Raw genomic sequence first — 143,711 nt, forward strand, 5'->3', positions numbered from 1 at the left:
TAGGCCAGAGGTGCGAGAGGGTGAGAGGATTCACCAGAGACAGAGTGGGGAGCAGAACAGGCAGATTGACCTACGTACACTGCTGAGTGGCACAATGGGCGAGTCAGGAGAGGTCTGCTGCACCATGTGGGTAACTCCCTGATCAAACTCATGATGCAGTGGCTGTGTACAGCTTCATAGGTTGTGTCTTAACCCCTTGCGCCACCAGGGAAGCCCAGCTTATTCTTTTTTTAAATAAAAATAATCCCAAGCATTTATTGTCATCTGGTAATAACATAAGGGTAACCCAAACAATATCAACAAATGTGTTAGAACCACACTCCCAGCACAGGACACTCACAAAATAGACTGCTGCCTTCTCAGCAGTTTCTTGCTGAGTTGGAAACACTTTGGAGCATGCCTATAGTTGTTTCCTTGACTTGGCTTTACGTTCACTGTCTCATCAAAACCAATGACCCCGGGGCTTCCCCGGGGGGACTAGGGGTTAAGTCTCAGGCTGTCACTGCTATGGCCTGCATTCTATCCTGTCCAGGGAGCTGACCTAAATGGCGCAGCAGGCCTCTCTTTTCTTGCCAACTGCTCCCCTCAGCAGTGGATTTCAGTGGACCTGCCTGTTCTGCTCCTCACTCTGTCTCTGGTGGATCCTCTCACCCCCCGCACCTCTGGCTCACACCCCAGTTCTTCTACACATAAGCAAATCTTTAAAAAAAAACAAAAAAAACACCAAAACTAATGATCCTGCCCTCTCTGCATATTCTCTTGCTCATAAAGCCACGCCTGAGCCCTGAGATGGATCTTGCCGGTCTCTGAAGGTGAGGTTGATGAGCTTTACCATCACCTGCTGCTCCTTCTGGCCCTAGCTGTGGTCCACCTGGCATGTTCACCACACTCTCAGAGCCAGAATTTCACATGGCAGCCAAAGGACTAGGACTAGAACTGAAATGGTGACGCTCTGTCCCAGCTCAGCTTAGCACCTCTACTTGTTTCCTATTGGCCTCAGAATAAAATCTCAAGTTTCTTACTAGAGCCTGAAATGCTCTAAGTGATCTGGCCCCTGACTTTCCTCTCTAACTCCATTTCATATCCCCCTGCTGGCAGCTCCAGCCCACAGGTTCTTGTCTCTCCCCTCTCATTTACAGCATTGCAAGACTCTTTCCTCTTTGAGATCCTTTGAACTTTTTCTTCCTGAAATATTCTGACTCAAATATTTATGAAGTTTGTTTATTTAGGGGAGGAGGCATTGAGAAAGAGAATGAAGGATTTTTTTTTAGGCATTTGGTTGGATTAACTGGAGGATGGCCCTCGTCGTCCCATGTACTGAGCCCTGAGCACTGGGGAAGGAGACAGGGAATCTAAGATGTCCTATGAGCTCACACATATTCATGGTGCTTGAGTATTGTATTAGTTGTTAACACCCTCTCTACACTCCTCACAACAACTGAAACACAGTTTGGGAGGCAGGCCTATGGCCATGGTCAGCTAGGCCCTTCAGCCCTGGACTCTACAAGGCCATGGGGAGCCTTCCCCAGCTTACCCTTTGGTTGCTGGCAAAATCCATTTATTGCTCTGGGCCTTAATCTTCACTCTTGGCTGGAGGCCTCCCTCCCTTCTTTGCCCCATGGGCTCATCATAGAGCAGGTCAGATCTGGGAGCTGAGTTCCTCAGAGAACATGCTGGTAGGGAGAGTGTACTGGCAGAGCAGCCAGCCTATTGTGACCTAATCACAGAATAATTGTCCATTGTGTTTGTTTCCATTTTTTTAAAGATTTATTTATTTATGCATGGAAGAACTGGGGTGTAGGCAAGAGGTGCAGGGATGAGAGGATTCCCCAGAGACAGAGTAGGGCGCAGAACAGGTGGATCTACTGAAATCCACTGCTAAGGGGAGCAGCAGGCAAGACAGGAGAGGTCTGTTGTGCCACGTCGGTCAGCTCCGTAGCTGGGGATCAAACTCAGGCCAGAGTGGTGATAATGCTGAGATTTAAACCATAGGCCACCAGGGAGGCCCCCGTGTTTGTTTCTAGATGCAGGGTCAGCAGGTCGTGCCCACATGGCAGGGGTGGACTGTCACAAACTTAAACAAGGGGTAAAGATCTTGGGGTCTGCCTGCCACAGACCACGGGGCATCCTTACCACTATGCACACCCTAATTTACGCAGTCCTTATCTTGCCTGCACACATCTTGGACAGTGCAATGGACCCACACATGCGTTCATTGTCTCCATTTCACAGGTGTCAAGAAATAGTTTCTTGAGGTCACATGACTATAGTCAGTGGGGTGTGGAGATCTGTCTGCCTCTAACTCCTATTTCCTTACCTGTTTTTTTTTTTTTTTTAATTTTCTAGAGGCATGTCTTATTTATTTATTTATTTGTTTGTTTGTTTATACAAGCACTGGGTACAGTCAGAAGCGCGGGAGGGTGAGAGAATTCACCAGAGCCAGAGCGGGGAGCAGAGCAGGCAGAAGGACCGAAGTACACTGCTGAGGGGAGCAGCGGGCGGCAGGAGAGGTCTGCACGCCATGTGGGATCCTCCTCCGGTGGCCGGGGAGCAGCCGGGGATCGAACCAGCGCTGCAGAGGCTGCGGGCAGCTTCGCAACCCAGCGCTCAACTGCTGCGCCACCGGGGAGGCCCTCCTTACCTGTTGAATCTATAGATATTCAGCTTCTATATTTGTATCTGGCTAGTGGCATTCGGAAGTAGGGGGTCAGGTGAAAGCTGGAATTGATTTCTTGGAGGACTGGAATGGCAGGAGAGATTTGGAAGATGGACTAATCCGAGGATAAGGATTACAGCTGGCTCCAGGTTTGTTTCTCTCTAGCATCCAGTATCCTGCAGGGGCAAGGACATAAGAGAAAGTAGATTTAAAGCTTTTCTGCTAATAGTCATTTCTTCTTTTCACAAACACCAACTGCCAGCTGTGTGCTAGGGAAGGCACTAGATCCTGGGCAATATAGCTTTTGTTCTGTGGAATAAAAGATGTATCACTTTGAGAAGCTTTTTGAACAATTTATTATCTCCCTTGAAGTCAGTTATTTAACAGTCCTCTATTTCCGTTTCGACTGCCTTCCTATTACATCAACCACTATTAAGTACTGTGATGGTACTAGAAATTAAGCAATTTGTAGGGCATTTGAACCAATTCTCACCCGGCTGACTACTTTGACTTTCTCTATTATCTACTTAGCAATCAAAGCAACTTCTTAATTTAACATGATGTTGAAAATAATTTTACAATATTTCCAATTAAGTTCACTTTTTCATTGCCTTTGTGTTCTCTGTCATCGCGTGCAGAATGATCAGTTTCTGTTTTGCATATTATTCATGGCTATGGGGTGTGTTTTTCCATTTGGGTCATTAATGGCTTGCTATTATCTAATTTCAGAAATGAGTTCAGAACTTAATCTGCAAATTATACAATAACCAACTGAACCACAATTCAGAGTTAAGCTCAGCTGCCACTTTCTCTCCATTTGGGCCATTGCGTTACAAGCCAAGGCATGATGGTCTACTTGAGCTACATAGGTTGCAGAGAATACAGAAGTTCATTAGCAAGAAGTTTGACCTAGGACTAAGGTGATTATAGAAATGAAGAAAAGGTGAAATGATACTTTAGAATCAAGTCATCCAATCTCCAATTTATGGTTCCAGATCACTGCAGTGGCAACAGGCATAAAAACAATGAGAACAATAGTTGCCCGCCTTTCAACTGCTGCTGATTATTTAGATTATTATTTTTGAAAAATATTTATTTTTTATTTATTTATGCATACAAGAACTGGGGTATAGTCCAGAGGTGTGAGGGGTGAGAGGATTCACTAGAGACAGAGTGGAGAGCAGAACTGGAGGATCTACTGCTGAGGGGAGCAGTGGGCAAGCCAGGAGAGGTCTGCGGAGCCATGCGGGCAAATCCCCTGGCCAGAGATCAAACCTGTGCCACAGTGGCTGGCAATAGCTTGATACACAGAGATTTTAACCCCTGTGCCACCAGAGAGGCCCTGAATGTTTAGGTTATTAACAAGAAAAAACAGTTTTTAAAAACCAGCCTTAGGAATTCTTTCCTGAGAAAGAAAGTGCTGCCTGGGTAAATGTACTGGACTTTGATTTGCTTCTAAGCTACAAATTGAGTTATACTGCTAGGATTTTCTGCTACCAGAACACTAAGGGATAAACTGGACAGAATCTCACTATAACTTCATTTGGGCATTAAAAAAAATGTTGTCATGTGGTAGCCATGAAGATATTCTGATGACTTACATGGTTGGGCCAGAACTATTTTATTTTTAAGATTCAATTTTATTTATTTAAGCATATAAGAACTGGGGTGCAGGTCAGAGGTATGGGAGTGTATGTGAGAGGATTCACCAGAGACAGGCCGCAGTGGCTGTGGACAGCTTGATAGCGCTGAGACTTAACCCCTGCGTCACCAGGGAAACCCAGATTTTTTTTGTCTATTAAAATTGTGAGAACTTTATGTGGCTGAAAGGCCAAAGCAGATATTCTCCAAAGAATAGCATCATCATATTAAAAAAAAAATTAGCAGCTGAAAGGGTTGGCACTTAGTTGCTGAAAGTGCCTTCTGTGTCTAGATCAGTCCACCAGTCAACTTTGTGGACACTGACTCGGCTTGGAGTAGCTTCTGGGTCCTGTGTGCTAGAACCCCACAGCTTCGAACATCTAGGAGCCAAGGGATGGCTCTCAAATAAACGGGTCTCTGTGCCCCCTTCATGAGATTCTATCTGATGGGTTCTGGCAGGAGGCTTTCGGGAATCAGGTCCTACTTTATTTATTTATTTATTTGTTTATTTATTTATTTATTTATTTATACAAGCACTGGGTACAGTCAGAAGCGCGGGAGGGTGAGAGAATTCACCAGAGCCAGAGCGGGAACAGAAAAGGCAGACCGAGGAAATACACTGCCGAGAGGAGCAGCAGACGTGGCAGGAGAGGTCTGTCACTCCATGTAAGACCCTCGACGGCGGCCGGGGATCTGGTGCTGCAGAGGCTGTGGGCAGCTTCGCAGCCCAGTGCTCAACCACTGGGTCACCAGGGGAGGCCCTCTTTTGTTTTTTTTTTTTAAACTTTTTTTTTAAACCTCCTGGTGATTCCCATGCTGAGTCAGGACTGGGAAGCAGTCCTACAGGGGGCATGAAAGTCTGGTCTGTGGGTTAACCTTCGATGGGGTGGGAACTTGTTAGAATTCCCATTATCAGGCCCCACCCAGACCCAGGGACTCACAGACTAGCGATAACTGTGTTTGGATGCGAAAGCTGAGACTTGTGCCCTTTTTCTCCAGACTGCAGCGGACGCCCCAGTTCGCTCTTTGCTGCAGAGCTGAGGACTGACTTCCTGGGTGTGTATGTAAGTACCACTGTATGCCTCTCTTGCCCTGGCATACCCCCAAGGGCTGTGCAGTTGAAAGTGAAATAGGTTTCCTTCATTTTCCAAGGATTCCTTACTTGGGAAGATCACATAGATAGAGAAGCCCTTTTGTTTCCAAGAGAAACAGGACTGGATGGCAAATAGCCACCCGCAGAGGAGGGGGCACAGGTTCTGGGATTTAAAAAAGCCTTTTCATTGAGTCTCCTATTCCCTCTTCTTTTCTGAACAGAAGCTTACACCCTTCACCATTTTTCTCACTCTTCCTTTAGCAAAGCCTTATGACTTCCCAGCAACTCAAGGCCAAAAATAAAATAAAGCTGAGTCTCTTTCAACATGAAAATTTTCTTTTCACTTTTTAAAAAAATATTTATTTATTTATACATACAAGAGCTGGGGAACAGGCCAGAGATGCGGGGAGTGAGAGGATTCACCAGAGACAGAGCAGGGAACAGAACAGGCAGACTGACTGAAATACACTGCTGAGGGGAGCAGCGGGCGAGACAGGAGAGGTCTGCCGTGCCATGTAGGTTTCTCCCTGGCTGGCCAGGATTGAACTCGTGCTGCAGAGGCTGTGAATTTCTTCATAGTACGGTGCTTAACCCCTTGCGCCACCAGGGAGGCCCACTTTTCACTTTTTTAAAAAAGATTTATTTATTTATGTATACAAGAACTGGGGTACAGGCCAGAGGTGCGGGGGTGAGTGAGAGGATTCACCAGAGACAGAGTGGGGAGCAGAACAGGCGGATTGACTGAAATACCTGCTGAGGGGAGCAGCGGGTTAGACAGGAGAGGTCTGCTGCACAATGTGGGTAGCTCCCTGGCTGGCCGGGGATCGAACCTGTGCTGCAGAGGCTGCAGATAGCTTCACATTGCTGTGCTTAATCCCTTGTGTCACTAGCGAGGCCTGATTTTTCTACTTTTAACTTGTTCATAGGAAAAGTGAAAAGAAAATTAATATCATGAAAATCCACCTCCCAAAGTTTAAATTTGTATTAATGAAAAGATGCTCACCATATTTTAAGTGAATACAATAGAATTACCAAATATGTTTAATAATTGCTATGTTTGTAAAAAATTGTATAGTTATTTGCTTGGAAATAAGTCTGGATATGTACGCAAAAGGTTAAAAGTGGTTATCTTGGAGAAAGTAATTGTCATATTTGGGAAAAATTTTTTGTCTTATTTGATATTTACAGTAAACATGGTATAAAAATAGAGAGGAAAATATGTTTATTCTTTTCTATGCATTTTTAAAATTAAACTTTTTTTAAAATCACAGTTGTACTAAATAATGTTTTACAGTTTTATCCTGTTCTTTTTTCTTGCTCTTTTTTCTTGTTCTTGTTTTTTCTTGTAATAACATATCATTGAATAGTGTTTAAAAAGATTATTTGTGCTTCCTGAATTATAACCCATGGGTTAGAGTTATGTTATTTAGCTGTTTTTCTATTACTGAATATCTAAGTTGTTTTTTTTTTAAAAGATTTATTTATTTATTTATATAAGAACTGGAGACAGAGACAGAGCGGGGAGCAGAACAAGCAGACGGATGGAAAAACACTGCTGAGGGGAGCAGTGGGTGAGACAGGAGAGGTCTCCCGCGCCATGTGTGTATCTCTCTGGCCGGCCGGGGATCGAACCGCTCTGCAGAGGCTGCGGACAGCTTCACAGGGCTGCGCTCAACCCCTTGTGCCACCAGGGAGGCCCTAAGTTGTTTACAATTTTCCATTATTAGCATTTTTATAAGTAAATTATTGACTGCATGAAATAAAAGAAAATCAAATTTCCATAGGAAAGATTCCTAAATAAGGACTATTGGATCAAAAGGTATGAAAATTTAAAAATGCCTTATTGAATGAATTCCTTTGAAGCTATAGTAACCCTCAGGTGCTTATTCTTTTTGGATATGGTTCTGCCAGTCTAACCAAGTGCCTATTTCTGCACTTCATTATTTTCCATGAAGCAGTAAGGGAAGGGCTGAAGCAGCTTGGATGCATAGTGGGCAGGACACCTTACTAGGTTCTTCAGCACCTCAAAAAACTCCCTAATGTCCAGTAGCTTTATTTACTTTATCTTTAAGATAAGGGGGTAGGGGAACTCACAATCCTGCAATTCTCTGCTTCTCTGCAGGCTCCAGGAGAAATGCTGGGCTCTCTTATGTGATAAAGAGGCCAAGGAAGATACCAGTTTTCCAGAGAATTGCATATTTAAAATAATACAATTGACCAAACCACTATTGTGATTTCCTTCATGCATTTTCATAAGTGAAAGTTCATATTTACAATAGCTAAGCTTTGGAAACAGCCCAGATGCCCAAAAATAGATGACTGGATCAAGAAGATGTGGTACATATATACCATGGAATATTACTCAGCATTTAAAAAAGATAAACACATGCAATTTGCAGCAACATGGATGGCGCTGGAAGGGATCATGCTCAGCAAAATAGCCAGAAAGAAAAAGAAAAATACCGGATGGTCTCACCATAGCAGGAATCTAGAAAACTTAAATAAGGGACCAGGAAAATGAATAACTGTAAGAAAGTGAAAATCAAAATCAACAAAAAACTATGAACCAGAGACACTTTTTGGGGGGTGGGGGGCAGGAGGGGAGGGATTGGGGTCAGAATGGGGGGGTTGAAATTGTATGGGGAATATAAAAATAAAATTTATTATTAATTAAAAAAAATAAAAAAATAAAACTAAAAAAAAAAAAAAAAAACAAAGTTCATTGACGACATTCTCTGGGAAGCAGGTATTATTTCTGTCTTAGAGCTGAAGGAACAGCCCAGACTGGGTAACTTGCCCAAGGTCACTCAACTAGGAGTGGAAGGGAGACTCAAATCAAGTATATGCCTCCACAGCTGACACTTTGCAACATTTCAAAGTGCAACACACACATTCACAGGTTTCACAGTGATTACTTCTCTCCTAAGAAGATTTATTTCAAGGGGACTTAAAGGTGAAGCAGTATTGGGGCCTTTCTGGTGGTGCAAGGAATTAAGCATCAGCACTGTGAAGCCGTCTGCCTCTACTGCAGCACGAGTTTGATCCCAGGCTAGGAAGGTGACCCACTTGGCCTAGCATATCTCTCCTGTCTTGCCCGCTGCTGCCCTCAGCAGTGTGTTTCAGTCAATTCGCCTGTTCTGCTCCCCACTCTGTCTCTGGTGAATCCTCTCAGCCCCTGCATCTCTGGCCTGCACCCCAGCTCTTGTATGCATAAATAAATCAATCTTTAAAAAAAGGTGAAGCAGTATTAATGTGTTTACTCCAATACCAGAAAAACAGTATGAACAAAACCACTAGGAATGAGACACTCTGAACTTCATAAAAAAGAGAGAGAGAGAAAAGCACACAAATAATCAATCTTAGTAATTAAAGGAATTCTTTCAGAAATGCCTTGAACCATGATGGCAACTTTTTTTCTGCCTGAAGTCTTTTGATTAGTCTTTTGCTTTAAGGAGTTTCTCTCTTTACATATATGAAGCCATACCTATGATTCTGAAAGTATGTAAAAGTATAATATTTTTTAAGCAAATTTATTACATTGATTATTCCCTGGGAGACTCTCAACCTCCTTGTTATTTTTCTTTTTTCTTTTATTTTGTGGCAAAGTCCCTGAGAAGCAGGTATCTATCACTCACAACAAAACATCTAAGATAATTTCTTCTATCTCCATTCATACGCCTTAAGCTTCAACATTCTTTGTGAATTAATCTTCCAGTTTGAACATGAAGCTGCATCAGTTTTAAGTGACTACAGTGTAATTTTCCCTACAGGAAATACACATTTATCAGACAATGCATTTTAAATCTTCATATTTCCAGGGGATATCAAGTTGGACTGTTTTCATAAGATCAAATCATCCTTTTAAGGCTATAGCATTCTTGTTTTTCTATCTTCTTAAGTTGGTAGTTTTTGCTAATCATTCCTACAGCTTTTATGGAATTCCGATTCAGCTTCATGAAGGAAGGGGCCTTATGGTTATATCCTTAACATCCAACACAAGGCAGGTACTCAAGGAGCATTTGTCCCATTCCAGCTTTATTAAACTATAATTGACATATAATAATAAATACTTGAATGAATGTATTCTTTTTTTTAAAGAGGCATGTATTTTTATTTATTTATGATTTATTTATTTGTTTTTTGTTTATACAAGCACTGGGTACAGTCAGAAGCGCGGGAGGGGGAGAGAATTCACCAGAGCCAGAGCAGGGAGCAGAGCGGGGAGCAGAGCTGGCAGAAGGACGGAAGTACACTGTTGAGGGGAGCAGCGGGCGGCAGGAGAGGTCTGCGCGCCATGTGGGACCCTCCTCCAGTGGCCGGGGAGCAGCCGGGGATCGAACCGGCGCCACAGAGGTCGCAGGCAGCTTCGCAACCCAGCGCTCAACCGCTGCGCCACCGGGGAGGCCCTTGAATGAATGTTTTCTTCCCCCCCATTCATTTGGAGCACTTTTTATTATTTTACTTTTTTTTTAAGATTTATTTATTTATGCATACAAGAGCTGGGGTACAGGCCGCAGATGGGGGGTGGGGAGAGGTGAGAGGATTCATCAGAGACAGAGTGGGGAACAGAACAGGCAGACTGACTTAAATACACTGCTGAGGGGAGCAGCAGAGAAGTCAGGAGAGGTCTGCTGTGCCATGTGGGTTGCTCCCTGGCCGGCTGGGATCAACTCGCCCTGCAGAGGCTGTGGATTGCTTCATAGGGCTGTGCCCAACCCCATGCGCCACAAGGGAGGCCCACTTTTTATCATTTTAAATATAGTAATTTCTTGCTGAGTTTGGCGGTGTCTTTCCACAAATATTGCCTCACATTTGGCAATGCAAGACAAATCAAAATGTTACAGGAAATAGGGGGTGAGGGAGGGGAAAGTAAACCAAACACTTGACAAAAATAAATAAATAACTAAGTTGTTGCAGTACATGCTTTCAAAATAAAGCCTGATTAAGTGGGTTTGAGGATGTTCACTACCAGAAAAGCTTTTTCTGAATCGCCTATTTATTTTCTTCAGAAGACATTATCTGAGGTACCCTCCCCTACAAAATGTGCACCCTGCACCTTACGGGGACTTGAACTGGCTTTCCGTTCTCTCTTGACTCACTTTCTCAACCTATGCTGGCAAAGAAATCCTGACAGAGTTATTCATTCCATTCAGTGGAATACTGAGGATCTGCAATCAGATCCATAGGATCCGAGGGGTAGTTTTTCTTGGTCAACTGGAAGGCAAGCATTTCCCCATGAATAAGACGGCAGTGACCATTCTTGGACTCATTTTCGCTCAGCTCCCGACCTGTGGGATCCCTTTGTGCCTGACTCATTGACCCAAACGTGTGTCCTTCACATTGTTTTCACTATGTCCACAGTTTTTTTTCCTCGAGGGTGAAAGCACAGCCTTCCTCCCCTCCGGCCCAGCAGCTTCTGTGCTTTCTCTGTCTCCCCCTCAAGGCCACACGTGGGCTCCGGGGCGCCCAGGGCTGGCGCGACGTCAAGGGCCGTCAGCGGGCACAGAAAGCGCCCCGATAACAGGCCGCCGCGGGCCCAAGAAACGGGAGCGCTCAAGCTTCGCGTGGGAAACTGCTGAAACGGCGCCTTTGTTTCCTTCCTTGGCTCCGCTTTTCCCTTTCTTTCCCCGCTAATCTCAGCGCTTTTTTTATCAGCGCCTGGGGCGGGACCCGAAGCCGCGCTCCTCCAGGCAACAGGCGGACACTCCGTCCCTTTCTTCAGAAACACGTGTCTGTGGAGCGGCGACGGCGGCGCGCGGCGCCTCCCGCCGGGACCGCAGAGGCTCCCGCGGCAGGTCGCTCCCGCCTCACACCCGCCGCCCCAGCGCGTTCTGACCAGCGGCTTCCCGCCAGGGCGCGCCCCTGAGAGCGCGCCTCTCACGACGCCCCCTAGGGCAGAGCGGCGGCGGGCGCCCAGCGTCGGGAGGAGGCGGGGCAGGGCGCCTGCTTGTACGCTGCGAGCCGGGCGACCGGGCGTGAGGCCAGCCCGTAGAAGCCGCGCGGGTGCGGGGCAGGCGGGCCGAGCCTATAGAAGCCGCATGCGGAGGCGGGGCTCGAGACCAGCCAATAGAAGCGGCGCGCGGGGGTAGGCGAGCTTCAAGACCAGCCTATAGAAGTGGCGCGCGGAGGGGGGCGGGCCTAGAGACTAGCCTATCGAAGCCTCGTGCTTAAGGGCGGGGCGCGAGGCCGCGCGCTGAGTAGGCGGGACGATCCCTTATAAGCGCGCGCCTCTGAGGGCGCGTCTGGACCGCAGCGGCGGGGTCGGCGGACGTGGGGATTTAGCGCGCCGCCAGCGAGGACGCTGAGGGACGCGGGAGAACTCGGGGGGAGGAGACGCGGGTGCGAGGCGGCGCGTCTCCCCGCCGCAGCTCCTCGGGCTCTCGCAGGCGGGCGCGGGCTGAGGCGGCCCGCGGAGGTGAAGCTGGGCGGCGCCGTTCGGGGGGCGGTGTCGGGCGGGGGACGGCGCGGCGGGGCCGGGGCGCGTGCGGGCCTCGTGGCCCCCGCGCCGCCTGTGGGGCTGAGGTGTCCTTGCTCCGGGAGGCGCCCGCCAGGGACGTGTGCGTGGGGCGGGCTCGTTCCTCGCAGCCGCAGCGAAGACCCTCGGACCTTCGGGCCCGCGCGGCCGGGGCGCCGCGGGGTTCCCGGGTCCGGTGCTGACGGCGCACCTGCTGGCCCGGAGCAGTCAGCGAGCCGCGAACTGTGGCGTTTGGGTTTCTTTCCAGTGTCGCGGTCGGTGACGAGCTGCGGCGGGTGGTGAGGGGCGGTGTGAGGGGGTGCGGCTGGCGGCCCTCGCTCCTCAGTGTCCTCGCTTTACCGTGTGGAGAGCGGCCCCTCGTCTTGGCTGGGTGGAAACTGAGTTCTGGAAACGTCCCCCGTGTGGTAGCTTTGCTTCAGCGAGGCGCTGGTGCTGGGCACTCGGGGCCTGAGAGGTAGCGAGCGGGAAGCCCCGCGCTAAAGCGCCTCAGGGTCTGGAGCTCACTTCTCTGAGGGAAAATTTTGAGGCCGCTCTTTAGACCTTCCAGGGAAGTTAAAGCCTGGACGTCACCTTCTGCGTCTGAATTAATTTTATACTTGTTTCCCCTTCTTCCTGCAGCAGCATCTGTTTCAATGGTGCGACTTTCTTCATCTCCTTTTGGTTACCAGTCAGCCTCAGGCGCTTCGGAGGAGGGAAGTGCGGGGGACATGAAGTCAGCCAAGCCCCCGGGGAATCACAGTGAGGAGAACCGACCCCTCAGCCCCCTGCCATCCTCCGCCTCTCCTGCCCAGGCATATGAGACATACATTGATAATGGACTCATATGCCTTAAACACAAAATTAGAAACATCGAGAAAAAAAAGGTATGGCCCCCTACCCCCGGGCCTCCATCTGCACCATCTTAATAAGGGTTAAAGAACTGGTGTTTTTTCTTTCTTCCGGGGGTCGTAAGTATTCCTCACTGAAGTTGAACTAACTTTGGAATTTGACTATCTAAAAACATACAAGTAGGCCAATATTGGGTATATTAAAGGTTGTCAGTGTGAAGCTGAATGAAAATATTCTTTATACTATGAATTTATTCATGCTACGCTTGAAATGCTTGAAGAGCTAGCTGCTTTAGAGCATCAGGTTAATTCCTTGAATGTCATATTTGTTTCTTTTCATGATGAAAATAGCCTCAGTTTTTCACCTTATTTCCTTTTGGCTCTGCAGTGGTTGGTATCACGCATTAGCTGCTGCAGTCATTGGAAGCTCTGCTCATAGTAGAGCCAGAAAATGCTTCAGCACTCACTTTTGTGTTGCGAGGTGATTGTTTACTATGGTAGCTGAAAACATGGAGAGAGTCTTGTAAAGAAACTCGGGGGTTACAGTCACCCTATGGCTACAGTAAATGCCAATATCAAGATGGAAATCATTCCTCATTTCCTGAGTCATGGAGCCTGTGATGTTGCTTTGTGTCCTGATTCTCTTTTGTTTATCACAGTAAAGTGAGAAATAAGCTGTCTGTATCTGTGGACACTTAAAATATTTTTAATGCCAAGACCAATTCACACCTTAGAGAAGTGAGTGGAAGTGAATGGAGAGATCCTGAAGAGGCTGGTTGACTATTTCTGTTTTTCTTTTTTTTAATGTGCTTGGAAGACAGTGAAGGTGGTGAAGAAGGACTCAAAGATTTCTAGTAGCTTCTCTGTGGCCCTAGGTCACATCACTTGTCTTTTGAAGGCGTGCAGTTAGTCACTGTGGGAAAGTAGTCAAAGCAGGATCTGTTGGTGGAGACTCAGTCCCCCCTCAGGTGGCAGAACCAAGTGTGTATGTGTATTGAGGCTCCAGATAATTGGAGCTCTTAGTTCATCTTGAATACTGACTGATAGTATCAGTGCTCTGTTTCAAGCTTCTGGGGGAGCTTTCTTTCTTTTTTTTTTTTTTTTAAGGATTTATTTATTTATACAAGCACTGGGTACAGTCAGAAGCGTGGGAGGGTGAGAGAATTCACCAGAGCCAGAGCCGGGAACAGAACAGGCAGACTGACGAAATATACTGCTGAGGGGAGCAGTGGGTGGCAGGAGAGGTCTGCGTGCCATGTGGGACCCTCACCCGGGGTCGGGGATCAAACCAGCGCTGCAGAGGCTGCGGGCAGCTTCACAACCCAGCGCTCAACTGCTGCGCCACTGGGGAGGCCCTCTGGGAAAGCTTTTTAAAGCTATAAAGCTAACATGGGAGGAGCCTAAACATCACTTTCAGAACACTATAGTGGATCATGTCATCATTATGGGTACGGTAGATGCAATTTATCTGTCATGTGTTTACTTAAATATTAATTTTTACATGAAAAGTAGCTGTAGGTTGAAGCTGCTTAAATGCTAGAAAGGAAATTATTTACCATCAGTGAGTCTCCTATCAGGCAAGGCTGACCTAATTCAATAGATAAGCCTGTGGTCAGAGCAGATTTCTCAGCCTTAACACTGTTGAGTTTCTGTACTGAATAATTTTTTGGTTGTGGGTATTGTACCATCCATAGTAGAAGGTTTTGCAGCACTCTGGCCTCTACTCCCAGATTCTAGTAACACCTCCACCTCCATCTAGCCTCCCAAGTTGTGATAACCAGATATCTTGCCAGACATCCTTGGAGGACAGAATCGCCCCCATTTGAGCATCATCACTGGTTAGGGGCACGTGATAGACCAGTTAAGGCCCTGTATGTTAATTATAGAGTTCCTTAAGAGAAAAAGGTATTACTGCTGCTTAACTTTTCTAATTCCAGACTAGTGTTGGTTGTGCGTGGCTTTTTTCCCTGACTGGAACCCTGTCACAAATGCTGCCTGCTTGTAGTAGTAATATAGTTTTCTTAGAGATTGATAGCTTACTTCAAGGATTTTGTTTTCCTAAGAAACAGTCAGCTATTTAATTTAGTTGCTTCAGGATTTTATGTCATAATAGATACAAGTTTCTCTTTTGTAGCTCAAACTGGAAGATTATAAGGATCGCCTGAAAAATGGAGAGCAACTTAATCCAGACCAGTTGGTAAGTGGTTTATAATCCTTTAGTCTAGCTTCCTTTTTTTTTTTTTTTAAGATTTAATTATTTATACAAGCACTGGGTACAGTCAGAAGCGCAGGAGGGCGAGAGAATTCACCAGAGCCAGAGCGGGGAACAGAACAGGCAGATTGATGAAATACACTGCTGAGGAGAGCAGTGGGTGCGGCAGGAGAGGTCTGCGCACCATGTGGGACCATTGCCAGTGGCCGGGCAATGAACTGGCGCTGCAGAGGCTGCGGGCAGCTTCGCAGCCCAGCGCTCAACCGCTGCGCCACTAGGGGAGGCCCCCTCTTTTTTATTTTTTAAGATTTATTTATGCATACAAGAACTGGGGTACAGGCCAGAGGTGTGGGGGGTGAGAGGATTCATCAGAGACAGAGTGGGGAACAGAACAGGCAGATTGACTGAAATACACTGCTGAGGGGAGCAGCGAGCGAGTCAGGAGAGGTCTGCTGCACCGTGTGGGTTAGCTCCCTAGCTGGGGATCGAGTTGTGCTGCAGCGGTTACGAACAGCTTCATAGGTTGTATCTTAACCCTTTGAGCCCCAGGGAGATCCCTAGCTGCTGCTGCTTAATAAAACAGGCTAGGGGGATTCATTGTACCAAAAAAAATTTTTTTGGTACACTTATAATGGGTAAATTATCTCAAAAAAGCTGTTTATTGAAAGTAAAAATTTAAGAACTCAAAATACCTAGTCATGATTAGATACTAGTTAAGATAGACTAACTGCTGTAACAAATCATGTCTAAATATTCTAACCCCAGTAAGAGTTTACTTCTCATTCATATCATAGTCTAATCAGATGTTCTTGGTTGTTATATGCCTTCCACATGGAGACCAGAGAATTGATAGGCCTAAAATAAGAGCAACACTATTGGATTTTTCAAAGAGCTTTGTCTTCAAAAAGCTTTGTCTATTAAATCTCATAGTTTGACTATCTTCTTGGGCACTAGTGGGTGGAGTGGATGGGAATGTGTGTTGTTCAGTAAGAGTAAAAATGCAGATAATCGCTAAAAGTTAACAGGGATTTAAATTTACTTGTACAGTAGGGTGGGCTGAAAGAAGAGTAGAATAGTACTCTGGCTTCCTGCTGTTCACTGGAAAATCCTAAACCACATCTCTTCCTACTCTAAAATGGAAAACATTTAGTGTAGCTTGCTTTGATTTTCTCCCTTTTCTTTCCTTTAATTCCTTTTATGATTTAACCCTGTGTTTCTCTCCTGGATTGCCATACCCCTTTAAGAGGAGGTTTGTTTGCTAGAGAGCTGTCCCTTTTTTTGTTGTTTGTTTTTTGTTTTGTTTAAACCTTGCTATAACAGTTATAGACTACTTACAGTTTTTCTTAACGTTGTTTAACTTGTCCATGGTATACCTGGTAATTGCCACTCTGCAATGTGAAAGAAAAAAAATGCTTCATGGACCTTTGCTATTTTAATCTGTTTACATCTCATGGCTAAAAAGGGACAAAATTAATTAAACATTACTTGATCCAGCCTGTAGATCTGATTTATCTTTTTCAACTTAAGGTTTTTTGTTGTATATCATAGGCGCTGGCATTCAAGGACTTTCTCCCTTGCCATGTAGATGCTTCTTCACTAATCTAGAATTTTTGTGATACAGTAAATAATAATTTTGCTGAGGTACAGATGTGAGTTCTGGGAATGCTGTGTTTACTCACCTGGCGGCAGACTTAACTATGACACCCTGCATTTCAGGTTGGTTTTTTTTCCCCCCAAGCAGTAGTGGTGTGTTTAATAACTTCTAAAGTGATAAAATGCCTCTTCGTAATAGGTGCTAGGAATTTTACGGGGACTATAATCAAGATGAAAATGCATACATTGTACAAAAATGAAAAATGATGTAAAAATATATAAAATAATTAAAAATAAATAAATTGAAAATAAAAAAATCCCTGAAGTAACTATAGAAAAAAAAAAATCCTTTCAGGAAATGTTCCGTTATAGCAGTGTTGTAGATTGGAGAATCTGCTGGGAGTGGAGGTGAGGGTTAGTGGTTCTCATGGTAGCTCTCTCAGAAATGCACGGACATGCTGTATTTCAGAACCCTGGCCAGACAAACATTTCATTGCATTGTGTTATACTGTCTTTACCCCATGTTGGTTCTTTATTGTGAACTTTTCTCCAGTAACAATCAGACAGTTGCCCATATATTGCCAGCAGATCAGTCCTCGGAGTTCTAGATTACTGTGTCCATTTACCTCTTTGACATCTCCTAGTGTCAGCATCTCTCCACCTCTCCACGCTCAAAGCTGTTGCTCCTTTAATCTTAACAGTGTCCATTAATGGCTTGATGAACTAGAAGATGGACTTGCTGGTGGAAAATTTCTCTTTGTATAGCACATAATAGACCTATAAAATATTTATTACTAAATTACTAAAGATATTAGGGTTTTATGTGTGATTAAGCAGGGAGTTTGTGGTGCTTTTGAGAAATAACATGTAATACAACCAATATATGTTTAAGTTAGAGACATGGAAAGTGTAATGTCAGAACAAAAAAATCTTGTAATCTGACCGCTCAGACTGAAATTAGTAGTATGGTATTTAGTTAAAAATTTTAGTTTTTAAAATCCTGTAGTTCAGAAATTAGAAAATATTTAAAAAGGTGGAGTTGTTTCTTTCACTTTCTTTTGTTCAGTTTTAATTCTAAATATGATTAGTAGATTCTTATCTGTTCAGAGTTTATTTAAGCCTATGAAAACAAATATTTTTCTTTCTGCTGCCTCTTTCCCTTTTCTATACAACTTATTTTGTGTTTTTTTAATATATATATGTATGTATATACACACATATTTTGGAACATTTATTTTTGCCCCTTTAAAAAAAAATAGATGTTTTTTGAGCAGTTACAGGTTCACAACGAAGTTGAGCAGAAAGTATAGAGTCTCCATATACTTTTTATTTTTTAGATATTTATTTATGCATACAAGAATTGGGGTACAGGCTAGAGGTGTGGGGGGTGAGAGGATTCACTAGAGACAAAGTGGGGAACAAAATAGGCAGATTGACTGAAGTACACTGCTAAGGGGAGCAGCAGGCGAGTCAGGAGAGGTCTGCTGCACTATGTGGGTTAGCTCCTTGGCCGGGGATCGAACTTGTGCTGCAGTGGCTGTGTAAATAGCTTTATAGGTTGCGTCATAACCCCTTGCGCCACCATGGAGGCTCTCCATATACTTTTTTTTTTTTTTTTTTTAAGAGACAGGCTGATTTTTTTTTTTAAATATTTATTCATTTATTTATACAAGCACTGGGTACAGTCAGAAGCGTGGGAGAGCGAGAGAATTCACCAGAGCCAGAGGGGGAGCAGAGCAGGCAGAAGGACCGAAGTACACTGCTGAGGGGAGCAGAGGGCGGCAGGAGAGGTCTGCGCGCCATGTGGGACCCTCCTCCGGTGGCCGGGGAGCAGCCGGCAATCGAACCAGCACCGCAGAGGCTGAGGGCAGCTTCGCAACCCAGCGCTCAACCACTGCGCCACCGGGGAGGCCCTCTCCATATACTTTTGAAAGTATTCTTTTTTTTTTTTTAAAGATTTATTTATGCATACAAGAACTGGGATATAGGCCCAGAGGTGTGGGAGGGGTGAGAAGATTCGCCAGAGACAGAGTGGAAAACAGAACAGGCAGATCAACTGAAATACACTGCTGAGGGGAGCAGCGGGCAAGTCAGGAGAGGTCTGTGCTGTCATGTGGATAGCTCCCTGGCCGGGGATCAAACTTGTGCTGCAGTGGCTGCGGATAGCTTCTTGGGTTGCGTCTTAACCCCTTGCACCACCAGGGAGGCCCTGAACGTATTCTTTATATTTAGAAATTGATCTAATTCTGTTTTCATTTTTTGGGGGGGGACAAATTTTCAAAACTCTACCTTATTTCATGCAGTTTAAAAATTTTATTTGTACAGATTGAATGAAGCAAAGAACTTTTGTTCTATTTTCTCAGTTTATTCTTTTTTTTAATGTTTGCTTTGAAGAATTGGGGTGTAGGCTGGAGGTGTGGGGGAGGAAGGGATAAGAGAATTTACCAGAGACAGAATGTGGAGCAGAACAGGTAGATTGAAATACACTGCTAAGGGGAGCAGTGGGTAAGACAGGAGAGGTGTGCTGTGCCCTATGTGGGTCAGCTACCTGGCTGGGATGGAACTCAGGCAGTAGTGGTGATGCCACTGAGGCTTAACCCCTAGGTTAAAGGAGGCCCCCTCAGTTTATTCTTAATTAGATAGTTTTTTTCCTTTATTTTTTTTTTAAAGATTTATGCATACAAGAGCTGGGGTGCAGGCCAGAGATATGGGGGGGTAAGAGGATTCACCAGAGACAGAGCGGGGAACAGAACAGGCAGACTGACTGAAACACACTGCTGAGGGGAGCAGCGGGTGAGACAGGAGAGGTCTGCCTCGCCATGTGGGTAGCTCGCTGGCTGGCTGGGGATTGAACTCGTGCTGCAGAGGCTGTGGATTGTTTCATAGTGTGGTGCTTAACCCCTTGCGCCACCAGGGAGGTCCGCTATTTTCCTTCAATAAGCTACTTTTGGATTTATTTTTTTCTCTTCCGTTATTATCTTCCTGCTTTTCTTTGGTTTATTTGCTCCTTTTTCTAACTTTTGAGTTGAGTGCCTAATTCATTTGCTCTTTCTCCCTACGGATGTATTTAAGGCTATGAATTTTCCTTCCAAGGACTGCTTTTAACTGTGTGATATGGGTTTGATGCTGTGTTTTCAATATTGTTGGCTGGGAAGTTTTGTAAATACAGCTTATATTTCTTCTTTAACCCAACAGATACTTGTAATATTGTAAATGAAGATTTGTTTGGTCTGTATAGCTATTGTGGTCTTTATTAGAATCAGCTCTTAAATAATCTGTGGAGGCTACACTATACACCTCTAAGATTTCACTGAAACTGCCACCATAAACATAGATTTGAAGTGGAGAACAGAGATTCAAGGGAGTGCCAAGCAAAAGGTCAGGGGCAAGTGATGCTTTTGACTCCACTGGAGTTTCTCTTATTAAAAGACTAGGATTTGCTACCAACCTCTTGTTGTCAAACTCTGAACCTGTGTTCTATTTGATGCACCTACACTAAATTCTTTATAGGGAACCTTTTCTCCTATGTAGTCCCACTGCTGTTGGCACAATCAGGGCCAGCATAAAGGTTATGAGAGTCACCTAATTAAGGTTATGCGTTATGAGAGTGATGAGAGTCACCTTGCCTTGAGACCCTGAGACCATTTCCAATTCTCCAGGCCTGCTCCTGCTAATGTTCTTTTCTTTTAGCAGAAATTTTAGTATATGACTATATTACAAAATTTTCAGTTCTGTTCATAATCCTTAGCATATTTTAGATTCTTGTAGATTATATTCTGAGCTACCTTTTATTTGTTCAACAAAAGTATGTTAAGTGCCTGTTCTGGAGTGCCTGTACTATGCTATGCATAGTACTAGGGTTATAATACCTGAAGAGCAAAAGTGATCCTTATCCTCATGGATATAATAATGTGGGAAAGAGAGGCAGGGAATAAGCAAATACAAATTGATGGATGTTAAAACAGTGAAGTCCAGGGGCCTCCCCGGTGGTGCAAGGGGTTAAGCACCGCACTATGAAGTGATCCACAGCCTCTGCAGCACGAGTTCGATCCCCGGCTGGCCAGGGAGCAGCCCACATGGCGCAGCAGACCTCTCCTGACTCGCCCACTGCTCCCATCAGCAGTGTATCTCAGTCAGTCTGCCTGTTCTGTTCCCTACTCTGTCACTGGTGAATTCTCTCACCCCCGCATCTCTGACCTGTACCCCAGCTCTTGTATGCATAAATACATCTTTAAAAAAAAAAACAAAAAAAACAGTGAAGTCCAGAATGATAATGGGTTATAGTGATGTGGGCTCTAACCAAGTCTGGAGAGTTGAGGACTGCTTCCTTGAGAAGAAGTGAATAGAACTTAGCCAGTTAAAGAGGGGGAGGAGGGAAAAGAACAGGCCTGGCAAGTGCTAGCATGTGTAAAGGCCCTGAGATGGAAAAAAATGTTTTTTATCAAGAACCTTTCTAAGAAACTGGGAAGGTGGCCAGTATGAATAGAGTGATAAAGCTGGAGGGGCCAGTTGTGTCATGTAGCTCTTGTTTCATTTTAAGACTACTTTTCCCTAAGGGCATCAGAAATGGTAGAGGGCTGCTTTAAGCAGGATATCTATAGATCTGTAGTTAAAAATAACACCTTGCAGTGTGAAGGATGCTTTGACCTGGTGAGTGTGGGTAGTAGGAGACTGAAGGCTCAGCTGTCCTCTAGGTCAGTGATGAGGGCAGCTGGTACTGAGGCACTGGTGGGGATTGAAGGCCAGTCTCTGGATTGGAGAGAGGTGAATGGGAATATCACCATCACTTGGCCACTGGATTTAGGTGTGCAGGGAGGAGCCAGGATTGCTTCCTAGGTTTCCAGCTTCAACGTTTGGATTGAACCATTGGCAGAACTGGTTACTGGGTTTGGAAGCCTGGAGGGAAGGTTTTAGGAGGATAGGTAAATGACTCAATTCTGGATCAGTGACTTTAATGTGTGTGAGAAGCCTTAGAGGGCTGATATCTGGTAGATATTAAGATACATGTATGGAGCATGGAAGTTTATTTCTCAGATACATCACCTGTATGGCAAAGCCCAGGGAAAGAGGAGATGATCTTGGGTGAGACCACAGAAAGCAGCAAAACCTAGGGCAGAGTGCTAAGGAGATTGCCATTTAAAGTTTGGATCATTATGGTAAAAAATATTTATAATGAACTTAATTTAGGGTTAGGTATTCTGTGTGATTTATAAATGTGGACTCATTTAAATTTCATAACATCTCTATGAGATAGGTCCTGTTATCTTGATTTTAAAATTGCTGAAAACTGGGGCCTTCGTGGTGGCCTAGGGCTTAAGTCTCAGTGCTATCACTGCTGTGGCCTGAGTTCGATTCCCGGCCACAGAGCTGACCCACATAGGGTGCAACAGACAGCAGACCCTCTCCCCTACACCTCTGGCTGACACCCCAGCTCTTCTACACAAAAATAAAAATCTTTGAAAAAAAAGTAAAGTGCGGATTTGATTAAAAAAAAAAAAAAAGTGCTGGGGGCCTCCCTGGTGGTACAAGGGATTAAGACACAACCTATGAAGCTATCTGCAGCCATTCCAGCGCTAGTTTGATCCCCGGCCAGGGAGCTGACCCACCTGGCGCAGCAGACCTCTCCTGACTCACCCGTTGCTCCCCTCAGCAGTGTATTTCAGTCATTCCACCTGTTCTGTTACTCAGTCTGTCTCTGGTGAATCCTCTTACCCCCTATGTACCCCAGTTCTTGTATGCATAATAAAATAAATCTTTTTAAAAAAAGTGCTGAAAACTGAGTGAAGGGAAGTTAATGGAAAAGTTATTGGTAAAACAAGCAGCTGTAGAAACAAGGAAAATGGAAACTTAGTGTTATTAAAATGAGATTGTTGTTGCCTGGTGAAGTCTTCTAAAAGTTGACCAAAGTGAGAGCTATGCAAGGTCCAGGGTTGAGAGGATAGGACTAATGTTGCTACTTTGGCTTGAACAGTTCTGGGGGATGGTGGAAAGGAACCCAGGCTAGGAGGAGAAGAGGAGGACATGGAAACTGTAGACACTTTTGAAATTTGTCTAAGATTGGAAGGGGGTGGTTGCTAGATAGAAACTTTAAATTGTTCTTATTCAGGTTGGGGGAGACTTGAACTTTCAAATGAAGGTTTAAGCATCAAGAGAGGGAGAAGCTCAGGCTGTTAAGGAAGGAATCAGAGTGAGATTTCCTGTGAAGGCAGAATTCAGTAAGACTCAGGTCATGGTGTTCCTCCCTTATCTAAAGAAGGAAGGAAGGAAGGCGAAATGGATCCTCATTTGATAATGGAATGTTGAGCCAGTTCCTGTTTGATGCTGCTTCTCTTGAGTTGAAGAGAATACCTTTCGGGAGTAGATTTGGGAGGGAGGGCATTTTTTCCAGTTTCACGTCCCTTTGAGGAGTCTGTATTCTGCTGTGTCTTATTAGAGTATTTATAGTAAATGAGTGCTTCATAAAGTTTGGGATTCTCCTGTGCTGTTTTTAATAACAGCACTTATTTTGAAGTTCACAGAAATTATGTTTTCCTATCCTATTTGGTAGGAAGCAGTAGAGAAATATGAAGAAGTGCTTCATAACTTGGAATTTGCCAAGGAGCTTCAGAAAACCTTTTCTGGACTGAGCCAAGATGTGAGTATGTTTTCTTTTCCTTAAACCATTTTAACCACTGACCCTGAAGAAAATGTCCATATGTAATGTGATATTTGGTTCCCATCCACCTAATTTCTGCTGATGTTTTATTGGGGGGGTTATGTATAACTGTTAAAGAACTCTTACTTTCAGATTTCTGGAGTCTCAAAAGAACCCAAATAGTATCTGAATATAATCATTGTGAATAAGGTGTTAACTAATGTCATTTCACTGTGGAAAATAGGCACAATTGCAAAGGGCAGTGAAAACTTTCACAGATATATTTTTACAGCTGTTTTAGAAAACAGGCTTGTAGGGCCTCCCCTGGTGGCGCAGCGGTTGAGCTTTGGGCTGCGAGGCTGCCTGCAGCCTCTGAAGCGCCAGTTCATTCCCTGGCCACCGGTGAGGGTCCCACAAAAAATAAATAAATAAATAAATGAAATTTAAAAAGAAAGAAAGAAAGAAAACAGGCTTGTAAATGTAACATTTTTTGACATACTAGGAAACAGAATTGATAGACTCTTCTTGAGAGCCTGATAGTTTTTAGGAAAATTATGATTCGTGTTAGACTTAAGTTCGGTCTTACTGCTTGCTAGGTTTTCTGTGTGGTGACTCAAAACTTTTATCTCTGACAGATTTAATCATTAGTATGAAGTTTCAAGCATTCATTAGTGAAATATATTTCATAGTTTCAGGGTCTTAGCCTTAGAGGCCTTTTAAGCATCATATTCTAACATTTGAGGGCATTTTTTGTAGATCAGTTTCTGGGGTAGGGAGCATACCTGGTAAGAGTGCCTGCTACTTTTTGGATATTCTTGTGTGGTGAACTAAAATTCTCTTTTCTGTTCCTCTGGTGTCAAAAACAAAAAAATGAAATAAAAAACAAACCCCACAACCTTGAACATTATGTCTTGGCTGAAGACATTCTTCCCCTTAAGCCCAAGCTGCCCTCCTGGGGGTGTCTGACTTCAAAAACTATAGGAAGGCAGCGTGTACATCTCAAATAGCCCAGGATACAGCCACCATCAGCTATTTTCTGGATACTTCTGCTAAGTATTTGCTAAGACTAAGGTACTAGTTCTTTTAAAGTTGTGTTAAAAAACATATTTTAATTCATGTTCACTCATGAATTTTAGTACGTTCTGTTAATTCCAGGTTAAATATTTCTAGACTTTTTTAGATACAATGCTTTTAAATTTTTTTTTAAAGATTTATTTATTTATGCATACAAGAGCCAGGGTACAGACCAGAGATACGGGGGATGAAAGGATTCACCAAAGACAGAGTGGGGAACAGAACAGGCAGACTGACTGAAAAACACTACTGAGGGGAGCAATAGGCAAGACAGGAGAGGTCTGCTGTGCCATGTGGATTGCTCCCTGGCCGTCCGGAGATCGAAATCGTGCTGCAGAGGCTGCGAATTGCTTCATGGTGTGGTGCTTAACCCCTTGTGCTACCAGGGAGGCCCTAGATACAATACTTGTAATTCAGGTATTTTCTTATACTTGATCCTCGTTCCCCATATGTTAAGTTGGTGTAGTTTTTTCATTGTATGATGAAAAGATCTTCGTATCTTTTCTGTGGGTTGGTTGATTGCTAATATACCTCTATTATGCTAAAATTTCCTATGACCTCTTTCTGCTCAAAGTTATCCTATCAAGCCTTAATTTTCCATTCAAGTATTTACTTTTTCAATATATGGTGTTCTTTTCTTTTTTGGCTTAATCTTTTTAAAGACACCTTTCATGTGCTAGGCACCTGTGCAAGTCCACTAGATTTTTATAGCAGTCTAAGGAGTAGATATCAATGGCCCCATTTACAGTGAAGGACACTGAGGCTCAGAACAGTAAGAGTCCTTCAAAGCCATGCTGCCACAGTAGTAATTTAGATATGGCCCTAACTGCGGCAGGTCCTTGAATGAGGTAATTGAATAATTAGTTGACTGACATTGAATACAATGATGTTTTCTGGGAACCTGGTTTCATGCTTCACTTTGCTTGAAGTTGAAGTTTCCAGGCAACTATAGAGGACATTAAGTGAGGGCTTTCTATACTTTTCACCCCTAAAAACTGTTTTTTGCACCATGGCTATGGCATCTGTCTGTCTTTATGTGAATCTGTCTTCCTCTGCTTTACTCTAGAGGTAGCTCACGCCCTCCAAGTTTTGTTGACATGTGTGAGATTATTTTGCTTATTTGTACTGTAGCTTTATCTTTACTTCAGAAAGTACTTAGGAAGTGACCCTTAATGAATCACAACCCCAGTGTGCTTGTCAGTACCATCCAACTTGGTAATGCTGGGCTCTTCTGTTACTAGTCTTTCTTCTGTCAGACCTCTGCTCTGATAACCAGTTTTGAAGTTTGTTCCTTTCAAACAGTAATTGGAAGCTTTTCTGTCCAGCCTAGCAGCATCTCTGTCATCTTGTGATATTAGCTCAGTTCATGGGTGGGGACTTAACATTCTGTGTCATGGTTCAGAAACTGATTGTGTTGCCTGATATTGTTGGTGGATATTGCTTTGCTTCAAGTAATATTCTCTATCTTGCTAAAACCAGTCCTCAGCTGGGAGAAGAAAAGGTAGCCTGATCTTGTCTTCCATTCCAACAAAGAGAAATAGACTGTTGTCAGTCAGTTTTCAAGATAGCGGGTGATGATCTAGAAGATAACATGCTTTCTTACTTGATGACTCAACAACCATATGATGTCCTACCATGTCAGGGTCTATAATAGGCCCTAGGATACACTGAGCAACAAAGGCAGCCTCTGCCATCGTGGAGTTAAAATTAAGGGGCGCGGAGTGCAGATAAATGAAAACATAACCGTTTAATGTAACAAGGTACTGTGATAGGGGGAGTTCAGACTGGCATGAGTGCATAAGAACATCTAATCTGGCCCTCCTTGGGGGCCTAGAGATTAAGTCTCAGTGTGATCTCCACTGTGGCCTGAGTTCCATCCCTGGTCAGGAGCTGACCCACATGGCGCAGTAGACCTCTCTGGTCTTTCTCGCTGCTCCCCTTTGCAGTGTATTTCAGTGGATCTCCCTGTTCTGCTCCCCACTCTGTCTCTGGTGAATCCTCTCACTCCCTGCACCTCTGGCCTACACCCCAGTTCTTCTGCTCAAGAGAAAAAAAAAAACATCTAATCCAACCTTTGGAGGTAGCTGAGGAGACATCTGGGGTCACTGTGATAGAGTCCTGAAGATTCCTTCCCCACACCATCCTGAAACTGCCCAGGAGAACTCCACTATGTGGGAGAGCTAGAGCTGCCACTTCTGTCTTCTTTTCTCCTTTTAGCAGGAGTAGAATCCTTTTGTTTGGTTAAGTGGTTATTGGTACAAGTCCACAATGAAGTCTGGATAAAAGCTTTTCTGCATGTTGCTGTCCTGAAGAAAATATCCTTTCCATACAACCCTTGCTGGGATTATTTCTCATTCTCTAAATATTATCTTCCTTCATATTGTCTCTTGTGCCTGGTAGTAGCACAAGTCAGATTTTTTAAGTTGCTTTAATACCCTTTAGAAAGGAATTAATACCAGAATGATCTTTTTTTTCCTGAGTTCCCCACACCCTCAGTCTTAATATATTAGGAATTATGAGCATCTATATTAGAGTTTTAAATATTGATATTGTATATCAATAATCCTTGTACAGGAAAATCTTTTAGATTTTTTTTTTACCTTAATCTTCATACCTTGGAAAATATCCAATATGATGGAAACATTACAACCAGAAAAACAACTATGGAGAGAAAAGACCTTTTAGGTTTTTCAGTGCAAGTAAATGGTACTTTTAGTATTGGTATTTTATTAATGGGAAGGCACTTCTGTGGCCAGACTTAAAGGTATTATCAGTCTGATTTTTGGTTTTTTTTTAAACTATTTTTCTTTAAAGATTATTTATGAATATAAGAACTGGGGCGTAGGCCAGAAGTGTGGGAGTGGTGAGAGGATTCACCTGAGACAGAATGGGGAGAGAACAGGCGAATCTACTGAAATCCACTGCTGAGGGGAGCAGTGGGTGAGACAGGAGAGGTCTGCTGCTCCATGTGGGTCAGCTCCCTGGCTGGGGATTGAACTCATGCTGCAGCGGCTGGCGTCGCAGGTGATAGCTTGATAGCACTGAGACTTTAACTCCTGCACCACCAGGAAGGTCCCAGTCTGAGTTTTGAGTGGACTCATTCATGGTTGTTTAAATTTACACACACATTTATTGCAGGGGAAACATGGTTCCACTAATTTTCTGCATGTATTTTGTCAACCAGGTGCTGGAAGATGCAGCTCTATCCAGACTGACAAACTATTAGGAAAACATTTATTTAAAAATGTTTGCTGTATCTGTCTGTTTTTTTTGCATTATATTTTTATTTATATATATTTTACGTCATTGTTCATTTTTCATCTTTTTTTTTCAGTGTTTGCTATCTTTTCTCAGGTGTAGTCCCCATGAAATTTCCATCACCAATTCACCCATGTGCTGTCACCATAGTCCCTTGTGCACCTTATTTATTTTTTTTTTAAGATTTATTTTTGTGGGGCCTCCCTGGTGACGCAAGGGTTAAGACATAACCTATGCAGCTTTTGCCACTGCAGCACGATGGCCGGGAGCTACCCACATGGCACAGCAGACCCTCTCCTGTCTTGCCTGCTGCTCCCCTCAGCAGTGTATTTCATTTTTTTTTTAAGATTTATTTATTTATTTATACAAGCACTGGGTACAGTCAGAAGTGTGGGAGGGTGAGAGAATTCACCAGAGCCAGAGCGGGGAACAGAATAGGTAGACTGACGAAATATTATGCTGAGGGGACCAGTGGGCGAGATAGGAGAGGTCTGCCGTGCCATGTGGGACCCTCACCAGTGGCCGGGGATCGAACCGGTGCTGCAGAGGCTGCGGGCAGCTTTGCAGTCCAGCGTTCAACTGCTGTGCCACCAGGGGAGGCCTCTCAGCAGTGTGTTTCAGCCAGTCTGCCTGTTCTGTTCTGTTCCCTACTCTGTCTCTGGTGAGTCCTCTCACCCCCCACACCTCTGGCCTGTACCCCAGTTCTTGTATGCATAAATAAATTTAAAAAATCTTTAAAAAAATTTATTTTTGTGTAGAGGAGCTGGGGTACAGGCCAGAGGTGAGGAGACCTGCGGACTCACCAGAGACAGGGTTGGGAGCAGAACATGCAGATTTACAGAAATAAACTGCTGAGGGGAGCAGCGGGTGAGACAGGAGAGGTCTGCTGCTCCCTGTATGGGTCAGCTCCCTGGCCAGGGATCAAACTTAGACCTTAGTGGTGGGCTGTTGCGGTGATAGTGCAAAGACTTAACCCCTAGGCCACCAGGGAAGCCCTCCGGCATTACATTTCTTTCTTTTGTTTTTAGAGATTTATTTATCTATGCATATAAGAGCTGGGGTACAGGCCAGAGGTACAGGGGTGGGGGTGAGAAGATTCACCAGATACAGAGTGGGGAACAGGCAGATTGGCCAAAGTACACTGCTGAGGGGAGCAATGGGCAAGTCAGGAGAGGTCTGCTTCGCCATGTGGGTTGCTCCCTGGCAGGGGATTGAATTTGTGCTGCAGAGGTTGCAGACAGCTTCATAGGTTACGTCTTAACCCCTTGCGCCACCAGGGAGGCCCCCTGGCATTACGTTTCTAAGACATGTGTTTGGTTTTCAGTTCCTTGTGCTTTAGCCAGTCTTTGGTCGAAAACTAACCATTTCAGTTTAAATACTCTTCCCCTGGGACATGAGATTTTAAAAGGTCCACCAAAACTAAACTGATACTTTTTCTTAAATGTTTGACCTAAAATGGTTTGATACACACGAATAGGGAAAACGACAACCATGGGGTCAGTTGCATCAGTGATAGATACTTTGCTTATCTTATGGTGATACTGGAAGTACTAGATACATTAGGAACTGGGCACTCAGACCCATCAGCTTCTAGTTCCCTGATTCTCAGGGACTTCTGCAAGAACTTGTGGGGGTTGGGTGAAGTCAGTTTCACTCAATACTACAAGAGAGATTTGTCGCCTAACTTCAGCTCATTGGAGTTGACTTTGTGGAGTATGAGTTAACTTGGACTGGTAAAGTTTGATTGCATCTGTTCATCAGTATTTGTTTTAACAGCTACTTAAAGCGCAGAAGAAGGCCCAGAGAAGGGAGCACATACTGAAGCTTGAGGCCGAGAAGAAAAACCTCCGCACAATACTGCAAGTTCAGTATGTGTTACAGAACCTGGCACGCGAACATGTACAGAGAGACTTCCAAGGGGGCTTGAATGGTGCCATGTACCTGCCTTTAAGAGAACTTGACTACCTCATTCAGTTTTCAAAACTGACCTGCCCTGAGAGAAATGAAAATTTGAGGTAAGGAAATGAAAATGTTCTCCTGAACTAGAGCACATAACTCTTCAATCTCACATCTGTGAGTGTACATGTGCATGTTTGTGTGTGTTTAGTAACTCATTAAGAAAATATTAATATCATTCAACTTGGAAAGTAGCCAGCCCAGACTGACAGAGTTGATCAGCTATCTAGAAGGAAAGTGAATTTCAGTGACCTCATTAACCTGCTGCTAAATTATAATTTTAAGAATAACGTTTGATCAAGTTTTAGCCCTATACAAATATTAACCACAACACGAATGGTGTATACTCTTACTTTTTTTGTAATTATTTCAGACTGTTGTATTACACAAGAGTCATTAATTTCTTGGTATCATCATTATCTGATGCTCTTTTTATGCTGTAAATGATACTGAGAAGTAAATCTGGTAATATAAATTGCATAACCAGATGGGGACTGACCAGTATTTTAAACTGCACTCATCCATTCGCTGTTTTTACTTTGATAGAGTAAATCAGCTAATGAGCAGATCACTGTTTTTGCTTTGTTTGGAAGAGGTTGTTCCAATTTCATGTCTGTTAGCCATGCTAACGTAGTCAAATGTCAGTTGTACCTAGAAATCAGCCCTCTGGACATTTGGTGTGGGTGTGGTGAGAACATGTAATCTTGGAACCTCTTTCAGTTCCATGTTACCTCATTAAAAACAAAACAAAACAGGGGCCTCCCTGGTGGCTTAAGGGGTTAAGCACTGCACTATGAAGCAATCTGCAGCCTCTGCAGCACCAGTTCAATCCCCGGCCAGCCAGGGAGAAACTCACCTGGCGAGGCAGACCTCTCCTGTCTCACCTGCTGTTCCCCTCAGCAGTGTATTTCAGTCAGTCTGCCTGTTCTATTCCCTGCTCTGTCTCTGGCGAATCCTCTTACCACCACCCCCCACCCCTGCATTTCTGGCCTGTACCCCAGCTCTTGCATACATAAATAAATCTTTAAAAAACAAAACAAAACAAAAATCCCTGTATTAAGAAGAGACCTAATAAAGCTATTACCAAGATATAGCCATCTCTGTGTGTGTGTGTCTGTATGTGTTTTTAATTCCCATTCTGAAAATCTACTCCACTATCATTGCCTGTTTGGCTTCCTTCTCCTTCACTTTAGTGGGTGCAGGGAATGTAGTTTACTTTAATATGTGAAATTTTAGTGAAACAACTTGAAAAATCAGTTTCTCTCTTTAAAGTCAAATGCATCTCTTTAATATTTCCATTCTGCTGTATTTTCATCTAGGACATATACTTGATAATGAAGGATAGTGCATTTGTAACTTTAAACTCTTTGGTGTATGCTTTATATATTTATATTTATTTATTTATTTTTTTGTGGGACCCTCGCCGGCGGCTGGAGAACAAACCGGCGCTGCAGAGGCTGCGGGCAGCCTCGCAGCCCAGTGCTCAACTGCTGCGCCACTAGGGGAGGCCCTTTGGTGTATGCTTTAATGACTGATCTGGTAAACTTTTAGTTCTAAGGAATAATACTTACCTTTTAAATCCGTAAATGGACTTTTTTTTCATCTTTTATGAATTTTCAGTTTTTAAGTTCCAAAGAGTGCAAAGGCAAACAGTGAGTGTTTTGACTGGTAACGGGTTCTGTTGTGTATGTTGTGCTGCTCCATATGTATGTTCTTCTAAAGCTGCTGCTTTTCCTTTTCAGTGTTGAAGACCAGATGGAACAGTCATCCCTTTACTTTTGGGACCTTTTGGAAGGTAGTGAGAAAGCAGTGGTAGGAACAACATGTGAGTCTTCTTTACTTTGGGCTTAAACAGCAAATACTAAACTGTATAGCTAGAAGTTTAATATGAGGATGAGAGCCGAAACTAGGTCAGTCCATATGAACTTACACATCTGACATTATCAAGAGGATGATCTCTTTGTTTAGTTCTGCCAAAAGCTGTGCTTGTGTAATAGTTCTCACTAAAATGCAACTTAGGAGAGAATTGACAAGCTACTGTGATTTGGGAATAAGAGTGAATGGCTAGAGCTGACTTCAACACTAACTTGGCTACATGGGGATTCTGTTCTCCCTTCCACATAATAGTGCCTTTCTAATAAAGGATCCTAAAATCAGGTGTGGTTAATATTAAGGCTTACCTACTAGACCTGCCTAAGAAAATACGAATAGTTTTGACTACATGGTGTATTGAAGCCTCATTGTCTCTCGATCTGGAAATGATCTAGAGAGAGTCTCTTTGGCTTCCTAAGTAGACTTTGGCTAAACGATGAAGTACAGCAAAATGAAGTACAGCAAATGCCTGGACAGGAAGTCCAAATGCCTGAACAAGCTTAGAGGAAAGATAGTGCACTAGAACCTGGAAGACATTTTTGTTACTAGTGATTGCTTCCTTTAAAAAAAAAAATCTGTCTAGCTATTTCAAAATTTCTAAGTGCTCTCAAGTTTAAATTATAGAAATTTATTTCTTGGCTAGTTGCAAAATGATAGAAATACTTGGAATGTAGTTTAACAATTTCTTATAAAATTAAGTATATACTTACTATACAACAAAGCAGTCACACTTGTAGTACCCAAGACCATTGAAAGCATATGTTCATGTAAGTCCCTGTATATGAGTGTTCGTGGCAGGTTTATTTACAGAGCCCAGGAATACATCAGCCTGTAATTGGCAACCCACATGTAGCATAGCCATAGAATGTAATCTGCTCAGCGGTAAAAAAAATGAACTATGGATATATGCAAAAACATGGATGAATCACAAACTAATTATACTAAGTTAAACATACCAGGCATAAATTGAGTGCGTATATGATTCCATATTCATGAAATTCCAGAGAAGATACGGTTTCCAGGGAGGCGGGGGAATGACATTACAAAAGGGGATGGTAGAACTTGGTGGGCTGATGCACATATTTATATCGTGGTTCTAGTGGAGGTAATCAGACTAAACCTCTGTTAAAACTGTACACATAAAAATGGGTGAATTTCTTAAATTATTCCTCAAAATTGATTTAAAAAAGAATGTCATAGTACACCTATAAAAGGAATGCAATCTAAATCAAATATAGAAACTGCTTAAATTTGGGAATTATGGTTTTAGTGGCTATTAAAAATGAAATAGGCTTCAGTGATGTGCTAGGAGTGATGTACAACATAACTCAGGAGTAATATCTTGATCTTGGAATCTTATAGTTTAATAATCCTTTTGAGATTGTCTAAGATTGGGTTTTTCCAGTGGTTATGCTTGTGGAACTTTTAGTTTTCTAAAACCTTGGGGAAGGAGGAGGGAGTAATTACTAGTTGTTCTGTCTGGGTGGGCAGATAGAAGAAATGACTTTTCTGCTAACTCAGGGAAAAGATAGATTATTTTGTTAATATATTAGAGGCTTTGCTTAGAATCTTTGGTTTTCAGCCAGTTTTTATTGAAGGCCCAGAAAAACTTAACTTGCTGATATTTGGGATTCTGATCCTCCAAATTTTTATTGATTTAGCATGACCTAACTGTGGACCATCTTTACTTTTCATGTTACTAGCCAATACCTTGTAAGATAAGTTCTAGTAGTACAGAATGTTGTGATGACGAAGGATGAGTAGGATAAAATGATGTTAGGATTTTTGTTCAAATTTTTTTGTGTACTTTGGGTTATGTGATAACTGAGTCTTGATCGCTCTTTCTTAGACAAACACATGAAAGATCTGCTGTCTAAATTGCTGAACTCAGGCTATTTTGAAAGCATTCCAGTTCCAAAATATGGTAAGGAAAAAGAAATACCATTGGAGGAAGAAATGCTAATAAAATCAGACAAGAAAAACCAATTATTGAAGACTGAGTCTGTGACGGATTCAGGTTGGTAGTGTTCCCTATAGTTCTTTGTTGTGGTTGCATTTTTAACACTTAACGAGTCAAGTCATGGTGGAATGATCACCTTATTTTATTTCGTTAGGTTGCACGTGCATGGCAGTTTTCACTTGCTGCAAGCTGAGACCAGGTTTAGGAAACATTTCTAAGCTTTGTTACTGGGATTGGACCTTACAAGAAACACTCGGTTATGCTGTTACAAGGGAGTACACTGGTTAAAATGAAGCATTTGTGGAATTTGAAAGAATGTTCTTATTAAACTTTTGGTAGCATGATTCCTTTGATAAACTTCTGGTTAAAATTATTGGTAGGATAACTACATATAAAATGCTGTTTAAAATGTAAGTAGAATCCAAAACTGTGGTATAACAGGAGTGCAGATAACTAAGGTTCACGTAATTATTCAGAAAAAAAATTTCCAAGATCAGTGAAGGAATAACACTTTTCAAAACTCCACTTTTTTGGGAGGAAGAAATCCTTAGAGGAAGTAGCACTTTTGCATTTGTTCATTGAGGCCGCATTTAAGAAATATCGCTTCTGTGAAGGTAGTTGGGCAGGGTGCTGGTGGCCACTGACAAATTCAAGTCATTGCTTATATTTACTCCTTTGAGTTCTTGGTACTGAGCCCAGTGCTTCAGTGTCTTGAGCAGCCCCTCCTCTGCTTTCATCTTCAGCTGGCCAGAGTGAAGCTGAATTTCAGGGTGAGATCACTAATTTTTACATGGGACTGCAGCTGCAGTTCCCACTAGAAACTGGAGAAGAGATACTCATATTCTTAATCAAAAATCAGTTTTCAACTGTAACTTGTCTTTAAAAATGAACTTAGTGTCAGCTTCACCTAGCCTCAGACCTTGTGCTTTTGACCAATAAGTAATTATTCCTGCCATGGATACACTTAGTTTATAGTCCTTTTGCTGTTTCTCTTTTGTGATAGGCTGTCAAAATAGATCACAGTTATAAGCAGTTTGAAACCTCTCACTTATCAATATTTAATACTCCTTGTATTTTCCCAGAATCTCTTATGGAACATGCACAGCCAGAGATACAATCACAAGAGGTAAGGTCCTGAGCACAGTTTGCTCACTGTGGTTTGTGAGACTTGTATAGTGTGTTGTGTTAAGAGCCAATGCTCTGCCACTCTGCCTATACTTGAACCCTGACTTTGCAGTCCCCCACTTAAGGACTTTGGGTAGGATATACAGCACAGCTGTGTCTGTTATCTGCATACTTAAAACAGGACTATCAGTGCCTACTGCATGGGGATGAAAGGAGCTAACTTAAATTCTGAATTACTTAGGACTTGTCCTGCTGCACACTTAAGTGTTGGAGGTTATCATTGTTGTTTTTGGCCTTTGTGCTAGAATTCAGTAAGATTTCACTCTCTCCATGATTCACTCATGTTGGTAATAGGAAGAGGGTATTTATCATCTTTGTTAAGTGACGTGGAAACTGGAAAGAAGTGGAAGAGGCAAAAAGCATGGTGTATTTGCTACTGTAATGAAAAGAAAGAAAAGGCTGACAGTTCAGGAACCATAAGGTTTAAAGTTATTTGAGGCAACTTGAGCAGCAGTGGAATCGCGCTTCCCTCAGCCTTATTGCCAGGGAGTTGGGTGCCTGTATATTTCTGGGCTGGCAGAGGCGGTATAATCTTGGTGGAAGAGCCTGAGCCAGGCAGATCAGCCCCTTGATGTCAGTCTTCTGAGGTGAGTTAGGTTCAGGCTGCTCCTTTTCAGTTATCAAGGTTGTGTCTGTATTAATGGAAGGAAAGGAAAGGGAAGGAGATCAGGGCAGTCTTTTCGAGTAGATGAAGCTGAAGTTTCATGCTAGCACTCAGACCCGGGGAGGCAGGTCAGTGTTGCCCTCAGGGTCTTGGACACATTTTGTGATTCAAGCACCTTTTTTTTTCTGGTCTAGTTTCTTAACAGACGCTACATGACAGAAGTAGATTATTCAGGCAAACAAGATGAGCAATCCTGGGATGCAGATTATGTTAGAAAACCAAACCTCCCCAAATGCTGGGATGTGCTGACCCAACCAGATTGTCCCGAGAAGAAACAGGAATCCTTCCAGTCATGGGAATCTTCCCCTGAGCCCCAGGAGATACTGAAGCCTGCAGTTGCCTTAAAACAGAGGAAACAAGAGATTCCAAAACTCTCGTCCACTCTGCAGGAACTGGAGAAAACTGAGGATGTCTCCAAACCCACATCTGGCCAGTGGGAGCCAGGGACCCCAGGACCTGAGGAACAGGTTCAGGAGGAACAGAAGCAGGAGCCAGGGAAGAGTTGGCCGGTGCAGCTGCAGAAAGAACTGGACCCACAGAAGCAAACCACAAAGCTTTGGACCCCTGTGCGGGGTGAGCAGGAAGCGGCCACATCCTGGACCCCACCCCTGTGTGAACATCGGGATTCCAGAAAGCCAGAGAGCCTGGCACCCTGGGAAAGCAGGGTGGAGAGTCAGCAATACGCTTTAACACCGTCGCGGATTTCGCCAAAGTCCTGGGGGGTGGCTTCCGCAAGCCTCCTCCCCTGTGACCAGCTCCTGCCCAGGAAATTGAGTGCAGATCCCAAAGATGTGAGTTGCTCTGTGTCAGTCTGCTTCTGTCATAGGTATTGATAACTTTTTAGTGCTCTTTAAAAATTAGCAAACTCATGTTAAGTATAAGTGTTTGACTTAACTCTTTGATGCAAAGATTTGTTATCTTTTCTAGAAAATTGGGAAATTAGAAGAACCTGAATTAGTCTATTTTTGAACCAACCTGAGGTGAAATTTCTACACTGAGAAAATACTGTTTCAATACAAAATTTTAATGACGTAAGACTTCAGCGTTGTGGCTAGTTCAGACAAGACCATAATATGAACAGTTGGGAAACGTGGCTAGTGTGGGGGGACATGGTAGATTTCATTTGTCAGCTTCCATTTGGCACACAGGCTGCTTTTCCTGGCTGACTTCTGTTTTTCCATTTCCTGTTTCTCTCACTTCTTTGTAGTCACTCAGATTTACTGTCTTCTCTGGAGAAGGAATATGGTGTTGGCGCATATTCTAGTAGTTGGGGTAGGATCTGAATTAGTTTTTCTTTTTTTTTTTTTTTTAAAGATTTATTTATTTATGCATACAAGAACAGTGGTGCAGGCCAGAGGTGCGGAGGGTGAGAGGATTTCCCAGAGACAAAGTGGGGAACAGAATAGGCAGACTGACTGAAATAACATTGCTGAGGGGAACAGTGGGCGAGTCAGGAGAGGTCTGCTGCGACATGTGGGTAGCTTCTTGACGAGCTGGGGATTGAATTGATGCTGCAGGGGCTTCGGATAGCTTCATAGTACCGTGCTTAACCCCTTGTGCCACCAGGGAGGTCTGGAATTAGTTTTCTTTTTCCCTTGTAAAATAAGGTTTTTTGGAAATGGGCTTTATGTATTTTGTAATTAGGTTTTAAGGTATGAGACTAGTCCAAATAGAAAGCCTGTTAACGATAAAAAACTTATTTCAGGAAGATAAGAGTTATAATGAATGATTCTTGAATACAATGCTAGTTAATGGATCCTTTATTAAACTTTATTAAATTCAAGTTACTTGCCTTTATTTGTTTTTAAAAAAGGTTTATTTATCTATGCATACAAGAACTTGGGTGTAGGCCAGAGGTATGGGACAGTGGGGCAGTGAGAGGATTCACCAGAGACAGAGTTGGGAGCAGAACAGGCGGATCTACTGAAATCCGCCTGTGCCATGTGGGTTAGCTCTCTGGACAGGGATTGAACTCATGCTGCAGTGGCTGGCGATAGTGTCATAGTGCTGAGACTTAACCCGTTGTGCCACCTGGGAGGCCCTACTTGCCTTTATTTATTTATTTAAGATTTATTTATTTATGCATACAAAAACTGGTGTACAGGCCAGAGGCGTGGAGGGTGAGAGGATTCACTAAGGACAGAGTGGGGAATAGAACAGGCAGATTGACTGAAATAAACTGCTGAGGGGAGCAGTGGGGTGAGCCAGGAGAGGTCTGCTGCTCCATGTGGGTAGCTCCCTGGTGGGGGATCAAACTCATGCTGCAGTGGCTACTTCATAGGTTGCGTCTTAACCCCTTGTGCCACCAGGGAGGCCCTGCTGTTATTTAAATGCATACTTAATGCTGTGTTTACTTGAAGCTGTGATCCCCTGTCCTACCCTGCTCCCGGGGCTCCCGTCACTGGAGCCAAAGGCTTTTTGGCAACAGTGTGAAAATATTTTTACTAGGGGAAATCAGTACAACATCTTCATTCACCTCAGTTCTGCTGCACGGGGAGAGAATTTCAGTGATTTGTTGCTTTTGTACTCCTTTCTTCCTTTTTTCTTGCAATGCTAATACTAGTTTTACTTTTTTAGACCTGGCAGAAGATGGGGCAGCCTTATTTCATTAGCTGCGTGGCACACCATGGTCATTGTGAAGGTGACAACTATATTGGGAGACTTGTATTTAGAAACTCAGTTTAATGCTTTGGGAAAGCTGCGTTGGCAAGTCCACCAGCTGCAGCAGGGACACCCCACGGTGGTGTGCTCACAGGAGGGCTGTCGCTCAGGAAGGCGGAGGCTTGATTACTGGACTTCTGTGGCAGACAGTTTCTCATGGTTGCAGGGTCTCCATGACTGAGAGGATGCTCATACACACATTGGTGTCTGTCTGTTCTCTTGCAACCTCAGCTGTCTGGAACATGACTACGTACAGTCAAGGGCAAAGTAGAGTTCAAAGCCACAAGATTAGATACCAGGAAGTTAATCACTAAAACTTAAGACTTTTCTCCTAAAAGAGCTTTTCAAATACGCATTTAGGAACTGTTATCTGTTTACGTGGTACCTCCTCCCACTTACCCTGTGCCCTTTGGTGAATTAGAAGGTGAGGAGAGTGGTGATGAGGCCAACCTGCTGATGGCTGTGAGGGAGGGTCTGCAACCCAGAGGTCTCACTTGGGGGTGCAGCAATCCTCAGCAACTAGCATGACGACAGACAGCTTAGAAACATCTATAGCCCCCAAAGAATATTTACTTTATAGCAAAATACAGTGTTTCCTCATTTCCAGTATGTATATATGAATGTTTTCACATGTTAATGTTTTTGAAATCTTAAGAACTGGGATGTCTGTTTCAAATGTTAGTCATAATTTTTACTGTGGGGGGATTGTCATTGGTGCATCCTATTGTCAGTGGCCTCTTGTTGCAAAGAGCATGTGGTAGCTAATGTCTCTAGTGAAACACATCTTCCTTTTTAAAAAGCGTGTTTTTGAAAGATTTCCATTAAATTGTACTGAAGGAGGAAAACTGTCTAAAGTTTGTTTAAATGATTTGGAAAACGCATTTATGTGGAAATTCTTTGCCCTTGATGAGTCTGATGTGTGAGCATTGCTATTTCTTTGATGTTGTTAAAATGTGATAAGCTGGGGCCTCCCTGGTGGTGCAAGGGATTAAGTCTCAGCTCTATGAAGCTATCCACAGCCACTACAGCATGAGTTCGATCCCTAGCCAGATGTGCTAACCCACATGGCACATCAGACCTCTCCTGTCTTGCCCACTGCTCAACAATGGATTTCAGTCAGTCTGCCTGTCCTGCTCCCTACTCTGTCTCTGAATCCTCTCACACCCCCAACCCCCGTGCCTCTGGCCTGTACCCCAGCTCTTGTATGCATAAATAAATCTTAAAAAATAAAATAAAAAATATGTGATAAGCTGAGTTTCCTCATTAGGCTGCTGAACTTGAATTGTGCTCTTAGATGTCATTGGTTTCTCTTGTAGGTGCCTATGCCCATGCCTCAGCCTGTAGGTTCTTCTGCCCTTGCGAAGGATCCAGTATCCAGAAAAGAAAAATTGCAGGATCTGATGACCCAGATTCAAGGGACTTGTAACTTTATGCAAGTATGAGTCATTCTGAGATGAACCTTAAATGATACTCACTGGGCTGAAGCTTCTGCATGAGCACTAGAGTAAAGATGTAGTGTAATCCAGAGCCTGGATTCTGATGTCCAGAGAGGGCAGGTCCTGGCTCTGCTCTAAGCGTTGAGGCACGTGCCTTAATTCTGTGCCCCCTTTTCTTGTTTTGAAAACCGATGATGGTATTTTCTGTTCCTAAATTTTTGAGTAATAAAATGAATTAAACACATAAAAAGCTCTCAGTGTGCCAATATTCCTGCAGATACAGATCACCCACTCAGACTGAGAGAACCCACTCTGCTTGGCATTCTGTTCACTGCCATTGTGTAGAGAAAGCATTGCCCGCACGGAGTTTATAGTTTGTAAAAAGCCTAAAAACTTGTTCTGAATCTGTAATCAAATGCAGTTTCGCAGAATTTCAGGATAGTGTGTTAGAGGGATGAAGTAGGCAAGTAAGATTTTTGAACTTTGGAATTAGACCTGTGTTTAAATCCTGCTGCTTTTATTCACCAGCTACATAATTTGTTGCAGATTTCTCACTCTCTACTTTGTTGCAAAGTGAGGGAATTTCTTAGCTTCAGATTATCTGAGGATAAATAAAAACTAGAATAACAGGTCCTAGTATGTAGCTTAAGTATTCAAAATGTTGGGAACCTATCTGGAGAACCAAAATAGGCAGCTGTGAGAAGAGAATGATTTCTCATGATGACAATATTTACCAGCATGAACTCCTTCAGTGGTTGAGCTAAGACCCTTAGTCCTTCCCACTCATGGGTCAGCTACAATAGAAATGAACTTCCAGGCTAGACGAGGGTTAATGCTTGTATTTCAGGCTTTAAGTCAGGCGTTTTCTCCTCCAAGTAAGAATGGAGATTTGTTTTAGCACTGACAAAAATATAAGTTTTGATAGTTACTTTATATTTTATTTTTAACTTATTTTCTTCAATAAGGACTAAATTATTAACATCTTGAGGTAGCTCCATCCTGTAGTTATTAGTTATGGGAAACATAATGAGGGATTTAATTATAATATCTCTTAGATGAATAATCTTTACTTCTACTCATGTAAAATGTTGTATTTAGGAATCTGTCCTGGATTTTGAGAAACCTTCAAGTGCAATTCCATTGTCACAGCCGCCTTCAGCTACTCCGGGGAGCCAAGTAGGTAAGTAAATCAATCTTAAGATCTGGAGCCAACAGCTCTGTCCTAACACCTGTTTCTTGTATAGATGGTTTTTCTCTAGATGCTGTAAGGATGAAACTTAGGGTGCTGATTTCTTTTAAATGTGCATCTCTTTTTTTTGTTTTTTTAAGAGGCATGCTTTATTTATTTATTTATTTGTTTGTTTGTTTGTTTTTGTTTATTCATGCACTGGGTACAGTCAGAAGCGCGGGAGGGTAAGAGAATTCACCAGAGCCAGAGCGGGGAGCAGAGCAGGCAGAAGGACCGAAGTACACTGCTGAGGGGAGCAGCGGGCGGCAGGAGAGGTCTGCACGCCATGTGGGACCCTCCTCCGGTGGCTGGGGAGCAGCCGGGGATCGAACCGGCGCTGCAGAGGCCGCGGGCAGCTTCGCAACCCAGCGCTCAACCGCTGCGCCACCGGGGAGGCCCTAAATGTGCATCTCTTACCAGAGTTGGATGTGGATAAACACCACCAGGCTATCAATGTGTTCGACTCACCTGGTAACATTTTGGAGAAACTCTCCAAATGGGTGACTACTAATGCCCAATAGCTTTTTTCCCCTCACAATTCTGTATAAGTGAATTGTGACTGACTGGAACTTGTTGACTTCTTTCAACTCTGTAAATCTGGTGTGGAGGTGCTTGGGTCCTGAATGTACTAAAATCGCCTCGGTGATCCTGGGGCCAGCGGTCAGCGGTAACTCCTTCTGGAGTCTAGTTCTGACTCTGGTCTGACACGTCAAACTGGAGGCTTTTCAACACTTGCGTTTACCTTGGCAAGGAGTGGCCTCCGAAAAGCCGTGGGCCATGCTTGAGCAGTGTAGGCCTGCAAGGACTGGGGCGCAGCCACCCTCCAGTGAAGTCAGGAGAACAAATAGAGGAATGAATAGCAGTGATGGACACTAATAAGAAGAAACCAAACTGACACATGTGATTGGGAAACATTAATAAATGTAATCAAAGAGAAAAAGATCCTAAGGAGATGACTCAGCTGAGAGTCTCTTTGAAACTTGTGAAACTTAAGTGTATCAGTTAATTAACTGCTCATAATAGCTCAGATTTTATCTTGCAGATTACTATTATTAGTTATTTTTAAGTCTTAGTTCTTTTTAACAATTTTTAGATTGTTTTATTTATTGTTTACTTTCTTTTATTCTTTCAGAAACCTTAAAATGCCATTTCTACCATTCAATGGAAAAATCTTTCTGTGTCCCAAGTGGAACTAGTGTCTCCTCCTCTATAATCCTCTGAGTCTTTAAAGTACTCAGAGAAGGCTCATGATGGACTTGAGACCTTTACTCTCCAACTGCTTCTTTTATTGTCAAGTACACACCTTAGCTTCCATCCAGTTACATGCATAAGCTTTTCACCCCCTCAAAGGTTCACTGTTTGTTTTTTTTCACTCTGCAGCATCTACAGAACAAAATCTATCCAGTCAAAGTGATTTTCTTCAAGAGCCATTACAGGTAACATCTCCAGATTAATCTTATATTTACACTTCTTTGCTTTGACAAGAATAATCAGAGTAACTGGTTCTAATATACCTAACTACATTACTGAAAATGTTCTAAGGATGTTCTTCAATTAAGTACAGTTGATCCTAAAAAGAGTCCCATCTGTTACCACAGAGGGTTGCTGACTTCAGTGTGGAAAGAGCAAGCGGAGGAATTCAGAGGTGCCTGGTCTGTGAGTCTTTGCTATTGAGCTACCCAAGTCACTTAGTGTATCAGCACAGTAAAGGCTCTATAGGAGGACATGATTGTGTTTAAGCTGGTCTTCCTCCCTCAGATACACATGTGTGCACATACCCACACCTACACACTGACATTCTGAGGTGCTGGTTCTCCTAGGCACTTAGGGACCAGCCTTAAGATCAGTGAAGTCTGTGTCATATTCCCATCAACAGTAAGTTCAAGGTTCACTCTTTTTCCGGTCATTACCTTTGAAAAAAATTTCTCCGGCTCTCTCTGAAGACCTTGGGATGACTTTCTCCACAGTGCCTGCTTTCACAGGCAGTTCACTGTTCTGACCAGGTGGTTCAGCTCCTGTAATCTTCCAGAAATGTCTCAGTGAAGGCCATTTGTTTGCAGCTCAGTTTTCAGATTGTATTTGTGGAGCAGGTTCCTCATCCTACCCTGGCTTTCACAAAGCCTTTACCTGGGCTAGGAGGTTCTACGTGAGGCTCCCATTAACAAGTTGGACTACCTTGGAAGTCCAGACCTAGGTCTGGCTTTCAAGGGCAGTCCTGTGGGATGGCTGCATCAGGCCACCTGGTGGCTTTAATACATCTGTATATACCTAGATGTCACCTTAGACCTGTTGGGTTGGAATTTCCTGGTGTGTTATCTAGGGATCTGTATGTTTAAGAAGCTCCTTGGGTGATCTGCAGGCCTATTGTTGGGTTTACTGGTCTCCAGCACCATGTTGATTTGCTGTTACGTAAATCCATCCGCAGCTGCTCTGCTCCCCATGCTATGATTTGGAAGCAGAAACTGCCAAAAACTTCTAAACTAATCCTAATGTAAAGATTGTGTCTTTCACTTTTTTGATGTCAAGTGAACCTTTTTACTAAAACTCGGTTATCTTTTAAAGCCTAACTGCTGAAGGGCTGGGTACACTGACTCAGGCTTTGTGAGCCAGCCTTGGGTGCTAGAGTTGTATGGTCTCCACAGCCTGGATTATTTACTGCCTTTGGGCAATCATCTCATTGTCTAAGTGCGAGAGCCAGAAAGAAGGCCTACTCTTAGAAATATTCGTCTCATAATAGTTCTAATATTTGGGTCAGATGTAAATTGTACCTGTTTTTGTAGGTATGGGAAGTATTGGAAAGGATTTCAGAAATTCTTTTCCATAAATTTGTTTTTAAAAACTGGGCTGCCTTCTTTTTCACTGATGTTCTGTTACCATTAATGAGTTTACATTTCACCCATTTCATTGCTTGGGCTCTGGAAATCACATCGAAGCCTTTAGATCAGAGGAGTAGATTTGCTGACACTTCAGACCTTGCAGTTGGAGATTCGTATGTGAGACTGGTCTATCCAGTTGTGCTGTAGGATTCCTTCTGAGCCACTCTGTGTCTGTCGGTTATTGTGGTAGTCAGTTCCCACCATGTTTTCTCCCCAGCTTTTATATATTTATCAGCTTTGCTCATTACTGGAATGTTGGGGCCATTGTGATATATGTAGAGTTCATTCTTTTATTTATGCTTCTGCCTACTTCTGCAAGACTTAGGGTGCCAGCGTAGTCCTTATAGCCCCTGGCAGAGCTCGGCCTCCAGAGCTACATATGCCCTGAGTTCATCATCGCAGCAGACCACTGTTGAGTCGAGATAGCAGTGCGGCCCCAGGTATCTGGGCCAGGGACTTGCTAAGTGAGGTCAGGCCTTGATGGTGGCTTTGGTGATGAGCTCTGAAAAGGTGGTGACGCTGACTGCTTGGACTTGAATCTTAGCTCTGCCACTTAGTTTTGGTGTGATCTTGGGCTCATCACTTTATCTCTGTCTTTGAGTGTCAGCAAATTGGGACATTTATCTTCCCCTTCAGGGTCCTACTAGGTGAAATGTATGAGACTCTGAGGTGACAAGCCTGGTGCTATCACTCATGAGCGCTCACATTCCCTCAGGAAGCCCAGGGCCCAGGAGCCTCCAGCAATCAGAATGTGCCTTTGACAAGCCTTTGTGTCTCCCCATGTCTAGGCTACTGCTCCTCCAGTTACTGGTAACTCACATGCTTTCTTGGTCACCACCCATCAGGCTTCTTCAGGATCTGAAACAGTGTTTCCGACCACAGATGCTCCTGAGGTAATCAGAGACCAGGCGTCTCCATTTCTCTTGTGTATTAACAGCAGAGCAGCTTCCTGATGAGTGACTGGCAGGAGAAGTGAGTGATGCATGGAGTCCTTAACTGATGCATGGCATCCTTAACTGTTATGATCCTGGAAACCTGTACACTAGCTTTATTGGGACTTTGCTATCTAAGTAGACTTAAGAAAGTATTGCTGTGTCAGATACAATCAGTATATCCCAGCTGCTAATGTCAAGAGAGATGAAGTGCTCTAGGCAGGATTACATCAAGTTTCTCACTGGGTAGGTACTGAGGGAATCCACAGGAGAAAATTCCATATAACTGGAGACTTGGTAACCTTAATGTGTTAATAGCCACACTGTCTCAGTTGGAGTGTTACAGTCCCTTTTGACTAAACTCTTAAAAGCATTTGACAGTATTATGTCTGTCCTTTCAATTCTAAGAGAGTTTCTGCCAAATTTGCTAAGTTTCCTTGAGGTAGAAATTGATAGAATGATTAATTTAGTAACATTTAGGTTTTTTTATTTTTAACTTTTTGGTCACTGCTGTACAGAATATATATTCATTATAGAATATAAGAAAATATAGATTATGGATTAGTTTTTATGGTGCTGACTTGTTCTAAATTGAGATTCCTCATTTTAAGAAAAGGAAACATTTGTTAGCAAGCAAGTCACATAACCTGATTCAACTGCATAATCTCACTGGGACTGATATTAGGTATCTTTTCAAGTCTTTGCATTTAGAATCTTTTATATCAAGAACCTTGCTGCTTCCTGTAGGTAAGAATTACTTAAATTAGATCAGGTTTGGTTTGAACAGACTTAGAAATTCACTAGTAAGACTTTAGAGAAAAATTGACATTGACTAAGCAACTAACCCATGGGTTTTCTTAAGCCTGATTCTGCTGTATAATTTAAAATAATACAGGCTCTTAACTGGAAAATTCTTTGCAGGATTTGAAAAGGACTGGGTTCTCCAAAATTCAGCCCCTCATCTGCTGGCCCTGGCCTGATGATGTAAGACTCACTCAGCAAGCTGTGCAGAGCAGGGACTGGGGCACCCTCCCAGCTGAGATCTGAAACTAAGCAGAAGTGATTCTTCTGCATCCCTGTGTCCAGATGTCGCCCTGGACAACTTGCTGACTCTGCCGGTTGGGTCAGTGTGTGTTGACTGCTGGTTACGGGGCAGCTGATGGGCTGATGCTGCCTCTCTCCTCCCCAGGCAGCAGTCCCCTCCAGCACTCAGCCGTCTCCACTGGCTTCCCTAAACCCTCCTGTGACAGAGGGCTGTGAACGGGACTTCCAGTCACCTGCAGCAAGTGGTAGTTCAGTGGCCACTGACACAGTGCCCTTCCAAGCCATGCAGACAGTAAGTATGAGATGGGGGTGGTGACAAGTCTCGTTCTGGTAAAGAACTCTCCTTGTGTTCACATCTGTGCCTGGGCACTGTGAAAGTCTCGACCTTTTGTCATGTTTTTTTTTTGCACTGGTTAATTTTATACTTGTCTAATGGAAATAGTGTTGATAGTGGAAAAGTGTTAAATCCACAGCCTTGAGATTTTGGTGGGTGTTTTATCAGCATATTCCCCTGTCTGAAAATTAGTAGCAGGCAAAACTGAGGGCCACTGTAAGCACATGAGAAATATGTGGGTGAGAAACAGTTTTCTGGTAACAACTTAATAACACTAATCAACACTTAAACCACACTAGTGATTTCCTTAGCACTAGTGACCTGAAATCCAGACATATCCTTTGGGTGTTCTGTCATTGCTCAAATTCACATTTGATTTCCATGATCTTTGCCTATTTTCAGAGAATTGTTCAGATTTGTGTGGTTATTTTGAATTACATATCCTTTTATGACTTGACAACTAGGATTGTATGTATATTGTCTAAGCACAGACTCCTATGAAGCAGTTACTTAGGGAAAAAAACCCAAAAATCCTTAGCCCATAGGCCCTTACAGGATGGTATGTAATGCTCCGTTGCTTTGGCGTGGAGGTGGTGGTGGTGGTTGTAGTGTTCATAGCAACCCCGATATAAAATGGGTTGCCTAACTGTGGGTCCTCACCTGCGCGCTTAAAGGGGACTTATTAATGCTAAACTGCAGACACACACAAAAGGTTGCTAAAAGGTTTATTTACAAGGGAAGGGGAAATGGGAAATGAATTACTCAGGGAGAAAAAGAGGGAGATAAGTTTGTAAATGTGTCCTACTTGTTCTGCTGACCTGGAATCCCAGTGACCCTCCGAGCTGGTAAAAAACCGAGCATGCCGCGTGGCCAAGAGAGTGACCCCTGTCCACATGGCCGGTTAAATACTCAAACAGAAAACATAGTTGCTTAATGCCACCCTCAGGTCCTCGCAACCTTCCCTTTGGTAATCATGAGATTTGTAGTTCTCAGTGTGTTGATGGAGTGGGGGTGGCATCTACAAAGCCTGTATGGAGTTTGCTCAGGACATCCTTTCCCCCAACAGTGGTGGTGGTAGAGGTGGTAGAGGTAGTGGCAGTGGCGGCAGAAGAGTGCAGCCTGACAGGGCAGCCTGGAAAATGGGCTGTGAACTCAAGACACTGGATTCACCAATGTTATATCACTCCTGCTTGGCCACTTAGAACACTTAATTTTTTGGCTTTTTCTCTTCCTGTCTGTGCGTCCATCCTACATAGTTATTTTCACATCATGTACTAACTTTTTTTAATACTAGTTAAAAGCAAGCATTGATTGCTTATGGAATGAATTTGAGAGTCCCTTGCCTGACACACAATGTGACGTATGAAGTCAGGTGTGATCTGCTAGCTCTGCCTGTGCTTGCCTGCCATTCTTGTCCCCATACCTCTTCTGCTGTTGGCAGTCTGTCTTTTCTACCTTTCTAGTTGAAATTGGATCTTATGTGTTCATTCATTTAGTCATTCAACAGGCAGGTAGTTAGGAATTAGCCACTGGGGTTTAGTCACTGGGGTTGTCCTGGGGAAGAAAAGACAAGTCTGAGTGCTCAGAAGCTGACATTTCTATCTTGGCAGTGGCCCGACTAGAGAGAAAGGTCCTCGTGTGTTGTGTCAGGTCCTCTGTGATGTAGGAACAGTGGGCAGGCTCGGGGGTCTAGAGAGCAGGGAGTGCTGTTTATACACTCTGGCCAGGCCGCAGGTCAGTGTCTCCATGAGGTAGAGATTCTGCAAGCCAGCAGACTCTTCATTTGTCTTTTGTTTTTGAAAAGAATCCTCTTCCCTGACACAGATACCATCTTCATAAGCATCATTTTGATACACAATAGCAGGAAGATTAATTTTCTGCAATTTTATTGAATATGTTTTATTGTTATGGTAAAATATGCACAACATAAAATTTACTGTTTCAACCCTTTTTAAGTGTATAATGATTGGCATTGAGTACATCTACAATATTATACTCTACTACCACTCTTTCCAAAACTTTTTCATCATCATAAACAGAAACTCTACCGTTAACTCCTTATTCCTCCCTCTCCCCGGCCCCTGGTAAACTTCTGTTCTACTTTCTGTCTCTTATGAATTTACTGAGTCTAGGCCCTTTATTCAAGTGGAATCACAACATTTGTCCTTTTGTATCTGGCTCATTCATTTAGCCTAATGTTTTCAAGTTTCAGCTCTATTGTAGCTGGACCAGAATTTTATCCTTCTTAATGAATCAGTAGTACTCCATTGTATGCAATTGCCACATTTTCTTTATCCTTTCACATGTTGATGTTTACTTGGGTTGTAAGTACCACAGCCTTTACTATTGGCTGTTATGAGTATCCAGCTATGAACAGTAGTGTACAAATAACTATCCGAGTCTGCTTTCAGCTCTTTGGGGTATATACTGGAAGTGGGATTGGTAGATCCTGTGGTAATGGTATGTTTACTTTTTTGAGAAACCCACAATACTATTCCCACAGGGGCTGTACAATTTTACATTTCCACCAGCAGCGCATGAGGGCTTCTAGTTTTCTCCATCCTCACCAACACTTAAATTCTTTTTTTAAGTAATAGTCATCATAGTGGATGTGAAGTGGTATCTCATTGTGGTTTTGACTTACACTTCCTCATTGACTAGTTATGTTGAGCATCTCTTATGTGCTTAGTGGCCATTTGTCTTCATAGGAGAAATGTCTATTGAGGTCCTCTACCCATCAAATAGTTTTTGAGTGTTGGCGTTTTGCTGGATGTCACCCTTCGTCATTTTCTATGAAACTTCATAAACAGTTTAGTATACTCTTGTCTTCTCAGGTATTTAATGTTAATGCACCTCTGCCGCCTTTACGAAAAGAACAGGAGATGAAAGCATCCCCATATCCTGCGGACTGCAGTCAGAGTTATACCACAGCGAGTACACAGACGCTACCCCAGGGCCAGCTGCCGGCCATGCACCTGGAGCCGCCTGCCCTTCCTCAGGAGCCAGGTGAGACCTGTGCCCCGCACACGCTGCCAACATGGGTGTGGCTGAATGGGAAGCGAAGTCTTTCCTGACTAATGAGCACTACCCCTCACATGCTCAAGTACTGAGGAACACTCAATATCTTTCCTCTATTTTCTTACATTTATCAGTTAATTTTAACTTTTGCAAGGTAGAACTGAGACAGTTGTATGAACCTTGAATTAAGCCCATAGCTTCAAATCTGATTGCTCTGTTGACCATACACAGTGAGAGGCAGACTGGGCCCTGGCTTGCTGCCTTAGGATGGTGTTGGAGCCATTCTGTGACTCTCACTGTGGACAGGGGGATGTCTTCTCTCTCTCTTCCTTACCGTGAAACATTAAAGTAAAGGTTTAGGGGCCTCCCCGGTGGCACAGTGGGTTGAGCACAGCACTGTGAAGCTGTCCGCATCAGCCTCTCTAGAGCTGGTTCGATTCCTGGCTGGCCAGGGAGATTCCCACATGGCACCACAGACCTCTCCTGTCTAGCCCGCTGCTCCCTTCAGCAGTGTATTTCGGTCCTTCTGCTTGTTCTGCTCCCTGCTCTATCTGGGGTGAATTCTCGCACCCTCCCGCGGCTCTGTCTTGTACCCCAGTGCTTGTATGAATAAATAAATCTTTTTTAAAAAATGAAGGTTTAATTTAGGGACAGGAGTCTATTATGAAAGCAGAGGCATTTTGTGTTCTAAATCGCAAGCCTGAGCAAATGAACTGAGCATTCTGAGCTCTTGGGTGACCAAAGGATGAAAAGATGTAGCTCCCTGGACCTAGTCAGCACTGACCTTGGCCTGTCTTAGCTGTGCTGTGCCAGTACAGGGCAGGTTATTGACATAAAAGCATATTTTTGCCACATGCTTTCCCCTCTGGAATATTAATTAAAATGCATTTTCTTTTACTCCTTGATTGGGAATGTTTAGTCTTTTTTTCTTTAATTGTAGTAAAATATACATAATAAGATTGAGCATTGTCGATATGTGGTTTTGTGGATTAAGTACATGCCTATCTTGTGTGGCCAGCACTGCTGTCATTTCTAGGACTTCATCTTCCCCATCGGGGACTCTGTCTCTGTTTGGCACTGACCCCCTCAGCCCCCATCATTCTATTCTCTGTGAATCTGACAGCTGCACACTTAGTGCACATGAGTAGGACTGCACAGTGTCTGCCTCCTATGACTACCTGTGTCAGTGCACATGACCTGCAGTAGGTGTCTGAGTGGTAACATGGAAGGCTGAGTGATCTCTTACAATGTTATGCAGAGAGAGCCTACATATACATTCATATATGTGTATATACACATACATATATAGGTCCTATATATACATTCATACACACATATTTTCATAATATACATATATAAATACACACACATACACACGGCCCTGGTATTTTATTTTTTTTTTTATTAAAGGTTTTTTTAAAGGTTTTTTTAAAGGTTTTAAAGGCTTTTTATTAAAGGTTTTTTTTATTAAAGGTTTTTTTTATTAAAGGTTTTGATACAGTGACTTATAAGAATAAAGACATTGAAATCTTTATGACTACTTGACTCTTGGACTCAAATTGTTTCCCTAAGCAGCAGGTTACCCTGAAGGAGCTGTTCAAGTAAGTGGTGGCCTCGCCTTCTACCCCACACAGCAGACTGTGTTTCCCAGGCCCTCGCAGCCATTTGTCAGCAGCCGGGGGTCTGCTAGAGGTTGTCCTCGTGGAGGCCGGCTGCTGTTAACCAACTCCTACCGGTCCCCTGGCGGTTATAAAGGTAGGCTCTGAGTACAGTTTAACTGCACTGAATTACTTGTTCTCTATATTTACTTGACTCAAACTTTGTTTTTATCTTATTCTTTTTTTTGTGGGTTCCAATTATAACACAGTAGAGAATTCCCTATTTCTGTAAAATACAGCATTTTTCACATACTTATTCTCCATAACAGTGAACTTTTTGTATGAAAAGCAGATGACCCTATGACTTACTGAAGTAGAATGGTTGAAAATTTTGTTTTTCTAGGGATGAGTTTTGGTTTTCATATTTGAATAATTTCTCTCATTGACTTCTCAAAATATGTCACAGTAGTGCCCCATTTCCAGTTATTTGCCTATCAGAGTGTCTTCCACAGATAAAAACATAAACTTTGATGTGATGTTATCTTAAGTCTTCGATGTGGTTTCTGGTATTCCAGTTGCTGCTTGTTACTGGCAAGTACTCTCTTGACAGAGGCCTAATTGCCCTTGCGCCTGCATTCCAACAGTGGAGCATTTCTGCGCTTTGCTGACTTAAAGCTAGCAACATTTTATGAATGTGTGTTTTACTGTGGAAGCAATATTAGTAGCACTCACTTAAAGAAGCATAAATCAAATGATGGCATCATAGGATCTGTGTAACTTTTGATGTGGCATAGACCTAGACCAGACATTTGCTATAATTTTGCCTGTAATTTCATGTGAGTTGTTTATTTGTTAGGTTTCGATACTTACCGAGGACCTCCTTCAGTTTCCAATGGAAATTACAGCCAGCTACAGTCCCAAGCTAGAGAGTACCCTGGAACTCCTTACTCCCAAAGGGTAAGAAGAGCTGTGTAGTCAAGCGGTCATGCAGTAGCTGATGTTAAGCTTGTGACTGAATTGCACTAGTCCTGGTTTATCTTGTAGAAGGCACTCTTCCTTTTAGAACTGCTTGTAAGTGCTATGGAGAGTTGAGGTGGGAGGATGTACACTAACCCTAGATGACAGTCATCTATTACCCAGAACTCAGCGGGCCTGAAGGACTTGCAGCCAGCTGTTTGCATGAGCTCACTTAACTTTTGCAAGAGAAACCAGGGCTAAGGAGCAAGTTAAATCACTGGTCATAGGTTCATCTACAAGGAAATGGTCGAGCAAAGGCCAGAGGTAGTTCTTAACCTCCAGGGTCTGCTGGTCTTCATTCCGCCATATGGCATTCACTTGACTTTCCTAGGCACAAGTATAGTAGATACCTTTTTTTTAATAGTGTCATTTTTTGTTCTGGTTTGAAGAGCTCTGTAGATTGTGGGTTTTTTTTGCTATATATAATAAGCGGCTGATAGGATGTAAGATGTTCCATTTGACTAAACCTCGGCACTCCTGTCAGAGACCATGTGTGACTCTGCACTGACCTTGCCAGCACCTTCAGCGTGGAAGGCTGGTGGGCCTGTGCATGCATGTAGGCCTGTGTGCACATGTGTGTGGGAATGTGTGTGGCATCATGGTGAACTGTGCTGTGCTATAGGAAGTACCTGCACTTGAGAACTTACAGGTCTGGGAGGTGACACATGTCTGTAGAGGTGTTGCTGGAAAGGGGTAAAGAATAGATCCCTTGTCTAAGTGACATGGCTTCATCCCTGATTTCACCCTTCTCATTGTATGACCTTGGGCATGTCACTTAGAATTGTGAGCTCCATCCAGCTCCTCATGTGAGAGAGGAGGACTCATTTGTTAGTCACTTGTCCTACTCTGAGGTCTTGTGAGGATGCCCGAGATACTCTGAAGATCAAATGAGACACACACAGGTGCTCATCCCCGCAGTAGCAGTACATATCAAGTACGCAAACATTGGCTGTTACCACGCAATCCTCAGCTTCAGAGTACTCACACAGACGTCAGTGATGGAAGAATCTGTCACAGCAGTCTTGTAGTGTTCTTCTTTGCCTCTTTAAAGTTTTCCCAAGGAGACATAAGGCAGTATTAGTGGCTGATGTCTGGAAGGGGGCGAGGGGCTGGCGTGGAGATTTAACTATTGTTCTTGTCGTGTACTTTCTTGTCCTGTTTAAATTTCCTAATACACTTTTGTCTTTTACCGTTAGTTCTTCTTGTCATGGGCACAGTGCAGGCTGACTTTTACCATACTTGGGAATCAGCTTGAAATGTTGCCTTCTAAACACTTTTTCTTAAAGAAATGGATTACATTTCAGGCAGTATTGCATTGATGTGGTATAATTCTTACCAATTCCCCTGTCAAAGCATAAAAAAACTGTAAAATGTTTTCTAATCATTTTTACAATTTGGCTTATAAATAGAGCAAGACTGAAATAATCTGTTTCCTTGCTTGACTCTTGAGAGCTTAGTGAGATGAGGAGCAGAGGACCATGCCTGTGTTTCTGATTTTCTTCATTACTTAGCCTGGTATCTTGTACACAACATGCTCTGAACACGGTATTGTTTTTGCAAGTATTTACAATTGGTCATTATAAATCATTGCTCTTGCTTCTCTGCTTTTTCTTGGTATTTGGAAACTTTTGATACTTTGGGCACTAGAGAAGACCAGATACCAAGTGAAGAGGACTCAGTCTCACAATTTTATCAGCTAGCAATCCTGAGTAATAAATAATTACCATCTTATATTTTTGGTGCCATGGTAAATATTGTGTGTCCATTTTAGGATCATTTCCAGCAGTGCTACAAGCGAGGAGGAACATCTGGTGGTCCTCGGGCGAATTCAAGAGGTAAGGACAGTTATCTGAGTAGTTCACCCAGAACATCCGTCTAGATACTGCGCATCCTGTCATGCCCAGAGCACATTGTTTTCCCATTTACCTGGGTGAGGCTTTTAGTCTGCAGTGCTGAAGGACAGAGGGACATGGTCGACCACCAGGAGGTGGGGATGTCTGATGTTGATGTAATTGAAAGTGTGTGTGTGTGTGTGTGTGTGTGTGTGTGTGTGAGAGAGAGAGAGAGAGAGAGAGCATGTGTGCATGTGAGCCTGCTTGCCAGCAGAGTGTGATGAGACCATAGATCATACTCACTGCTGATTTCAGGGAGTTTGATGTGCTGTGTCAGGATGACGGTTCGGTGATGATGGGACACACTAGTTCAATGCATTGCTAAATAGGAATAAGCAGTAATTAAGACAAGTGGAAACAAAAGCAGGAAGCTTACAGTACTTGTTAAAATGTAAAGGACTATTAACGGATTTAGTGTAACTGAGAAAACCAAGCTTTCTGGGGACTAACTTGGTCACAGGAAAACAGGGTCCTTTCCTGGTGTGAACATGGCTACTGTGGCGGTGCCTTTGCCTCATGTGCATGAGTTTCTGTGGGGTTTCATGCTCCCCGTTAACATGGAGATAAAGAACAAGCCTTCACTGAGGATCTTGGGACCCAGTAGAACCCCCTGAGCGGCTGGTGGCTAGCAGCTCAAAAAGTTGGTTCTTTCGTGTGATCTGTTTCCTTCAGTACTTCCATGCTCATTACTCTATTCACATGAGTGAGGGAAATGGATGAAAGATTAAGAGGTAAAAATCGCTCAAACCTGGATTGGTGCTTTGCTGCTTAGTATTTAGTTATCCAACCCTCTAAAAAAAAAAAGTGAGGCTGCCAGGCAAGATCATTGAGGTCCTTCCAGCTTTAGCCTGAGGGTATTAAAGCATGTTGCCAGAAAACTCTAGAAATTTATACTTAGCACTATTTAACCCTGCTTGTTTTGAAATTTACTATAAAATGTGTGTTTCTCTGTGTTTTAGTAGCCGACTAACATTAAGTGTTGTGTTCAAAGCTAACTGCTTCATTATGCAAAATTCACTGTTGCTAATAAAACAGCAGGGTGGAGTGACTCTTCCCAGATGAGCAGCCCTGAACGAGACACCGAAACCTTTAACAGTGGTGACTCTGGACACGGAGACTCCCGCAGCATGACTCCCGTGGATGTGCCGACAACAGGCCCTGCAGCAGTCCTGCCCGTGCATGTGTACCCCCTGCCACAGCAGATGCGTGTGGCCTTCTCTGCAGCCAGGACCTCTAACCTGGCCCCGGGAACACTGGACCAGCCCATCGTGTTTGACCTGCTCCTGAACAACTTGGGAGAGACCTTTGACCTGCAGCTTGGCAGGTTTCATTGCCCAGTGAACGGCACATATGTTTTCATTTTTCACATGCTGAAGCTGGCCGTGAACGTGCCACTATACGTCAACCTCATGAAGAACGAAGAGGTCCTGGTGTCTGCCTATGCCAATGACGGTGCCCCGGACCACGAGACAGCCAGCAACCACGCAGTCCTTCAGCTCTTCCAGGGAGACCAGATTTGGCTGCGCCTACACAGGGGGGCAATCTATGGAAGTAGCTGGAAGTATTCCACCTTTTCAGGCTACCTCCTTTATCAAGATTGAGAGCCAGAACAGTGTCGACAGTAAAGGGGCGGTGTTCTCGTTAGTGGGATTAAAGGAAATGTAGGCTTTACCCTAGGCTGGTCGGTTGAAGAAAATGTTTTCATTTGTAGAGGAATGAGGAGGTCCTTATTTTTTTTTTTTTTTTTTTTGTTGCCTCTCCAAGGTGAAAAATTGCAGGTTGAATGAAAATGAGCACTAATCTGGCACTTTATTAATTGTGACGTAGCCTCGCTAGTCAAGTTGTGAATGTACCTTGTTTGCACTTAGCCCTTAACTGTATCAGCTTACTAAACTGACTGCCTCAAGTTCAGGCGAGTTACCACGCCTTGTTGTGCCTCAATAAAAAGTTTCGTGCAACTCCAGTGTTCTTACTGATTAACCACTTAGTTGGAGGGAAAATACCTAAGTTTTACCCTTCCCCACTGATAACTTTCCAGTGGGAGTGTGTGTGTGGATCCGTGTTATCTAAAATAGGAAGCCTCTTACATGTAAAACTTCCTTTTAGCATCACTTCTCTCTGATGTCCATGTCATCAAACACAAGACCTTACCTGTTTTGTGTTGGCTGATAAAGCCTTGTGAAGCGATTATGTAGCAGAGCGTGTGGGTCTCAGGGCCCACGTGCGGGACCACAGAGGACACAGAAGCGGTGACACTGCAGTGCTACTGCTCCACCACTGAGCCCTACACACGCTCCTGGAGTTTCAACATGATAAGGCAGAATTCAGTCATCAGCAAGTACAGGTCTGCTCAGCCAGGGCTGTGTTCCCAAGTCCTGCTTCTGCAGCTCAGTGAGTGATTCTGAGTGTTACTTTACCACTAAGATCTCTTTTTTCAAAGACCAGTTCCCGAGATACAAAATGGTGATGGTGATTGTCAGCTGGGAAGCTCAACTGAGAATACACCTTGGTTGTGCTGAGCTCCCAGCACATTGTTGTGTGTTAACTGTCTGGGCTGCTTGTCTTTTCCTCCCCCTGAAGCCTCAGGGCTCCACGTATGTCTGTACCAGTGGATTCAGGCTCCCAGGGACTGTCAGGGGTTAATGTTAACTCTAGGCCTGTCATCTCCTTCCCTCACACAGTTGGAGCCTCATTAACCAAGAACTTAATACTCTATTTCTTAATTGCTTTAAAAAATACTTTTTAAAGGAAGCAGTTTGATGGCAGTATTCTGGAATATTTCAAGGGCTGGAGAAGGGCCTCATTGCCCAGCCATTGGGACAAGTCGCTGGCAGAGGCAGATACTTCTTGTTCTGACCCATCTTCCACTCAAGGTACTAAGTAATCTGAGGAAGGTTGTATAAGGCATTAAGCCATTGTTACTGTTACTTTTTTTTTTTAAAGATTTATTTATGCATGCAAGAATTGGGGTACAGGCCAGAGGTGCAGCGGTGGGGGTGGGGGAGATAATTCACCAGAGACAGAGTGGGGAACAGAACAGGCAGATTGACTGAAATACACTGCTGAGGGGAGCAACGGGTGAGTCAGGAGAGGTCTGCTGCACCATGTAGGCAGCTCCCTGGCTGGGGAATGAACTCATGCTGCAGTGGCTGTGGATAGCTTCATAGGTTGAGTCTTAACCCCTTGTGCCACCAGGGAGGCCCTGTTACTATTTTTGAGCTGGGTATGGGTTCAGCAATGAAACCCCAAAACTGAATGAACGAACTCTCTGGTGGTAACTCTTCATGTTGTCAAGAACGTGGGTGCAGTGTGATGGGCTATTTAACATAACACAGCTTTCCAACTTAATGGTAGGTGCTTTGTGGGTTAGGTAAATTAATGTTTCAGTTAAATTAGTTCTTTACTAAGTTCTTGACAAGAAGCATGCAGAAATACGGTTAAATCTTGAAGGGAAAGTTTGCTGTTGTTGACCAAGTTTCATGAGGCCTTTTTCAGCCTGTTGTAGCCATTAGGTTTTCTGCTGTATTACCCTCTTTAGCTTAGTCTCTTCTGCACACAATGTTTACTTAAAATATTGTGACTTTGTTTTGTAGGGTAGCTGTCCAACAAGAAATTCATTACCTAGGGCGCCTCCTGATAATAGTCATGTTTTTGGAGAGTATTTTGAATGAAACACTATTTTCCCAAGTGTGAAGACGGTGAACTAGAAACGAACTATTCTTAACTTAGGGGGATGAGTGCACAAGAGCTTTCATTCTGAAACTATAGCATTTAGAAGACAACAGTTCTTCTTGAAGCTTTTAGTAAAAGTCCAGATATCTGCAGATTTTAGGTTTGCGAGCTATGAGCGGAGATGCATATGAAGACCATTTATGGACCTCCTATAAGGAGCTTATTTTCTACCGGGGAGGCCTTGTAGCTCTGCCTGAAGTAGAAGGACATTCCATATAATGACATGCAGTCTCTGGACACAAATGTATGCCGTGTCTTATGGGAGTGGAGTTGGAGTAGGTAGAGTAAGTTTCCTGTTTCCTGAAGTCTTTGAGTTTCCCCTTCACCTTAAGGGATTTCTCCCCCATGAATTGTGAACCACAGACTCTTACTTCCCCTGAGATGATTTAGCAGAAGGCTGTATCCCTTGCCTCCTGCATCAGCTGTCGGCCATGCCATTTTTTGGTTTGACCTTTCAACTCATCAGCTGTACTTTTACGGTGCTTTAACATCACATACTGTGTTGTCATATTTTAAGCTTTCCTGTGTGCAAAGTTGAACTCATTAGTTTTAATCACTGATGTTCCTCCATAGTAATTATGATAGTTTATGTATTTACAAGGCGAAATAATTGTTGGCATTTAGACATGAGAGTTTTTCCCATATGAGCACCACTCTGCTCACCTGATTAGATTGCCAGTGGCTGGCTGTTGACTGCTGACAGGTTCAGCTCGCGTGTTATCGGTGCATGGTGCTCGATGTCAGGTTACAGAATATTGTTCCCCTTTATCAATGACAAGTGGCCTTAGACTCACTAATTCTGCTTCTCAAACATCATCCTTTTATTTCTAGAACCTTGTTGTACTTGGGGTAAGTTAGATGGTTAATGTAGCATTTGGAGTGCATAGGTTCTGTTATGTGCCCTGTGGGGCTCTGGTGCCCCAGGTGAGGTGGGTTTGGGGATGTCAGCTTCACCCACTGCTCAGTGCAGAGCCAGTCTTGAGTACGTCTTTGATTTCTGTCTCACTGATTTCTGTTCTGTGCTTGGAGTTGTATCAGAAGTCAGACCTTTGGGGAGCAGATTAATTTTCTACTCTTATCTTCAAGTATCATTTTCTGGGAGATGGCCTTGATTTTGTCTTCCTACATTTCTGCAGAATTTAAAATTAAAATTGGCTAGGTTTCAAGTTTTTTTTTTTAAAGATTTATTTATATATGCATACAAGAACTGAGGTATAGGCTAGAGGTGTGGGGAGTGAGAGAATTCACCAGAGACAGAGTGGGGAACCGAACAGGCAGACTGACTGAAATACACTGCTGAGGGGAGCAGTGGGCTAGACAGGAGAGGTCTGCTGCACCATGTGGGTAGTGGGTAGCTCCCTGGCCAGCAGGGGATCAAACTCATGTGCAGAGGTTGCGGATAGCTTCATAGTGCTGTGCTTAACCCCTTGTGCCACCAGGGAGGCCCTTGGTTTCAAGTTTGTAAGGACACTTGTGTCCCTGATCACAGTCTTATGACTCCATCATCATCTTCCCTCTGTAGCCTGTTTCTGACACTGTCCTGGGCTCTTATCTGTATTGTTATATTGGCTCAGACCTTGTGATAATTGGCAGACTGTTCATAAGAATGGGGGAAAGCAGTGGGAGGCTCTGAATGTGAAGGTGACTGGCTGGCTTTGGGCTGGAGGTGGCGTGATTTTGGAAGAACATTCTGAGGGGGACATAGCCCAGAAGCCAGAAGGGATGGCTAAGTTAGAAACATGGGATTCCCCCCTGAAATGAGGGGAGAGACCTGTGTCCAAACATGGACCCATCTGCCATGGGAGGAAATGAGTAAGAAAGGCCAAGACGAGGTAACCTGTTCAGACACTAAAACCCGTCATCACTGGGCAGATATGGAGATTTCAGTACGTGTTTTTTGGCTACAAGCTTGTGGAGGAAGTAGATGTTCTTACTGTGGATGGGAATAAAATTGGTATATTTGGGGGTGGCAAGTTGGTATAACAATTAAGATAAAATGTACATGCTTTCCCACCCCCTTTTTTAAGAACTCCTTGATGATTGCAAGTATTATTTTTTGATGTTCTTTATCTCCCAAACAGAAACTTGTAATCATCCTTCTCTAACAGGAGGGAATCTGTCCTGCAGACCCAGGAAACTAAGCAATGTGTACCCCAATATTTGCTGCTGCTTTTGCTTTTTTAAAAAGATTTATTTATGCATACAAGAACCGGGGTACAGACAGGCCAGAGGTGTGGTGGCGGGGGTGAGAGGATTCACCAGAGACAGAATGGGGAGCAGAACAGGCAGAACAGACTGAAATACACTGCTGAGGGGAGCAGCAGGCGAGGCAGGAGAGGCGCCATGTGGGTAGCTCCCTGGCTGGTCAGGAATTGAACTCATGCTGCAGTCTGCGGATAGCTTCACAGTGCTGTGCTTAACCACTTGCGCCACCAGGGAGGCCCCATTCTTTTGCTTTTTTAAATTAAGATATAATGGGCATATAACATTTTGTTGGTTTCAGGTGTAAAACATAAAAGTACATGCTTTTTGACCCAAAATTCCATGGCTAAAAATTTACCCTGCAAATATTTTTGGAATTATTCTAAATTAGATGCACATAGATATTTTGTGTCTCATTAATTATGATAGTAAAAACTGGAGAAACAACCTTGGTGCCAATCAATAGAAAATTGTTAAGTAAGTAAAAAAGCAAAGTTCAGAGCAAAAAGTAAAAATCATTGGTGTGATAGGTTTTGTAAGTATGAAGGTCTCCCTTGCGATCTGAAAGTAGAATACTTATGTTTGGTCTGATTTGGTAGGTTAGCTTTAGGGTTTGGAAAATTAATTTTTGTGGAAAACTTTTGAGCATTCCTAGACCCCCACCAACTCAGACCAAATAAGAATGATTTACTTTTGGATGGTTGTGGAAGCCTGTATGTGATTATGTCACTCATAGAAAAGGAATTTGATAGTGTTGTTTAAGGAAAGTTTATGGGGGCGCAGCAGAGACATACTTTTCATTCTTAACCTTACTACTGAATTTGAAATGCATGTCACATTTTAAAGATTTTTTTTAAAGAAAAGATAAAATGTTAGATGGCTAGTGTACTTATGGCCTTGCCTTTCCTTGGGTAGAACTTGAAGATTCATTATGATTAAGCCTGGGTTCACACTGGGAAGAGCTTTCACATAGTGACCTACAGACCTGCTACCTCTCATGGGCACTTGCGTTTCACCTCACAGTTTACAGAGTTATCTCAGCTCTGTGATCCTCTGTGGTCCTCACAGTGGCCTCAGTGAGGCCAGGCCTCTCTCAGGGACTAAGGAAAAAGGAGACTGGGAGGTGGATGGTGCGGTACTAGTCGCCAAGCTGGGACCCGATATGGCTCTCCCAGGCCCAAACAACTCGCAGTTGCCAGTGGGGCTGCCTCCACCCAGGTTCCCACTAGGTGCGCAGGCAGGGGTGTTGGGAGCATTAGGCAGCCCGGACCCTCAGACCAGACACACTGAACCACTCAGAGGTAGCCAGTGAGGCTAGTTTCCCACAGAGCTTCAAGCTGAGGCAGGGCAACTGTGTTCCCAGAGCAGGAAGCCGAGGAAAGGAAGACGCAGGATGTTGTAAGGGAAACAACTAGTTCAAAGTTCACACTGCCTTAGTCCCAGCTTATATCACTACCTGCAGCTTCCTCCCCACCCCTCCCTAATTTAACTCTTGGAGAAGGATTTCTGGCTTCTTGATTCCCTATTCAACTGATACATCATTACTTTGGTTTTGAACGTTAACCAAAAGGTCTGTCATACTCTTTTGGAACAGTCTCTGGGGGCTCTTGGTTATATGTTTCAGAGGAGATTAGCACGACTCTAGTAAGGAGGGAACCAAGGTTCTCACAGCACCCTGCCAGCGTGTCCTCCAGGGGCTGTGAATTGCAGCTCTGCTACCGAGACACTGAGACCCTGGGGCTGAGCTTTGCTGGGTGCATATATAGATTATCATGATTTTTTTTTTAAGATTGATTTATTTATTTATACAAGCACTGGGTACAGTCAGAAGCACGGGAGGGGGAGAGAACTCACCAGAGCCAGAGCAGGGAGCAGAGCAGGCAGAAGAACTGAAGTACACTGTTGAGGGGAGCAGCGGATGGCAGGAGAGGTCTGCGCGCCATGTGGGACCCTCCTCCGGTGGCCGGGGAGCAGCTGGGGATCAAACCGGTGCCGCGGAGGCTTTGGGCAGCTTCACAACCCAGCGCTCAACTGGTGCGCCACCGGGGAGGCCCAGATTATCATGATTTAAAGGAGGTTCACGAAACTTAAAGAGAGGGGCTCTGGCCACTGGGTTTTAACTTTTGTTTTCTCCATGTGATGGAGCTAAGTTCAAGGCCCATCACATGCGAGTGGACGATCAGCAGCACCAAGATGGGCAGCACAGCTGTGTGAAACTCCATTTAGATGTGGAAAATGATACATCACAAAAAAGGCACAGGGCTTGGAGTAAAAATTGCTCTCTGTGATTTGAGCTGTAGTCATGCTAGTTATTGTCTGGTATATTTTTGGGGTAATGTCACCCATATCTATGATGTCAGGTAACCTATATACTCTGATGAGTCACACTAACTCCATCTCCTTTGTTCCTCCCTCTTTCCCTAGTCATAGCTTCCTGCCTTCTCACCCAACACAGTTTTTGCAAGTGCTAGATGTGGTTTTCTGTTTGTCAGTGGAAATCTCTAGCTGTAGAACTTATTCATAAGCAAATCTAGTTCCACTGTCCAAAGGTAAACTCAACTTACCTCCCAAATCAGAATCATTCTTGACTTTCCTTTGTATTATAAAATACAAAGGAAAATGTAAAAATGACTTTGTATTTCTCATCTGTTGCACATTCTGTATTCAACATGTGACGTGAGTCCTGTTTTACCATCTTTATTCCTGCTGCTGTGGGGGACCCATTTTAGCCCCCTTACCTCACATTCATTCATTTATTCATTCAACCAACACTTAACAGCTTGACACATGCCACACAGTGTAAGACTTGCTGGGGCCTGCACTGTGGCTGATAGGCTTATGTTCCTTAGTCTTCCTGGCAGCCCTTGGCAGCCTGATACAACCATATAACTGGCTCAAATTCTGCCTTAAGCAAAGTTAGGGTATCCATAGATTCAGACATCCTCTCATATTATGCTAAGTAATAGAAAAATGAAAAGATGTAAATTAATTAGAAGGTACAGATAAGGGTAAGAGATTTGAAAACACTTGCAAAGAAATCTGAGGGCATGTCATAATGCCTCTGGGTTTTTCCTGTTGTCTCAGTGACCACTGATTTGACAGCATTGTTGCTTTAGGAACTACTCTTTACTGAGTCCAAAGCACGCCAAGTTTTCTTGGGGCCTCTTTTTTTTTTTAGATTTGTTTTTTATTTTTTTTAAAGATTTATCTTTATTTATTTATTTTATTTATTTATACAAGCACTGGGTACAGTCAGAAGCGCGGGAGGGCGAGAGAATTCACCAGAGCCAGAGCGGGGAGCAGAGCAGGCAGAAGGACCGAAGTACACTGCTGAGGGGAGCAGCGGGCGGCAGGAGAGGTCTGCGCGCCATGCAGGACCCTCCTCCAGTGGCCGGGAAGCAGCCGGGTATTGAACCGGCGCTGCAGAGGCTGCAGGCAGCTTCGCAACCCAGCACTCAACCGCTGCGCCACCGGGGAGGCCCTAGATTTGTTTTTTTAATGCATACAAGAACCTGGGTATAGGCCAGAGATGTGGGGTGGTGGTGAGAGGATTCCCCAGAGACAGAGTGGGGAGCAGGACAGGTAGAGCTACTGAAATCCACTGCTGAGGGGAGCAATGGGCAAGACAGGAGAGGTCTGCTGCGCCATGTGGGTCAGCTCCCTGGCTGGGGGTTGAACTCAGGCCGCAGTGGCTGGCAATATCTTGATAGTGCTGAGACAAAATCCCTGCGCCACAAGGGAGGCCTCTTGGGACCTCTTTTTAAGTATTATTTTGTTCATTAAGTTCTCTGAGATAATTGTAGATTCTCATGTGGTTATAATACATAACACAGATGGATTTTGTGTACCATTTGTGCAGTTTCCTTCAGTGGTAACTGTCCAGCGGTTGTGCAGTGTCATGCTTGGGATGCTGAGATTGATACAGAACATTCCCCTCTCACAAGATTGTGTTGCTAATGGAGGTCAGTGTAACAGTGCAGACAGGAAAGACACTTTACAAGAGGTGGAGTGCTCAGTTGTATCTTGCAGCTGATGGGAAATCATCAAGGAAGGGCATGATAGTATTAGTCACAGTGTGGAGAATACATTAAAGGAGCAAAACTGGAAGGGATCAGAGACATACTGTGGCCACTTCTGCACCCAACTGAAGGTCCCCCCGCCCACCACCTCAGGTCCTGGAGATGAGCGCAAAGCCATCTGCACAGAACCAGCTCATCCCTGTCCTGTGAAGCAGCTCTGCGGAAACCTACTGTCTGCAGCTAAACCAGCCCTTCACCCCACTCTGGGCTAAGGAGCCAGATAAGTGTTTAAACCATGGGCACCCAGCCTTTGTGTCTCTACAGTGCATTCTTTAGAAATCAGAAAAGTGATTAAAACCCACCACTTTCCCTCCTCTGCTTTCACAGCACCAACATTTCTTCAGGTCAAGAGAACAGGGACTCAAAAGACTTTAGGTTGTGAATGAAAACCAGAAGCACCCTGCCAAGAAGAATCACCTTTTGACATTAGTGACCACTTCCACTGAATGCAAACCTGTGTGGTTGGAACAGCTCTCGGCGTAAGATCTGCCCTACTGATTCCCAGGCACCAATCCTCACTTCAGCTATCTAACAATAAACTCTGTCGTGGAGACTTTTATTTCAGGTGACAGGGGCCTTGTCTTACACTGGTTCATTTATTTGGGGGGCATTGTCATAATTCTGCAGCCTGGGAGCTGCAGGCAGCCACATTCTCTGCCACCCCTTTTCCACTCTTGACTGAACCCAGTTATTGAACTGGTCAATCCTGATTATCTAATCCTAGAAAGATCACAGACTCAGATGTATTTTGTCTTTAGTCAGTTAACCTCAGATGTATTTTGTCTTTAGTCAGTTAACATTATTATTATTAATAATAATAATATTATTATCCTTAGTATTTTCATACCATTGAATTTGGGAGGGCAGATATGGTCATAGAAGGTACAAATGATATTACTCTTCTCCTTGCCTTTCACTACTTTTCTGAGACGCTTCAGAAATTTTTCAGTGACTCAGGTATAAGCCTGTCTGATCTCTGTATCCCACAGTTAAGCTGTGATTTATTTCATGTTTACATTGGATTCTTCTAGCAGATTATAAATTCCTTCCTAGTAACTTCCCTCGAATTCATCTTGTTATAATAGGAAGAGGGGAATAGCTCAGTACTCTGGCTTAAAAAAATATATGTATTTTTAAGTGGATGAGTGAGTGAGTGAGTGAATGAGGACTCCCAGATCCAGGGAACGCTATTTTCCTGTGGTCTAGATCTCAAAGTGCCAAAGAGACTGTCCCATAACAGGTTCAGCTGTGATGCCCAGACAGTGCTCGGACTAACAAAAAGTGTCACTCTGTTCAAGTAAACTTAATGTGGAGCGAGATGTAAAGAGACACCTCGCCAGCTCCTTTTTCCGACCGGCAAGGAGGCGGGAGCCTGTTTTACCGTACGGCAGCATGGCGGCCGCCGGTGGTGGTAGTGAGAGCAGGTTCGCTCCAAGGAGCTCAGCCGATTTCCGTGCAGCAGCATGGCGGCCGCCAGTGGTGCGCGAGAGCGGGAATTACGACGGGGAAGCCTAGATACTCTCCGTACAGCATCATGGCGGCCGCCTACGGGAGCAGCCATGGTCACACGCCCGGGGGAAGAGGCCGCCGTAAAGAAAGCAGCGCTTCCTCTTACTTCTCCCGCCTCCCACAGGCTGTCGTGAGAGGGTGAATGGAGAGCGAGTTGTCGGGGGGAGAGAGGGCGGACAGGGGGCGCGGAGTCGGAGTGGCGCAGCAAGTGGCTGCAGGTGGCGACGGTGGCGGGGGTGGGGAGTGAGAGGGTGCGGGGGCCGCGGAGCAGGAGGCTGAGCGGGTCCGAAGAGCAACTAAAGCTGCCGCCTGGCCTACTGGGCCGGGGGCCGCGGAGCCCCCACCGCGCAGATGGACCTCAACCGGATCATCCAGGCGCTGAAGGGCACCATCGACCCGAAGCTGCGGATCGCGGCCGAGAGCGAGCTCAACCAGGTGGGCAGCGGCCTGCGGCGCCCCCGAGCCCGGCCCGGCCCGGCCCGGCCCAGCCCAGCCCGGCCCAGCGGGCCCGCGCAGCCGCCCTCGCGCCCCTCCCGCCAGGGTCCCGACCCCCGCCCGCCGCCCCTCCGCCCCTCCGCCCCGCCCCTGGGGTCCCGCCCCCTCCAGTCCAGTGCCCGGACCCCCGCCCCGCCCGCCCGCCCTCAGGGTTCCCGTCCAGTCCCCGCTCCCGACGCCCACCCCTCCCGCTCCGTTCCCGGAGGTGCGGCCCCCCGCCCCGTCCGCAGGCCCCCGCGGGCCCTCCCCGTCTCGGGGTCTGACCCCCGCCCCCCGGTCCCGCCCCGGGGATCCGACGCCCGCCCCTCACGGGCGCGCCCCCCGCAGCCGCGCCCCGCCTCCTTCCCCTCGCGCACCTGTTGCCCACCTGCCCCAGCGCTGGCCGCCGCCGCGCGGAGCTCCCGGGGTCTGATGTCCGCCCTGGGCGCCCGACGGGGGAGCGGGGCCGGGAGTTCACCGAACAGTCAGGTCTGAGGTCCGCTCTTCCCAGACCCGCGCCTTCGGTGCGGGGAGCGGCGCCGGTGCGGCGCCCGGGGTTCCGCGATGCGGGGACGCGCCCTGCCGGCCAGATTGGGGCCGTTCTCACCCCGTGCCCTGCTGGGACCCTCCTGCCGCGCTTCCTCCCGCCTGGACCTGGACCTGGTTGCCGCGCGCCCGCTAGGGTTCAGAACGCGCCCTCCGAGCCGCAGCTTCCCTCCTCCGCTTCACCTGCGGGAGTGCCCCGCGTCCAGCCCTGCGGGCGGGTTGCCGGCCTGCGGCTGGGACGCAGGAGGAAACCCAGGCTGCGCTTCTCGGCGTCGCTCCCGGGCACTGCAGGACGTGCTCTTTCGGGGGTGCTCTCCATCCCGGGGGCCCAGGTTCTGCGGGCGGGGCGGGGGCGGTGCATCGGCAGGTGAGGTCCCCCCCGCCCCCCCCCGCCCCCCCCCCTTCCCCCGGCGCTGCTCAGCGTTTTCCTCCCTTGGACTTGACGGGACAGCGCAGCTAGGCGTGGGGTTCTCCGAAAGGACTGTTTGAAAGGGCATCTGCGTGGAGTTTGGAGTAAGCGCGAATCTGAGAGATAAGAAGGAGCTTGAAAAAGCAGAGTCTGGAGAGAAAGTTGAGAATTGTGTTGGTGCCTCCGAGAGAAAAGGACTGTCTCAGATTAGGGGCCAGTTAAAGGCAGTGCCTGGGCAAGGATTGGCAGAGAAGTACGTGATGTGGATGGGCGAGGACAACCCTCCCGGCATTATTTAGGAAGAAGAAGCCAGATCTGAACTTGCTTGCTGCAGCGAGGCCAGATGGTAGCTGCCCTTGCAAGCTTCTGCTTCACCCGGGTCTAGGTGCAGTCAGCTTCACAAAGGTGGAAATGGCAGGTGGGAGAGCCTGCCAGCTGGGGGCAGCTGTTAGCACCCAATTCTCTGTATGGATTTGTATCACATCCACTCCTTCCTTGCTCTGCCCTGGACAGTATCAGCCCAACTCATCTCAGACCACAGTTTCCACTGCAGCCTCTCAAAGTCGCTTATTAATATTTGAGGTAATGCTTTGGATTGCAGTATTCTCTCTTCAGGTATTTTTTCATTGTATGTACAAGACCAGAATACAAGGTCTCATGCTTTGTAGTAAGTGTAAGGTGGCTGAACTGGGGTTTGTATGCCCCTCTGTGACATCTCAGTCACTGGATAACAGGCGGGTCATCTGCCAGATGCTGCCCGGGGACATCTGGCTTAGCTCAGTCTTGGTGCTCCCCCAGCAGATGTTTGCCCATGGGAAGCTGGGACAGCTTCTGCAGGGTTCTGATGGACTCATCAAGCACCATTTGGAAGAGGAGGCAGCTCCTGCATGACAACGTGTGTTCTGAAGGATAACATCTCATCCATCTCATCCTGCAGCCATCTTCTTTATCCAAGACTTCTCCGCTCCCTGTGTGTATATTGCTTCTGTTGGAAAAAGCATCTTCAGTTTTGTCTCAGATGTTCAGGGTGCATCCCGGACACAATCGTCGTCTCTGGGCCCAGATGTCTAGCAGCGCTGGCAGTGAGAGGGTGGGCACCCTGCCTCATAGCCCCCCCGCAAGGTGCTCCTTCCTTCTCCACATGCCTCCAGAGCAGAGATAATCTGGGAGCCCAGCCTCAGAGTGCCTGCCTTTCCAAGAACCTCTAGATGTCTGTTTATCGTTCTCTGAGAGCTTGCCTGTAGTGGGGGCTATTCATGCAGTCATGTTGCTGGTGCTCTGGGTTAAAGACGTGCCCTCTGGAACGTACCCTGCAGCTGTGGGTGCAGACTTGTCCCTGGTACCATTTCCTGTCATTAGTGCTGTGGAGAAACAGTCCTAGCATGAGGCGTTGGGTGTACAATAGGGTGACCGTTCTCTGAAGAATGACAGTGGGCAGAGGCACTGTGTCTTCTTGTGAGGAAGAGAGCTGGGGAAGGCTCAGTGAGGGCCTCAGCTTGGCCCCAGGGAGGACCCAAGAAGCTAAGGAGGAGGGAACGGTGTTGGGAGTGGGGGGAAAGCCAGCTCTTTGTCTCCAGTGAGTTCTCATAAAATGTGGAATTTAGCTAAGCAGGTCAATTCTGTATTTTCAGAAAACTTCTCCCATGTAAATAGGCTCAGGAATTCAGCAAGGAATGTCTTATTCATTTATTTCTTAGAAACTGGAAAAGTAAAATTGGAGAAACATTTGTGGGAGAGCAGGAGGAGGATGTGCCTGACGGTGGGGCTGGCTAGGTTGCCTGACGGTGGGGCTGGCTAGGTAGAAGGCTGGGAGAATGAGATGGAAGGTGGCCCGAGGTCTTAGAAATGGCAAACAGTTGCAGAAAGAGGAGTTTCAAAGATGTGGTCAGCCATGTTGATGTCAAAGTGGTCTCTGGAACAGTGCTTGCAGTAGGTATGCCTTGTTTTGGCATAAAGGTGAATTTGTATTTACACACAATAAGATTTTTAACAGAAGTAGCTGGTCGGTGGGGAGTTATACAGGTGGCTTCTGAAGGCCTCCATTGAGGCCACTTTATAATGAAACTTCTTCATTTCAACAGTTTGCTCACATTGACATTCAGGGAGCAGGACTTGTGTCTGTCATGGGAACCCAGTCTGTTCCAGAGTTCTGGGTGATTCTTTGTGTCCCAACTGCATCAGGATGGAGCAAAGCCAGACGTGTGACAAACAGAGCTGGTCCAGTCCCTGCAGCTCCAATAAATACACAGAGGGTTGCCAAGCTGGAGTGCTTGGCCTGATGGAGGACCTGGAGGAGTGTGGTTGCAGGAGAGGCCTCAGGCTAGCAGGACAGGAGAGCAAGTCCTGGGGTTCCCGAGAGATGTGACTGAAAATGTGAATGAGATCACAAAGTTTCGAAGGGGTGGTAATGTCAACCCCTGTGTCAGAACAGGGACACAGGCCCACGCTTGGAGAGTAGGAATTGCTGTGGGCTTTCTGAGCAGCATTTTCACAGCATTGGTCAGAGAGGCATATTGTTTTAGTCACTCATTTTTTTTCCTAGTCAGTTTTTTTTTTTTTTTTTTTGACTGCAGGTTATTTAGTAATCTTTAGGCCTCACAGGGTTCTCTGACTTAAAAAGCTTTTCTGTTATTTCTCAAAATGCCCCAAAATGGATTAACTGGATCAAGAAGATATGGTCTGTATACACAATGGAATACTATTCAGCCATTGAAAAAGATAAACTCATGCCATTCACAGTAACATGGATGGAGCTAGAAGGGATGATGCTCTGTGAAATAAATCAGAAGGAGAAAGAAAAATATCAGATGGTTTCACTTATAGGAGGAATATAGAGGGAAACCATACAAGGGGTCAGGAAAAAAAAATAAATAAGAAAACTAAACTAACAGACAACTGTAAATCAGAGACATTCTGCAAGGAAGGGGGAGGGGTGGGATCAAAACAGGGGGAGGAAAGAGCACAAGGGACTATGGTGATGGTGCACGGGTGACTTGGTGGTGGGAATTTTACAGGGCCTACACCTGAGAGGAGAAAGCAAACATTGTACAAAAATGAACAATGATGCAAGATGTATATATTCATATAAATACATATATATAAATAAATTTTTACAAATTCAAGGAAAAAAGTTGTTATTTAGATGGCATCATGTTCAGTCACAGGTGCGAAGGATTATTAGTTTATATGGCCAAATTTGTCAGACATTTCTTTGTGATTTCAGTCCTACAAGATCATCAACTTTGCCCCCAGCTTACTCCGGATCATAGTCTCTGACCACGTGGAGTTCCCTGTGCGCCAGGCCGGTGAGTTGCTGCTTTGTTCTTTGGAAGTATCTTTATAGGGGAAAGTAGAACTCAGTTTTCTTTCTTTTTTTTTTTTTTTTAAAGATTTATTTATTTATTCATACAAGCACTGAGTACAGTCAGAAGTGCGGGAGGGCGAGAGAGTTCACCAGAGCGGAGAGTAGAACAGGCAGAGTGAGGAAGTACACTGCTGAGGGGAACAGCGGGTGGCAGGAGAGGTCTGCGCACCATGTGGGACCCTCACCCGGTGACCGGGGTTCGAACCGGCGCTGCAGAGGCTGCAGGCAGCTTCGCAACCCAGCGCTCAACCACTGCGCCACCGGGGAGGCCCCTCAGTTTTATTTCATTTCTAAATATCTGTGATTTTTTAAAAAGATCGGAAGCAAACATGAAATATCTTGAATGGCTTACACGCTTGTTGTCTTTTCCCCAGAGACCTGGAGATAGCTAGTTAGCTCCTTTCTGTCTCTACCTCCCACCTGTTGATTCCTTACCTTGGCACCTTTGCCACCTTCCCCCTTAGCTTTCCCAATTCTCAGGACTTCATGGCCCCAATTTTTTCTGATTCCTGGTGGCCTCACTTTTGGAGGACATCAGCGAACCCCATGAGCTGTAAATGCAGTTCTCACCCTGTGAGAACACGGAGGCGCTGTGCTAACAGATACCCCTAACTGCCCATGAGTGTGGGCAGCCCTCCTAGTCTTAAACAGGATGCTGACCTGGTTGAGGCTCCACAGTGAGGCCTGTTCTTCGTGACCTGCCTTTTCTTAGGGCCTGGTGATCCGTCTCCTAAAAGGACGTGATGAGACCCGGGTACCATGGCAACAGCGGCTGAAAGCGCACACTCTAAGGGACTTATGGGAAACACACTCATTACAAATAAATGTGGGCACTACACTCATTACAAATAAATGTGGGAGACTGCAAAGAACTAAAAAATTGCCCAGCCCCAGTGGCTGTGAAGTGGCCTTGTTAACGCGAGGAAAGCTTCAACTTTTGCATTTGTCCTGCCTTTGCGGGTGCTCAGGCAGGGCAGAGGAGCTCGGCATGCTGACGAGAGGAATTTTGCTTGAACATAACTAAGTGAAAAAGTAGGAATCCCCTAAGAGTTGGGAAAGTTTTTTTAACTTTATATTTTAAATTAACTGCATCTAATTTCTGAAAGATCCCTTTGTGGTTAAGAGAAGAAAAACCTATGGGGAAACATGTTTTAAGTTAAGTAAGGCTTACAAAGCTTGACTTTCTACTTTACGAGGTTCGTGTGTGCTCACTGGCCTGTGAGAGAGGGCAGTTCTGAGAATCACATTTTATTTTATTTATTTATTTTTTAATTTATTTTTTTTTATAATAAATTTTATTGTTATATTCCCCATACAATTGCAGCCCCCCCCATTCTGACCCCAATCCCTCCCCTCCCACCCCCGCCCCCCTAAAAGTGTCTCTGGTTCATAGTTTTTTGTTGATTTTGATTTTCACTTTCTTATAGTTATTCATTTTCCTGGTCCCTTATTTAAGTTTTCTAGATTCCTGCTATGAGTGAGACCATCGGTATTTTTCTTTTTCTTTTTGGCTTATTTCGCTGAGCATGATCCCTTCCAGCGCCAACCATGTTGCTGCAAATTGCATGTGTTTATCTTTTTTGAATGCTGAGTAATATTCCATGGTGTATATGTACCACATCTTCTTGATCCAGTCATCTATTTTTGGGCATTTGGGTTGTTTCCAAAGCTTAGCTATTGTAAACAGTGCTGCTATAAACATAGGGGTGCAGGTGTTCTTTGGAATTGATGTTTCTGTGTCCTTTGAGTAAATACCTAGGAGTGGAATTGCTGGATCATATGGAAGCTCTATGTTTAGTAGGTCCAGAAATCTCCACACAGCTTTCCACAGTGGTTGGACCAGTTTGCACTCCCACCAACAGTGCAGAAGAGTTCCTTTTTCTCCACACCCTCGCCAGCATTTGTTGTTGCTAGTTTTTTTAATATGTGCCATTCTCACTGGTGTAAGATGATATCTCATGGTAGTTTTGATTTGCATTTCCCTGATGGCAAGTGATGTTGAACATTTTTTCATATGCCTGTTGGCCATTTGCATTTCCTCTTCAGAGAAGTTTCTTTTTAGCTCTTCTGCCCATTTTTTGACTGGATTCTTTTCTTTGTTGTTGTTGAGTCTCATCAGCTCTTTGCAGATTTTTGTGATCAGTCCTTTATCATTAGTGTTGGGTGCAAAAATGTTCTCCCAGTTGGTGGGGTTTCTCTTTGTTTTTGTTATTGTCTCTTTTGCTGTGCAGAAGCTCTTTAATTTGATGTAGTCCCAGCTGTTTATCTTTGCCTTCACTATCACTGCTTTGGGTGATGTGTCTGTAAAGATGTCTTTGATGTGCAAATCACGTAGTGTTTCGCCTATATTTCCTTGAGAATCACATTTTATTAAATGGAATATAAGTTCAGTGCCTATGTTTTCCTGCCTTTGCAAAGTTCCTATGAAATCTTTTAGAAATCATATTTTAAAAGATCTTAATTTTTTTTTTTATTTTAAGGAATTTTTTTTTTTTAAGGTTTATTTATTTATACAAGCACTGGGGTACAAGCCAGAGGTGCGGGAAGGTGAGACAATTCACCCCAGACAGAGCAGGGAGCAGAACAAGCAGAAGGACCAAAATACATTGCTGAGGGGAGCAGCGGGTGAGACAGGAGAGGTCTGCCGCACCATATGGGTAGCTCCCTGGCTGGCCGGGAATCCAACCGGCACTGCAGAGGCTGCGGACAGCTTCACAGTGCTGCGCTCAACCCACTGCGCCACCGGGGAGGCCCAACATCTTAATTTTTTAATTAACATTTTCTCCATATGACATAAACTTTACAGAAGCACAGATTTTACATGCTAGAGTGCCTGTAACTCCATTCTCAAAGGTAGTTGCAGTGTACTGTGGTGCATGGCTCTTCAGTTCTTCCTTTTTTTCTGTAGAGTCGGTAAAAAAAAAAAAAGAAATCTTAGTTTACAATCCTCCCCACCCATGTACTCAGGAATTATTCATGTCAGGGCCCACACAAAAACCTGTGTTTTTTTATTTTTAAAGGTTTATTTATTTATGCATACAAGAGCCGGGGTGTAGGCCAGAGGTGCAGGAGGTGAGAGTATTCACCAAAGATGGAGTGGGGAGCAGAACAGGCAGACCTACTGAAACACACTGCTGAGGGAAGCAGCAAGCGGACCGGACAGAAGAGGTCTGCTGTGCCATGTGGGTCAGTTCCCAGGCCGGGGATCGAACTCGTGCTGCAGTGGCAGTGGACAGCCTCACAGTGCTGTGACTTGACCACTTGCACCACCAGAGAGGCCCCCAGACCTGTGCTTTATACCAGCCATCAGTATCTCCTTGTGCAGAATGACATCGTTTATTTAAACAACTTGATATTGATGGGCTTTTCCTGCATTGACCCTTTCAGTCATGGGTAGAAGCAATACTAAAATGAGCGTCCTTGGAATCCTGGACTCTATCCCTGGATGTTCGTGGGAAGCTTTTAATAGAATAAATCATAAGTAATGACAGTGCTCAATCAGTGGAACTTTGACTCTTACCTCCAAGTCACTTGTGCTTACTTCTTGATCAATAGTGCATTCCAATGCTGGGCTCCCCATTCCTGCTGACTTGATACTACTTTGCTTTTTACTAATTTACGTAGTTAGATTTTGATATAAAATGGAAGCAGCATTTAAAGGCATGTTTCCCCATCACAATTGTTGTAGATGTCAAATCTGTTAGCCAAAAGACAAGTTTATGTTGGTGGTTGATCATGTCTAATTTGTTAAGAAAACTTTCTTGCACCATTCTATCAGAGATCTGAAGTACATGGTGTGAAATCCTATATTATACTTAGTAACTTGTGCTTATATAAAAGTAATTAATATTCTCTTTTCAGATTATTACATTAAGTTCCATTTCATTTCAACTAATTGCAGATTTATTTCAGCATAAACAAATTAGTCAGTGTGTCATGCATTTGTGCCTGAATCATAAGTAGGTCTGTGGTTCACCACCTCTGTTTCTTTGCTATCTGAAGGTAGCTTTTTACTTTGAAGTCTAGTCCTATGGGGATTAAACAATTGTGTGCATAATATGGTTGATGTTTCTTCTTTTTTTTTTTTAAATCTGTGTTTGTGTGTGCATGTGTGTGTGTGTAGAACTGGGGTGCAGGTCAGAGGTACAGGGGGTGAGGCAGAATGGGGAGACAAACAGAATGGGGAGCAGAACAAGTGGATCTACTGAAATCCACTGATGAGGAGAGCAGCAGGTAAGATAGGAGAGGTCTGCTTGATAAGTTTTTTGTTACATGTTGAAGCTGCTTAGTAAGAATAGAACAAAATCATTGATTATATGTTTGGACTGAAAGAAACAAATTTAACAGTTTTCTAAAAAATGTCTGGAGTCTGATGTCCTTTTCCCTGTGATCACCAAGTAGTAAGTACTTCAAAGGGGTTAAATAAAAATGCCCAAAAGCGAAAAGCGAGCCCTTTCCTGCTTGGGTTGGGCATGGAAGGCTCTGCCTTGGGTGCTGGTGTGAGCGGTGGCCCTGCTGGGTGTCCTCCCTCTCTCACTCAGCCGCCATCTACCTGAAGAACATGGTGACACAGTACTGGCCAGACCGCGAGCCTCCCCCGGGGGAAGTGATATTTCCATTCAACATTCATGAGAACGACCGCCAGCAAATCCGTGACAACATTGTGGAAGGGATCGTCCGGTCTCCTGACTTAGTGAGGTACGCCCCGTGTCGGGGGGAGAACCGGTGGGAGCCCGTCACACAGGATGGTCCCCTGAATGGCGGTTGGTTCAAAAGAGGCAAAGTAATAAAGGTGGGTGCTCAGCAGACACTGCGCTAGTTATTTGTCTTTGCACGTGTAATTCTTTGCAAAAGTCAGACTTGCCCCCTATGGCTGGATTCACAGCGTCAGTGCTGCACTGTGTTACCATCTTTTGACTTTGGCCTCCTGCTTTTCTTGCTCCCATGCAGGGAAATCCACTTCTGGTAATTTTGACCATTTACTTATCTTTTTATTAATTTATGCCTCCTGGGTGTGTTTTCCTTTGGGGAAGCCAGACAGAGCAGGTATAACCCCCTGGAATGGTCTCCAGTTGGTCAGATCCAGAGGGGAGCTGAGTGGCCACTGCAGGAGCTTCCTGCCAAGGGACGCTCCTTGGCCCAGCCAAGGGCCCTGTGGGTGCTGCCAGCATGGAGGATCGCTGGGTGCCGGCGGGACTAGAGCCACTACACTTTGTGGCCCTAAAACGGGAAACAAATTAACAAACTCTCTTGGACATGAGCTAGTCATTTGCTTCCTTTCTGAAGTGGAGGGGGCAGGTGGTGAGATTGGGGAGAGAGGGACGTCAGGGCCGGTCAGGCTGTACCACAGCAGCAGATGCAGGAGTGGGAGGAAAGGAAGCTGCGAGACCAGGGTGAACGAGGAGAACAGGCCGAACTCCTCCATGTGGGGTGTCCTGGGGTGCAGAGGAGCAGCAGGTGTGCTCATTAAAGTCCCATTTTCCTCACTGGTGGCTTGAATGCCAGCCTGGCACTGGCGCCCCTGTGGTGCCATTCCTGTGGAAATCTGCTTCCTTGCTAAGGAGAAGCCTTTGCGTTCTCGAAGTATGTCCACCTCTTGTCAAGAGCTTTGTGACTTGTCAAGCCTCTGGGAGCTGCGCGACGCATCTGGAGAGTGCGATAGCAGGCTGCTTCACATGCATCCTGCTCGGCCTTTCTCTCCCTACACGGAGAGTGCAGCTGTTAAAGCGCAGGCATCAGTCTGTGGGCAGCTTTGAGGCGCCGCGTTGGGGCTAGCCGCTGGCTAGTAACAACGGCTTGAGATTTTGGCTCAAAGAGAGCTTCCTGCATTAAACAGCCCAAAGTTTCACTTTGATCATATTTAGGCTGTTTGTTCTATTGAAATGGTCCAGTACGGCTATCTGTTGGTTTTTTTTTTTGTTTCCCCGTAGGATTTGATTGATTCACTGTCTTTTTTTTTTTTTGATAATTGTTTTTAGAAGAACTGGGGTGTAGGCCAGAGGTGTGGGGGGTGAGAGGACTCACCAGAGACAGAGTGGGGACCAGAACAGGCGGATCCACTGGCATACACTGCTGAGGGGCGTAGAGTGTGAGACTGGAGAGGTCTGCTGCGCCACGTGGGTTAGCTCCCTGGCTGGGGATTGAACTTAGGCCATAGTGCCTGGCCTTAGCTTGATAGTGCTGAGACTTTAACCCCTGCACCACCAGAGAGGCCTATTTTTTTTAAATTTGGGAATGAACTTATTTGTAAATTTGTTTTTTTTTTTTTTTTAAAGCTGTATTGAGGAAAGACTGTTGAAAGGTTTCACTCTTTAGGAAGCCAGGATTCTGTGTTTTCAAAGAGCTGAGCTGAGGGGGGCCCTCTCAGGGCTGCTCTTCTACCACGCCCATGTGTATGGCTGGCGCCTATGGTCCTTGCATGCTGCTGCAGCCACCACTCAGTTTCTGGACTTTGCCTGCCTTCCAGGGTCCAGCTGACAATGTGCCTCCGTGCCATCATTAAGTACGACTTCCCTGGCCACTGGCCCACCGTCGTGGACCGAATAGACCACTACCTGCGGTCCCAGAGCAGTAGCAGCTGGCTCGGCAGCTTGCTTTGTCTCTACCAGCTGGTGAAGACCTATGAGTAAGTGGCCCCGCCAGGCTCCCGGACCAGCAGCTTGCACAGAGGTGCTACCTGTGGGTGGCTCTGCAGAGCCCAGCGATTGGGAAATGTGGGTCACATGCGATGGGTACATCCACATACATAGCCCCTCAGCCTCTCCTTGGCCCCTCCTCTGTGCTTCTGCAGTCTCTGCAGCCTGGACCTCTGGGTGGGCCTTCCGGCCCCCTGCACTGTGTCAAGCCTGACCATCGGCTGTCCTGGGCGCACTAAGGCAAAGGCGCCCCCACATTTCCCTTTGGATGTCACATAGATGTGAGCATGTTGTTAAATGGGCTGGACGTTACCATTTTTGAACATGAGGTAGAAAATGTTAGTTTCCTGGCAAGTGATGCTTTTTCCCACTTGCTGGGAGCTGGGGGATCCAGGGCTCAAACTAGAGGGTCCTGCTGGTGTAGGGAATGCCCAGACATTTCCTTTGTGAATGAGAGCAGAGTTGGTTCCACAGACTTCCCCCATGCTGCAAAATCTTTAGATAACATTTTATTTGTTTATTTTTAAAGATTTATTATGCATACAAGAACTGGGGTACAGGCCAGAAATGCAGGGGGAGAGAGGAGGTTTTTGAGAGGATTCACTAGAGACAGAGTGGTGAACAGAACAGCCAGATTGACTGAAATCCACTCAGGGGGGAGCAGTGGGCCAGACAGGAGAGGTCTGCCTCACCATGTGAATCAGCTCCCTGGCGGGGGATTGAACTCATGCTACAATGGCTGCCTTTAGTTTAATAGTGCTGTGACTTAACCCCTTGCGCCATCAGGGAGGCCCCTTTAGAGAACATTTTAGACCTGTTACAGTGTTTCAGTAGTTTGTAAACTATTCACAAACTTTTTATAAAGATTTATTTATACATACAAGAAATGGGGTATAGGTCAGAGGTGGGGGGGTTTGAGAGGATTCACCAAAGACAGAGTGGGTAGGAGAGCAGGCAGATCCACTGAAATACACTGCTCAAAGTAGTGCAGGAGGCAAGAGAGTAGAGGTCTGCTGCGCCATGTGGGTCAGCCCCCTGTCAGGGGATTGAACTCATGCTGCTGTGGCTGGCGATAGCACGATAGCACTGAGACTTTAACCCCTGCACCACCAGGGAGGCCCACAAACTTTTTAGCAAACTGGCTTAATTTAGGCTAATATAAGAAGAAGGGAGAGGAAAACATTATTTGTTGTGTGATAGGGATATTTAATTGGCATGTCAGCTTGTATTTTAGAGGAAGAATTGTGGTATAAAAAGTAATTTATATACCAAAAAAAATCTATGTAGGGAAGTTAGAGTCTTTAAAACCAGTCTCTTTCTAGGGAGATTTTAATTATTTGCTGAAAATAGGGATCTACGCTCAAAGTTTAATTTACTCTCTATATGGAACAGTTGGAATGTTTTTATTTTGCTAGCTTATTCTGGTTTTTAAAGAATGTTTTTCTCAGTCAGTGTGGGCTACTCTTTGGCGGGGAGAAGTGACCCCTCTCTCTGCTTGGCTCTGTAGGTACAAGAAGGCGGAGGAGAGAGAGCCCCTGGTGGCCGCCATGCACATCTTCCTGCCCCGTGTGCAGCAGCGGGCCCTGCAGCTGCTCCCAGACCCCTCGCATTACTCGGTGCTGTTGCAGAAGCAGATCCTGAAGATCTTTTACGCCCTTGTCCAGGTAGTCTCTGCTGCCCTCACAGACTGGGGCCTCACACCTCTGCCTGGGTTGCAGCAATGGCTCAGTGAACATTAGTCACCGTGAAGAAACGATCACATGTCCTCACATGTATTTCTTTAAAAAAAAAAAATCCTTATGAGGAAGCAGTCCACAGAATCTCACTGACTCGTCCAGGTTATGTGCAGGGCAGGCTGAGGCTCAGTATCCACATGGCCTTCGCTCCATGTCTAAAAACACCCTTTGTCTCTCCACCTTGCCCCTTGTCATTCTCACCCGGCTGTGAGGAAATCCTCTTGGCCTCATGAACTGGTTCCTGGTCCACCCTCTCTCACTTCTGAGCCTTTAAAGTGCTCTCTTCTGGCTCAAGCATGCCTTCCCTATATGCCCTGCTCAGCTTGTGCTTGCCCCGAGCCTCAGCCTACACGTCCCTTCCTCTAAGAAGGCATCCTGGATACTCCTGTGTGCCTCCTTTATCCCTGCTGTGTGTCATTCCACTGTCACCCCACCCCTTCCCCACCTCAGAGGGCAGGGCCTCTTTTGGCTTCCTAGGGGCACAGTAGGTGGCAGGTTTGGAAGTCGGGGTACTGGGGTACTGTGCCTTCTCTTGCACCTCGAAGTGCAGCAGGGCACTGACAGACACAAAGTCACTGAAAAGATTTCCATTAAAGTGGCAAGAGTAGTGGGTATTGTACGGGGAATATAAACAAAATGAAAATGCATACACTGTGCAAAAATGAAAAATGATCTAAGAATTATGTAAAATAAAATAAAATATAAAGAAAAGGGTGGCAGGAGTAAGTTCTCACCACGGAAATAGGTAATTCTGGGAAGTAGGGTACTGCTAAGTAACCTCACAGTGGGCATCACTTTCAATGTCTGCATGGAGTCACGACATATCTTAGTCTTTCACAGCGTTACATGTTGAACAGAGCTCAATAAAATGGGGAAATTGGTATGGGGGTAAGTGGTTAATATTCCTTACCTATAATTTCATGCCAAATGAAAGAGAATTTATTAATTTTTTTCATTAAAAAGAAGAGCCCAGAGAAGCAATTCATAGCACAGACATTTATAGGTTTTGAAAACATCCTTTATGTTCATCATGCTCACAGAATCATAATCACTTTCTGTGTCACCCAGTGCCCTCTTAGGCCCTTTTGTCTCCCAAAGTAGAGAAAGCTGTGGCTGCTTTGGAGGGGAGGAGCGGTGCTTGATGCTGTTCTTTTGTTTCCAGTACGCATTGCCTCTTCAGCTGGTGAACAACCAAACCATGACTGCGTGGATGGAGATCTTCCGGACCATCATTGACCGGACAGTTCCCCCAGTAAGAGTTCTTTCTGGTCCTCAGAAACGCCAGAGCGTCTGGGTTAGGTGTGATAGTGTCACCCAGATCGGGACATAGAAACTCCTGTCACCCCAGAGTTTCCTCAAGGGAGATGATGTTTTGTATCTTGTTTCCCATTTATTTGTATCGTTTATTTATTTATTTTTTTGCATAGAACTGGGGTTTAGGCTTGAGATATGGGGGTGAGAGGATTCCCCAGAGACAGAGTGGGGAGCAGAATAGGTGGATCCACTGAAATCCACTGCTGAGGGGAACAGTGGGGGAGACAGGAGAAGTCTGTCGTGCTCTATATGGGTTAGCTCCCTGGCTGGAGATCAGACTCAGGCCACGGCAATGATAATGCTGAGACTCAATCCCTAGGCCACCAGGGAGGCCTTGGATTTTTTAAAGATAGGTGTGACCGATAGTGTTGCTTAATTGATATCTGCTTTGCTTACTTATCTCCTACCTGTGACCCATAAGGCAAGCGCTTGGCCACCTTAATTCACATTTCAATCTGACTTAGTTTGTACCAAGGTTTGGTCTCTCTGCTGCTCCTCCCGAGAGGCTTCACCTGGCTGTTCTGTCCTCCAGGAGACGCTGCAGATTGACCAGGACGACAGGCCTGAGCTGGTTTGGTGGAAGTGCAAGAAGTGGGCACTGCATATTGTGGCCCGGCTCTTTGAACGGTAACTCTGCTGCACCCCTTCTTGGCCTGGTGGTCAGCATAGTGGTGCTGGCTCTCTGGGCCTGACAGCCCTGCTGTCCCAAGGCCTGCAAGTGTGCGTTGGGGGCTGGGGGCGGGAGGGTGCTCTAGGATGATCCTGGGTTGGGGGGAGGATCTTGTCTATTCTTCTGTGGAAAGATGGGCAGGTGACATTGTTTAGCACATTGGCAAAGGCCAGGAGTTGTGCAGGTAGATGCTTGGCACTCAGCCCCCTAGGAGCCTAACTTAGGTCTAATCTTAGAAGCATTTGTTGAAAGAAACAACCATGATATCAGCTATAATGTATTTTTATTTGTACTATTTGTCCATTAGTTGCTCTTGGTCAAAGCTCTAGGCGAAGGCTTCTGTTTGAAATGTACGTGCGGGCCAGAGGCTAAGTACACTACTCATTTTTTCATTTTGGGGTTTGTCAAAGTGGGGAAAAGTGTGAGTTTTCAGCGCTAGTAGAGTAGCCTTTTCCACCAGGGTCTGTATTTCAACTAGTGAGCATGCTTTGTTTTTAAAATTCACAGTGTTTAAACGTTTTCTCTTTGTATTTTAAGATATGGAAGCCCAGGGAATGTCACAAAAGAATACTTTGAATTTTCTGAATTCTTCTTGAAAACCTATGCTGTTGGAATCCAGCAGGTAATAAACTTGCGCTTTTTGAATAGAGGGTCTTCACTGCCAAAAGTGGTGATTTCCATCCATTTAAAAGCACGTTATAAATGCATTTTAGTACATTGTGTGTTTATAGATGATAAAGTAGCAGCTCCGCGAATCTCTTATGTGCAGTCAATTTAGAAGCGAATGTCCCAGGGGCTCCCTGGTCAGGATTGCCCCTGGATGCCTGGTTCTGCTCACACCTCTCACGTCTGGTGACACGCAGGAACGGTGCTAGGCTGGCAGCTGTTACTGCCTCCCTGCTACCTCTTTTGAGTGTCTCACTCTTGGGTTCTTAGGTGCTCACTGTTTTATCATAAGCTTTATATCTGAAGACTTACAGAATACAAATGGATCCATCTCAAGAGGACGTGAGCTCAGGTGTTAAGACATTCTGCCCAGGACTTACCTGTTCTCGTAGAAGGCAAGCTGTCTATGGGGCTGCTGCTGGGACCCAGAGCATGTGCGATGTCATGGTGATGAGGCAGCCTGGGGCAGCAGGCCCGCCCTGCAGTGAAGACTCAGCAGATGCAGTGAAAGCCTTTATTGGTCTAGCAGGCGTTTCTGGATCTTTGCAGATCTATGCAGACTTACTGTTTTCAGTGTCAGTGCCATAAAATACTCCAAACCTGTCATCGTAGGTAGATTGCTTCCTTTCATGGAACATTTCCTTTTGGTCTAGTATTATTTTATGGGTTCTCTTTTCTAAAAAGTGCTTTGCAACAGTTATAGAAAGCATGGTGATAAAGATCTTGCCGATCACTGTGTTGTCCCATGAGATAGTCTCTTGGCAAAATTACAGAATCATGAATCAGACTATTGACTCAGCAACTGCTGTTACTCCTGGGACAGTTAGGAGCTGGCCAGCACTGCCTGCTGCCCTTCCCATCATGCCTGAGTCCCACCGCCCACCCCCAAGTTAGTGCCCTCGAGAACTGTGCTCAATGGTCAGTGAAGTTTCTCTAGTGTCACCAGACACCTGTGTGTGTGTGTGCACCTGTTTGTGTATGTGCATATACAGATGCATACACATACACATTTATACTTCCTTCCATGGCATCTGTGCCATAGTGTGTGCACCTTGGTTAAGGTGTACATTTCTGGTACTTAAAAACAGTTTTCTAATCAACAACGGTTCTCTCCTTTCCTGTTTGTCTTGCCTCCACCCCCTCCTCTCTGTGTGAAGTGGCTCGGTTGGGATGAGCGTCCTCAGCCTGTGGTTAGCTTGCCAGTGGGGCTTCCAGGCGGTGGAAGGATGTCTGACAGGTTTAACAAACTTGAAGGGAACTCACATTGTGAATTTATGAATTTCCCCCCATGTTTTGAAAGAATGTACCTTATGTATCAGCTGTTGGTTCTGAGCTGCCGTAGGGGCAGGCTCTGCAGATCAGGGGTTTCCGGGGCCCCCAACTGTGGTCTGGTGGGTTACAGTGACTGTGGGTGTGGTTCTGTCCTTACAAACAACCACTTTAAAAAAACTTTTAAGAAAGAACTTTATAGTTTTGTGTTGCATTTACACTTTCTGTGGTCTGAGGTCATAAAATAAAATTCTTCCCTATTTCTAGTAATTCTATGCTTGCTTTTTTTTTTTTTTTTTACATATTTTCCCATCTGGAATTTATTTTGCTCTGAGATTTAGTTCGGGAGCTGACTTGACTATTTTCTGGGTGCTGATTGGTTTCCTCTAGACTGTTTTCTTTATACTAATTTTTGGAGAACTTGCAATTTTTCTCCTGAGCTGGACTGACATTTACCTACTCCAGTGCCCACCCCAGGTTTGAAGTACTCCTCTTTATTGAGCGCTGGGGCCTGTCTGTAGTTTCTCTGATGTATTTTTTTTTTTTTTAAAGATTTATTTATTTATTTATTTATACAAGCACTGGGTACAATCAGAAGCACGGGAGGGTGAGAGAATTCACTGGAGCTAGAGCGGGGAACAGAACGGGCAGACTGACGTAGTATGCTGGTGAGGGGAGCAGCGGGCGGCAGGAGAGGTCTGCGCGCCATGTGGGACCCTCGCCCAGCGGCCGGGATCGAACTGGCACTTCAGAGGCTGCGGGCAGCTTTGCAGCCCAGCGCTCAACCGCTGCGCCACCAGGGGAGGCCCTGATGTATGGGGTTTTTGATGCCCATGTCAGTCCAATCTGTTGTAGTTATTTTCGGCAGAGGTCAGTTTATTTGAGGAGCTTGTCCGTGAAGTAGACCGTGGACTTGTCCTGAGTAGCCCCCACAGTCAGAAACAGAACAGGGACTGAGCAGTGGGTGGACACGCCTCCATGGAGCTCTCTGCCACGAGCAGTGTACTGACCCCCCCAAGATCCCCTAAAACCCTGCCAGCGTTAATCTCCATGGATTCTGGGTTTTAGGTCATTCCTCGAATGAGCTCCCCTGAAACTGTAGGATTGTTTACATTCTACATTTTCTCTTCCTATTTTCCAATAGGTACTACTTAAAATTTTAGACCAGTACAGACAGAAAGAATACGTAGCCCCCCGTGTTCTTCAGCAGGCGTTCAACTATCTCAACCAAGGCGTTGTTCACTCCGTCACCTGGAAGCAGCTGAAGCCTCACATACAGGTGGGCGTGGAATGGCTCTGCACTGTGCTCTTGGGCGAAAGATACAGGGCTGTGGCTAGTCCTGTATCTGAACTTCATCTATCTCTCTTTCCACTCATAGTTTCAAACACGTGTCATCCTCTGTCTTCTGGAAAAGGCCTGGCTATTTTAGACTTGGAGAAGAGGGGACCTTCGGGTTTTCTGGTTTGGGGGTTGATTCTGTTCATCTTGCTTGGGCTCCCTATAGCCTCAGTTTCTCCTCTGTTGAGTCAGCTGATGTGTTCTACCCTTCTTTTTTCTCTAAAGGTCGCTCAGCTCAGGTGAGGTATCTTGTGCGGAAGTATGTTGAAAACAGCCACCACTACTGTATTAAGATAGTGTTATTTTGCAGGAAATAACTATTTTCTTTTGTCAGTATGAGCAAACAAATTCTTTATTACTTTTTTTTTTTTTGGTTGTTAAGTGCTATAGTAGAAGTTCACATTCTTTGTCTTTTATTTATTTTTAATTAAAAAAATATTTTATTTATTTATGCATATAAGAGCCAGGGTGTAGGCCAGAGGTGCGGGGTGGGGGGTGGTGGTGAGAGGATTCCCCAGAGACAGAGTGGGGAGCAGAACAGGTGGATTGACTCAAATAAACTGCTAAGGGGAGCAATGGGAAGATAGGAGAGGTCTGCTGCACCATGTGGGTCATCTCCCTGGCTGGGGATTGAACTCATGCTGCCATGGCTGGCAGTAGCTTGATAGTAATGAGACTTAACCCCTTGAGCCACCAGGGAGGCCCTCTGTCTTTTTTTAAATCAATAATTTACCTAAACAGTAGAATTCAACATTGTTATTTAATTAAAGAGGGGATGAGTGTGAAAATTATGAGCCATTAATAAATAAATTCTTACTAGCATACAGATCATTTTGATAATTCAAGGGTGTTAAGAACTGAATTTTTTTTCTTTCAAACGATGAGTTTTAAATCCTGTAACCTCTAAGGTGGTATCAAAAAGGAAAAATAAATTCTTTTACTTTGTACTTGGTACCCAAAATAGATTTTATTTAGTGTTATCTAAAATATAGTATCTTGGGCCTCCCTGGTGGTGTAGGGGTTAACGACACAGCACTATCCAGCTATCACCAACCACTGCAGCACGAGTTCGAACCCCAGCCAGCCAGGTTGCTGACCCACATAGTGCAGCAGACCTCTCCTATCTCGCCTGCTGCTGCTCTCAGTAGTGTATCTCAGTGGATCTGCCTGTTCTGCTCCCCATTCTGTCTGGTGAATCCCCCGCACCTCTGGCCTATACCCCAGTTCTTGTATGCATAAATAAATAAATCTTAAAAAAAAAAAATACACTATCTTTTTCACTGTTTTATGTGAGCATTTTGATAATATCTGCCCAGTCCCCTTGATCAAATAGTGATCATTTCTTTACAATTAATAAAAGTATGAAGTTCCCTTTATGTATTCCTGTGAAGTTAGGGCAAGTTATGACAGTATTTTTTCTCTGCTAGATATCTTTGTCCTTATTTTCACATTGCTATAGTGTGTGGACAAGAACACTGTGGTCTTTAGGTTGAGCTTTTCCTCTTAGCATCATTAAATGTGAATAAGGGATAAGAGACAATCCTATTCTCACATATGTAGTTGTTGGAATTCAAGTGGACTCAGTGGGGCATTGGCATCAGGTTACAGAGACTCTGGGATGGGCTCTCTTCTTGTGAAGCTCAGTTTTTCAGGATAGGGAACTAGGCTTTAGAAGATGGAAGAAGGTAACATTTTCACATTGTTGATACCTTGACATTTCAGTGCCAACACAGAAATGTAAAAATGTTCACAATAAGAAATAAAGCAGTAGTCATGACCGTGGCTTTTTAAGTCTCTTCTTGAAAGAGTCAAGCCATGTTTAAGGTGATTTGTTAGCAGCCTTCATGTCCCCTTGGCTGCTGCACTGGATCACATGCATGTCCCTGCCTCTGAGCCTTTGTCAGGACGTCTTCTGTCCTTTAGCACACCCTAGCCCGCCTGCTCCCCTGCTTTCCCCAATGCCAGCTTAATGGGAAGATGGAAACAGTCAGAACAGACCCCCCCCTCCCTCCCCACACCCCAGGCGGTCCATGAGCAGCACATCACAAAACCGGAGTTGCCCGTGCTAACGTGTCGTTTTGTTTTGCCTTGTCTTCTGCCTTGTCAGAATATCTCTGAAGATGTGATTTTTTCTGTGATGTGCTATAAAGATGAGGATGAAGAGCTGTGGCAAGAAGACCCATATGAGTACATAAGGATGAAATTTGGTAATCGGGATGTTTTCATTCCTTCCTGGGTACATAAAGTCACATACCACGATTCCTGTTTCTAAACGGATTTATTACTTTTGTCAGATTCCCCGAGTCTGCTCTGCGTGGCAAACTCTGAAGCTGACCATGGGCTTGAGGCCCTGGGTGTGGGAGGGAAAGTTGGGGTGCTGTTTGTAGGTTGGGTTCTTCTCAGTCGGGAGGCCCTCTCATCTCTGCATGTCGCTGACCTCGTTTTAGGGACTAGATATTCTTTAAGGGAGTGAAGAGCTGCGGGGGCCCCATGTCTGATCGCTCAGCCCCAACGGGCCTGTCACTTGGGGCCTCCGTGCTACTCCATAGAGTCTGCATCAAGTTGCATTCTACGCAGGGGTGACTGTCCTCTTTTTCCCACGTCCTTGTCAACATTTGTTATTTCCAGTCTTTTCAATATAGGTCATTATTGCAGGGGTGAGGGGGCACCCCACTGTGGGTTTGACTTGTAGTCTTCTCTTTTTATATTTTTGTCACTTGTATTTATTTATATGAACAAAATAATCCTGTATTTTAACTGATATTTAATAACAGTGTTTTTAGATTTGGTGAAAGCTATAGGAGATGAGTCTTGGGTGTTAGTCCCACCAGTGTGTGACTGTGGCAAGTCACTGAGCCTCTCTGACGTGCAGTGCTTTCTGCTTTCAGTGGTGATGGTTCTGGGGGGGTTTGGTGGGATAACGGGGCTTTGGTGGGGTAACATGCACGAGTTGCTTAGTGCAGGTTCTACCCGCTGGTAAAGGCTTTACTGCTGCACCTGGCTCAGAGCAAGCACCAAGTACATGTTAATTAGCCGTACTACTCTTATTTTATTTTTGAGATGAACACTTAGAATTTTTTTAAAAACACTTAAATATGGACATATCAGATACTTCTCATATAGAATTGCCTACTCTGGAATTTGAAAACTTGTGTGACATGAAGTGATGTATTTTAAATCAGTCTATGTCTAGTGAATACCTATCAAACTGAACTGTTTCTCTGCTGGGAGAGTGTCACTTCAGTTCTCACATGGGCCTTCTCCCCACTGGTTTGATGCCTGCCTATGTGTCAGGGCAGTGAGGGGCAGGGTGGGCTCTATGACTCCCTGTTTAAACTAGTGCCCAAGCTCTCTCATTGTGTCGCTGCCACGGCGTCCCGGGGTGTGCCTGAGTGTGTCCTCCTCCCACTAAGTCAGCCCCCTGTTGGAACCTGGGTCCGTGCCGGGCACACAGCAAGCGCCCAAGTTTTTGTTGTGCTTGGATAAAGCACTTTTCCTGTCCTCAGGGTAACAGTTCTACCTGACATGTATTGCTTATTTTAATATGAATATTCAAAAGGACAACGTAAAGGATTGGATAAATGAGGTGCTAAAGCCATAGTTCTGCATCTGCTCTTGCTGTAAGTCATCTTCACCCTGTTGTACATCTTCGTTTTGGAATAGTGGTTTAAGATCTAGAATAAGTCACGATGTCTTTACTAACATGGTTTAACCTTTTAACATCTTAGATATTTTTGAAGATTATGCTTCTCCCACCACAGCAGCGCAGACCCTCTTATATACTGCTGCAAAGAAAAGGAAAGAGGTACAGTTGTCTCTGTAAATTCCGATCTGCAAGGTGACTGGTGCTTATTGGACAGATACCACTAGTATTTGTTTGAAAAGGTGTTTTGTCATTAACCTGCCACTTTAAGACTGTTTTTCTGTCTTAATAAGGGAGAAGGGTTATTTTATTTTCTTAATTATAATTGCTTGGTAAAACAATCAAATGGCTTTACTTTTGAAAGTTAATGCGCCATAGTTAATACTATAGTAAGCCAGTAAAAGCTCATGTAGACTAAAATGGATTCTTCTATTTCTTTAGGTGTTGCCAAAAATGATGGCATTCTGTTATCAAATTCTAACAGACCCGAACTTTGACCCTAGGAAGAAAGATGGAGCCCTGCATGTGATTGGTTCCCTAGCTGATATTTTATTGAAGGTTAAGCTACTCAAAATTTAATTTATTTAATAAAAATGTGAAGCATAGGCAAATGAGAGAATATGAAAGTTGAGCTGACTGTAAATAGCCTTCTTTCTGTCACCTGTTTCTTTGATTAAAATTAACTTTGTCATTTTTTTGTATGAATCTATTGCTATATAAAAAAGAATACAAAGTGACTTTAGTGCTATTTCTGATCTCTACAAAAATTAATGCCACATTATATCTAAGGCACTATTTCTTATTTTAAAGCATATAATATAGAGGTCAAATAATTTCACAGAATTATGAATAGAAGTATGTTCAATGGAAGTCAGACTAGATGTAAATTAAGAAGTAACCTTTGTTATGGACAAGTCAGTGAAGCTCAATTTCTGTTTCCTAACAGAAGAGTTTATTCAAGGACCAGATGGAGCTGTTGCTGCAGAATCATGTGTTCCCGTTATTGTTGTCCAACCTGGGATATCTTCGTGCGAGAGTGAGTTTTTCATATTTCCATTATGTATCATCGAAGTTTCATCTGTAAGGTAATCATTCAACTAGATGTTTTTGCAAAAATTCACATTTCTTGGGTAAATTCACTTTTACCACATACCGTGGTGAAATGAAGTCTATCAGAATATCCCTTCCGGTCATGTAAGCTGAATAGAGAACTAACTTGTAAATAAGGAAAGTGTGGTTTTTAATTTCCATTGTTTTCACTTTGCACCCTGGTCTCATGTGCTACCTTTGCAGAGGGCAGTGATGCCACAGTAGCATACAGTGTAGATTCACAGATGGATTCTCCTTCAGTGTTCAGGACAGGGTGACGTTCCGGTTTGTCTGAAAACTTTACCCTGATTTCCAGCATGTAGCTATGCCTTAGTGAAAGGGAGAAAGTACCAATCCATGTCAATGCTGTTTGTTTCCCAAGTGTATATTATTTCAAGAACCAATATGTTTTATAGAGAAGTAAAAATAGAACTTTAATTCAAGGGCCTCGTGTTTATTTTCATAGCAACGTCAACACAAAAAGTCTTGCTAAAAAAACAACGTATGTTAACAATGCCTGTGCCTTCAAAAGCATGGAGTAAACAGGAGATCACAGTCTCTGGAGAACCATCTGGTCAGATTGGAGATGGAGGTGCTGTGGGAACGTGCTGGAGGTGGGCTGCCGCCTCTGTAGCTGCAGGAATCGAGGTTCTTTTGCTAAAAGTCCTTAGGAATTCAGATAAATTACAGTTGATTGTTTTGTGCATGTAGAAAAATTAAAAAGTACAATAATGGTGTAATTCTGTGGTTTAATAGTTTAAAATTTGGTAATCTATATCAGATTTGAAGTTCCTCATTCCAGGGAGAGTGGAGAACTGGGGAGGCAGGCATAGTGGAGGGAGATGAGGACTGTGGGCTCTTGGCTGGCTGGAAACTATTTCTCCTGTGCCTGAGGGAGAAATCCTGTACTGTGAAAAAATAAGCAAGGATTAAAAAAGAAAATCCTCACTCCTCATGTGAGTGGAAAAACGAAATTTGTGAGGCCAGTCAGTGTACGGGAAAGAATATTCTGTTTATTTGCTCTGAAGACTGGCAACTGGATTTCAAGCACTGGTTGGTAGCAGCTTTTACTTATAAATGATCAATGAGTAATGAATCATCACATTAAAAGCATAAATAGGATTTCTTTTTTCAGACCCACTTAGATTTGGCTGTTTTCTTCTTGTTGTGGAAAATGTGGTTGTCCCTAGCTAACTTAGAATTAGAAAGACTCCTCCTTAAGCAAGGTGGGGAATCTGGAAGTAAGAGACTAGGAGGGCTTATAAGCTGTCCCCCAAAACACAGTGAGAGCCCTTGCTTGAGGCAGTGAGGGCTGGCAGAGGGGCACTGTGTGTGACTGCTGCAAGGCTCACCTAGCAGGGCCCTGCCCTTGTCTCCCCACCGCAGTCCTGCTGGGTGCTCCACGCATTCAGTTCCCTGAAATTTCACAACGAGCTCAACCTGAGGAACGCAGTGGAGCTGGCCAAGAAGAGCCTGATTGACGACAAGGAGATGCCGGTCAAGGTGGAGGCAGCGCTTGCCCTACAGTCACTGGTTTCTAACCAGGCGCAAGGTGAGGGTGGCTCCAATGTCTTTGCTGTCAGCATGGTCTCCTCAGAGTTTCTTTCACCCCCTCTCCTTACAAAGATGGTGCTCTGGGTCTGAGGGTTCAGGGTTCGGATTTTTGAGGTATTGCCCACCAGAAATTTATAGGAGCTTCTTCTAGCTCTTTTCAGGAGTGTAGTTTCTTGAAAATTTTAGACAAGGAAGCAACTTGATAATTACAAGGGCGCTAGTGCAGACAGGATAGACTTGGGGTCCGGTCCTGACCACTACGCCCTGCCGAGGCCTACATGCTCCCGCATAGGAGGCTGGATTGGGCACTGCAAGACTCTCCCTCTTTCCATGGCTCTGCGGATTCTGAAAGCAGCGGAGGCCTTTCTAGTGATGTGCAGAGAACCCTTAGATTGGGAGTCAAAGTTCAAATAAACCTCTGACAATAAATATAACTCTGTGGGCAACGTGAGCCCAATTTCCCTTGTTCAGCAGCTTTTCACTGAATGACTAGACGTGGCGTGACGATGTGTGGGCAGGAGGGTGGGCATTGGGTCATTGGGCATCAGGAAGGTAGGCAGCAGGATGTGGGGTCCGTGGGCACCAGGTTGGCCCAGCCTTTGCATCCAGAACTTCGACACGCGTGTTCTGCTGCCTGGGGGCACACGCACGGCTCCATGTGCAGTCAGGTGGGCTGATGACTCCACTGTCACTCAAGGGCAAGTTGATGCCCCAGGCGTGACACACTGCAGCTGTGTGACTCCCACAGGGCAAGTGTGTGTCCCTGGCCAGTGCCCTTGGCTACCTGACCTCTCACCACTACTGGGTGGCGGACGTCTTTCCTTTTATTCGCCTTGTCTTACTGTTAGCTAAGGAGTACATGAAGCCACACGTGAGGCCTGTGATGCAGGAGCTGCTGCATATTGTCAGGGAGACAGAGAATGACGATGTGACGAACGTCATCCAGAAGATGATCTGCGAGTACAGCCAGGAGGTGGCCTCCATCGCAGTGGACATGACCCAGCACCTGGTAAGTCTGGGAGTGGGTGTGGTCTGGCACCTGCTGCCCCCGGGAGAGGGCATAGCCCAGGATGTAGGGGACTGGAGGAGTGGGCGTGGCCAGGAGTGGGCGTGGTTAGGAGTGGGCATGGCCTGGAGGGGTCATGACCCGGCACCTGGGGGCACTGGAGGGGGTATGGCCCCGCTTGAGGAGTGGGGAGGCCCTTGGAGAGGTTGTGTCCCTTTGGTGGAAAACCCTTGACTTACCTCAATAAATGAAATTCAGAATTTGGAGCTCAATTTTATGTGACTGAAATGCTGGTATGACAATATTTGCTCTGATAATTCTGAGTTAGCAGTTTCTATAGTTAGACTGAAATCCCTCATTTTCTGAGATTTCACAAGGGTGATGCTGCATGTGAGCTTTCTGGAGTCTCCTTTTCTGGGCTTTGAATCTGGAACTGGATTCCCTTCAGATTTGGGCAATTGTTTGTGTTACTTCTTTGACTTTCTCCCTACCATTTTTTTCTCTATCGTCCTGATGCGGAATATTGGGCCAGGACTGAGTCTCTCTTTTCCATGTCTATCTTCTTTGTTTCATTTTCTAAGTGATTCTTGTACTTTGTCTTCTAAACATTTTACCAAGTTTGTTGTTTCGGTCTTACTCGATTTCAGTTTTCTGGGCTCTTCCTAATGACCCAAGAGGGTAGATATTTGCTCTCTGTGGTGGCTAATCCACGTCCCGCCTGGTGACTAGGAGGAAAGGATGACAGTGTTGAGACAGGGCCGTCCTGTCTCCAGGCGTCCAGGCTTCCAGGCGCATGACTTAGTGAAGCTGGTTTACATGCACGGCCCTTTGCAGACTGAGCATGAAGGGTGGGTGTGACAGTCTTCATTGTTGAGTGTGCTTCTTTTTGCAGGCAGAGATATTTGGCAAAGTTCTTCAGAGTGATGAATATGAAGAAATTGAAGACAAAACAGTAATGGCCATGGGAATTCTGCACACCATCGACACCATCTTGACTGTTGTAGAGGATCATAAAGAGGTGGGACTCTGAAGTCTTAGAAGGTCGTTATAGTGACATTGACCCACAATACTATGGTCAGCGAATTTAAAGTCTTGACTTTTACATTTCTATTTAGTTATGTTGCTCGGTTTTTAAAATCTTGTGAAATTCTAGGGGAAAGTCACTTGGTGGTCTGGGTGGGAGCACTGATACAGTCCATTCCTCACTGCCTGCAGGCCAGGGTTGGGTAATAAGACCCGTACCTGGTCAGAGGTGAGTCCTCCAGTCTCAGTGGCTTGTGTAGAGTAATGGGGCAAAACTCTTGTCATTGCAGACCTAGGAATGGATGAGCAGAAGAGCTTAAAACACCATCTTTCCTAGAGCAAATCCCAGAACAGTTTTGGGGTAGAATCTATGCAGGCATTTACCACATGCTTCTCCACTGAGGGGTGGCTCATGTGCATGTGGCTGCAGGGCTGCAGAGGAGGGAGATGAGGCCCTGTCAGGCTCTGTGTGGCAGACGCCATGCTGTCTGTGCAATGGGGACACAGAGCAGGTGGCCGTTCTCTGAATAGCATGTGTAGCCCATGGCTGCAGGTCACCTTGTGCTTGTGGTGCAGCGGTGGTGGCCACCCGGTCACCTCCCAGCAGGCCTGTCTTCAACTAAAAGACTTGATGTGAGCTTTCATTGCCATATTCATTATTTCATTGCCATTTCCATTGCTTTGTGGTGCAATGGAAATGTCCAAATTAAATGACAGCACATGTGCTTATCGAGAATTCTTTCACCTTATATTAGAACTTGTGTTTTATTTTATTTTTGAAGTTTTTAAATATAGTACTTTTTTCTTACATTTTTGTTAACTTTTTGACAGTCTGTGATTTCTCCCCTTGGGTGTGGTCCCTGTAGTTCTCCCCCTACCCATGGCACAGGGTCACGGCTGCTCAGGTGCCTGTGCCCACACTGCACTCCTGATGCTGGATCTGCTTTGTGTCTCACAGAGGAGTGTGTGAACTTGCTGTGGTGAGCAAGGGAGGGGACCCAGGTAAAATCCAGAAGCTTCCTTACTGACAGATAGAAAGCTTAAAACCTTCAGCTGGGTGGCTTTACGAAGGTCATCAGTAGCCGGAAACAAAATGGGTTCCAGGTCTCCTGACGACATGCCCTGTGATTCTGAGCTTTGAATTATTAGAAGCAAATTTTAATAACAGCTTTTCCTTACAAGGAAACATCGCACATATTTGCATATCTACACAAACACTTAAGTATGAAAAGCAAAGTCAGGAATCGTCACGAAAGCTCAGGCACATGCAGTTTTGCTTGTGGTTTTATTTTATTTATTTTTATTTTTTTTTTTAAAGAGGCATGCATTATTTATTTGTTTGTTTGTTTGTTTACACATGCACTGGGTACAGTCAGAAGCGCGGGAGGGTGAGAGAATTCACCAGAGCCAGAGCGGGGAGCAGAGCAGGCAGAAGGATTGAAGTACACTGCTGAGGGGAGCAGCGGGCGGCAGGAGAGGTCTGCGCGCCATGTGGGACCCTCCTCCGGTGGCCGGGGAGCAGCCGGGGATCGAACCGGCGCCGCAGAGGCTACGGGCAGCTTCGCAACCCAGTGCTCAACCGCTGCGCCACCGGGGAGGCCCCAAAGTCACATATTTTTAATAGCAGCCTGGTATCCCTGTGTCAGATTTATTTAAGCCTCTTTCATGGATATAATTTGACTGCCCCTTATTACATGTGCATTTGGTTGTTGCTGATGACAAGCTTTGCGGCAATGGATGGTCTTTCCATAGTGACAATCTGGAGGGCATGCTTCTTGAGGTGGAATTGCTGAATTAAAGGACATATCCAGGAGCCAGTTAGAAGGCTACTCCTTACTCGTCCTTTGAGGTGCAACCAGCGTCCACTCTCCAAACGTCTCTGCCCAGCACCCTGCTTTCTAACAGTTGCTGTCACTTTACTGATCGCTGAAGGGTGTTCTATTTTGTACTCGTTATGTCTTAGGATGAACATCTTTTTATAAGCTTAAGTTCTGTTTATGTTTCTTTTTTTAGTAACCTTTGCCTTATTTATTGTCAACTGGATTTCATCAACAAAAGGGAATTTGATCTTTGTAATACTGCTTGAAAATGTTTCACTCAATTTTTCATGTATCTTTGACTTTCTCCTGTTCTGTGTAGAGATTTTTAATTTTTGAAATCACATGGCTCACTACATTTATTTCTGGTTGCTGGACTCTGAGCCATTTTCCTTTTTTGGGAATATATATGAATTCGTTTAAAATCTTCTAGTATTTTTAATGGTTTGTTTTGGCCTTCACGTTGAAATCTTTGATCTATTGGGAATTTATTTTGGTAGAAAACATAAGTTAAGGAACTAATTTAATTGGTAATTTTATTGTACATTTAATTTACATTTCCATCATTAGTCCACGTTGCAGAATTTTCTGGTGTATTTGCACGTGTTAACTTTTACATGAAGTTTAGAATGATCAGCTTCTCTCAAAGATCCTATTGATATCTTTATTGGGATAATTAAATATATAGATTAATTTAGGGGTCATCATGATGAATTTTAAATTAAATGTTCGAAATTTGTCTTTAGGTTACTCAGCAGTTAGAAAATATCTGTCTACGCATCATCGATCTTGTTTTACAGAAACATGTAATTGGTAAGTTCAAAGGCTGAGTATAAAGGTAAACTGAGAATTTTTTAAACATTTCATGAACTTCAAGTGTGTTTTCAGCCCCTCAGTTAAACAAGCCGGACAGTGTTGAGAAAGAGAAGTTTGCATTCTCTTCATGTTTTGGATATACTTTCTATAATTAGATGCTATTTCCATTTATACATAAACTTAATATATCCAATAAAAAAAAATTTTTTTTTAAGATTTATTTATACAAGAACCAGGGTACACGCCAGATGTGCGGGAGGGTGAGAGGATTCACTAGAGATAGAGCGGGGAACAGAACAGGCAGACTGATGAACTACACTGCTGTACATATTTTATAAGTTTCACAAATTGATAAAATACTGTACAGCCTTTAGTTTGTGAAAATAAGTGAGTCAGGTAGATATTTCAGGCTGGCTTCATTAAACTCTCCAAAGAATATTAATTATTTTATAATTTTTAAGTCCTTTATAGGGCCTCCCTGGTGGCACAGCGGGTTGAGCGCCACGCTGTGAGGTTGCCCTCAGCCTCTGCAGCACGGGTTCGATTCCTGGCCAGCCAGGGAAAAAAAACCCACATGGTGTGGCAGACCTCTCCTGCCTCTCCCACTGCTCCCTTCAGCAGTGTCTTCAGTCCATCTGCCTGTTCTGCTCCCCGCTCTGTCTCTGGTGAATTCTCTCACCCTCCCACACCTCTGGTCTGTACCCCAGTTCCTATATAAATTTAAAAAAAAAAGTCCTTTATAAATTTAAAGTCCTTGTCTGAGAGAAGCAGGATAGTCTTATCCATTTCTGATATAGTTTTGTAAGTGTGAACGCTATTTTCCACATCATGACAAAGACATTTTTCTCTCAGTTTTCCCAGTAAGGTGAGTCACAGCAGATCTTTGCTTTGTCTTATGGGGGGACAGGGGGCAGGCCCATGTCACTGAACCAGAATGCTGAGGAAGTCAGTGCTGAGAGGCCTGGTGTGTGTGGCTGGCCTGGCCCTTCTTTGTATGTCTTTCCACGTTGGTGTTGGCTGGAGCTCTAACTGTGGGTTCTCGTCTTTCCAGAATTCTATGAGGAAATCCTCTCGCTGGCATACAGTCTGACCTGCCACGGCGTCTCCCCTCAGATGTGGCAACTACTGGGCATCCTGTATGAGGTCTTCCAGCAGGACTGCTTTGAGTACTTCACAGGTGTGGCCCTGACAGGCACACCTGTACCTTATCTGGACAGCATTTTCTGTGATTCTCTCAAAGTGCATGATTCCAGCACTCACCAGAAAATAGTTGTTCTTACCCCTATGGAGTGAAGCTGCTCTTTCCGCCCTGGGCACACAGATCAGGGGCCAGAGCGGCCTACTGTGGCCTCCTTTGTGCCAGCAGAACCAGTTTTCACTCCAAATTCAGCTCCTACTTGCTGAGAGCTAACTGCGTTCCAGGCTCTGTAGCAGCTCCATACTAGGATGGGGACAAAGTAGACAGCCCATGTCGTTTCCACTCTTCCTTTCTGGGGAGGGAGCCACAGAAGACCAGGAAAACTTGCTGTGTGTCAGGTGGCATGCTGCGGATAAAGAGAAGAAAACTCAGACCGATCGCTGCAGCGAGCTATGTTTTCATCTCTCCTCCTGTAAATTGGGGTGCTCTCTGGTCTGTAGCACTTTGTGGTTGTGAGGGGAGATAGTGGTGTGTGAGTGCTTCAGTGGGAATAATTACTTCTATCTGTGTTATTCAAGTCTTTTTGGAATTTTGACTTTCTGCCCAGACATGATGCCTCTCCTGCATAATTACGTGACAATAGACACCAACACGCTGCTCTCCAGCCCAAAGCACCTGGAAATACTCTTCACAATGTGCAGAAAGGTGAGTGTGTCCTCAGCTGTCATCCTTGTGGCTCTCCGCAAAGTTTTAGGGTCTGACTTGAGGGCATGTCTCCAGTTTGTGTAAGTGTTCAGTTCTGTGTTACCTTCATCCACACATACTTTTTGCTTTATATTTTCAAATCCAGCTTGGGATTGTGATTTGAAAATTTTATGTAATGCTTTGTGCTTGAGAATGTTTCCCACTTTGGTCACTGTACTTTATGATGTTCAGGGTCAGTAATTATTCTTTAAAAAGATGCATGTTTGCGGGCCTCCCCGGTGGCGCAGCGGTTGAGCGCTGGGTTGCGAAGCTGCCCGCAGCCTCAGCGGCACCGGTTCAATCCCCGGCTGCTCCCCGGCCACCGGAGGAGGGTCCCACATGGTGCGCAGACCTCTCCTGCTGCCCGCTGCTCCCCTCAGCAGTGTACTTCGGTCCTTCTGCCTGCTCTGTTCTCCGCTCTGGCTCTGGTGAATTCTCTCACCCTCCCGTGCTTCTGACTGTACCCAGTGCATGTATAAACAAAACAAACAAACAAACAAATAAATAAATAAATAAACATGCCTCTATAAAAAAAAAAAAAAAAGATGCATGTTTGCTTGTGTGAATAGGAAAAGTGCTAGGGAAGTTAACACACAGTTTGTCTTTTACAATTTTTGTTTTGATTGAACATATATAGTAGTAGTCTCCAGGTGCAGGTGAGTTGAACCCAAGTAAGACAAAGTTGGAATCATTGGAAAAACAACATTATTTAGCTCAATGCTAGGTCATTTATAAGCTGCACAGTGGTGGATGCAGACAGTGTCATATGCTGTGTCACCTTTGTCACAAGCTCTTGGTTTTTCCTTGGTTGGACCTTGGTATCATTGATGACTAGTGTTTTTCTTCTTTCCATGCATAGATACATACACTATAAATATAAATGATTACCTAAAGCTGGCAGAGTTGAAATTTCTGATAAACAGAAACCAGAAACCCTTGGAGCTGGGAGCGAGAGCAGGTGTGCAGCCTGTCTGGGAAGGGACATGCAGCAGCCCCTCTGTGTCTGCCCTACTCAGTCTGGAGTGGTTCCCCTTCAGGTCTCTGTGCCTGGGAGACTTTCCTGATGTGTAAAGGGAAGGACGGAATCAGTATTTATCCACTCACTTGGGTCTGTGATAACCCAGCTTGTTAAATAAAGCCTAACCACCTGGTGGTCTTGGCCACCCGCCTCCCCAGCCCCCTTTCCGTCAGAGATAGCTGCCAGTGAGGGAAAGTGGCAGTGGAAAGCCTCATGGCCCGAGTCCCTTGGTCACGCACTGCCGCTCTGCATTATGGGGGGCAGAGTGAGAGTGATGTCCTAGTATTTATCAAGTAGTTAAATCTGTTTCTTCTTACTTTTGTTAACGACTAGTGTGTGTTAAACTCTCGCCTAATACCAGGTGTCTCCACAGCACTTAGTACGTGTTATTTAGACTTGACGACGTCTTGAAGAAGGACCACCTTTTTGTCAGAAGGGAGTCAGGGACACAGTCTATTGTCTGGTGCCTTGTGTTTAGTGTATCACCCTCTGTCTCAGCTACTATGTGTCGAGTCAGAGCTGAGCCAGGGGCCCTGGGTGAGCGATGCGCCGATGCGCTGCCCAGCTGCCCTGGCCCCACGGTTGTGTGACCATCCCTCTTCAGTCTTCTCTGCTTTCAGGTGTTCCCCTCCACAGTCTCATTTTACCACTTTAATGTCCCTGTGGAAAGGACTAGAATTAAATGAGAGTGTTCAATGTGTCATCTTTATTGGGAACTTCCTTTGAAGTAATTTTTCCTTAAGTTCTGTTTTTCTATGAAATTATTCAATTCATGTAAGTTTTCAAATATAAAAGGATTATAGTCTCCATGGTGTTCTCTTCTTTTTTTTCTTTTTTTAAAAGATTTATTTATTTATACATACAAGAACTGGGGTATAGGCCAGAGGGGTGGGGTATGAGAGATTCACTAGAGACAGAGTGGGGAACAGAATAGGCAGATTGACCGAAATCCACTGCTGAGGGGAGTAGCGGATGAGACAGGAGAGGTCTGCCGCACCATTTGTGTAGCTCCCAGGTCAGGGAGCGAGCTTGTGCAGCAGTGGCTGTGGATAGCTTCACAGGCTGTGTCCTAACCCCGTAGGCCACCAGGGAGGCCTGGTGTTCTCTTATTATTTTTTTTTTAGAGATTCATTTATTTATGCAAGCACTGGGGGTACAGGCCAGAGGCACGGGAGGGTGAGAGAATTCACCAGTGACAGAGCAGGAAGCAGAACAGGCAGAAGGACCGAAAACACTGCTGAGGGGAGCAGTGGGCAAGACAGGAGAGGTCTGCCCCGCCATTTGGGCATCTCCCTGGCCCGCCGGGAATCAAACTGGCACTGCAGAGGCTGCGGAGAGCTTCACAGCGCTGCATTCAACCTGCTGCGCCACCAGGGAGGCCCCGTTCTCTTATTTTTAATCTTGCCTTGATCTGTAGTTATGTCTCTTCTGTTCTTAGTATTTTTTAAAAATTTTACTTTCTTTGCTTTTTAGAATAATTTTGGCAAAAACTGCCTTCTTCATTAAACCTTTTCTCAATGAATCTATTTTTTATTTTTCTCTTTTACCTTTTGTTGTCTTTAGTTTTCATTTCTCTCATCTTCTTTGGGTTAATTCTGTTCTTATTCTTATGTCTTGTGTTTGGTTCTTTAACTTAGTAATTTTTTCATCTTAACTTCTAATACAGACATGCTTCTGTGAGCCTCTTGGGAACCGTCCTAAGGGGCAACCAGATTTTATGTCTGAACACACGCATATTGTAGAGCTATAATTGTGAAAACACAGAATTGTCAACAGGGGAACAGTTTGGCCTTTGTTGTATCTGCACAGTCCTAAATGGCTGTAATGTCCATGTGGGGAAACGAAAGTGTGTATAGTATCAAATTATGGTTGTTATTATTATGAGAAATGGGTGTTTATGAACAAGAAAACAGAAGGAACAGAATAACACAGAGTTTTCTTCATTGTTTAATCAGAAGACCGGTTTGTTTTCTTTTGATTTCATTTTGTTGTTTTGTTGTCTGGGGATGCTTTGTTTATCTGGGCAATGAACTCACATAGCCCTCTTGTTAATCCAAAGTGAAGTAAGTGAATTACTCCTCCTTCTAAGAAATGACACTGGCTAGGGAGGATAAATGGGCTTTAATTTCACCTTCCTCTGCTGGGTTGGCAAAGTAAATTTAGACAGCAAGCAAAGCTGTGATTCTAATGGCCTGATTTTTATGGCTATTTGCCTCTTGTGGACTCATTTGAATTCTCTGCTGGGCCACTCACTACTAAACTGACTGTAATCACTGCAGGTCCTGTGTGGAGACGCGGGTGAAGACGCAGAGTGTCATGCGGCCAAGCTCCTTGAAGTCATCATTCTCCAGTGCAAGGGCAGGGGCATCGATCAGGTGCGTGTGTATAGCAGCCTTGCGCTTGACACCCCATCATGCATTTGCATTTCTGGGTAGCTCTCCTGCCCACCCGTGTCTACGCAGTTGGCTTCTCTGAGGTGTTTGTATAATAATCCTGCCCTTTTGTATATTAAAAAAAAAAGAACATGAACAACATTTTATTTATAAGGTGATGGAAAATAAAGAAATACTTTGTGTTTGCTGGTGCACATTGTATTTAAATGACAAAGAAAACCCCCACACGATTCGCGAATCGGAGATCTATCATAAATTCTAGCTGAGAAAGATGTACATGGAAAATTCTGCAGTGATTTAAGAAGCTAGCAAGTCTATCCTGAAAGTATACATAGATATGCAGCTGCTACTCAGCTGGGTTTCCATTGTTCTGTGTTTTCTCTTTGTTTTGCTAGTTAAGTGCTCCCACATTTCTTGCAAAAAAGAAAAGTTTCTCTACTAATTTAAAACGTATTCCAAATTTTCAAGACAAGTTTTGATACTGTTGCGGTATGATGTTTAACTTCTGAGGAAAACAGGTCACGTGTTCATGCCAAACTGGAGTTCTCTCTCTTTCTTACCATTCTGTGATTTTGCTTCATGTTTTCCTAACAGTAGCTTTACTGAGGTCTTACTCACCTACTGTCCAATTACGCATTTGGGACACATGCTCTGGAGCTTTCAGCACATACACAGAGAGTACAGCTGTCCCTACCATCCACCCAGGACATTTGTCACCGCCCCCCAGCAGTCCTGGTCCTGAGTAGTCACATCTTATCTCCCCTTAGCACATCCTGGCCTATTTCCTTCTCTTGGATCTGCCTATTCTAGACCTTTCCTACTTGTGGGGTCGTATGGGGTTCTCCTGAATGACTCCCCACTCTTTGTCATGCAGGGAACTGCATCCCTGCTTCTCTGCTCTTGGTGCCAGGGGCTCCACTGTGTGGACCTGTCACTTCTGTCTGTCCGTCCGTCAGTCGATGGACACATGCGCTGTTTCCACTTCTTGGGTACTGTGAATAACGTGTGAACACTTGTGTTTGAATTTTTTTGTGGACATGTTTTCATGTCTCCTGTCACATGCTTGGTGGTGGTGACTCCATCGTCAAACATCTAAGGAATTACCTGGACGCTTCTCAGCTGCCAGCATAGAGTGAAGGCTCTGCTTTCCTCAGATCCTTGCTGGCACCTGTTTCATTTGTCTTTTTGTCTTTTGTTTATCTATCTATTGTGTAGAAGAACCGGGGTGTAGGCCAGAGGTATGGGTTGGTGAGAGGATTCCCCAGACACAGAGTGGGCTGCAGAACAGGTGGATCTACTGAAATCCACTGCTGAGGGGAGCAGTGGGCGAGACAGGAGAGGTCTGCTGCGCCATGTGGGTCAGCATCCTGACCAGGGATTGAACTTAAGTCGTAGCAGTCATAGCGCTGAGACTTAACCCCTAGGCCACCAGGGAGGCCCCTCATTTGTCTTTTTGTCTGACTACCCTTATGGATGTGAGGTAGGGTCTGCCAGCTCTCACGTGAGCCTTCCCACCCCTTTGCAGCCAGCCTTTGTGTCTGACTCTGTGGAAAGCATGTAGTCGGAGCTGGTTTTATTTCTTACCTGCTCCCATGTTCTCTGCCTTCCTGTTGTCCACTCACATTAATGTTGCTACTGCTCCATGGGGATGAGTCTGCCATTTTATTTATGATTTAACATGTGTCTGTCATTTTGTTCCTTATTCTCCTTTGACTACTTTCTTTTGAATTAAATATCTTCTAATATCACATTTTTAATCTCTAAAGCTTTTTGCCTCACTATACATTTTTATTTTCCTAGTGGTTGCCCTGGTGCTCACTGCACACATCCTCCCTTTCCAGAATATCCTTCAGGGAGACAAGGGACTCCTACGGCTCTGGCCTTTCCCCACTCTGCAGTCTTGTCACATGTGCTGTATCCTTGTATGTGACAGACCCCACAGTGCACTGTCGCTGATTATGACTTTTATAATTTGATGTCTATTAAAAAAACTGAAAAAAGGGCCTCTCTGGTGGCACAAGGGGTTAAGTCTCAGCACTATGAAGCTATCGGCAGCCGCTGCAGCATGAATTCCATCCCTGGCCAGGGAGCTACCCACATGGCTCAGCAGACCTCTCCTGTCTCACCCGCTGCTCCCTTCAGTGGTGTATTTCAGTCAGCCCACCTGTTCTGCTCCCCACTCTGTCTCTGGTGAATCCTCTCATCCCCCTCCCCCCATTCTGCACCTCTGGCCTACACCCCAGCTCTTGTATGCATAAATAAATAAATTAAATCTTTTTTTAAAAAAAGCTAAGAAAATCCACTGAGTTTGTATTTATCGAGTTTGTTTTGTTAACCTTATTTTACTTCTCACTTTCTTCATTTGTTCCTGTGGGTGGGACTTACCATTTGGCATCACTGCCTCTCTCCAGTCAGCCCTACTCTTTGTGTTGTTAGTGTCCAACATGTTGCTTTTATACATCTGCAGGCTCAACAAGGCAGTTATCATGTGTTTTTGTTTCATCTCTTCAGTTGAGAGAAAAAAATCCAAGAAATAATATGTGTACCATTTTTATAGATATGTAGTCACCCTCTCTGGTGTGCATGTTGTGTGTGGGCTTGTGTGTGGTTCGTGTCACCTTCCAGGACACCTGCCCTCAGCTTGCAGACAGTGGGAGGCAATTGGAAGCCCCGCTAGAGTCCTGTGCTTATTTGTTTGGGGTGTCTTTATTTTACTTCACTTTTGAATGACGTTTCAAACCTCCATTTTGATTTCTTGGCTGATGTTTGTTTTCTCCTGACCATCTTACCCCAGTTTTCAGGCCTTGCTGTTCTGCCCAGATATAACCTTGTGCGGTGCTGACATGCTGGCCTGCCCCAGTGGCAATGGTCTTGACCTTGAGTGCCCCTGACGTGGGGGGCCTAACCCAAGTGGTGACTGTCCTGACCTTGAGCGGCCCCTGTTCTGCTGGCCTGCCCCGAGTGGTGTCAGTGCATATTTATCCCATGCTGCTGTTGTCATAATTTTCTTGACATGTCTCTCTGTGGACTTCTTTGTGATTCTCTTCCTCAGAATTTGTTGAGTTTCTTGGATGTTTACCTTGTTTTTTGTTTAAGTTGTGAATTTTCCAGCTGTTATTTCTTAAAATGTTTCTTCATCTCATCTCCCCCTTCTCTTTCTCTCTGGCCCTCTTGTTGCACATGTGTTGATGGACTCAATGGCACCCCGTCTTTGCGGCTTCCATGACTCTTTGAGCCTCTGGTCATTATTCTTCATTCTTTCTTGGCTCTGGACTTTACACAGGCAGTGTTATCTTTTTTTTTTTAATTTTTTAAATTTTTTTTTTATTATTTATTTATACAAGCACTGGGTACAGTCAGAAGTGCGGGAGGGTGAGAGAATTCACCAGAGCCAGAGCGGGAAGCAGAGCAGGCAGAAGGACCGAAGCACACTGCTGAGGGGAGCAGCGGGCGGCAGGAGAGGTCTATTGCGCCATGTGGGACCCTCCTCCAGTGGCTGGGGAGCAGCCGGGGAGCAGCCGGGGATCGAACCAGTACTGCAGAGGCTGCGGGCAGCTTCGCAACCCAGCGCTCAACCGCTGCGCCACCAGGGAGGCCCACAGTGTTATCTTTTGCCTCTGTCTTCAAGTTTGTCAGTTCACTCTTCTGACAGTTCACATCTGACCTTGAGTCCTATTAGTGAAGTTCTTATTCTGTTTATTATGCCTTTTAATTCCTGCATTTCCATTTGAGTCTACTTTATAATTCGGATGTCTTTATTTATACTTTATGTTTAAGGGACATTGTCATCAGCCCTTCCTTGAAATGGAAAGAAGGCACCTGGAAGCCAAGTCTGGTGTCTTACCTCCCCAGTGAAATAGTGCAGGAAGTGGGAAAGGGTGCAGCTTGAGGCTGTAGGAGTCTAGGCTGGAGGAGTCAAGGCTGGAGGAGTCAGGGCTTCAGGAGTCAAGGCTGGAGGAGTCTAGCAGCTGCACTGTGGCTAACAGAGGAGGGTCGAGTGATTGAATCGCCTTCCCCCGCTAGACCCATTTGAAGTGAGCACATAAGGGCTCCTAAGGTAACACGGTGGGTTTCTGCTCCTTCAGTGGAATTGCAGAGGGATTGAACAGTCATATGACATGCCTGAAAGTCAAGCCGCTTAGGGACCTCTGGTGTCAGTGGGGTCATCTTAGGGTGCCCTCAAGTGAAGCAGAAGGATGGGGTTACCTGGCATTCCCTTCCTCTGTTTCCTGTCAACTGGTGGTTGGAGCTAGAGATTTGGGGACATTCACATGTGATTTATTTGGAGTGAATGCTTTATAGGTGTTGGTTTTTATTTCTCCGGGAGGCACAGAATGTTTGGTTGTCTCTCATTTTATGATAGTACTGTTGGTGATGATATTCTAGTTCTGTCATTCATATACTTGCTGGCACATTTCTGTGAAAAGCTTTCTCATGGTATCTGGTTACTCTGAAGAACAGCTTGAATGTTTCCCTTTATGTACTGTTATCCAAAATAAGTTCATTCCCTGGCATCCTTGAGAAGTGACCTGTGAGCTATTCTGTTGTTTTGGTTTTTTTTTGGTAGTGTTACTTTTAGGTTCAAATTGATTTGATGTCATTCAGTCTATTTCAGGCTTACAGACTTGTTTCTGCTTTGCTGTGGGGGCCCCTTGGATTTGTTGCAAGTGCTTTTGACTGGACTCTGGTGCTTGGCCCCTTCCTTGTCCTCTGGAGGCAGCTGCCTCCAGCACATTTCCTGCCCTGCCCTGGGAAGTGGCTTTCCGAGTCTGCAGCCCGGGCCTGTTCATTGCTGATGACTTGGTCATTGTTTCTGCATAAGAACCAGGAAATACATATTGCACCCTTTTTAAGATTAACATGCAGATACTTTCCATTAAAATACAGGACCACCTTATTTCAACTTAACTAATTGATCTTAATCTATATCTCCCATACCCAGAGTCCTGGTTGTCATCATTGTTACTCACTTGCTTCACCCACTAACATGTACCTGCCATGACACTGCCAACACCGTCACCAACCTGCCATCAGTGTGAACAGCCCAAGAGTACATGGCTGTGTCCTGAAGATGGAAAGAGCTACTGCTTTTTCCATCTTCAGGACACAGCCATGTACTCTCAGGACAAGTACTGTGAAAAAACAGGCGAATCGTTATATATCAAGTCAAGTAAAATAATTCCTGTATGGTTAATTTATTAATTTTTTAAAAAAAGATTTGTTTATTTATACAAGCACTGGGGTACAGACCAGAGGTGCAGGAGGATGAGAGAATTCACCAGGGACAAAGCAGGGAGCAGAACAGGCAGGACTGAAATACACTGCTGAGGAGAGCAGCGGGCAAGACAGGAGAGGTCTGCTGTGTCATGTGGGTAGCTCCCTGGCTGGGGATCGAACTTGTGTTGCAGTGAATGTGGATAGCTTCACAGATTGCGTCTTAACCCCTTGTGCAACCAGGGAGGCCCCTCATTTATTAATTTTGATATCTAGGAATTGCTTAAGAGGTTTTTTAAAAGGAGTATATAAAATATACATAATTCCAAACTCTGATTCACAAAACAATGCTTAATTAGGAAATTCTAGTTTCCATCCATGTCCTCTCTACTCTTACTCTCCATTCCCATTCTTTCCCATGTTTTTAGTTACTCTTTCATTAAAAAAAAACGGTACATAGATCTATATTCATTCTCTCCTCAGCTTCTTAGGTGGCAGCACATGCACGGCCCTCCCCAGTAATGTGATCCTGCGTTTACACTGGCCAGCAGAGACACTACAGCCTTCCTGAGGCCCCACGGGTCTCTGTGGGTTCACATCTCATGTTCAAAGATCCCATCTTAAGTTTTGTTTTCTTACAACATGTGGGATTATTTTATTTTTCCTAGTTTTAAAACCACAAGGCTGCTTTATAATTTTGCTGACTTTGCATGTAGTAGTGAATACTTGTTAAATGAAACTTTATTTTTAAGAGATCTGAAAAAGAGCTTTTTGAACTTAGTTTGCGTTTTCTTATGACTTCATTGATTCACAGCACTTATTTGATGATAGTAATAACTTTTAATGTAACCTCTGTCCTATATGTGTTATGCTGTCTGATCTGAATGCTCTGATGACTAGGAGAAGAAATCCAGAGTTAACTTAGGCCTCTCTTTAGGAAGACTCCGTCTTGGAGCACCATACATAACCGTGTGTTGAATTTAATGTATCACCCTAAACACGGCTAGTATAGTGGTCCTCTGATCCTAATGTGTTTGTGATTCTTCCTACTAAAGGAAACAATAAAGTGAACTTTTAAACTTCCACATGGAACATCGATGTTAAATTTACTTTTAATAGATACTTTAAAGATTTTTGTATGTTTTAGGTTCAAAACAAACTTGAGTGGAAAGTACAGAGAAAGCACTCTGATCTCAGGTGTCCATTATCCTGATATCCTACAGAGTAGTTTCTGCCCCAGCAGTCCTCTGTTCTACCTGTTTGTCCCTCCTTCCCTTGAAATTTGATTTTTTTAATTTTAAAATGAGCTTGTATTAAAACCTCAAATTTTTTTTTTTACACAAATAATTTCAAGCTGTTGCTTTTACTTGGGTATAACTGTTAGGAAATACTTCTAGTGCATTTCATTTATCCATATTGTGTTCTAGAATTGGAGTCAGATAAGCTTTTTTAATGTACCAAGTCTGCTGTTTTCTCTCTCTCTTTCTTGCTTACCAAATAGCAATTTTCTTTCTCAAGAGAAATCCTGATCCCGGCATGCTTATTCTCAGGCCTGTTCCTTTATCGCTGCCTTTGACCTTCACCTTGCATGTGGCAGTGGCTGATCCACATTTGGCTTGTTGCTGTTGCTGCAGCAGAAGCTCTTGGGGGGCCATCTTCAGCTAGTGGGACCTGTATATAGTGGGGAGTGGGGAGAGGGAGAGACTTGCAGGACTACTCCAAGGCCTTTTCCTGCCCATGTACTTCTGAGATTTTATGAGAAGGTGAAATCTGTTAACTCAGGAAATGACTTAAATAAGCAGAAGTTCTGTCAGGGTGTGTTTCATTCATTGACGATGCTTTTTGCCAACATGCGTCTTTCTAGCAAAGCCCCTACTCCTCCCCACCCCCATTCTCCCCAAGCCTGGCTGACTCTCTGTCCTTGTCCCTTCAGTGCATCCCACTCTTCGTCCAGCTGGCCCTGGAGAGGCTGACCCGCGGGGTAAACACCAGCGAGCTGCGCACCATGTGTCTGCAGGTGGCGATTGCTGCCCTCTACTACAACCCTGACCTGCTTCTGCACACGCTGGAGAGCATCCATCTGCCCCACAACCCAGGGCCCGTGACCGCACAGTTCATAAACCAGTGGATGAACGACACCGACTGTTTTCTTGGGTATGTGACTTTTGGCTTTAACACTGCCTTTCTGTTTCATGAGAGTGGACTGCTGGACGTGTGCACGTCAGAGCAAGTGGCAGGGGCTTTCATACCTGGTGTGCTGGTCGCACCACATGGGGGGGTTGGGGCTGTGTGTGGTGAGAGCTGGTGTGAGCTAGTGCGAGGGACAGGCTGTTTTTGACTTACAGTTTTGGTTTCGTCTCTAGGATAAAATGTCTGTCCAGGTTCCACTTGAAGTGTCCGTCCAGGTCATTACATTTCTCTGGGTGGAAACATTCTAAATAGGCCCCTTTGTCAGGAAAGTGCTGGTGAAGGCCAGCACACCGTCTCAGGATAGTAAACTCCCAACACATCTTGGGGCACTGATGGTCAAAGGCGAGTGAGGAGGTGTCATTGTGGCCCAGGTGCCCCCTGGGAGGAGAGCCTGGCCTTGTGGGAAGCTCTCTCCTTGTTTTCAAACTTAGGGAGGTGGGAGTCCACCTGGCAGGCTCGTGCTGCCCTTGAGCAACCCCACACAAACTAGAGACTGCGTCATGCTAGCACTTGAGCTCGACTGCTGATTGACTTGCTGGAAACACCAGAAGGAGCTAGTGCTCTTTTACGGATTTGCAAGGTGGTGTTTGGAAAAGCTATCAGTGGGACACTGCTAAGTATCGGGAGGGTGGTGGGGTGGGTATGGCGGAGTGTCTTCAGATATGTGGCACTCTCTCGTCCTGCTTGTAGGGGACTGGAGTTTATCCTGATGTAGATTTCTCATTAAAGCCTTGAAGGGAACAACATATTTTATATTGTGCCTAACATTATCTGTGACAAAGAGGATGGGTCAGTGAGTATAGGCTGGGGCCTTCGCAGGTGTCTCCTCGTTAGTATCTCTGAGCAATTTTCTGAAGGTGGGCAGCCATTGCTAGGCTGAGCACGCCTGGGGCAGCCTCGTGGAGCCCCCCGATAGCCCTTTTCCTACCTCTCCTCCCATCACCCTCCTGGCTGACCTCAGCCAGGTCCTGGTGCTGGACTCCCCCATACAGCCTTAGCCCACTTACCCCCTGCACATCTGTGGCTCGAGCCACCCAGCAAGAAACAGCAGCAGCTGGTCACATGTTTTCACTGCCTGTGCCGTGTGTTGCTCTTATGTATATAGATTGACTACCTGAATGTTTTGTTCATTCCTGCAATTTTAAGAGCCTTGATACCAATACAGCAGTTTTTTCATTCTTCGATCTGTTTAGTTGTGAATGACTTAGAAGAAACACTTAGCAGAAAATGTGTGTCATGTATTGATCTATTTGTCCAATTTTTCGTCTTCAGAATGGAATTTTCCTTATCCTGCTATGGCAGAGGATGTCTCACAGGTTTACTTGTAAGCCACATGCTCGGCTTATGCTGAGTTTTTCAAGTAGGGTGGGGGGTTAATGTGGAGTCTCTGCGCCCACTAACCTTGTAAATCAAGTGAACAGAGCCAGAGTTGAAGGGACTTTTCCTTCTTCTGCCGGATAGGAATTTTATGCTGTCAAATATATGTATTCCTGTTTTAATAAGACTCCTTGTGCCAATACCAGAGATACCATTTTTATTAAACATAATTTGATACTGTATCAAAGTTTATCATAATTGCAGACTTCGTTGATCTCTGATAACTGGTTTCCAAAACTTGGTTGGCATGCACTTCACGCAGCATCAGGGGCACCTCGGCAGAACCGCCACGCGCCAACCTTGGGGTGCCCCGATGCTTCTTTCTATAGTTCCCCCCACACGTGTCCTCTTTCTCACTGCACATCTTGTCTCCTTTGGGATGGGCAGGCATCACGACCGGAAGATGTGCATCATAGGCCTGAGCATCCTCTTGGGACTACAGAACCGCCCTCCCGCAGTCGACGCCGTGGCAGGGCAGATCGTGCCCTCTGTCCTCTTCCTCTTTCTTGGCCTTAAGCAGGTCTGTGCTACCAGACAACTCGGGTCTCGGGAAGATCGCGCCAAGGCAGAGAAAGCCGACGTGGAAGAAAATGGTAATGCCACCTGCTTGCGATGTATGCTAGCACTGATCTTGATGTGAAAAAACATTATCTTTGAATCTCAGTCTATTTGCAGTTAGTAGACAGATTTGTGTTCTTTTTCACATGTTGCACATTTAACAAATATTTTGGGTTTGGCTGCGTTAATTATATCACATGGGGTAAATTTAGATTTGTTAACCATTTGACACTTAAATGATACCTTTTTGAGTCTAATGCATGTTGTGGCACCCCAGGAAGTACATTTATAATGGAATCAAGTGGCCTTGATGATGCGTGGCCCAGTATTTCATGTTCTGGGCAGACCAAAGCTGTGAGTGAAGTCACCCATCAGGTTAAGATGAAAGAGTCGGGAGAGCAGGTTACTAGGAGAGCCTGGTATTTGAAAAATGGTTCTTAGTGACTCTTCATCAGAAATGTGAATTGGAAGACAGTTGTGGTTAATGAGATTTGCTACATTGAGCGCTAAAGTTAAGACAGTCAGCGTCAAGCCTATTAGATCTCTCATTTTTTTTTTTAAGGATTTATTTATGCATATAAGAGCTAGGGTACAGGCCAGAGATGTGGGGGTGGGGGGTGACAGGATTCACCAGAGACAGAGTGGGGAACAGAACAGGCAGACTGACTGAAATACACTGCTGAGGGGAGCAGCGGGCGAGATAGGCGAGGTCTAGCCTGCGCCATGTGGGTTGCTCCCTGGCCTGCCGGGGATCGAACTCGTGTTGCAGAGGCTGCAGATTGCTTCATAGTGTGATGCTTAACCCTTTATGCCACCAGGGAGGCCCCTAGATCTCTCTTTTATTTAATGATGCAAAATTTCCTTGTAGGGCCGAGGAAATAACATTATCCAACTCTAAGGGGAGTTTTTTTCTTGTTTGGTTAAAAACAGAGACTTCCTTAACTGAGAAAAATCAGAACTGTGCCTGGAAAGTATATTTTCAATACTAAATTCTATGACCTCAACGTGTGTGGTGTCAGGCCGTGCAGCCTCACCCCAGTTTGTCCAACACATGGGCTGCTTATCCCCAAGCCCCACCTCATTGTGGCTTGTTTGTGTTTGAATTCCATGTAACTGGAGGGTTTGTTTGTTTGTTTGGCTATGTATGTGCCGACAATTAGAATTCCTTTCTCAGTGTCTTATAATATTTCTAACTTCTTACTTTGCTCGTTCTTTACTGCCTTATAACTTGTATGACTTGGGGGAAATTTTTCTGGTAATGTCCCAGACTGCCTTGTATTTCTTACTAAAGTACAGAATGATTGACTCGCAAAGGTATTTCTTGCTGACTTTGTGATTATACCTTTGTGATACACATACACACTTACTCATCTAAGTGGTAAAAACTATGGTTTCTTGACTTATCCCTAAAATGACCTAGCAGTTTAATCCAGGCACAACGTGAAAGTCAATCTATGTTTTACAGACCAGTTTTGCATGAGTATTGCCAGGTGTGGCTTCACTCCAGGCTTTTCCTTGTAGCTGGGCTCTGCATTTGCCACCTGCTGGTTATCGACAGCACTGACTTAACTGCTTGGCCCGGAGCAGCACTTTAAATAGATACAAAATCCAGGGCACTGCACAGCTTAGCTCTTAGCTTTTGAGCCCACTTGTTGCAGCTGGTTTATTTCTCCTTTACATTTCTGTATATTTTTTCTTCCTATTAGCAGAAATGACCTCTTCACCTGACTACTTCTGAGCATTTCATTATCAGCCCTAAAGAGGCCTGAATTCTCAGTGGGAGTTGTTGGTGTTTAAAGCACATGTGCTGATCACACAATCATTTTGTCTTTTTCAACAAAAATGTTCATCTTGGAATCTGTGGCTAAATAGTACTTTTATGTTAGCAGCAGGCAGCTGCAGCATAGCAGAGGTCAGCTCACCCGGGCCCCAGGCACAGGCTCGGCTGGAATGCAGCAGGAGATGCAGGAGAACAAAGTCATTTCTAGTTTAGCAAACTGCACTGAGGATAAGACTTATGACTTTATGTAAAATTACGGGGTAGTTTTTCTATCTCCTGACTGTCATTGTGTGATTTTGGTTTTCTTTATGGAATTTCATATTTTCCCATGTGTTTTGACTTCTTTCAATTCTTCCACGGGTTCACAGAGGAGATTTCAAGTGATGAGGAGGACACAAATGTGACCCCCCAGGCCATGCAGTCCAACCCCGGGAGGGGTGAGGAGGAGGAGCAGGAGGAGGACTGGGATGAGGAGGTGCTGGAGGAAACGGCCCTGGAGGGCTTCAGCACCCCGCTCGACCTGGACAACAGCGTGGATGAGTATCAGTTCTTCACGCAGGCTCTGCTGAGTATGTCTTTGCTCCCTGAATCTTTAGATGTGTTTTCTAGACTCTTGTCTTCATTTCTTCCCATTAGAAGTTGTTTTGGGATCTGCCCGGTGTTGCTTTAGATTCTTCCTAAAAATTTATTTTTATTATAGAGTTTCTCCAAAATACACAAAACTGTAGAGAATGGCATGGTGAATCACCCAGCCCCACAACCTCCAAGACTGTAAAGAGGCAGGCCAGGCAGCAGGGTACTTACTTCCCAAAGGTGACCTCAGCTGGTGTCTGTCCTGGAATGCTCATGCAGTCCTTGGATGGGCACCCTTTTAGCAGAAAAGATGAAGTGTCTCAGGCATATGTTGCTTAAAAATTGTGGCCATAAACTTAATAGTATTCACAGTACCCACAGGAAGTGGCAGGTCCAGGAGCTTTAACCATATGAGCAATTACCACCTTGCAGACACTATCAATATGGTTCAGGGACTCACAGAGATTGGGGGAAATATTGGCTATACAAACACCACAGATTTAAATTAAGATCCATAGTTAACAAGACCTCTGCCAATGAATGCCAGCTACCCAGTATAAAAATGGAAAGATAAGTGAGAAAGTTACAGAATTAAAAATAAAGAAACCAATGAAGATATCTAGAAAATTATTATTATTATTTTTTTTTATAGAGGCATGTTTTTATTTATTTATTTGTTTATTTGTTTGTTTATACATGCACTGGGTACAGTCAGAAGCACGGGAGGGTGAGAGAATTCACCAGAGCCAGAGCGGGGAGCAGAGCAGGCAGAAGGACCAAAATACACTGCTGAGGGGAGCAGCAGGCGTCAGGAGAGGTCTGCGTGCCATGTGGGACCCTCCTCCGGTGGCTGGGGAGCAGCCGGGAATTGAACCGGCGCTGCAGAGGCCGCGGGCAGTTTCGCAACCCAGCGTTCAACCGCTGCGCCACCGGGGAGGCCCATCTAGAAAATTATTATAAAGAAATTATAACTCCCCAAAAGTCTCCTTAATATCAGTTGTTGTTTTCAAAGTTACATAGTATTTCTCTGGTTGCATCAAAATATAACTTATTTCCACTGATGGACATATGGGTATTTCTTGTTTTTTTTGCTATTACAAGCGATATTAAAGTGGACGTCCTTGCATGTAAAGCGCTGTCCCTGCACAGTAGAGCTAGTTTAATGTGCTGGCATTATCTAGTATCCCCAAAAATACCACTGGTACAGTGGGCCCCACATCCTGTGGGTTTCCGCACAGGGAGTACAAGAGCCTGACTGTGGAGCTGCAACCACAGATGGTCTGCCCCAGGTGAGGCCTCCAGAATCGGTGTTGTCATAACTAGCAGGGAAGCTTGTGGGTCTTGGGTGGGATCTCAGGATGTGAGATACTGCTCAGGTGATAGTTCGGCTTCTGGCCTTGGATGCACATGTTTTAAGCCTGTCAGGTAACTACTGTTTTAAGCCTGTCAAGTGACCAGATAGGACCAGATGGACTTTTGGACTGAGGTGGCCTTTGTCCCATCGCCCACTGGGTGTTTTGCTGTTAGCTGGTGACACTGGGATGTGTTTGTCTCCTTCAGAGGACTTACCAGGTGACTTGTGCAAAAAGAGCTGAAGGGGGCTGGACCTAGGAACCTGGCGTTGGGAGATGACACTATTAATTCAAGAGTAACAGGCCCCAAGTGGAAGGGTGGCTGTTGGTGGGGGGCAGACTGCAGGTGCAGATAGCTGGGGGCTCTGATGTGGCAGGACATGGTTAGCGAGGTAAGGGTGCCACAGTGGCCACGGGGAGACTGGTAGGACACGATGGCTATTGGGAGATCAAGAGGCAAAATGCTGAATTTGGTTGGGAGACAAGTTTGTAAATGGAATCATCCAGGGAACAGTTTTGCCCAAAGGAGCACCTGTGGGCTCTTGGCCCAGGGAGGTGCTGAAGCTTAGGCAGCTCAGGAGGTCCAGATGAGAGTGGTCATGACTCCAGGTGTCTTCCCAGGCCTGGGCTTTAGGGACTTGTCACGGTAGCTCTCCAGGAAGAAGGGGAGATAGTGATGGGGCAGAGGGAGGCCAAGCAGAGACTCTCAGATCCCATCCTCAGGGTACTCCAAGAGTGGCACTGACAAGTGATGCTCGGGCCTCCCTGACCCACATGGACCTTAGCCAGTGCTTGTCACCATGCTTTCCTCCTGGTCTCTTGCTGTCTATGCTCATGAGCAGATCTCTGAAATAATAACTGTCGCCCTTATCTTTCCTTCCTCTCCCTGCACCGCCTGGCGCTGCCACAGCTGTGCAGAATCGGGACGCTGCGTGGTACCAGCTGCTGACGGCACCACTCAGTGAGGACCAGCGGCGGGCGCTGCAGGAGGTGTACACGCTGGCGGAGCACCGCAGGACCGTGGCAGGTCAGCCGCTGGCATCCCAGAGGCCCAGCCACGTACTGTCCCCTAAATTGTTACAGGCCAGACTTTCAAGATAGTAAGAAATTACCGTCACTTAATGATTTTTTAGCTATTTTAAAAATAGATGTAGCACTGACATAGATGTGCAGCCTTATACATCAGCATCTGTGTGTTCTATGGCCTGCTCACCCCCAAAGTTTCGGCCCCATGTCTGATCATTTTATCCCTCTCGAGGCCTTTGTGAAACCATGGTGCCTCTGTCTGCAGTGGTGCTCTTCCTCACGTGGAGCCGCAGGTCTGGAAGGCATCTGGCTGAGGGAGAGCAAGTCAGCTGCTCTTAACTGTGATGAACTGCAGGCCCCTGTGATTTTTTCCAAGCAACTTGTAGTCCTAGAGATGAAATACGATGCTCACTGATGGCACCTTTCGAATTGGAGAACTTATTTTATGCACACATTATAATGGTCACTCCTGGAAAATCAGTTACAAAGACAGAGTAATAACAATGTATTTCAGTGGGAAACACCCTGGGACAGACACCTGGAGGCCAAAACCCAGGTCCTTATGTGTGGACTCAGACCGCAGCCCTGCACCGGCTCTGCAGCGGCCTCCCAGGAAGGCCACTGGGCCAGTGAAACTGACTTTGAGACTTGTTTTCATTTTCCTTATTCTTTTTTTTTTTTTTAAAGATTTATTTATTTATTTTATACAAGAACTGGGGTACAGGCCAGATGCACGGGAGGGTGAAAGGATTCACCAGAGACAGAGCAGGGAACAGAACAGGCAGAGTGACGAAGTACACTGCTGAGGGGAGCGGAGGGCGAGACAGGAGAGGTCTGCCGTGCCATGTGGGACCCTCGCTGGCTGGCCGGGACCGAACTGGCACTGCAGAGGCTGCAGACAGCTTCACAGCACGGCGCTCAACCTCCTGTGCCACCAGGGGAGGCCCTCATTTTCCTTATTCTTAGTGAGCTGGACTCTGCCCAGCGACAACTGAGGAAGGAACCTTGGACGGCCATCACTGCTCCTTCGCACCGCACGGGTGTGGGTCAAGGGGAGCACTGGGCATGCTGTTCAGGGCCCTCCCGCTGTGCCAGTGCCTGCCAGGCTGGAGGCGACACTTTTACCCCACTCTCCCCTTCCCGTTGGGCCCTTCTCACCCTGAACTATTTCCTTATTCTTTTCCAAGGTAGAGGACATAACTCCTCACTGACATGGGTCTGTTAAAGGCTGATGTTCAATCCAGCAGGATAATTAATGCCACCCATCCTGTGCCCTCCTAGTGCCCCAAATAAGGAGCCGACTCCTTAGAGGTTATTTCCAACATTGTCACCTTAAATACGTCTCTCCCCCGCCACCCCGCTTCTTTTGGCAAATTCTAGAGGCAAAGAAGAAGATTGAACAACAGGGAGGATTCACGTTTGAAAACAAAGGCGTTCTCTCAGCATTTAACTTCGGGACTCTGCCCAGCGACAACTGAGGAAGGAACCTTGGACGGCCAAGTCACTGCTCCTTCGCACCACACGGGTGTGGGCTAAGGGGAGCACTGGGGATGCTGTTCAGGGCCCTCCCACTGTGCCAGTGCCTGCCAGGCTGGAGGCGACACTTTTACCCCACTCTCCCCTTTCCTTTGGGCCCTTCTCACCCTGAACTATATATTTTAAGCAGCTACTGTAATGTTTGAAATTAAAGAAAAAGAAGATCATTGGACTGCAGAGAACAAACCATGTGTTCCAAAGACTGACGAGGGTTCCGGAGGGCTGGACTGACAAGCACGTCTCAGGTTTGGCCATGCAGAATCATGGATTTATGCGGATAACAGTGCCTTCTGTTGTACATGAATTATCTGAAACATTTTTTTGGAGTGCATTGGAATTTTTTTTAAAGCATAAAACATATTTCTAGATATAATGAAAACCTTGGGTATATGTTGACCTATTCTGCATTTTACTATGTGAGTTTACTGTTAGGCAGTTATGACAAATCACTCTGGTTTCAAAAACATCCCCACTCCCCTTGGTGCCCCCTGCTGCTGGGGACATTCTTCAGGGTTTGGAAAATATGCACTGGCTCTGGTTTTCTATAAGCTGTTGCATGGCTTTCCCAAGTAGGGTCTTATTCTCTCTCCCATAGTATTGTTTACCTCCTGAAGGGGGTCTGCAAATCTGCAGACTGATTTCACGCATGGCCCCATAAGCTCAGGACTCAAACATGGGTTGGCAACAGGTGGCGGGGGCTCTCTAGTCACCGGAATTAACGAGTCCGAGCGTATTCTGAGTCATGTACTTATATATGCGGTTGACTGGATGACACTCAAGCACGGGAAGCGGTAAGGGAGGTGCTGCAGGGGCATGCTGGTCAACAACTTACCATTCCAGCTCGGTTGGGCCCAGGTCCAAAGCATTTTCTAATATATCTATTTTTTAATGTAGGGAAAAGACCCAAATAGATGTAGCTTCTGGCTTTCTCACACACCCACATTTTCTACCTAGAGAGGACCAGTCTTTCTTACAGACTGGTGTGGCTCTTGGGTTTCTCAAGGGCTGGAGACACTGGTCATCAGCCGTCTTAGATGGTAGTGATGTAAGAGGACCTTTAGGACCTGTTGCAGATGGAAGTTTTGGCTGTTTTCTGAACCTGTTCAAGACCAAAACACGGATCTAGCTTTTTCATTCAGTAAAGTGAGAGCGTGTTTTCATGACTTAACACATAACTGGATGTGATAGAGTTTTCCATTTTTGTGAAATGTCTGCAGCTTATATTCTCCATCAGCGACTGGAGGAATTTTCTCCAGGTGCTTCTTCCAGAACCCTCCCTTGTGGATACAAACTGTTTTTAGAATTCTAGGTAATTCAAGCTGTCCTTACAGTGGTAGCCTCAGAAGCCATGAGTTTCAGAGTCACGCGACCCTGACTCACCTTTGCCCAGGGCAACAACGCTGAATGTGCCAAAGGCGGTGAGAAGGATGGTACTGGGGGAGTTTTAAATATTTCGAGCTTTGAGACTCTTTTTATCCTCTCCATGTTCCAAAGGGTTTGATTTTAATACACCCAACATGCCTTCACAATGGCTGTCTCCTGTAGCACGAAAGGGAAAGAAGTGTGAAGGGGCATCATCCTGTCTTATTTTTGAAGCCAGGGTAGTCATATCATTTTGTTACCAGCAGTGCTAACCCAATTGTGATCTGGTTACCTTGGAAATGCAGGAACTTACATGAATGTACTGTAAAATAAATGCGGACTGACTCCAAAACCTGGGACTCTTCTGTGTGGAATGTTTCCTGAGAGGTGACTGAATCCCGCTGTGAGGAGCAGCCCAAGGCAGGGCTGCGGGGGCCTGTCCACAGGCCTGGAGGTGCAGAGGAGCGCGACAGAAGCACATCAGCACTGGAAAGGACAGACTGGGGGCTGCAGTGGAGGCTTCCTGATGACCTACCATCAAGTCAGCCCAGTCTCTGGACTGTAAAGCCAGCTTTTTGATTCTCAAATACTCACCTAACAGGACAGTAAGCTACTTCTCCCCACTACTAATTTATGTTGAGACCATACCGAGTCAGCAAATTGTTAACAGCAAAAATTCCCAAGACTAAAAATCATTTAAACTGGTGCCATTTAAGTAAATATTGACTTACAGCCCAGTTTTCTGTTCAGCCAAGGAGATGGAGAACTGTAATTGTAATAAGGTCCTGGGGGAGGTCAGTGAGGCCTGAGACTCCCAGTAGGCATGCAAACATGCATCTCCTCTGTAGAATAACTCCAGACGAGGCTTAAACTGTAATTCTTGCTGTCCTCACTTCTCTCTCCATTGAGATTGGTGTGGACGTGCCAACTGGGTGCCTTGGAACCCTCTGGTCAGTGTGCTAGTGGTTATGGCCACACAGTTGGAACACAGAGGTTTGGATGGGTTGGATCATGCTTTAGGAGAAGCACAGACTTAAGGGTAACTGTAGGAGACAGGCCTGTGTGTGACAGGAGCCAGTGGCTGGTCAGCAGGGAGGCCAGGCCAGACAGCCATGGGGACAGAGGACAGAGGGGCCGTGCACTCTACAGGGGTATATGTGGGGTGGTCTGCTGTTCAAGGGGCAGTGAGTAAGCGCATAGCAGGGAGCCAACTTGAAAACAAGATTTCATAAGCGTTAGGGACACCAGGAGTAGGAATGACCAACAACGTCTCCTAAGGATCTCCTTGGGCATGAAGGAAACACTGGGAGGATGGCAAGGCTCCTGGGCACCTCTCAGCTGTGGCCCTCTGGCTCCCAGCTCCGTTCTTCCAGTTCAGAGTGAGGCCAGTGCCCTTGGTTTCTTTTCCTTTGCAGTCCCCCGCCCCTGGGAACATCTGCAGCTCCTGGCTCCCTGATTCCAGACAAGCTGGCACCCCTGGGCCTCTCCTTACAACATATACGCAAGCAAGTGCAGTGAGTTAGAATTCCTGCAAAGTGTGTCATCTCTGGCCAGGAGTTCACTTCTCCCCTCTCTTCCACAAGCACGTTTGCTTGTTCTGTTTTGCCTCGAATTGTTCATGCCTTTGGGTCTAAGTTTGGGGGCAGAGGCTTTGCTCTCATAGTATTCTGTACATGTCTTTTTTTTTTTCTTTTAAGATTTATTTATTTATACAAGCACTGGGTACAGTCAGAAGCATGGGAGGGTGAGAGAATTCACCAGAGCAGGGAACAGAACAGGCTAGACTGGCAAAATATACTGCTGACGGGAGCAGCGGGGCAGCAGGAGAGGTCTGCGCGCCATGTGAGACCCTCGCCGGTGGCCGGGGATTGAACTGGCACTGCAGAGGCTGCCGGCAGCCTTGCAACCCAGCGTTCAACCGCTGCGCCACCGGGGAGGCCCTACATGTCTTCTTTATAAACCCTGCCTCTGGGTGCCAAGCAGAGTTAACATGAACAAATGAATGAATGGACATTTGAGGTTCTGCCAACGAGCTTGGAGCTGGAAAACCTCTGACAGGTAGAGAGTTCCTGTGGAGGCACCTGGCTTCCGGAAGAGAGAAATTTGTAGAGACTGCAGCAGACATATGCTGCAGAAGATAAGGGGTCATCTGTGGGTCACCGTGGGCCCTGCTGATCTTCCTCTTTCTAAATCCATCCAGGCCTCAAGCCCTGACCTTTCTTCCTTTCACTTCCATGACAAAGCACATCTTTCTCCTAACACTGGGCTGTTCCTTTCTCCTTATGGCTTCATTCGCCTCTTCTTGGTTTTCAAGAGCCTGTTCATTCTTTCATCAGGTACTCATTGTACCTGGTTCTTCCAGCTTGGCCCTAGGCCCTCTCTCCTGTCTGACTTCTCAGATTCAGATTCAGAGTCAATAGCTGCTTCTTCACGTCACAGGTATCTCAGACTCCACCAGCATAATGGGCAGGATGGTTTTTCTCTTTTTTTGATGTGAAAATGTTTCTGCAATCAAATTTCATTGATTTCCCTTGTGTTTACTTACCATATGTAATTCACCAGTATAACCTCCCTGAAAGGTTTGGCATGATAAAGAAAAGGAGAGCCAGGCTAAATTTCTCAAAGGAAGGGAAAATTTATTGCGCCCCGGGTAGACCTCACAGACCCAAGGTGGGGGACTGTGAAGCCGCGCCTGTTGTGAGGAGAGATGTCCCTTTTATAGGGTGAGGAGAGGTCGGGCAGGAAAACTGGGTTGGCAGGGGGGAAAAGATTTGTAGGGTGTGGGGGGGGAGGTTCATTATCTGAATTCTCTAGGCAGGTTTCCGCATTCCTGTTCCCAGGTGGGCTTCCTGGTGGGTTTTTGCATTCTGGCCTCCTGCATGGACCTTTCTCTCCCCCCCACCATGTCTGCACACACCTCACTCACTCTCCACCGAAGTTCCTGTGCCAGTGTCCCATCACCTCTCCTCTCCACTCTCCCACCTCCCCAGGGAACTACAACATTTTCACAGAATCTAAGTTATTTTTGTCATTTTTCCAGTTTACGCTCTTTGGTTATTTATATTCCAGAAATGAGAGAAACCATTTGGTAATCATCTTGTATTTTCTTACTTATTTCACTTATATAATTGCCTCAAAATTATTCCATTTCGTCCCAAATGGCACTATTTTGTCTTTTTAAATAGCTGAGTAGTGAAAGGTTCGGCCGGTAAAGAAAAGGAGAGCCAGGCTAAATTTCTCAAAGGAAGGGAAAATTTATTGTGCCCCTTAAAGCGCCCCGGGCGGAACTCACGGACTCAAGGTGGGGGTCAGTGAAGCCTCCCACGTTGCCAGGGGGAGGCAGGCTTTTTATAGGGTGAGGAGAGGTCAGGTGGGAAGCTGGGTTCCTACAGCAGGAAAAAGTTTGTAGGGCAAAGTTTGGGGGGGGGGGAGTTTCTTTGAGAAAAGATTCGTAGGGAGGGGGAAGCTCTAGGCAGACTTCCACATTCCTGTTCCCAGGTGGACTACCTGGTAGGTTTTTGCATTCTGGCCTCCTGCATGGACCTTTAATACCAGCCTTTTGTTGGTAGGAAAAAGGGCGAGGGTTCTTTCTTTGGCTACTTCCTGCTGGAAGAGGGTGAAGACCAAGGGGGTGGCTCAGGCCTGGTTATGAGGGTCTTCTGCAGGGATGCGAGAATGTGGGTGGAGAAGGAGTTTGTTAAAGGTGGTAGTGTTACAGGGCAGGGAGAGGGGCAGCCCAAACCCTGCAAACCTGCCTATTCTAAATGGGTTCTGCCATCCGCCGCATCAACACAAAAACATATGAGACTTTAATGGGAAGGAACTTTAATAAAACTAGGAAACAATACAGGAAAGGCAGAGAATCTAGTTTCTAAATGAAGCACCCAAAGTTACCCGTCCCCTCGTGGGTAAAAGTCCATCCATATGGGATCGGCCCAGAGCAAGGCCCCAAAGCCTGCCACAAGTCTAAAGCATCTTCCAGTGGGGACCCACAGAAAAGGGTCAGAAACAACCAGACAAGCCCAGAAGGAAAAGAGCAAAATCAAAATCAAGATAAAAGCTGCTACTGTCATCTCCCCACGGGTCTCACCCACATCTGTGTCACCCAGTCCATGACCAAAAGACAAGCGCAGTTTCTTCATGTGTCTCTAGGCTCCACGCGCCTCCTCCAGGTCTCCTTCTGGCTCCATCCTGCTTCCTCTCTCAGTCTCCTCTGCAGCTTCTTCTCTCCCTGCTCAGCTCCACCCTCCCTTGGGTGGGGCAGGAAACCTGGAACCTCCCCCTTTCCTGGGGACCACCCTGTTACAGTATGAATTTTAGGAGGCAAGGAGCGAAAAGAAAAAATAAGGTTATCATTAATATTGACCCCCAAGAGTGGGATGAGCCATGACACTATAGAATTTTGAAACCATGTCAGCAGAGAGTTGGAGCCCCCGCTTTTACTAGTAATAACATTCTTCCCTGAGGAACAGGCAGGTACCCCCCCATATTCTTTGTAGGTATTTTTGCAGTGATCTAAGGTTTGATGGTAAATGAAATAAAACAAGTGTTCACAGGGTTAGTAATCGACGAAAGAGTTAGGGTGAGAGGGATAGGTGCTGTGCATCCGGCCTGTGGACACTCCGCAGTACCCACCAAGTGGGTAGTCTCGGTGGATCTTGAGACAAAGATCTCCCTAACTTTGAATTTCCATACACAACACTGAGCTAGGGGAGATTTTTGACAAGAAATGCACATTCTAGTAGGACCCAGGTTATGACATACATACTGTTTGTCTTCTCGGGTACGTTTGACCCGTGATAGATGGTGCCAGGAGGGGTGTCCCAGAAGTTTTACTGCCATAGGTGTGGTGAGAATGATCGTGTGTGGACCGGTCCATGGAGGCTGCAATGGCTTTGGATGGAGCGATTTGAGCAGGACTTGGTTTCCCAGATGCAGTGGTGGGGAAGGTCAGCTGAGGAGGTCAAGATCCGAGGCAGGACTGGATAAGTACTGGTCTGTGTGTTCCCAGAGCAGCTGCGGAGCTCTAACGAGAGTTTAGTCAGGTGATCCTTGATTAGCCCTTTGGCGCGCTCCACTTTCCCTGAGGATTGTGGGTGGTGGGGAATGTGAAGTTTTCAGGTGATACCCAGAGCCATGGAGACCTGCTGAGTAAATTTGAGATAAAAGCTGGACCATTGTCAGATTGGAGAGAGGTGGGGAGGCCAAAGTGCAGGATAATGTGGTTAAGAAGGGCCTCAGTTACTACCTGAGCCATTTCTCTAGCTGCAAGGAAGACCTCAACCCAACCTGTTATTGTATCAACCATTGTTAGCAGATATTTAACCTTTTTGTGAGTAGGGAGGTGAGTAAAATCAACCTGCCAATCCTGTCCGGGTAAGTGTCCACATAGTTGGTGAGCTGCAAAAGAAGAAGGTGGGCGAACTCCCCCTTGAGGTGATACCCAAGCATGGGTTTGATGACAGGAACATTATCTGCCAGACTTTTGCACTCAAGGAGGGGTGGAAGAAGAGCGGACTCAGGAATTGGCGTTCCTTAGGCTCCTAAGTTGGAGTGATGGAGGGGACAGATAGAAAGAGAATAGGACCAGGGTCTGCAGCAGAGTCAGTTGTGAGAGCCCTTGCTGCTGCATCAGCCTTATCTAGTCATCTGTCGATGGACCTTTGGTTGTTTCCCTGTCTTGATTTTCATGGTGCATAAGGCTGCTATGAACACAGGGCTGCAAAAATCTTCTTGTATCAGTGTTCTCATAGTCGTTGGTGAACACCTAGAGCCTGTCTTGCTGGATCATACGGCATTTCCATTTTTAATTTTTAATTTTTAATTTTTGATTTTCATGGTGCATAAGGCTGCTATGAACACAGGGCTGCAAAAATCTTCTTGTATCAGTGTTCTCATAGTCGTTGGTGAACACCTAGAGCCTGTCTTGCTGGATCATACGGCATTTCCATTTTTAATTTTTGGTAGCCCCTCCATACAGTTTTCTATAGAAGCCACACCAATTTACATTCCCACCCATAGTGGATGCGAGTTCCCATTTCTCCAAGCTGTCACCAACATTTGTTGTTTCCAGTCTTTCTGATGTAGGTCAGAGCGACTTACAGAATAGAAATCTTGGGCCTCCCTGGCAGCTCAGGGGTTAAGTCTCAGCTCTCAGTTCTTTCAAGCTATAGTCAGCCATGAGTTGATCCCCCCGCTAGGGAGCTAACCCACATGGTGCAGCAAACATCTCCTGTCTCCTCCGCTGCTCCCCTCAGCTGGCTTTTTCAGTAGATGCGCCTGTTCTGCTCCCCACTCTGTCTCTGGTCAATCCTCTCTCACACACACCCCCTCCCTACCTCTGGCCTGCACCTCAGTTCTTGTATGCATAAGTAAATATAATAAATCTTTAAAATAAAAATGCAAATCTTGATTTTATCCCTAACCTTAAAGCTTGAGGCCTGGCAGTGGCTTTTAAGGTTCACAGGTCTCACCCTGATTTCTAAGGTGGTCCTTAGCCCACTGGGCTTTCATGACAGGTGGACCTACATGGGTCACGCTGGCAAAGGGGGCCGAGGCCCTCGTGGGTGACACTGGGCTCCTGCTCACCTGGGAGGGCGCGCACACAGGTAGGCTCTGCGCGTCCTCCCCTCCTAAAAACCACCCCTCTGCGCAGGCGCATTAGGTCCTCCCCATCCCACCCTCTTCGCAGGCCCTAAGCGTGCTCCCCGCCCACGCCACCACCTCTGCGCACCTCGCGCGTTCCCCCAGTCAGCTTGTGCCCAGGTTCCCCGTCTGTGCGCGCCCTGCCTTGCCCGGAGTCCTCTCGCGCTTTAGCTCGGCAGGCCTGTCTCTCCTTCGGACTCTCTTGGGAGGGCGCCTCAGCTGCGGTGCGTGTGGTACCTGGTAGGAGCTGGTGGGTTTTTTGAGGGGTCGGGGCACCCTGCAGGTGTTTGCCCATCGGCCCGTGGGCTGTGCTGCTCGGCTCTAGGGAGATGAAATATAAAGGTTGAGGGGGACTCCTCAACCTTTTATGTCTCAGAGCCTGCAGGCCTGACTAGCAGTTTGACAACAAACTCTAAGTTCTTATTCCCAGAATCGTGTGTGTTATATGGCATACGTAATCTTACATGGCAAAGGGGGCGTTCAAATCTTAGAGAGAATTTTTTTTTTTAAAGATTTATTTATTTATTTATGCAAGCACTGGGTACAGTCAGAAGCGCGGGAGGATGGAGAATTCACCAGAGCCAGAGTGGGGAACAGAACAGGCAGACTGACGAAATACAATGCTGAGGGGAGCAGCAGGCGAGACAGGAGAGGTCTGCTGCGCCAGGTGGGACCCTCGCCGGTGGCCAGGGATCGAACTGGCGCTGCAGAGGCTGCAGTTTCGCAGCCCAGCGCACAACTGCTGCGCCACCAGGGGAGACCCTTTAGAGAGAATTCTTAAAACATTAAATCATAATCATCTAACTAAGTCACACCCGTGTTTCTCGCTCTCAGAAATGGTCTAAGATAATAATTGTTTTTAACTGCTAACTTTGGGGATAATTTGTTATGCTGCTGTAGATAACTAATAAACCGCTCACAAAAACCCTCCCACACTTTGCAATATGAATACAGATAATACACCTTAAATTGCTAGCATAATGATCAGATAGTTCCCATATGAGAATACAGAGAGGAAAACTGGCATCTTGAGAGGAGATGGGATCATGTAGCTCCAAACTGCTCTCTACTGCAGGATTCTACAATATATTGCAACTGAGGAATAAACACAGATTTTCCTAAATTGATATAGATTGTCTTTCCAACCAAGTTGTTTGTGAAGACATATCTGACAATATCCATAGCTTAGAAGCTCTACAACTATTTATCAATGTTAGGCATTTGTTCTCGGGCACTATCAGTAATTTTTAGTAAGCTTAGTTTTTTAATATGCAAAACTTCTTACAAATGCAAAGGCATGATCTCATTTATAGGCTGTGTTTGTATGGGCATAAAGCTCCATTTGCAACCATATTGAATTAATGTTGCACATTTGCAAGCGTTCTCTCAAGTTATACCCACATCAGCTCTGCTCATTCAGGCAATTCAATTCTTAGGTAGATCAGTTTAAAATGTATGATGAGGGCCTCCCCGGTGGCGCAGAGGTTGAGCGCTGGGTTGCGAAGCTGCCCGCGGCCTCTGCGGCGCCAGTTCGATCCCCGGCTGCTCCCCGGCCACCAGAGGAGGGTCCCACATGGCGCGCAGACCTCTCCTGCCGCCCGCTGCTCCCCTCAGCAGTGTACTTCGGTCCTTCTGCCTGTTCTGCTCCCGGCTCTGGCTCTGGTGAATTCTCTCACCCTCCCGCGCTTCTGACTGTACCCAGTGCATGTATAACCAACCAACCAACCAAAAAAACAAAACAAAAATAAATAAATAAATAAAGCATGCCTGCCTCTATTAAAAAAAAAATAAATAAATAAAATGTATGATGAACTTGAATTGCTGTAAAGTTCTCTCTCAGACTCTTATTCACAAGCCTGAACATGTCTCTCGGCCCTCACACTCTATTTTGACCATCTCATGTTCAGATTCAACTTGGAAATCTGACTTCAGAGACATCTGGGTTTAGAATGGAGTGTGGGGTTTAAGCCTCCAGCAGGGTTGCTCATGGAACATTACACTGGCGCTTGCCTTCCAAGGCCTTTTGATGAGCTGTCACTTGATGATGGCTATTTGGTGACACTGTTAATTCTGTCATGCAGAGAACGAATATACTAGAGTTACAGATTACATTAGGAGCCGGATTTGACAGAACCTCCATGAGATTTTGCAATGGAATGTAATCAACATGGTCCAGTTACACTAACTGTAATTTGCAGTATGCCTTAGTAAATAGAGTATAAAGTATGTTTCTTCCCACTACAACCTTTTATAAGATTGCAGATGTGTAATTTACAACTTAGGGGTTGTAATTACTTTTAATTCATGACATTTTCAAAGCAAAGTTTGGAGGTTAAAAGCGTTTACTTACGTATGTATGTGTGTTAGGGGAAAAAGGATGTCCCAAAGCTAATTCCATATAGGCTTTGTGGACTCCACCCCCACCCTAGGTCAAAGTCAAAGACACTGGGAACTCCCATACAATTGTATGTAATTTTACATAATTTTGTATGTAATTTTTACATAATTTTACAATTGTATGTAAAAAAGTCAGCAGACAGCTGACATCTCTTAGCCCTAGAACTTCTAGAGATAATTAGGAAAAACTATTTTTGCTCATACAGAGTTCTTGGCACACCCTTTCTTGCCTTCATAAAGAACAATTATGGGCCAGTATGCCTCCTGAAGTTTATTTTTACCAAGCTGTTATGTTTTATCATCCTCATTTATTTTCCCCTGTGATTTCTAATTTCTCTCAAGCTTCCTCTTCATCTCACTCTAACTGAAAATTGAGTTTGTAGCAGACACCTACCTAGTGTCCATGGTAAGCTCATTAAATACCTGCCAGAGTTTGATTATTTATTTTGCTGTATATCTCTGTTAATGAATGAGAGCACTCAAAATCTCAATGTAATTATATGCAATTATAAACAAGGGGCAAGCGAGTCATGGTACATTCTTCTTTACCACTCACTTTCATAACCAGCATTTCAGTTAATACACTAGTATATGTGGCCTAAGGTAGGCTAGTCATGGGAATGATTTAGCATGTTGTTGGCAATATCCTTGATTGTGTGTGCATTTTAATGGAGCAGTGATGATTTTCAGACATTTAAATTGTGCCCACCCAGGGCCTCCCTGGTGGCGCAAGGGGTTAAGTACCGCACTATGAAGCAATCCACAGCCTCTTCAGCACGAATTCTGGCCGGCCAGGGAGCAACCCACATGGCGCAGCAGACCTCTCCTGTCTTGCCCGCTGCTCTCCTCAGCAGTGTATTTCAGTCAGTCTGCCTGTTTTGTTCCCCATTCTGTCTCTGGTGAGTCCTCTCACCCCCCTCATCTCTGGCCTATACCCTAGCTCTTGTATGTATAAATAAATAAATCTTTAAAAAAAAAAAATTGTGCCCACCCAGCTGCTGATAAAGTTAAAATACATTTACTTATTCCATGGTGGCCTTTCACTATGGAGCTGCAGTAAGACAAGAAGCCTAAAGGGGGCCTGGAAGTTTAGTTTGGACTATGCTTATCCAATAGATGGAACTTTTGATTCTGGAAATTTTGGTGCCTTCCCTAGTGACTATCTGGGACTTTCTTTTTTATATCTTTTCTTTTATTTATTTTATATTTATTTTATATCTTTTCTGTTTGAATATAGGAACAGTTTCTACAGGAAAGGTTGAAGTTAATGGGAAAACTGGAACTTCTAAGAATGTTCAACATTGAGTGCTTCAAGAATAAAAATCACGTTTTTTTTTTTTCCTCTGAGAAATAATCCTCTAAAAAGTATTTGAAATATTTTCCCAAGAAACATCTTAAGAATAATCTTTGTGATTGTGGTTGCAAGGAAACTTACAAATTTCATTACTTTCAGATTAGTCAAGATGAAGATGGATCTTAATGTGAGGACTAGAAGAAGCAACCCTTATAGAGCTTTGCTTACTAAAAAGCAAGTGAAACATACAAGAGAAATAAACACTAGAAGTGAACTTAATTTATTGACAAATAAAATGCATTGTATGCTGAAGGAAAAAAGTACACTCAGTTGATACCTTGTTTAAGAGTCAGTAATGTGCTGTTATGGTTAGTCACATCAATAAACTAAAAATTTTGATATTTATAATACAGAGTTATCAATTTTCATAAGAAAGCTAATATACTTAATATTAAAGTGAATGTAATCTAAACAGAAAGATTTAAAGGCTATAATTGTGTATTGATTTCATCAGTAGGAAAACCATTTACATATAATACTGGAAGTAGGTCAGTGAGCCCCATTTTATTTTAGCAAATAAAATAAGTGCCTAGAATGTTCAAGGAACTACACTAAGACTTCTAACACTGTTAATACAAATGATGGAGCTTGTCTTATTGTTGAACCTTGTCTTGTTCCTAATCTTTGAGGGAAAGCGTTCAACTTTTTACCATCAAGTATGATGTTAGCTGTGGGCTTGATGTACATGGCCTTTGATATTACATTTCATTGAGAGGTTTTTTTCCCTTTTTTTTTTATATAAAGGCATGTTTTTATTTATTTATTTGTTTGTTTTGTTTATACAAGCACTGGGTACAGTCAGAAGCACGGGAGGGTGAGAGAATTCACCAGAGCCAGAGCGGGGAGCAGAGCAGGCAGAAGGACCGAAGTACACTGCTGAGGGGAGCAGCGGGCGGCAGGAGAGGTCTGCGCGCCATGTGGGACCCTCCTCCCGTGGCCGGGGAGCAGCCGGGGATCGAACTGGCGCCGCAGAGGCCGCGGGCAGCTTCGCAACCCAGCGCTCAACTGCTGCGCCACCGGGGAGGCCCTCCCTTTTTTTTTTTTTAAAGATTTATTTATTTTTAAACAAGAGCTGGGGTACAGGTCAGAGGCGCGGGAGGGTGAGAGGATTCACCAAAGGCAGAGCGGGGAGCAGAACAGGCAGAAGGACCGAAATACACTGCTGAGGGGAGCAGCGGGCGAGACAGGAGAGGTCTGCTTCACCACGTGGGATTCCAACCGGCCTGCTGGGATCGAATCTGCACTGCAGAGACTGCGGACAGCTTCACAATGTGAAGCTCCTCTGTGCCACTGGGGAGGCCCTCATTGAGAGTTTTAACATGAAAGGATGTTAAATCTTGTGAAATATTTTTCTGCATCTATTGAGGTATTCATGTACTTTATATTGTTCATTTTAAGTTAATTTAATCATCTTGTATTAGGTTTTCCTGAGACATAGAAATAGGAGATAGATCGATCAATTGATCCACCCATCCATCCATCTGCACAAGGAATTGGTTCGCCAGATTGTGGAAGCTGAGACATCCATGATCCGCCATCTGAAGCTGGGAGAGCTGAGGCCATAGGTTCCAGTCAGTGTAGGACAACACCCATGAGTTCTCCTATGCTCCACCTCTTGTTCCAGTCAGACTCTCAGAAGATTGGAGAATGCCCACTCATATCTGCTTCACTCAAATCTGCCAGAATCAGATTGTACCCACCCTCACAGACATCCTCAGAAATACTGTTTATCCAGGTATCTGGGCACCGAGTGGCCCTGCAAGTCTCATGGGTAAAACGCATCACCAAGCTATTGGTTGATGCATCTCACTGTTAGGAGTAGGAAGTGGAGGGAGAAGTGTGCAGGGGTCTGTCCTCGATTACTGCATGATGGCTTGAAATTATTTCAATGTTTTAGACATCCGGTATTAGAAAACTGATTTGATAGCAGCTCAAGAGAACAACTTGTATGCACCCACCATCTGGTTATCTCTACTTGCTGTTTCCAGAATTGCTATGAGCTTTGTGGCTTGGCACTCTCAGAATGTGGATGGTCAAAGGAGGAAAGAAACAACCATGTTTTGGTCCTAGAGATTAAGCTAAAGTGCCATAGTCGTATCTTATCAAGGAGCAGTTTCACGGCCTCCAGTTGGAGCAGTGGCCAGTAATTGAATGATTTGTTTTACAGAATCTTTTTTTAATTTTTATTTTTTAAAAAATTTATTTATTTATGCACACAAGAACTGGGGTACAGGCCAGAGGTGTGTGTGTGGGGGGAGAGTGGGGTGAAAGGACTCACCAGAGACGGAATGGGGAACAGAACAGGTGATTGACCGAAATACACTGCTGAGGGGAGCAACAGCGAGACAGGCGAGGTCTGCTGTGCCATGTGGGTAGTTCCCTGGCCAGGGAGCTGTGGATAGCCTCATAGGTTGCGTCTTAACCCCTTGTGCCACCAGGGAGGCCCTTTGTTGTTTTTAATATTTCTGTTAGCACTACTAATTAGATATTCCAAACTTGTCAGGCGGGAGAAGGTACTTTTTCACAAAGAGATTAGGAAACCTGAGTTCTCTGGCTTTGACACTTGGCTAGCATGGAGTTTCTTTATCCAGAGAGCAGGGATTTGCAGGAGACTTGGTTGCCTCAGAGAATTGTGCCCTCATAGACAGGAGTCTATCGTTTTGTGAAAGGAGAATTGTCTTAATTCTTGTGTTTTTCTGCCGTGTCATTTAGTGTCAAAAGCTGTCTATCCTCGTCTCCTAGAGCCCTGCTTCAGGGGTCTCAGTCTGCCTTTGCTCTCCCACCATGCACGTCTTTGGCACTGCCTTGGAGGACTGTGAGCGGGGCTAGAGCCTCACAGGTTTCTGATTTGGTCTTTCCAGTCCTGGGAGCCCAGGAGAAGCTGTGTGACTCTCTCTCCCAGTAGAGACCCTAAGTCTGCGTCCTGCCCAGATCCTCAGCTGCTTCCCTGGGCCCGGACTTGGCCAACACTGGAGGAGGCAGCTGCAGACGGGCAGCGCTTTTACACAAGGTTCTCTCCTTATCGCCTGGAATGTTGTCCCTCTCGTCCTGTTTGTTTTTGCAGCTCTCTAATGCCTCAGGAAAGACATTTTAAGAGCATCTAGATGTATGTGTGTACCTAGAGCTTTTGGCTGTTTTCAGTGTTTCCTGCCATGTATGCCATCATGTCTAGATGTGGATTCATCCTTATCTTTGCCTATCCGATCTCACTCCCTCTTGTTTCCGTCTGTTTCTCCTGTATTGTTTAGAAGGACGTCTTCATTTTGGTGTGTCTGCATGGGCACCATAAAGTGGCTAGGTTATAAAACCGCTTTTTGTGTCTTGAATTACACTTTCTATGGCATTATATTGTAACGTGCGCTTCTGTGGGATACCCTTGGCCAATCATCTGTGCCTGTGATTTTGTCTTTAATTCCTTTGATCTCTTCTCTATTTTGCTTTTATTTTGCTTGCCTTCCTCATTTCTTTCCTTTCCTGTTCTCTCCATAATATCTGTTTTCCCTTGTGCCTTACTTTATTCTTCATGTGTGATTTTTTCCCCCTTCTTTATTACCTACGTCCTACTAGTTCCTCTTTTTTTTTTTCTTTCTGCTGTCAGTGCCACATCTACTGTCTCTTTCTTTCTCTCCTCAGTTTTTCTATTTCTGTTTTGCTGTCTTCCTTCCTAATTGTGATTTTATTTGAATACATTTTTATTTGCTCTGTGAGAACTTTTTTCAGTGGATTTTCTTTTTTGATTGGAAAGTATTTACTAGGTGTGGGGAACTGGAATCATATATGTATGTATATATATAAAAGCTACTAATCATTTTATTTTATTTTATTTTTTTAATAGTTTTTTTTTAATAAGAGGCATGTATTATTTATTTATTTGTTTTTTTTTTTGTTTGTTTGTTTTGTTTTTGTTTTGTTTATACATGCACTGGGTACAGTCAGAAGCACGGGAGGGTGAGAGAATTCACCAGGGCCAGAGCGGGGAGCAGAGCAGGCAGAAGGACCGAAGTGCACTGCTGAGGGGAGCAGTGGGCGGCAGGAGAGGTCTGCGCGCCATGTGGGACCCTCCTCCGGTGGCCGGGGAGCAGCCGGGGATCGAACCGGCACCGCAGAGGCCGCGGGCAGCTTCGCAACCCAGTGCTCAACCGCTACGCCACCAGGGAGGCCCCTAATCATTTGATTTTAAAATAGGGGAGGGGACCTTGGATTAGCCAGAAAGACACATTGTAATCACAGTGTCTCTTCAGGTGGAAGAGGGAGGTTAGACTGGTATGATGTGAGGACTCAATTCAGAATATTCTGACTCTGAAGATGTAGGAGAGGAACCTTGAATCAGGTGATGCAGGTAGCTTCTAAGGCTAGAAAAGAGAAATAAGTAGGTTTTCCTCAGAAGAGAATGCAGACCTGGTGACACCTTGATTTTAACCCGGTGAGACCCATGTTGATTTTCTAAACTTCAGAACCCTGAGATAATCCATTGTCATTGCTGGAAGCTACCAAGTCCCTGGTAATTTGCTACAGCCGCCATAGGAAATGACTTTGTAATTACTTTTACCTGCATGTGTTTTCTTCATGTGGATTCAAGTTATTGTCTAGTGTCTTTCTTTTCACCTGAAATACTTCTTTCAGGATTTATTTTAGGGGAAGATGTGCTAGTGACCAGTTCTCTCAGCATCTCCCTGGCCCTGCCTCCTGGCCTCCTCCCCTGTTCCAACTGCAGTCAGCTCTTATCTCATGAGGCTCCTTTGTGGTATAACAGTTTCTCTCACACTTTCTTCTCATCTGTTGGCAGTTTGAATATGATGTGTCTAGGTGTGTGCTGGTGTCAGTTTATCCTACTTATTTATCCTCTGTTGGGCTTTCTTTAGATAGCCTAGGTATAGGTGTTTTATCAGTAAGTGTTTTGCAGGTATTTTTACTTAGTCCATGACTGCCTTGTCTTTTCATTTTCTTAATTGTGTTTTTTTTTTCAAGATTTATTTTTATTTATTTGTGCATATAAGAACTGGGGTACAGGCCAGAGGTGGGGGAGTGAGAGGACTCATCAGAGATAGAGTAGGAAGCAGAGCAGGTGGATCTACTGAAATACACTTCTGAGGGGAGCAGCAGGGAGATGGGAGAGGTGGGTCAGCTCCCTGCCCAGGGATTGAATTCAGGTTGATGTGGCTGGTGATAGCTTGATAGCACTAAGACTTTAAGCCTTGTGCCACGAGGGAGGCCCTTTTTAATGGTGTTTTTAAAGTGTAATAGTGTTTACTTTTGATGGTACTAATTTTATTCTGTAGTTTGTGGGAAATCTTTACCTAAGTCTCACTTTCTGTTATAGGCTGAGTTGGGTCACCTCTTCCCTCCATCACCAACTCAAATACTCAACACCTCAGAAAGTGATTTATTATTTGGATATAGGGTCACTATAGAGGTGATTTACTTAAAATGAGATGATTGAGTTGGGTCTAATGCAGTGCAACTGGTGTCCTTATAAAGAGAGGAGACCTGGGGACAGATAGAGATAGACAGGAAAAATTCCCTGTGGCCCCAAGCCAGAAATTGAGGTGATGCATCTAAAGCCAAGGAATGCCCAATAAGCCAGCAAAGTACTGGAAGAGACGCTGAACAGATTCTTCCTCAGACCTAAAAGACACTAGCCTTGCTAACACCTCCATCTCAGACTTCTGTCCTCTAGAACTAAGGGACAGTAACATTCAGTTGTTGATTCTGTTCAGCTTGTGGTACTTTGTTAAGGCATCCCTAGCAAGCTTAACACACATCTGTACCATCTGTTGGCAGGGGTGTGGCGGAGTCACCAAGATCAAAATGATTCGGTGTCTGTGGATTTTGATGATGTTTGTAATAGCGACTTTTCTTTTTAAAAGATGCATTTATTTATGCATACAAGAACTGGTGGGGGGGGTCAGTGAGAGGATTCACCAGAGACAAAATGGGGAGCAGAACAGGTGGATTGACTGAAATCCACTGCTGAGAGGAGCAGCGGGTGAGACAGAAGAGGTCTGCTGCACCATGTGGGTCAGCTCTCTGGCTGGGGTTCAACTCATGTTGCAGTGGCTGGTGACAGCTTGTTAGTGCTGTGTCTTTAACCCCTGCATCATCAGGGATGCCCAACAGTGATGTATAAATTAGAATAAAGAAATTCTGCTTGGTTTCTGGTAAACAGAAGAGAATTTCATCTTTGTGTAAGTGAATTTGATTGAACTAAAGCATAAACATTTGGCATCTGTCTCACTATACCTGAGTGGATTTGAAACTTAGCATTTTGGGCCAGAAGCTGCCATTTGCTGATCCGTCATCCCTTTGTTCTATTCTGAGGAAATTGGTGCTTCTGCATGGGTAGTATTGAAATAGAAGGTTTTGGAATTGAGGAGGAAAGTGCTGAGCTGGGTATTTAGTAACTGAGGGGGCAGTGAGGTTTGTATTATATTTTTAAGCAAGGATATTGGCTGTGTTATGTCCCAGGCCTCAGTAGTGCCCTTTGGCACCAACCCTTATCCTGGATCAGAAGAAGCATCAGGGCAGCATGCAACTGAATACGGATCCCAGAAATGTAGGAAATTGCACAAAACAGAACCCACTCTAGGGAGGTCTGGCCACATCAGGTCTAGCAAATTTGCACGTGATTTGCGAACAGGGGTTGTGGGGGTTCTGCTGACTGATCGCATTACCACCCTCTATTCCATCAGTCTTTTTGAAAAGGCAGGGAAGTCAGGAAATTGACCTAGAAGTTATGGAGGATTCACTATGTGCCCAGCGTTACCAGGAAAGCAGATGCCTGTGAGATGAAGGGTCAGGACTGCAGAAGTGGCTAGCGCACCAGATTCCAGCCCCTGTCTTTCTGGGCCACCACTCTTGCATCCTCTTGTCTTTTATGGCCGTCTTGGGGCAGCAGTGTCCATGTTCAAACACTCGACAAAGCCCGGAAGGTGGGCCAGGTGGCAGAAAGTGCTTATTTGTCATGAAATGAGGTGCCACGTCATCCCACAGGGAAGTAGAGTCTGTGGGAAAGAATGACGACTCTTTCCTTGTGAGTTGAACACAAGGGGGTGTGATCCTGTGTGACATGCGGGGATGCTGAGTTTGCAGCCAAGCGCAGACCCAGAGCTACCAGCAACAGTCTACAAGGCTTTCAGTTACAGCTTGGTAATTTCTATGTGGGTCATGCATTTCTTGTTTTCTATTTCAGAATCTCTGTTCATCAGGATGGACAGAAGATTACTGTGCAGCAAATTTCCTGTACTCACTCCCCCCACCTCTGTGGGTGCTGTCTCTGCTGCCCTCACCCTGACTGTGGCTTTGGACTTAGTACCTGAGTGGCTTTAGCCAGTAGGCCAGTGAGTGGCCTGGGAAGACTCGGAGCGTGCTTGCACGTTTGGGCTTGCCCACCTCAGCTCCTGCCTGTCACCTTGACAGGAGTGTGCCACGTGATTGCTAATCTCAGGAAGATGAGAAGCTGTAGCTGCACCAGGATGGAGCACTGTGTCTGGAGTCCCCTAGCTCAGTTAGGCCGAGCTGCTGGGCCACAGATACGAGGCAGCCTGCTGACACCACTGACGTTTCTAAGTAAATTTTGTTCAGCATCATTGTCTTGGTAACATTAGATGAGTAGACTCTTGTGCTGGGCAGCACACAGACCAGAAGTGGAGTGAGTGAAGGCTCCTGTCCCTGGTCCCCACAGCCCTGCCTGCAAAAGCCTTGCCTCCAGGCAGAGGTGTGGGCTCTCCCTTTGCAGCAGTTTCTTACCTTCTCTATGGCTCTGTCATACCATCTATCACCCTGAGTTGCAATTCCCCCTCTACCTCTTTGGGTCACCCCACGATTGTGAACTCCCTGAGAATGCACAGTGGTGCCTGTGGGGCTTCCTGTGCCAGAGCAGCGCCTGGCCCATCAGGTGGCCAACAGAGATTTGCAGGATAAGTCAACACCCACTTTGGACTTTGAAAATGTGGGAGTGTATTTTTCTGAAAATGTGCAGAATACTGACACCCTTGTGTTTATTATCTAGGCCTACCAAAGCAAAACCCCACAATAGAAACCTGCCTTCTCACAGTCCTGGAGGCTGTACATCCGTGAGGAAGGTGCTGGCAGGGTTGGTTTCTCCTGACTCCCCTCTCCCCGACTTGCAGAAGGTCCCCCCACTGTGTCCTCACGTGGTCTTTCCTCAGTGCACACACATGGCTTTGTGTCTGTGTCCTGATTTCCTCAAATTTCCCTCTGAAGGCCCACCTAATAGTCTCATTTTACTCAGTTACAATCTGAGGTTACAATCTAAGGTAGTAGGACTTAGGTCTTGGCACCAGGAATTTTGGGGGTACAATTCAGTGCATGACATCCCTCCTCTGGAGACCACCCTGAATGGACTCCATCAGACCAGAGGGACTTTCCTCCATAGGGCAAAGTGTCCTGTGGTGAGAATGAGCAGGACAGAGAACACAGCCCTATTGCTGGTGTGGCACACGCGTGGCCCATGCCTGCTGTGCTCCCTTGTCTTGGGATGGAAGGTTGGCACGTGGGAGGCCAGGATTTTAGGAAATGTAAAATCTCTTGCCTGCCTCCCCGTCTCAGTCACAAGTGCCTTCTGAAGGAGTGTGTCCCGCTTTTAACTGTAAAGAAAATTGCAAGCACCTCCATTTTGAGCTTGGGGGTGACAGGTGTCAGACACTTTAGGTATGTCAGTGAGCTGACTTGCTCAGTCTTCAGGGCAATGTCACGGGTGGGTACTGGGTTTCATCATCCCACTGCTAGCAGCCCCCAGCAGGAGAGGGAGCAGAAGGGCTCTGAAGCCTCAGGAGTCCAGCTGCCCCATCCAGCTGCTGCTCCAGACAGAGGTTAAGTCCTTGGGTGACAAGCCGCCACTGAGAAGGGACCAAGGCTGGGTGGAATTTGGGTCTCTCTGCAGATACCCCCTCTGGCTGTGCCTGCACTGGGGGTGGCTCCTTCCCTTTCTAGTGATGTGAGCATGTCCCCTGCACGCTAAAGCAGTAGAAATCAGGGTTGAGGGAAGGCACTTTTGCAGTGTCACTGGAGCACACTCTGTTTTAAAGTCTAAATGTTTACTTTCATTTTATTTAGTTCATCTGTTTGGTTTCTCTATACACCAGTGAAATCATGCAGTGTTTGTTTTTCTCAGTCTGGCTTATTTCACTAAGCATAATACCTTTTAGGTCCATCCACGGCCTTGTAAATGGCAGGAAATAAAAGGAGAACTCCTGTTTTTCCTTAGGCTGATTAACTCCAAGTTTAAAATTCCAAACACAATTGTCTTTAAAAAAAAAAAAAATCCAACTAGTTAAATGTGGAGGGTCTGGGAGTCTTCCACAGGCTGGTCCTTGTGAGCCTGTTGTTTGACATTTTTGTATTTATAAACGTATCTGTCACTAGGCCTCCGGGATTATTTGCAGAATTTAAAATATAAACTAGAAAAAGATGGGCACTTAATTGTCTGCCCTAAGGAGCATCTCTGTCATCATGGCCCTTAGATGAAATGCCCTGCTGACACTCCTCCCATGGGGATGCAGGAGTCTGTGGCTCACGCTTTCCTCTGCTTAGATGTTATCAAGAAAGCTCAGTGCCCAGGAGTCCTATTTCTGACTAGTGCTCCCAACTTGCATCTCCATCCTGCCTTCTGCTTCCCTTCCCCACCTTAACCTGGTCCTCCTGTCTTCCTGCCTCCTCTAGAGTCCCTGGGTCCCACATCTACCTGTGGGCTGTCCCCCATTCTCCCGCTGTGTCCCAGACCCCTGAATGCAAAGGTGAGGACTCCCGGGCCCTTTGGAAGGCCCTTCTCTGTTCATGAAGCCAGGGGTGCATCATTAACTGTTAGCTGCAGCTGGAGTTCTTCTCCTGCAGCTCTCTTCTTATTAGGGTGCATGTTCTGACCTCTCTCAAACTGCCAGGAAGAGCTGACATAGTCAGCATCAGTGAAAGGTGCTTGCAACTCTACTTTCACAATAAAAAATTTACCACATTGTGTGGCCTGTTAAGTGAAAGATTGTATTGAGGTTGAAATTAATAGAGAGAAAAAAGGAACAGTTTTAAAATAATATTTTGTAGTGGCAAAATCCATATGGCATCACAGTTTTGACCCTCTTACAGGGTACAGTTCAGTGGTCTCAAGTCCACAAAGCTGTGCCTGCTGGGCCTCCTCCCAGCTCTAGAATGTCTTCCTCCCCCAACCTGTTGCTGTCTCTAAGGAACACCAGCTCCCCATTCTCCTTGCCCCAGGCCCCGGAACCCCTCCTCTGCTTCCTGTCCCTGTGAATTTGCCTGTGCTGGGCACGGCATGGACGTGGAATCAGATGCCATTTGTCCTTTCATGTCTGCGCATTCTCTTAGCCTGGTGTTTTCAGGGTTCTTCCATATTGTAGTGTGTGCCAGGAGCTATTCCACTGTAAGGTTGAACAGTGTTCCTTGGCATGTATGGCGTGTGAGGTTCCACATGGTGTCCATAGCTCTCACCACTGTATGGGATTATTGTAAATTAGTGAAAGAGTATACCCTGAAAATTCTCATTACAAGAAAAAAAAAAGAATATTTCCCTTTTTTTGGTGTCTAGATGAGACAATGGATGTTAACTATGGTGATAATTTCACAGTCACCCTCATAGCTACTTGCTGTGGCCAGAGAGCCTTTGCATGTACTGTTTTCTCTGAAACACCTATGAAGTTTTATTCCCTAGGAAAACCCCATTTTGTGACCACTCACATCTCTGAGGTGCTCGTAGGGACCATGTTACTTTCTATGGACACCGTGTTGTACCTCACACGCCATACGTGCCAAGGAACACTGTTCAACCTTACAGTGGAATAGCTCCTGGCACACACTACAATATGGAAGAACCCTGAAAACACCAGGCTAAGAGAATGCGCAGACATGAAAGGACAAATGGCATCTGATTCCACGTCCATGCCGTGCCCAGCACAGGCAAATTCACAGGGACAGGAAGCAGAGGAGGGGTTCCGGGGCCTGGGGCAAGGAGAATGGGGAGCTGGTGTTCCTTAGAGACAGCAACAGGTTGGGGGAGGAAGACATTCTAGAGCTGGGAGGAGGCCCAGCAGGCACAGCTTTGTGGACTTGAGACCACTGAACTGTAGGGACCAGTGAGCCTGGCATCTACTCCACTGGCTTTGTGCCCACTTAGTAACTGTCTCCTCCTCTGGACTATAAATGTCAAAGGCATTTGTCTATAAGGACTATAAGGACAAAGGCATTTGTCTTCACTATTCTTAGAGGCATTTCTTCTCATTCAATTTCTAGTACCCACAGAGTATTTATTACACAACAGATATTAAAAAAATATTTGCTGAGTTTATTCATGAATAAACTGTTATGTGGCTTTTAAAGAGAGATAAATAATAATTTCTTCGGAAGGTGGTCCATCTGCTAGGAAGTGTTGTTATCAAGATTAAATGTTTGGTCATCAGGAGGATGACAAACCACATTGTGCAGAGTTGTTCTCTCAGTACCATAGGGGTTGTTGAGGGCAAGACGAGATGTCGTCCCACAGAATCTCTAGCCCAAAGGTGAGCCAAGGCAAAACCTCAGTATTTCAAAAGAAAATCTGAGATTGATAGCTGATCTGTGAAAAGCATCCACAAGAGGGAATAATGTCAATTGACAGGATTCACGATTGCTCTGTATTTTCAGAGTGCAAATTTATGAATTATTCACACACCTTTTCCTACTTTCGAGTGTAAACACAACTGCAGAGTGGCTTTCTCGTGCTGCTGGCGCTGGCTGTGGATGGCAGGTAGCAGGCGGTAGCTACTCAAGGCACCTGCCATCTCGGACACTGTTTCTTGGCTTCCTGTGTCTGACCCATCACAGCCAGAACTTGGGCCTGCAAACCACACTGACCTTGGCTTAGAAGACAGTTTGTTATTTTCTCTTAGAATAAGGTGTCCTGGAAGAGAGGCATTGGAAAAATACCTTCAGAGCACCACATTACATTATAATACTACGTGTGTGTGTATATATACATATATTCATGTATATGTGGTACTTTATATTCATTCTCCTGACAAAAATGTTTAGCATCAACTTAGTAGCATGCAGCTTGGGTGGTATGTACCACAGATTATGGGCATGTGTGTGTGTATGTGTGTGTCTTAGTAAGGATAGCCAAGAGAAACCCACACAAATAAAAAGTTATCTATATTGGATCATGACCTAGAGTCAGAGCTGAATAACTTTTTTGTGTATTTCACATAATGTGTTTGTAAGAAAACTTTCATTGCATTTCTATTTTTTAAAAAAAAATTATTTATGCGTAGAAGAATGGGGTGTAGGCCAGAGGTGTGTGTGTGTGGGAGGGGTGAGAGGATTCACCAGAGACAGAGTAGGAAACAGAGCAGGCAGATGAACTGAAATGCACTGCTGAGGGGAACAGTGGGCGAGACGGGAGAGGTCTGCTGCGCCATGTGGGTCAGCTCCCTGGCCGGGGACCGAACTCAGGCCATAGTGGTGACAGCGCTGAGACTCAACCCGTAGGCCACCAGGGAGGCCCCATTGTATTTCTTTCTTTTTTTTTTTTTAAAGATTTATTTACTTGTGCATACAAGAACTGGGGTACAGGCCAGAGGTATGGAGGATGAGAGGATTCACCAGAGCAGAGTGGCGAACAGAACAGGCAGACTGACTGAAATACACTGCTGAGGGGAACAGTAGGCAAGTCAGGAGAGGTCTGCTGTGCCATGTGGGTAGCTCCCTGGCTGGGGATCAAACCCGTGCTGCAGTGGCTGTGGACAGCTTCATAGGTTGCGTCTCAACCCCGTGCACCACCAGGGAGTACCTCCATTGTATTTCTAATGAAAAGAATTTAAGAGCTTTTTATGAGACTTGGCAAATGGACTTGACGCACTTGACACATTAATATTTATAAAGTGGACACACTGCAGGCATTCTGATTCCATTTTGAGGGATTTCCAAGCCTCCCGTGTCACATGCCATACTTGCTCTCCCAGTTTCCTTTTCCCTTTGGTCATCGCGTGCTCACCCGCACCCTCTGTACCTGACACTGCCCTCACTGAGCTACTGGTGTGAGACCAGAGACAAAGGGCTGTTCCCCCTGGAGACATGGACTTACTCGGCCTCTGCACAGTCTTTCATCTGTAGACACCCCCAGATGGATATTCATTAACCTGCTGGGAAACTGCCTTCCCTGGATCCCCTCTAACCTCTCACGGGTCGGTAAGAGCAAAGTAGTCCTTATTTATAAAACACTTGAGTTCTTTACTCCTTCTTCTGACACATAATTATTCCTCACTACTAGAGTCCCCTGTAAATTTTCAGTTTAGAAATAAACTTGCTGTTAAAATTTTCCTTCTTGTCAGAGCCTAACCTTAAATCATTTTATTAGTTACTTCTTTTCTCAAAGCAATAAGAGCAAAACAGCAACAGTGTTGGCAATAATTTTCAGGTAAGTAAAATTGCATACATGGTAAAAGTAATTAAAAATAGAACTCATATTTTTTTGCTTTGAGATGTTTTAGTAAATTTCTTGTGGGCTAATCTCCCTGGCAACCATAAAGTCAAAACTTTATTATACCGTGGATTAAAACACTTGTATATGATTTCATGATTCTAGAAAGTATCTTTAAAAATCCATTAGCTACCTAAACACCTTTGAGTTACAAGAGATAAGACAAAATAGACAGGGGACACCTTACAGGTACAGAAGGTACAGGTACCTTCACAAAGATCCCAGGGTAAGAGGAGTTTCCAGTGAGAAGTAGAATCAGGCCTTTCTAGTCTAGAAAATTTTCTCCAAGGTAGCTCTTTACCAAAATTGCTGAACAAGGACAATTCAACTTGGTTTACATTTTTTTCTCTAATGGAATGAAACCTTTTTTGCTAGTAATTTTTCTTCAGATGGGCTGATTTAGAATAAGTTTCCCTGGCAGGAGATAGGAGACACAGTAAATCTACATGCAGAGGGTGGCACAGGGAGCCCTGAGGGAACTTATACAAACTCACAGTCAGAGAAAATACCTTGTTGGCAGGACAGAGCAGACAATAGGTAGACTTGGGAGTTTGATTGTTGCTGACAGGAAGAGGAATATTAGACTGACTGTGCTTTTTTTTTGTGGTCCATTCTGGCCTTTAATCTCTTCACGTCCAACCGTAATTTGTACTATGTCACTTATAAATGAGTAAGAGTGCATAGTAATGTAATATGCAAGGGAAAACAGATTCCTTGGGCAGGTCGAATTTTAACTCATAATATAATTTATGTTGTAGAAAACAGAAAAGCTTCAAATGCACCAGGAAATAAAAACTTCTTTTGAACTTGTTATATTGAAAAAATAATTAGAACTGAATTTTATTATAGGCAGCCATTCTATTAGTCACTGAGAATGAAATGAAATCATGTTCTTGCATTAAACTCAACATCTTTCTTTTCATTATTTATAAGTATTCATTTCCTGCCAGCAGGATATAGAGCTCTGCACAGATCATAAAAAAAAGAATTCCTATCCAACAGACTTTACGTTAAATACGATGCAGTAAATGTTTTTTATGTTGCACCTGCCATACACGAGTATACTGTCAATTGTCATTGCTTCCACAAGGCATATTAACTAGGGAAAGAAAAATTACTGAAAATTTGTATCCTTTGTGGAAAGCTAATACCTACCATGTACCAGGACTAGATTTAAATGCAGGTTCTGCAGCATCTTCTTGGTTTTTTTGGGGGGGATCCTTATCCTGACCCCCCCACCCTTTGGAAGAACCCTGCAGTACTTTTGAGGGACATTGCCAGATAGTGGACTTGAAGATTTTTATAAATAAGGTAAGAATAGGCCACTACTTCTTGAAACATCAAGACAATTCCCGCTTTCCTTAGCGACATGATTACAATAGCTGGGCTGAAACTGAAGATGTAGAGAAGCCATGGCACCAGGCACAGTGCCAGCTATTTACCAAGCCCAAGGAGCTTTATTTCTGGGGCTTTATTTTGGGTGACTGCCATTTTCTTGATCTAGAGTCCTGATCAGCATCATCCAGTCCCAGCAGAGCCGGTTCTCTGTAATCTCACTGACGAAGCAGGACTGGAATCATGCAGTGGTTGTGAATCTGAATTCTCTAGACAATTCTCTGCTTCACCCTGATACTTCTCAAATTGCTCTTTAGAAGGGAATATCAAAGAAAATACATGAGGCATTAAAAAAAATCAAGCTGAAGTCAACTGTAGTGGAGGAGAGAGGGGAAGCACTGACTACAGTAGGTCCTCGAATAAGGTTTTATGTAATGTCAGTGAGAGAAAGATCGATTCCTGTTGAGTCATCATCTGTGGACTTTGCATGCTCTCCCCACATCTATGTGGGTTCTCTCTGGGAGCCTAGTCTCCTCCCACACCCCAAAGCTGTGTACATACATGAGGTTCTCAATTTTCCAGCTCGGAGCAAGTGTGGGTATGTGTGTTATGTGCCCCGAGATGGGAGCGTCCTGGTCCTGCCTTGACCCTGAGCTGCCAGGTTGGGCTCTGGCACTCCCGGGTTGGAAAATGAATGAATGCAAATCATGGTTTAATATTGGAAGTGTCTTGGGTCTTTATGAGGTCTTTTGGTAGTATTTCTGGGCCAGAAGTATGCTGTAGGAACTCAACTTTTGTTGTCAGTTAGCCTTTCGTCAAATGGTTTCTTTTCTATGTTGTTTTGCTTAGTCACGGTTTCCAAGAACCTGTGACATTGGGTGAGGACTTAGTGTATATACCAGGTACTCAGAGGAACACATTTCGTCTTTGGTTGCTTTTATCTACAGTCTCCAATGTGCCTGCAATTCATATGCTTGTTCACTAACTTTAAATTCAGTTCTCCGAGTTCTTTGAGTCTTCTGTTCCAACAACTACCTTCAGAATGCATCTTTTCCTTCTGCATATCAGTAATTTTATCTACACACCTGTCTCACTGCACAGTTAGAAGAAGAGCTGGTACAGAACTAACTTCTCAGTGCCCTAGATATGCCATCACACTAGAGGTGGGACTCCTTGAAGGCAGCCTTAAAGGCCTCAGGAAGGAGAAAGACGAGAGACTGAGGTGGGTCTAGGAAGGTGTCCCTTGAAGCAGCTGCTGCTGCTTGCATGTCTATTAGTTACCAGGGTTCCTCCGAGCTGTGCTTCCTTCTAAAGTCTATGTAGGCCTCCCTGGTGGCTCAGGGGTTAAGTCTCAGCACTATCAAACTATTGTCAGCCACTGTGGCATGAGTTCTATCCCCAGCAAGGGAGCTGACCCACATGGCACAGCAGACCTCTCCCATCTCACCCACTGCTCCCCTCAGCAGTGGATTTCAGTCAATCCGCCTGTTCTGCTCCCCACTCTGTCTCTGGTGAATCCTCTCACCCCCTCCGCCTCTCTCCCCTCGCACCTCTGGCCTACACCCTTGTGCATTCCTTCTATGTAAAAATAAATAAAAATAAACCTTTAAACTCTGATAAAGTCAAGGACATGTGTTTGTCAACAAATAAAGTCAAAACCGTGAATAGAAAATTTGGGGCTCTCAAGAGTTGTGATTGAGGAGGCGCAGAGTCAGTATAAAATTGAACTCAGCCTCCCAGAGGTGCCAGGGGCTAACGGTAGGTGTTGGCTCACCAGGCTGTCCCCACAGTCATTCTGAGCAGTTGTAATTTGATGGTGACTCAAGCCAGAGCCAGCTATCTTGGTGGGACTGGCCCTGGACTCGGTGTGTCTGCCGGTTAGTGAAACCCGCAGGGGTGTGCTCACTGGCCACGTGTGTCTGCCTTCAGTCCCTTACACCATATCCAGAAACAGACGTGTGCTAGTTACTCGCCCTTTTTGGCCTCTGGCTCCCCTTAGGTTCTCTTGACATGTGTAACTCCATCTTGTCTCTGTTTCCACACTCAGCATCAGGGCGATGTACCTGGCTTGGCAAATGCACCACTGAAAGCATGGCAGGGCCTGATCCACATGCCCTGAGGTCATGCATAGATTGCAGAGACAGGTCCACCTGGCTGAAAGGGATGGTGGCTCTCTGGAAGCATCTGGACCCGAGTGAGCCATTTAAC

At 45.1% G+C, this 143,711-nt stretch overlaps 2 protein-coding genes across 17 annotated transcripts; both read left to right on the top strand.

The window, feature by feature from the left end:
- Nucleotides 1–12,305: 12,305 nt before the first annotated feature.
- Nucleotides 12,306–55,089, top strand: CAPRIN2 (caprin family member 2; the record flags this gene model as incomplete). 16 transcript variants are annotated; one of them, XM_084255902.1, is made up of 18 exons in its annotated part: nucleotides 12,306–12,728; nucleotides 14,827–14,889; nucleotides 23,045–23,131; nucleotides 29,240–29,478; nucleotides 31,162–31,244; nucleotides 33,141–33,308; nucleotides 34,334–34,377; nucleotides 35,235–35,891; nucleotides 39,078–39,197; nucleotides 40,296–40,377; nucleotides 41,806–41,861; nucleotides 44,090–44,194; nucleotides 45,423–45,569; nucleotides 48,446–48,625; nucleotides 50,267–50,384; nucleotides 51,084–51,184; nucleotides 53,016–53,079; nucleotides 54,128–54,198. In XM_084255902.1, exons 1-18 carry the CDS (start codon nucleotides 12,498–12,500, stop codon nucleotides 54,196–54,198), a joined length of 2,616 nt encoding a protein of 871 aa, XP_084112028.1. In that variant the 5' UTR covers nucleotides 12,306–12,497. The 16 variants fall into 16 exon arrangements, with proteins under 16 accessions (XP_084112028.1, XP_084112027.1, XP_084112029.1 ...); XM_084255901.1 differs by having other exon boundaries at nucleotides 48,446–48,617; nucleotides 50,205–50,384; XM_084255907.1 differs by having other exon boundaries at nucleotides 12,558–12,728; nucleotides 48,446–48,626; nucleotides 50,208–50,384; nucleotides 54,172–55,089.
- A 9,711-nt stretch (nucleotides 55,090–64,800) lies between these two features.
- IPO8 (importin 8) lies at nucleotides 64,801–114,869 on the top strand (the record flags this gene model as incomplete). The annotated part of the gene is made up of 25 exons (XM_084254665.1): nucleotides 64,801–65,093; nucleotides 69,311–69,392; nucleotides 73,993–74,149; nucleotides 75,918–76,076; nucleotides 77,594–77,750; nucleotides 78,985–79,074; nucleotides 79,669–79,763; nucleotides 80,344–80,428; nucleotides 82,886–83,020; nucleotides 85,188–85,287; nucleotides 86,809–86,885; nucleotides 87,165–87,281; nucleotides 87,670–87,759; nucleotides 89,199–89,364; nucleotides 90,215–90,375; nucleotides 91,265–91,390; nucleotides 93,959–94,025; nucleotides 95,080–95,205; nucleotides 95,774–95,871; nucleotides 99,208–99,303; nucleotides 106,469–106,689; nucleotides 108,490–108,695; nucleotides 110,809–111,009; nucleotides 113,276–113,392; nucleotides 114,772–114,869. Exons 1-25 carry the CDS (start codon nucleotides 65,010–65,012, stop codon nucleotides 114,867–114,869), a joined length of 3,111 nt encoding a protein of 1,036 aa, XP_084110791.1. The 5' UTR covers nucleotides 64,801–65,009.
- Nucleotides 114,870–143,711: the final 28,842 nt, after the last annotated feature.

The sequence above is a fragment of the Talpa europaea genome (assembly GCF_964194135.1).
Source record: "Talpa europaea genome assembly, chromosome: 15".
NCBI classification, from domain to species: Eukaryota; Metazoa; Chordata; class Mammalia; order Eulipotyphla; family Talpidae; genus Talpa; species Talpa europaea.